The sequence below is a fragment of the Copadichromis virginalis genome, linkage group LG23 (genome assembly GCF_057382275.1).
Source record: "Copadichromis virginalis isolate Kocher_CV1m ecotype Utaka linkage group LG23, C_Virginalis_male_GT1.1, whole genome shotgun sequence".
In the NCBI taxonomy this organism is placed as follows: domain Eukaryota; kingdom Metazoa; phylum Chordata; class Actinopteri; order Cichliformes; family Cichlidae; genus Copadichromis; species Copadichromis virginalis.
Window position 1 is genome coordinate 21,794,920 of NC_140639.1, and position 111,189 is coordinate 21,906,108.

A 111,189-nucleotide genomic window follows, 5' to 3' on the forward strand; every position below is an offset into this window, starting at 1 on the left:
TACATTTGATGCTCGAGCGGCACTGGATAGATGTCTGTGTGTATTCTTACTGTGCTGATACGTTACCACATACTGTAAAACTACAGCCTGTGGGTTTTTGTATATTCTTTTCATAATTTTATTCTGTACATTGAGTGTAAATAATATATTGCTTCATTGCTATGCAGTGTAAAGCAATGCTCCTTTAATTCAGTTAAAGGGCAATACTGTAAAAAAAAATCTACCATAGTTTATGGTTTATTTCTGATTTCTGATAGAAATGTGCACATTGATGATAGAATAAGCTGATTGTGACTTAAAGATTGCATTCATGATTAAGATGCACTGTATAGACTATAGTTAGAAATTAGAATTAATGTTTTGTGCTTGTTTTGTTATAGCACTTACATTATTTACACATGGCCATGTATATCATTAGAGTGTGAACTGAATTAGTAATAGTCCTGTTGTTTACAGGCTAGGTTTTTTTATGGGATCGTGAGACCTGGATCTCTTCCTGACGAGGAAGATGGCGAACCTTTCCCTTTGAACCGAACCACAGCCATTCTGAGTTGGCCCAGAAGGGCAGGTTGCTCTTCAGAATCAGAATCAGAATCAGAAATGTCCATCACGCCACTCTTGTGTTAATCTATGCACGGTCTGAAGCATGTGTGTGGGAATGTATGTGAATGTTTTACTGTTATATCTTATTAGTATTTTAAGTATTCTATCTATTTTATTTATTGAATTTTATTGTTTTATTTATATTTTGATATTGCTAGGGATGATGCAATGATCGGGGACCATTCTTAATTTCGTTGTTCTCATGACAATGACAATAAAGTTTCTGATTCTGATTCTGATTTTGACTTTGGTTTGTAATTTTTCAAACTTTACTCTTTCTTGTAATTCCCACGCGTGGCCACCAGAGGGCAGAAAAGACTCCAAACACCTGAAACACGACGAGCTTTGAGGTGGTCCAAGCAAAGCGCGATCCCGAAGTATCGCGATACTGGCAGGTTGCAGGGAGCCTTCTGCGACGCTTCCGTAGGCTTTTATTTATTTTTCTCTCGCTGAATTTTACTAAAATGACATTTTTATTTGACAACGTATCAGTTAATAATTGAAGAGATTTTATTTTAGACCCGCAGCGGTGAGCACGGAGCAACATGGAGGTCGCTGAAGGTAAACAACAACAACAGCCAGTGAAATGATGCTGAGTTAGCCTGGTTAGCTTCAGGAGCTAACGTAAATAAAGGCTCCGCAGTGCTGTTTGTGCTGCTGGATCATTTCAGGTGCGAAGTCTGACAAACACAGTGGGGACTCTCGGTGGTGATTGCATTCATGTCAGAGGAGATAGTTGTTGTTGTTCTTCAGGTAAAAGTGAGGAGATCTGCCCTCATCCTGTGATATGAGGCAGGTGAAATGCTTCCCCCCCCCTCCTTTTAACTCATCGGGATCTTTGAATTCAGTAAAGGCTGACTGCACCCGGCTCCTCCTCCTCAGTATAAACAGAAATGCATATTATTAAAAACACGTGGATCTTTAATTTAAGCTTTTATTCTTATTTATATGAATGTGTTGAGCAGGTGAAATCTCATTAAACCGATGAGCATGGACATTAACGTTAAATAAACAGTGAGTGTTTACAAATCAAATTAACACTGATGACGTCCTCACTTTCTTCCAGGTGTGAGTGCCGCCACGCCCACGGAGGAGATGAATGGTGCCGGGAACCTGATGGACTTCCTGGATGAGCCTTTCCCCGATGTGAGCACGTACGAGGACTTCCACACCATTGACTGGCTGAGAGAGAAATCCAGGGACACAGACCGCCACCGTAAGGTGTGTGCTTCATCTATTCCTCTCCCTCCTCATTGTGAGGCGTGACACATGACGCGTGAGCTTTTATTTGAAATCCACACAGCAAACCTGTAAGTTGATCCTGTGTTTCTGCAGATCACCAGCAAGAGCAAAGAGTCCCTCTGGGAGCTGATTAAGAGCCTGCTGGACGCCTGGTCGGGATGGGTGGTGATGCTGCTCATCGGCCTCCTCTCAGGTCAGGCTCGCTGTGTCTCTGATCTCCTCCTCCTCTTCGTGCTGCTGGGCTTAAAGTTCCCAGGCTTCATCTATCTAGCTTCCTTTTTACCTTTATTTCTGTTTCTTACTCTGTTGTTGAAGCTGCAGACGTCTCTCTGGATGTCCGAGCGACACCGGAAGAGAAACAGGAGCAATCTGAGAGTGATGAAGGTGTCTCTGAGGTGGAATGACTCCTCCCCTTCTCCTCCACAGGGACGCTGGCCGGCGTGATCGACCTCGCCGTGGACTGGATGACGGACCTGAAGGAGGGTGTGTGCCTCTCGGCGTTCTGGTACAGCCATGAGCAGTGCTGCTGGACCTCCAACGAGACCACGTTTGACGACCGGGACAAGTGCCCACAGTGGCAGAAGTGGGCGGAGCTGATGACAGGCCACGCCGAGGTTGAGTTGCCCGCTTTTAGTGGTTGTGTGTGTTTCTTCAATGAGTGGACAGAGTGATGAGCTAACTCTGTGTTCTCTCAGGGAGCCGGAGCGTACGTGCTGAACTACTTCCTGTACATCCTATGGGCTCTGCTCTTCTCCTTCCTGGCGGTGTCGCTGGTGCGAGTGTTCGCTCCGTATGCCTGCGGGTCGGGAATCCCGGAGGTAACAAACTTTTTCACTGGATAAACAAATTCAATCAGTTGGAGTTGGCTCAGTTCATTTGAGCAGGCTTCTAATGAGGTGTGTTACTTGCAGCAGGTGGCATTAGGCCACGCCCCCATGCAGATACAGGAACTGAAGCCATGACACAGATGGTTTTTAACAGTTTTCCTGTGGGACTTTTTAAATGGAATCTGATTGCGCTTTCAGCCGTGCGTTCGCTCTCACATGTCTCCGTCTGTTTGCATGTTTTGTGCAGATCAAGACGATCCTCAGCGGCTTCATCATCCGGGGCTACCTGGGGAAGTGGACCCTGCTGATCAAGACAGTCACGCTGGTGCTGGCCGTGTCGTCGGGCCTGAGCCTGGGGAAGGAGGGTCCTCTGGTCCATGTGGCGTGTTGCTGCGGAAACCTCTTCTGCAGCCTTTTCTCCAAGTACAGCAAGAACGAGGGCAAGAGGCGAGAGGTATGCTGCGGAAAAAACACTCCTAACCTTTGACCTTTTAAGGGCAGTAAGATTTCCTCACAGTGTGCACGCTCTCCCCTCGATGAAGGAAAAGTCACGTAGATGTATGTGTGTCTGCCTCCTGCAGGTGCTGTCGGCGGCGGCGGCAGCTGGAGTGTCGGTGGCGTTCGGCGCGCCCATCGGAGGAGTCCTGTTCAGCCTGGAAGAGGTTGGCTATCAGACCGGACACAGAGTATCTGTAGCTCCTCCTCCTCTCTCCTAACGATGTCCTGTGCTTCCTCCTGCAGGTCAGCTACTACTTCCCTCTGAAGACTCTGTGGCGCTCCTTCTTCGCCGCACTGGTCGCAGCCTTCACGCTGCGCTCTATCAACCCATTTGGAAACAGCCGCCTGGTGCTCTTCTATGTGGAGTACCACACGCCGTGGTACATGGCCGAGCTGGTGCCCTTTATCCTGCTTGGCGTCTTCGGCGGCCTCTGGGGGACTCTCTTCATCCGGGCCAACATCGCCTGGTGCCGGCGGAGGAAGACCACACAGCTGGGGAAGTACCCGGTCTTGGAGGTGATCGCCGTGACGGGGATCACTGCCCTTCTGGCTTACCCCAACCCATACACCCGCCGCAGCACCAGCGAGCTTATCTCAGAGCTCTTCAATGACTGTGGCGCGCTCGAGTCGTCGCAGCTCTGCGATTACGTCAACAACCCCAACATGAGCCGGCCGGTGGACGACATCCCGGACCGCCCAGCGGGACCTGGTGTCTACAACGCCCTGTGGCAGCTCACCCTCGCACTCATCTTCAAGATCGTTATCACCATCTTCACCTTCGGCATGAAGGTCAGTGCGAGGAAGACGATGGGCTGGAAGTCGGTGTTTGTTTCCTGTTTCTGTTTCTCTGAGCGGATCTCTTTCCTCCTCAGATCCCCTCGGGTCTCTTCATCCCCAGCATGGCGGTCGGGGCCATCGCCGGGCGGATCGTCGGGATCGCCGTGGAGCAGATGGCCTACCATCACCACGACTGGATCATCTTCAAGAACTGGTGCCGGCCCGGCGCCGACTGCGTCACGCCAGGACTGTACGCCATGGTGGGAGCCGCCGCCTGCCTGGGTGAGTGCACCGTTCACCCATTAGAAGCTTTAAGATGTAGACATGATGAGGCCTTGTGTCAGGCCTGCCTGAAACAAGCTGTTTTAGCTCCTCCCCTTTTAACCCAAGCTTTGTTCTGATTGGCTGCCCCTGGTAAACAGCAGAAACTTCTCACACTGTGAATGGTTGAATTAAGTCTCCTCCTGTGATGAAGCAGCTGTGTTTGTGTTGCTTCAGGCGGTGTAACGAGGATGACCGTCTCGCTGGTGGTCATCATGTTTGAGCTTACCGGCGGCTTGGAGTACATCGTCCCCCTGATGGCCGCTGCTGTCACCAGCAAGTGGGTGGCAGATGCATTCGGTAAGGAGGGCATCTACGAGTCACACATCCTGCTAAACGGCTACCCGTACCTGGACGTGCGGGACGAGTTCACCCACCGCACGCTCGCCACCGACGTGATGCGTCCCCGCAGGAACGACCCACCGCTGGCTGTCCTCACGCAGGACTCCACGACAGTAGAGGATGTGGAGACGCTGATCAAAGACACGGACTACAACGGTTTCCCCGTGGTCGTGTCCAGAGAGTCAGAGAGGCTCATCGGCTTTGTCCAGCGCAGAGACCTCACGCTCGCCATCAGTAAGTCAACCGCAAATGCACGTTAGTCTTTAGTGAATCCGATCGAAAGGTTTCCACTGACTCCTCCCCTCGATCCATCCACAGAGAATGCCCGTCAGAAGCAGGACGGCGTGGTGAGCAGCTCAGTGGTCTACTTCACCGAGGACGCACCGCAGCTGCCGGCGAGCAACCCACAGCCGCTTAAGCTGCGACGCATCCTCAACCTCAGCCCATTCACCGTCACCGACCACACGCCCATGGAGACCGTGGTGGACATCTTCCGCAAGCTTGGTCTGCGCCAGTGTCTGGTCACCAGGAGCGGGTAAGAGCACGCCAAATGCCATCTGCTGTTACAGCCTGAAATATGGAAACGGTTGAAAATTCTCTTTTTTCTTTTTTTTTTCGCCTGTCCCATTTATGTTCTTTTGCCATCAGAATTGTTGTCTAAAGGCAAAGAAAGATGCCCAATGCATTTACTTTACCAAATGGACCATCCTGGCCTTGCCGTATTAGTCTGTTTGATTGACCTTTGTTTTTATTGTTTATTTTATTTTATTTTCACTTGCTACACACGGGACAGACATGACTGGGGGAAAGAAAAACAGCAGGGAAGAGGAACGGTGATGAAAGGCAAAAACCAAAAACAAACAAAACAAACAGACAAAAAATACATATATCAGTCACCTGGATCACCTGTTGAGAAAGAAAAACGAAAACAAGCAAAAAAAGAGAGCAATATAATAAACAACATCATCGTGATGATCTATGTGAAGATAACAGCAAATACTAAATATTGAATATTATTGTGCAGCACATAGAATCGACAGCACACAGTGTGCTTTGAGGTAGGAGCCAAAAAGGGTGTAGTTTGTGTGTGTGAGCACCCGTGTGTACACCTGTGAGCATGAGCGCGCTTGTATTCAAAAGGTGCCTTCATGTAATGATCTGCTAGAGGGTTGAAACGGGGTCAGATTTCATGCACCTACAAAGTCCTGAAAACATAGTTTCACTTTGTTGGTGACAAACTGGATCATTTGCAGTTGTCCTGCCACCAAAAATACTGTGAATACCTTGACTTTAGCAGTGACGTTCATCAGTAAAAACCCTGAAACCGTTTGTAGCTCAGAAGCTGATCTGTATCATTCCTTTAAAATGTCAGAGAAGGATTCTCTCCAGTCTGCAGGAAACAGAGAAGCAGCAGCTTCATGTTTCCTGCTCACCTCTGATGTCATTGGCTGCTCTGTTGGTAAGAGCAGCCAGTATTTCAGGGCTTTATCTAGAATAATAGAGATCGGGTGTTCGGTGCAGTGTTTTCTGTTCTATGTGCCAGTCTTTTTCTAAATATACAGTTTAAAAAAAAAAGATGAGGAAGGTGAAGCTGGGCTGAAGTTTTTAAGGTCATATTTCTGCAGCAGCCGGCTTAGCTTAGATCAAAGAGATCAGCAGCTTTTTCATTAGGTTATTTTAAGGGCAAACGGCTCCCTCTAGTGACTCAATGAGATCATTTGTCTTAATAGTTATGAAGCAAAGTGACATAAATAATTGTTAAAACTCCTAAAACCAATTAATTTATGACTTCTTTAATCGTTATTACATCTTTATTACCTCTGTTACTTATTTTAAAAAAATAAAAATGAAAATAGGTCTCCTATAACCAAGATTTAAATAAACCCAAATGTATTCAGTGTTTACTAGGGATGGGTATTGATAAGATTTTCACGATTCCGGTTCCATTTTCGATTCTGTTTAACGATTCGATTCTTTATCGATTCTCTTATCGATTCTTTTTAAAAAAGGAGAACACTAAGGTCGATTAGCTTAGAACTTTGTTTTTTATCTTCTCTTTGAACAAGATAGAAATGTAGGAGTAACATGGCCTTACAAACCCAACAGTGAGATCTTAAGAGATCCAGCCTACGGCTCTTCAATGGGGTGTCACAGGGTCCCCAGGAAAAAAAATTGTAAATGTAAAATAATAAAATAAATATTCTTCTGTAGCAATAACAAAGTATAACATAAATTATTCTGTAGCAATTACACAAGAATATCCAGTAATGTCCCTGCCTACAATTAAACACATTACTGAAAATCGGGGGCATCTGCTGTGGCAAATGGGTGCAAGCCTTTTACCACAAACTTAGTCACTGCTGGGTGACATTCGTCTATCCTGGCCTGAAAGGAGACGCTACTGGTAGACTGCAGCGAGAACTGCCAGCATCTGAGCCAGACTGTCTGTCTCATCATGGTCACCTAAATGCTCAGTAATGGCAGGTTTTGTAATAAGGCAGATCGCGCTAACATAATATGCACTGTTAGTTGATTATTTACCTGCCGCATTAACAGGAGAGGATGTGCAAACGTTACCGCTGCTGCTGGGTTGAGATTCACGAGTCCGGAGCGGAATTAAAAACACGACATTCATTTAAGGTCATCGGGTGTTTTGTGAGCAAATGCTTTTGCATATTCGTAGTGTTTCCTCCCTTAAATGAAATATCTACTTTTCAAGTATTGCAAGTTGCCCTGTTGTCATCCGTTCTCGTAAAGTATAACCAAACTTTTTAGTGTTTGAGCCGCTTAAAGGCGCCATATTTCCTGCCAGGTAAATGACGCTCCGCAACGTGGTGACGTCATTCGGGGCGACTGGAATCGATAAGGGAATCGTTTGCAAAAATGACAAACAATTCCAAGGAATTGAAACAGTGGGAACCGGTTCTCAACAAGAACCGGGTTTTGATACCCATCCCTAGTGTTTACTCACTTATATGAGAGGTCAGCTGGTGTTTAGAGGTCAGGACACTTTGTGATCCAGCCCGCAGTGTCCATGCTTTGCTGTTTCTGCCAGGAACAGCAACAGCAAAGGAAGCTGGGTCTTAGACTCAACTTTCTCCTGTAGTTGATTGATCTGTGTGATCAGAGTGGCTGTCAAGCTGATCTGGTTGCAGTTTCAGTTTGTCTCCTCTAATCTGCACATTCTTCCTTTACTCATCACATGGGCAACGACCTCTGACCTTTGTTTGCATCCCTCCTCTGCAGGCGTCTCCTGGGCATCATCACCAAGAAGGACGTTTTGCGTCACATGGCCCAGATGATGAACCAGGATCCAGAGTCCATCATGTTCAACTAGCGTGAGAGGCGGGTTTACTGCCCTGATGGTGTAAATATGTCAAACTGGAAAGATGACGCCACGCTGCTCTGCTACCTGTGAAAAGCCCCTCCCACCTCCCTCAATATCCTCCCACCCCCGCAGTGGCAGGAAGGCTTTAAAACATAGTGAATCCACCTTAACGTCGTTCATTTGCTGCTGCTCGTTCAGTTTAGAGATTCAGATGAAGGGAAACTGCGACTTCAGGGCGGTGTGTGTGTGTATGGAGTGAATCGCAGGGTTAACGATCATCTCTGATCATATTTAAATGAAATTTGGACCTCTGAGGCTCCGTGATGATTGTTTTTATTGATTCATGGTGTAGGTTTTAGAGATGATCTCATTCAGAAGGGTGTCTTTATTCTGCCTAGCTTTCCTCTCTTTTAGAGCTCAAACGGCTCTGTGTGTTAGATGTGTATATTTAGCCCTAAAACACTCAGACTTTATAAAGATTTATAAAGTTTTAACATATTTGGTGAAGTGCTATTCCCCAAATATCCAGATCCAGACCTGTTGAGTGATCTTCAGGCCCGAAACGTCAACATATTTAGAAAGTTTAGCTCTTCTTTGAATCCAAATTCAACTTTCTCGGTTAAGAAAATGCACTACAAGTATGTATGAAACACACACACTTCTGAATGAGATGATATTCAGTCATAACTGGAAAATGATCATGTGTATCTTTAAATCTGGAGGTGAAATGGGACCAGCTGTGAGGGTCACACACATCTGGAGCTGATTTTATTTGAAGTTGAGGACTTTGTTGCACTTTGTCTTTTTTTGTTGTACGTGTTGCTGCCATATTTATATATTACTCCTGCCTGTGTTCATGCGTCTGGTGGACATGCCAGCTCCCTCAAACACTAAACCTTGTTTGTTTGTTTGTTTTACTGTAGCATTGGTTGTTCTTCTAATTACCAGCCAATCAGATTCTTTGCACAGAGAGGAAATCACAAAGCTCTCCAACTAAACTCCACCCATGAAAATCAAAAAGCAACCCTGATCTTAGAGGATGGGTGTGCACCTCTGAACCGCTTCCAGTCATCTCAGCTGTTTTCCTCATAGAGACGACCTCCCCTGGACCCTGAATGACCAGCTTTGACCTCGGTACATATCCATAAAGTTGTGGTTTGATGGCCTTTAGAATAGTTTTGGGGTTTTCACGAGTTTATCAGATCAGAGAAGAGCTAAAGGCTTCATCCTGGTTGAATTTCAGTGAGTAACAAGTTAAAATGCTCTGTGGTTGTCATGTTTGACCTGATTGCACAAAGATTTAACATCTAATTTAACACCAAACCAGAAAACTTAAAAAGCAAACAGCATCCATTAGAACAGCTCCCAGAGCAGGCAGCTCAGTGTTTCTTTCCTGCACTGCAGGAGGGGAAAAAGGCTAATTTTCATCATTTTATTTGCTGCTGAGGCATTTAATCCACATTATTTCTTTGGTACTACATTTATATTTGGTATTAATGATCAAAGCTGTAATCTGCAGGAGAGACGGCGGCTGCAGCAAATTTTACCCCTAAAGCAGCTGAAAAGACTCTTTTCTTCTCCTTGTTGAGGAGATGGTTTGAAGACATCTGACATGTTATTTATTTATTCAGTGTTGAAGGTGTTTGTTTTGACTCGTTTAAAGAGAAGATAGTCACTAAAGGACTTTTAGCGAGCTGTGTCCAAATATCAGTGGTGCTGGAAGCGGTCCAGAGCTGCACGAGGAGGCGATGGAAGGAGCTTCGTTTCCTCCTCTAAGTTCCTATTTAACAATATGAAACCTGCTTTAGTTGCTCTAAAGGCTCCCACACATACTCACAGGCCCTAGTTCTAGTTCAAATAAGCTAATCGAGCTCTTTCCTTTAATCACAAACTGGATTTAAAGACAAAGCAAAGGGAAAATGTTGCCAAGTCACTCATAATTAAAGGCCATGTGAGCGACGCTTTGCTTTTCACTCTAGTGAATCATCTAAGAGAAGCTAAGTCAGAGAAACGGTGTGTGTCTGCGTGTGTGAGCCTTTACAGCAGCGGTTTCATACCCACCAGTCTGATGCTGCTTTAACACTTTAAGGTACTGTGAGCTCCCGTTATGTAAACTGACATTAACTAACTGTTACCATGTGAGGATGTGATAATGTGTCCACGAAGGTCATTTTAAAGCTGATCTGAGCGCGCTCAGTGCTCGTTGTGTTTGTGTTGGTGTGGAAAGACACGGGTGCTGCTGACACTCCACACAGACGAGAACCTTTGAGGGAAACTCGTCCGTTTAGTGTTTTCTTTGACAAATGCCAACAGAATGTACCGGAAAGCTCTCTGTGCTGTAAATACTGAACGTTTAGTGTTTGTTAAGTTAGTGCGTTTCAGACAGGATAACATCAACTCCACGTTTTATTTGAATGGTGGGTGGTTATGAGGTAGAAATCACACATCTGCACTTTTGTTTGTGGGCTTTGGAAATAAAGGGACTGAAGAACAAACGAAAACTTTGAACTTAACCTCAGAATAAACTCGACTCCCTTTTTTATTTATTTTTTACTTAGAAGCTTTTAAAAACTCTAATCACACAGAATCAACAGTAATTTAATCAAAACTGGATCCATTTTTTAAAAAATATTAAAAATATTTACTCACTGTTTCACATCAGGGGGATCAGTAAAGCATCCATCTGTTTAAATGAACTGGATTAGTCCACCAGATGGCGCTGGTCGTTCAGACCTCCTGACAAGCCTGTCTGTTTCCTGCCACAGTCCAAACACGTCCACATTAGCTTCACCTAATTTAAGTGTGGTTATTTCTCTGACTTCACCTGTCGCCGTGGGATACGCTCCAGCCCCTCTGTGACCTTACAAAATAGATACAATCGATCAAAACAGACAGTCTGCTCTGAAGTGAGAAGCATTAACTCCTTTCTTAAAGATCATCAAACATTAAAAGCAGCCTGAATCCAAACAACGCCATAAAAACTGTAAGATTAACACCACACATTTGTATTTATTAAGATTTCTGATGCAACACAGCCAGTAATCTTTCAAGAAAGAGTCAACAATTTGTGGACTGGACACTTCCTCCTCTTTGGTGGCTCTCTCCATCTCCAACTCTGTAATAAAAACTCTTCCTCTGCACTGTGTTAGAGTTTTTCTGTTTGCTTGTTTTTTTCATTTGGATCTTGCTTTTATTATCTTTAATTATCTCTTATGCAAACAGAACTGTCTGAGCACATTAATATCTTTACATATTAAACGTTTCATTCGGTGTTTCAATACCAACTTTTTGATCTGCACAAAACTGCTTCTGCATCAAAGCAGTAAGATTAACATGGTGCAGTTTATTAGAGCCAAACTTAAAGCTGCTGCTTTTACCTTGTGTCATTACTATTCACAGTTAAAACGTGTTTTCTCTGTAGCTATGAACAGCTGAACTCGTGCTTTTGATGTACCGCGGACAGAGGTGACAGCACAGCGGTGGTTCTCCAGAGCCAAGATGGTCTGAGCATTGCATTTGAGATAAATCCACATTAACCACAGGGAGACACATCCCGATGTTAAGACCTGACCGTGTAGACTTCCTTTGAACTTCCTGTATGTGGTCCATGATGTGGACATCAGCTGTGTTTGTCAGTAATAGCCCTACACAAAGCTACACTTTAAAAGATACATAACTGCAATATTATTTCCATTTCAGGCTTTTTTATGTGTTTGATTTTAGAGTCCACAGACGCACCAACAGCAGTTTTTATATAAAAACACCAACTTCTCCTGAATTTAATTGATGTTTATGTTTCTGAGGTAAAGGTGTTTCCCTCCTGGTTTTCCAGCCATCTGGGTGACACAGAGACAGTACTTCTCAAACAGGAAATTCTGCAGCTCCATGTGGAATTCCGTCAGGAAGTCCAGGTCGGTGTACATGACCTGGAGCAGCACCAGCATCTCCGCCTCTCCCCACTGCCTGTCAGCAGCAGCACAGTATATGTGTGTGAGAGTGTGTTTTATGTGGGTTGGCACTGACCGGTTGTCAATGATGGGAGTCTTTTGTTTTTTTAGATGTTCTCACACTTCTTCCATCACCTGCAGGGACATACAGCAACAGAGACTCAGTGCTGCCCCCAAAGGCAAAATAAAGCAACTACATGTTTATAAAAACCTGTTATATCCTCAGTCTGACTGATATTTATGTTGTTATTACATAAACAGCTCTTTAATTTGCAGTTACATGTGTGGTGTTGGAGTCTTTATCTGGCAGCACACTCAGAAACTGGCCACAAATGAACTAATAATACAAGTGAAACTTGTTGTTATGATACTTTAATAACGTTTTTATATTATGACAAAAATATGACAATAATGACACATTAAGTCATAACCTTGAGCATTTGTATTACATCGCTGGATACAAATTAAAAAAAGAGTGAGCAAGTCATAATTATGATATTTAGGCTCATTATTGTCTGATATGAGGCATTAAGTCATTGTTAATTATTAATTAGAAGATGCTAAATCCTAATTTTAAGATATGATGAAGGCATCGCTTCTTATAAGTATATGAGGTCCAAATATCAAAAGAAAGACATTCATGAGTATGACAATAAAGTTCATTATCATACTAAAGTCATCTCTTATGAGACACTAAATGATTGTTATGAGAATTTCCATCAAACCTGTGAGATACTAACTTGTAATTAAGAGATAATAAGTCATAATTATGCTTACTCACATTGTTATTGGTGACAGTCTTCCAAAGGGATTTATTATTAAAGGTTTAGCTACTAAATCTTAAAGGATGGTGAAGTAAAACGTTCCTTCACTGTTTATTGTAATGAGTGAACTATCCAGCTTGTTCCACAGTATTTTAGTTTCACTTTGGTGTTATTTTTCCCTGATGTGAAGACTTATCCCTGATAGGGCCCTGGCTGTCACATGGCTTATTCATGACTCTCTTGAGATGGACGAGGCTCTTTTAACCACATAGAGGTCAGACCCTCACTCTGAAGCTGCAGGGGCGTTCATGAAACACGGAAACTTACTTACTTACATCATTCCTGATTTCTTAGTTTTTGTGTATTTGTCATGCTTACATGTTCCAGATCATCAAACACATTTAACACTAGACAAAGATAACACAAGTAAATACAAAATTATTTCTTCACTGAGTGAAAAATGCTATCCAAACCTACCTGCCCCTGTGTGAAAAAGTGATTGCCCTATAAACCTCATTAATGGTTCTTGTGTGACTTGGTAGCAATCAAGTGTTTGCGATAACTAGCAATGAGTCATCACTGTGGAGGATCTTCAAGATCAGCTTTTGTCTCATCAGTCCACAGAGTATTTTTGCCCAGTCTCTTTCTTATTGTTGAATCATGAACTCTGACCTTAACTGAGACAAGTGAGCCCTGCAGTTCTGTAGATGTTGTTCTGGGTTCTGCTGTGACCTCCTGGATGAGTCATCAGTGCACTCTTGGAGTAATTTTGGTTACCCGGTCACTCCTGGGAAGGTTCACAACTCTTTCAAGTTTACTCCGTTTGTGTAAAATGGCTCTTTATTTGGTTCACTGCACTCCTGAAGCCTTACAAATGGCTTTTTAACACTTTTCCAGACTGATAGATGCCAGTGACTTTGTTTCTCAGCTGTTTCTGTAGCTGTTTCAACTCTTTTAGCCTGCCTCATTTTGTCATACATGTTCTGTTTTAATTCAAATTGAACTCAGTTTTCCAAAAATGTGGTTAATCACAGCTAATTTGCAGTGAATTTCTTTTTCACACACGGCCAGATATGGCTTTCCCCCCCTAATAAATAAAATCATCATTTCAAAACTGCATTTTATATTTAGTTGGCTTATCTTTTAAAAAGAATATATTAAAATTTGCTTGATGATCTGAAACATGCAAGTGTGACAAATATGCCAAACAAATCTAAGAAATCAGCACATATACAGCCCTTACGTTCACAGTGCGCATAGTGACTTCTTCTGAGACTTTTAGACAACCGGATCAAAATGCAGGCCCTGTCTCTAACCTTTGAGATCTGCAACAAGCAGTGGTCTCCAAACTCAGTTCTCTCTAACTTCTCATTCACCATAAAAATAAATAAATAATTTTTGTTGTCATCTCGGAGCCAAGTTGGGCCCGGATGACACCTCTTGACTCTGACAGGCACACCTTGAATTTTTAAAAGGGGTCACCTGAGGCTGACGGGAGAGCCCTCCCAACCATGTACGCCCTCCTCCGGCTGTAGTTGCGCGCTTCTGCCGGGAGGTGTCGCGACTATGCGGCTTCACTCGACTCGCTGCAGGACTCTACGGCGTCTGGCAGGGGTCATGATTTGATTTACTACGGCAAATAATAATCTTCCCCTTTTTCATTAGCAGCGGGCAGCTCGTCAGTTAGAGAGGTGAGAGGTTAGAAGCGCAGAGATGGCGTGAGCTGCCAGAAGATTAAGATTTCACCAGCGAGGAAGTGATCGCCGAGCCCAACGGAGGAAAGTAACGGTAGTTTGTGGCCGGAGGCAGCATCGCCACTTCTGACTTTTTTCCCTGGGAACGAGTCAGTCCATCCGGTGAGTGGATTTACAGCCGGTCGCTGAATTAATAACTAGTTAATTAAGCCGCCAGGAGTCCGAGAGACAGGTTAGAGGCGTTCACGGCTCTCCTGCGGGGAGAACAGGGTTGAATTTCCCCGCATAGCTAGCACCAGCTCGGCTGTATTTTTGGATAGAAAGCAGGCTATCAGCGAGCTAGCAGCTGAAGCTAACAGCTCAGTTAAACTGTCCTGACACCTAACTTAATGGTCACCTGTGTTAGCGCCCCTTAACGGCCCGTTAGCTGAAAGCACAGAGGCACTGCTAAGACCACGCTAGGATCTGGAGGTCAGCAGGCTGGAGTCTTTTAATCTGGAGGTGATAGTTGTGGAAACTTGGCTCTAATTCTCGCCTTTTTTGTTCTCCCCCTCATTAAATCACAGCAAAGCTGTGCAGGAGAATGAAGCCCAATGCCGGGCACAGCCCTCCGCAGCAGGACAGCCTGGAGCTCTCTCCTTCTTCCACATTAGCTGCCTCCTAAGCACAAGCGCCGTGTACGAATCCTGCTGCAGGTCCTGCCAACTGTAACACCTCTGCTGGACCACAGGTGAGGAGGAGCGAGGAGGGAAAACAAGACCACCTGGGGGAGTCTGCTTCCTGCAGCCATGGAGGAGGAGGTGGAGGCGGTGAGCATGGAGTACCTGCTGGAGCAGGTGACGCAGAAGGACCTGGGGAAGAGGCTCCAGGTGGGCCAGGAGGTCATGGAGCTGATCCTGGATGAGGAGAGGTCCCCGGAGCTGGAGCAGGACCAGAGCATGCTGGACAGGATGGTGGACTGCGTGGCCAGCTCCTGGGTCAATTCCAGCAACTTCAAGGTGAGCAGAGCAGCAGCAGCTGGAGGGTGAGATGGGGTAAAAAGAAAAAAAAGATCCCAGTCCTCACATCTGTCAGCGTGCTTGTGAATACAGCACTTCAGCCTCAGCTGTTGCAGTACAGAGGGAGTGGTGCTTTTATTTAGTTGTGAAACTCGGCTGGAGAAGTGCCCTTAATTTACAGTGTTGGCTGGGTGTGTTTTACTGTAACACACCATTTCATTAGGTTTCTCATCCCTCACTGAGTGTCTTTAATAAAAGAAGAGCTGAATGGCTGGTCGTTTTGGGAAGGAAACACTCAGTTTAAGTCACGATGAGAGCCACTGTATTCCTTCTGAGAAGGTGGGGAATTCCTGAGCTGTGGAAACCAAAAATATTAAAACCGACCTGTAATAACATGGCTTTAAACAGCTCGATAAAATAGAGAATTGGCCAAACAAAGCCCCACTAAATACAAGTGTGGTGTTTATTGTGTTATCTTTACCCTCCAGATGTGTTGTAATGTTTGGCTTCCTGTTGACAAATGACACATCTTTGTAATGTCAGCTGATGTCCTGAGAAATGACTGAAGTTAAGAGTTGAATTTCTGGTTATTTTAGGACCAGGATAAGTTATTAACAACTTAGTGATATGCAAAAGTCTTCTTGGGGTAAGCTTTGAAAATGATGGTGAAAGCCTGCTGAGCAGTTTTCAGTGCTTCTTGGTTTCAGATTGTGTTAGTGTACGGTGCCATTTGAAGGAGATCTAACCATCCTTTCTGTTAAATAGAAGAAAATAGAGTCCAGAATTCTGATTTCTTTTATTGTCGTTTTTTAAGGTGGTACTTTAAGTCTTCCTGCCTCTTATTTCCCACCTCGTTTGTGTGTTTGAGCCTGAAACCGCTCGATGCTAATTACCGCAGCTCCTCGTGGAGCGCTGCTCTGTCTGAGAGCTGATGAATAACCCACCAGCCTGTTTACCTTCAGCTGCAGTCAGCCCGGTTCCCCGTGCTGCTCGATTAGCATGCTGTACATGGACGTTTGCTGCCGCCGCCGCTGGTGCTGGTTAATCAATAGAGATGGGAGTAGTGCACAGTAATGTAGAGCTGCTTTAGGCTGATGATGTCACTTTTTAATGCAACGGTGCCAGAGAGGACAAATCAGAGTCGTGCTGACTCCACAAATATGCAAAATAAAACAAAAACAACCATCTGCTGTTTAAGTTTGTGTAGTTTAAACAAACGAAACTGTCAATGAACCCTCGTGTTTCACGCCGGTCAGATAGAAAGGTAAATGTGCCAGACTTAGCCAAACAGATGCTGAATAAAAGCACATAATTGATTAATCATAGAGCATCTAAGGACAGTTACAGAGCTCCTGACCCTAATGATGGATTTACTCAACTGTTGCCATTTTTCACCAGCTCTGCTTCTTATACAAACTACATGTAGCTACCCAGTTCTTTTCTAATATTACTTATTAAAAATGCCTTAAAACTCAAAGCCAGACTGTGGGAACAAACCGTCCAACATATCTGAGGCTTCTGTAATGTCTCTCAGGTTTCCTTCACATATGTTCTTCTCATGGTCGTATTTTTGTTGGGTTCAGTTAAGTTCACTTTTATTTATATAGCAGCAATTCACAGCAACATTCAGTTAAAGACCGTATACTAACACAACGAAAACCCCAATAATCAAACGGCCCCCCTATGAACAAACATTTGGCGACAGTGGGAAGGAAAAACTCTCTTTTAACAGTACGACTAGTTGGAGTTGAGGGGAGGAAGTCAGGACAAATTTATGGATTTGTTTCTGATATAGGTAGAGTCTGTGTTACCTGATTTAATAGAAGGTTTTTTCCTGTCTGATAGACAAAAAAAACAAAACAAACGGTGTTAATATTCAGTGAATGAAACCCCCAATGGTAAAAATGCTTTGGTGGAAGACCAGATGGTTTGTTTTTTTTATAAACATCTGGGGCAGGGATAGCTCAGTAGGTAAAGTGGTCGCCCCATGATCGGAAGGTCGGCGGTTCGAATCCACTTAACGGCTACCCTGAGGTACCCCTGAGCAAGGTACCGTCCCTACACACTGCTCCCCGGGCGCCTGCTTAGTGGGCTGCCCACTGCTTCACTGAGTGAATGGGTCAAATGCAGAGAAAAACAAGTAATTTCCCCATGGGGATCAATAAAGTATCCATTATTATTATTATTATTATTATTATTTACAAAATAGATGTTTGCACCATTGTCTACCAAAGGAAACCCTCTGATGTGAATCACAGCTCCTGAACGGCTGCTGAACTTTTAGTCTTATTAACTAAAATGCCGGATTTTTCACTGGAGTCTGGTGTGGCATCATTTCACTCAGTAGTAAGAGCAGCAGACACATACGGACCAATCGTATCGCTGCATCCCGCGCTGCCCTGGAAACACAGCCTCCTGTCCGTCCTGGTGATGTCTGTGGGGCCGTAACGAGGACGGCGAGGCTCCCAGGCGAGCACGGCAGAGGCAAGCTTAATTTACCAGCACCCATTAGCCCAGTTTCCTGCTCTGTGTGAGCGAGCCAGCAGGTCTGACAGAGACTCAGCTTCCAGCCAGTCGCTGCTGTTAACAGGGCACTAAAACCTTCCAGCGCTGAGTGTGAAGGATGGAGGAGGGCTCTTTCACAAGCTGTTAGGATAATGGCTCGTGTTAATCGATCACAGGCCTCTGATGTAAATTAAAAGGCTGTCCAGCCAGCTGTAAATACAGGCTGCTTATGGGCAGCCTCTTATGGCAAAAGTGAAGTGCTTAAACATGAGGGAGGGATTTAAGATGATATGAATAATGGACACATGTTTAGATTCATCTCCACATTGATTTCTTCCTCTCTTTAGTGGATCAAATGTCAGAAACACTCATTTTATTTGTAGTAGTCGAATTATTCAAATGTCACCACAAAATCCAAAGATATTCACTTTATCATCATGTCGAAAAGCAGCAATTCTCCTTCTTCACATACTCATGTCCAGATGTTTTTGGGTGATCTAAAGGTTAAAGGTCATATTTTGGACTACATATCTGCTCTTTGTGATATGATATGGAGCTGAGAGTAGAAAACACTGTGATAAACTGAGTGTTCAGAGCAGTCTGAAACCTGAGCTTTAGCTTCTCTGGGATTGCGTTTACATATTTGAAGTGTTGGCAATGTTTAATATGAATCCCCACTTCTTATTCGGGAGACATGTGACAGTAAGTAAGAAAAATTTAAACAGATCCCTGTAAACCTGAAAGTGTTTTTCTTAATCCAGATTATTCCCACTCAGAATGAACCACAAATCTCCATCAGTCTGCATACGGTTATAAAAGTGAGTCTATAATACCTTAGTTATAAGATGTCAAAGCATTTTCCTCATATTTCACAATTAATTGATTGCACAATTAATAAACAAAGGTGTATTTTATGTAAGTGAGACCTACCCCAAAATAAGTGACCTCAGTGGCTTTCCTTTAGTGGACACCAACAGATTTCATATGCAGGAAAAAAAACTGTTATCAGTTAATCATTTGAGTCACTTCTAACATCATGATGTATTTAATATTTTTTGTCAGAATCAGTGAAAATACCCATCTTTTACTCTTTTATAGATACACAGTCGATTTATTAGTAAGCAAACAATCATTAGTTGAAATAACAAAACCAAACCACAGCTAATATGAAAATTTGGGTTATTATCTAAAAAGTGTGACTTAATAATGCAAAATTTCAAGTTATTTTCTCCAAAGTTTGAGTCAGTAACATGAAATTTTGAGACAATAATTGGTTTAATAATTTTATATAAATTTTTTATATATAAATATATAATTTTGTTTGTTTTAAATTATATAAAATTTAAAAGACGCTCAGTGAATATCACTCCAAGTATATAAGAGCTTACAGGTAAATATGTAACACATTTGAGTATGAATATATAAAAACGAAGTATCTTCATAAATTTAAATAAAGTCCTTGGAAGAAGAATGGCGTTGTTATACAATGAAAATAGATTGTAATTAACTCGTTCAAATATCTACGTCAGTGTCGTTCCGCTCTCCGTCCAGCAGATGGCACCATAGCGGAGGCGGTCGTTTTATTTCAGTCACCCTTATATTAGTCACGCTCAATCGCTCTCTGTTGTTGAGAGTTTCCAAAAATTGCACCGTGGTCTGAACTCGCGGTTCAGGTGGTGCGTATGTGTTGATATGGTGTCAGCAGGGAAGCTCTCACTACGCGTTCATTGAGTTTCCCAAACCACCCCATGACAAGGAAAGTCATGTTCTCTTCCCCGGAAGCGCTGATAGTAAGATCTACACAGTGGCTACACTCACGGTTCACAATCAGGTCAACGCTTCAGCGCACAGGACCGCAGTTCACACTGTTAGCTCACATCACAGATACACCAGCAGCCTTTATTCGGCCTTTTTCTACCTTTTTAGAGCTGAAACCGCTGCTTTCTGTGTTACCCATAAGCCTTTGCGGCTCATATTCAAATACTGTGCTGCTGCGGCGCTGTGGAGCTGCCGGCGCTGAAGGAGGAGTCACTGTGGATCAGTTTAACCGCCCGTGTGATGGTGTGTGTGTGTGTTTCAGGTGGTTTTACTGGGGATGGATATCCTGTCGGCTCTGGTGAGCCGGCTGCAGGAGAGATTCAGGACACAGGTTGGAACTGGTGAGCCTCTCCTCGTTATTTACTGCACACATAATAACAGTACAACAACATGAGCTTCAGCTTACTTTTAAAAAATGACTTTAACCTGTTTTTGTTAGTTTTAGATAGATGTATTTATACTAAAATAAGACTTTAAAAAAAAAAAAAAATCTGTTATTTTCTTAAATATTTAGAAATGTTACAAAATGTATATAAATATGTATTTTTTACATTTTTCCCAAATTAAAAATATTTAATTTACATTTTGATGCACCTTGAGTGTCTTTTATTTTATGTTTTCATTGCAAATCTCTACATGTGCGTATTAAATGTAATTTATATTATTATTTAAGGTTAATGTTACTTTATTGTTTTTCATAGGAGGAAATGGCTGGAATGATAGTTACATATACTAAAATATCAAACACTGCAATTATAAAAAACACACTTAAAAATGAAAGAACTGTGTTTTCTTACATTTACACGATGGTGTGTGATAGAAGGACACCAGCAAGAGGGTTTATAAAGTGATAGTGAGACCTGTTAGAGAGAAAAGAGCCTGCTACTCACATTAAACACACAACAGTTTGAATCAGTAAAAGAGAAAACACTGCAAACAGTTAAAAACAGTTTACAGGAACCAGCTTCTCAGACTGACTGTTAGAGCCAAATGTGTGACCTTATTTCTAGTAGAGGGGTTTGTGTCCATCATCATGTCTTCTCCTGTGTTTAACTGGTTCTTTTGTAGTTTTAGTATTTAAAGGCTGAGCATCATGAACACGTGTCATGTTTGTCTAATTGTGTCTTTCTGAATACAGACTATTTTTTAAAGGCTTTGAGTTCAGCAGAATTAGTTTTTAACTAGTTTTCTCACACATCGTGCTCACCTCTACAAAAATTATTTGAAACTTTAAGCCAAACTCTGTGATACAGTGTGGCCAAACACGCGTTTTATGTTATTTTTGAAGTGTTGTGAGGAAGTACTTTTGATTTCAAATGTATTTATTTGTCTGCATTAGACAGTTCCTCCCATTCCTCACTGTTACTATGATAAAACCACCGATACAGGAAGGATTTCATTCATGTGGCTCACAGATTTTAATCCCATTTTACTCTGTGCTCCTCTTATTTAAACTTTAATAATCCTCCGTAGACTTAATGTTTATATCACAGCCATTATTTTCAGTCTTTCACTTAACTTACTGTCTGTGCTTGTATGGAAGTAATGGAAGTCATCTCTATAATCAGATGACACGAGTGCAGCAATAAGAAAATTGATTCAGTTCTCAGAGTTCACACCCCACAGTTTCAGCTTCAACAGATGATTTTATTTTCCTGACCAAAGCTTAGATTCTCTCTATATTTCTCCTAGTTTGAGAAACACTGCGTTAATATCCAAACATGGAGGTTTTTGCTTTCTTTGTGATATCACTGCAGGCTGTAAACACCAACTCTCGCTTCCTGTTTCAGTCCTGCCCAGTCTTATCGATCGACTGGGAGACGCCAAGGATCAAGTCCGAGAGCAGGACCAGGCACTTCTGCTGAAGATCATGGACCAGGCTGCAAACCCACAGGTACACTCACTCTTCATCTTATCTCCTTTTTCACACCTTTGGTCACAGGAGATCCACCTTAGCAGAAATATGTTCAATTACCATCAACATTTGTTGAATTTAAGTGCATCTCGGGAGCTGATATTTCATTCAAACAACTGTTTTGCACGATATAATAACCTCATGGTGGTGCTGACCTATAACATCTGGTGTCATAACTCTGCAAACTACAGGGAAAAAAGACGGCACAGGAGAAATTTTGCCATCAGGCATTTAAATTCAAATTTAAACTCACAGAAAAGTAAATTAGTCTAACACTCACATTTCCACCTGCATGTTTGGATTTATCCACCACTGTGTCGTCCTCCAACAGAGCGTCACCATAACGTTACAGGTGACATGTTAATGTCTCTCTGTCTTCTCCCTGTGTTCAGTATGTGTGGGAGCGAATGATGGGAGGATTCAAGCACAAGAACAACAGGACCAGAGAGGGACTCTGCCTGTGTCTCATCTCAACTTTAAACGTGTAAGTTATTAATATTATTGAAAGCAGTAACTGATTTATAATGTAACAGCAGGTTTGGCGCTTATATTTGGGACTCTGTTAACTCTTTGTTTGTTTATTTAGCTCTAAAGTTTCAGGAAATATTCAGAGAGGTTTATCACAGCTTCAGATATAAAACTGTCACATCTGATTTTTATTTCAAAAGTTCAAACCTAAAACTGGTTCATGGGATAAAAGAAAAGCTGCAAACCTTCACGTGCGAGAAGCTAGAGACGCTTTTGTTGTTTTTGCTTTTAAAAAACGCAGAAATGAGTGTGTGGGTGATTTTCAAAATAAAAGAGCACAAACTGGAAGTTTTATTCATAGTAAAGGAAGCGTACTGATGATGTCATGTGTCTTTGAGCTCACCTCCAGTTTTACTTGACTTTAGTCAGTTTTGTGTTTTGATCTTTCAGGTTTGGCTCTCAGAGTCTGACGCTCAGTAAAATCGTTCCTCACATCTGCAGCCTCCTCGGAGACCCCACCAGCCAGGTACAATGCCTGCTCACTCACACGGTCACACACACACACACACACACACACACACACACACACACGCTAGATGAATTACTTTAAAAAGACAGAAAATATATTAAAATGTGCAATAATTCAGCAGTGAATCAGTGAAAAGAATAATGCTGTCTTAAAAAGACAAGCTGCTACTTAATAAAGTAAGGCTGAGGATGTTTTAGGTTGAAAGATTTCTGCTGCTTCCAGCCGTTGTGTGAAAACTTAAAACCCCCTCACCAGTCATCATTTTACTGCTAAACTCTGGCTCATCTAGCAGAGATTAGCAGGCCTGAGGGGCTGTAGTGGTTCATATGCAGTCAGTATCTGAGACTTACATACTGGAGTGCTTCAGAAACAAGTGAAAGGACTTAACACTCAGGACAGCAGCTGAGCGGCAGTCGTGTGATGGCTTTAAACAGCTGTACTGTGCAGGTCAGCCAACTTCCTCCACATCCAGCTGGAGAACAGTTTCTTTAATCTGCAGTAATCTTGGTGTTTGACTGCCCTCTGCTGGTGGAGTTCAAACATTACACTACACCAGACCTGCTTTAGCTGATGTCAGACCCACACCGCTGTACAGGGATGAAGTCTGTGATCCTCCAGCTCTGCATCAGGATCCTCAGCTATCATCTGTCTGCTCCCCTCTCTGTTTGCTGTTTACTGATTGGTTCGTCATCGCCGGAATCGCACTTCCTCCTCAGGACAGGAAGCCGTGCCCATGAACTTCCCTTTCCAAAGCCAAACACACTCACGCATGCTCAGTGAGGCCTTCAGCTACCCTTATCAGATTTTAAAGTCTATAGTCTTTGTTTGATTTCATCACTAATCAGTTGCAGAGAGAAAAAAGTCACAGCTTTGAACACAGTTCAGATGTTTAGTTTAAAGTCGGTGTGTATTTATTGTTGCTTTTAGTCTGCATCTAGACGAAAACAAAGAGAACGATTTAAACCGGTGTAACGTAGAGCTTCTTTCAAAATAAGAGTGAGAACATCAATGTGGACACGTCACTGTAAATGCTGATACACACACAGATGGATTTGCACCAGGACACAAAGTAAAGAAAGAAAGACACCTGGAGCGTTAAACATGTCATCACAGTCATGTGTTTTTCTGCTGTGACAGCAGCCAAAGAGCATCATGGGAGATGATTTTAATTGTTTTTAAAGTGTCGACCACATATTCAGGATGATTTAAAACAAGCAATCTCTTTGTGTTCAAGTAATGTGTTTACCTGTCGGCCCACAGGTGCGTGATGGCGCCATGAACTGCCTGGTGGAGATCTACCGGCACGTCGGAGAGCGAGTGCGGATCGACCTGGGAAAGAAGGGCCTGCCTCAGTCACGGTGCGTTCAAAGCTCCCTGTAAATCTCATCATGTGAAGGGCTCTGTGGTACTGCTGGTGGTGCACACTCACATTACTCAGTTACATGTAGAAAAGTGACAGCCTTTTGAATAACTGTTCTTCACATTAGAAGGAAAGGCATTCACAGCCCTTTAAAAACACTGTTTCTGATTAGTTTTTTATTGATTGATTGGTTATTTAATCTAGAAAATATTAGAAAATCTATGAAGCCTCATTGATCAGCAGAGTGTCCTGTTACGCCAGAGTTTCACTTACATGTGTTTTATGTCAGTAATGAGATAGAGCTATAGAGGAAGAGTGGCTGTCTGCTGGAAGTTACAGCTGTTAATGAAAAACCTCAACAAGCAAAGTGAATTAGTGAAAACTCAGAGGAGGGAATGCTTCATCTCAGGCTCCTGTGGTTAGATGTTTGGGTTTTTCACTGCTTAGATTGGCAGTGATGGTCTTATTAATTAACTGACTTTTAACTTCAGCTTTAATCTGATGATCAGTGTCTGATTAAATGGCAGATAATTAAGTTATTAATTGAATAATCAGGAAATAGTTTTCATTTTAATCACACAAACAGTAACTGACTGTTATCAATAAAGCTCGTCCTTTGAGTGATGGGTGCTTCCTCCTCCATCAGGTCAGCAGATGTGACAGTGACATTGTGGTTCTTGGTGTTTGTTCTAATAATATCTGCCGTCGTCTGTGTATTTTTGGAGGCTGTAGACTCTGTGCTGTTACTTTGGCCTATTTAAACACTCTCCCAGGAGCCTGAAATGAGCCAGTTTTCTGTTTTTCAGAGGACACTCTGCACGCTTGAAGCCAGCAAGGCCTCTTTTTTTTTTTTTAACTTGGTGCTTTCCTGACATCATAACACCAGCTGCTTCTGACTGTCTGCTCCGTCTCTGTGTGCAGGCTGAACGTCATCTTCAGTAAGTTCGATGAAGTCCAGAGGTCGGGGAACATGGTCCTGTCACCTTTGTCGGGTAAGTCCTGCAGTGTTTGATGAGCTCAGTTTGGTTTATGGTGCCAGGGGCAGTTTTATGATGATGCTTCTGTTGTCATGGCAGCGTTAATTTGTTTATTTAATATTTTCTATTGTCGATTGTTGAAAGCAGCCTCAAGACACGCGACATGTGACCCTCCCAAACTGCACCAAATTTGTCTGTCCATGTCAGGGCTCTAGACTTACTTTTTTTTTTAGGAGCACCAGCACAAAAGTTAGGTGCACCCAAATTTTTCAACCGCATTTGAACCCCACTGCTTTACATGTTCACTTTTTATTTTATTTTTTTAATTGCTGTCCATACAGACAATATTGATCTTGTCTTTATTTGGAGCACATTTCTACAAGAAAGAGAAGTTACTCAAAAAGTGCTTGTGCTTAAAGTACAATATTGTAGACAATGTTAAACTTAATCATCATCTCGGCCTCCTCTGACGACCTGTTTGCTGCTGCCTGCTGCTGAAAGGCAGTGGGGAGAGGGGACACATAGGCAGTGCATTTATCGCTTCATATAATGTGTTTTCTGGATACACTGTGCTTTTTCAGCCTTCAGAGGTTGATGGGTCAGGCCTTAACTTAACAAAAAATTTATCAATAGGTCTTTTCATCTTTTCTCATTACCCACAGCTACATCCACTTATGTCAGGCCTAGGCTTCTCACTAGGGCTGGGTATCATCACTGGTTTCACTATAATCCATTCGATTCCGATTAATAAAGTCCCGATTCAATTCCATTCAATTTTGACTCAGACAGTCAGAAATACTATAATTCTGATCATTTATCAGTACTGACACTTGTGAGACTTTATCAGAGGTGTAAGCATCACACCACATGCCTTTGTGTCAAAGTAACTGAGGATAAAACACAGAAAAACATGAAGAATATTTTCCTGGCCTGGCTTTTTATAGCAGATAAGCTTAAAAATATTCTGCAGTAGAACAAAAACTGAAGAAAACCATGAGTGAACATATAAAGATGCTGCTGAAGTGAAGCAGAGCAAAGTTACAGAGGTTCTATTAGAGACACAGCTAAGCGGTTTGCAATTTGGCTTTATTTAAAAAAGTTTACGTTTCTGTGCTATTAAACAGCAGACATGAGACTTTCTTGTCAGAGGTCTTTTTTTGAAAAAAAAAAAAAAAAAGCCGACATCTCACTGATTCTGCTCTCATTTGCTGTTTTAGCTGTTTGGTTGTTTTTCAAATAGTTTTGTGAATTTTAAGATTCTGGCGTTTCTGGCAAAATACGTTTATATTTAAAAGTAGATTCAGGATTTAATGAATCGATATCGCTTTATTAAAGCTACTCACCTCTCTCTATCTGCCTGCACTTTCAAACATACACGTGTGTGGGACCAATCAGGCCAATCAGAGAGGTCCCGCCCCTGACTATCTCTCATTGGTTTAGACAACGATATGGGCATAATGTGTGTCTGTTGTTGACCACGCAGAGACTTTCAGACTTGGAGAGGATTCTTTTTTGTCGCACCATTGCGAAATGAAGTTGCATATGTGATCAAATTAAGTCGCACTCTAGAGCCCTGTATGTGCACACTTACTGAACTCCATGATAGCCTCATAAATAAATCCAGAAGCATCCGAGTTACTCCTGTTGATCACCAGCTGACTTGCACCCAGTTTATGGTTTATATGTACTGAGTGTGTCCATGGAAAGTCCTGAATGCTGTTTTTGGGTAGCAGGAAATATTTCCAGTGTTTTCCAGCGCTGCTGGGATGGGGAATTCATTTTTATAAGTCAAAGATAATCTCTGTGTTGTGGTTTCATCTGTGTTTATGCACAAAATCAATCAGTCAGGGAGAAAACTACAAACAGGGCTGTCACTTTGTCCTCTCACACTATACTCAGCTGGTGCTTCTCATTCCTCTCGTGTTTTGGGGACTTCCTTACCTGGATGATTGAGATGTTATCGAGATGTTTTCACAGATTTAGCTTCCTGGGCGATGTTTTTTAAAAAGTATAATACAGAGTTAACAAAGAGTTCATATCAAGTTACAAAGTTGCAAAACTGAGGAAAACTGAAGCCTGATGGTTTCTGCTGTGAGCGAGCAGGATATTATCCACACAGTTTATGTTTTCACATCCAGAGATAAAGAACATCCGAATCTAGGGTTGGACCATTAATCAGAGGTTAATCTTAATCATAATCTTGGCTTTCAGTGATTATGAAAGCATGATAATGGAGATAAAACTGGAGATAAAACAGTTTCTCTTTTGTCTGTTCTTTTTCCCTACAAAGCTCTGAGTTTGTCTTGTGTTTCAGTGCAGAAAACAGGAAACCTTGTTAGACATATCAGTAGAAAACAGCTGCAGTTCTCTGTCTTCAAGTAAAATGATACTGATACACTTTGAGTGTCCTTTGATCAGAAAAAAGAAAAAAAAGACCAACATTTATGAATTTCTTGAAAGGAACAAATCATGAAGACGTGTTTGGACTGGTTTGGTGATGAATAGATGGAAAGATTTTGGTGAACAAGATCTGCTTAGAGGAAGTAAGATGTTTATGTAAGTTAACCTGTGAAGGATTATTAACTGGTAGAGCTGCCTTCGTCTCCGATCTCTCTCCGGGTCCTTTTTGGTGATGCCTGACCAAAGTTTTGATTGGCTGGTCGGCTCTCCACTCATCTGTCCATCTGGACTCTGACGGCCAATAGCGAACAGTGGTCGCCCTTTCAAAGTGGGCTTTTTCTGAAACACTCGCTAGCCAGACGCCTGACTCAATAACGGATGGTCCTGTGTGCATACCCATTTCTTCTGTTTGTTTATTTATTGGTTTCTCTTTTCACTTTCACATAACAAACACTTGGTGTTTGGTAAGTTAATAAGTAATGATGCTAAATAATCAAGATTACAGTTAATAACTAAGATAACTGTGATTTCTTTGTACTGCAGATGAGACCATCTGTCTCATTTCTATAATGTTGACTGCGTCATAAAGGCCTGAGGAGCTTTAAGAAATCAGAGATGTGGCTCAGATGTCTGAAACACACACAGGCCCAGTAATGTGTGACACCATTAATGCTCTTTTCAATAGTTTCTGCTCAGTTATAAGAAGTTTCTGCTTCATAAGGAGGAACTGAGGGGAAAGACTTTCCCACTGAAGAAGGTGTTCGCTTTTTAAGGTAGCACACAAAGTTCCTTACACATGTTTTACAGCAAACATGCAATTATATCCGGGGATGTCCTGGCATGGAAGCATGTTTGAATTTTGTAATTTTCACTTTCTGATAATATTTTGCTCATAAAAATAAGTTCATACAAAAATTAAAAACCCACATATCAATTCTGTGGCCCATTAAAAAGATTTAATTTGCTAATTGGATTTATTCCTCTCTTTGTCTCTGTTGGTCCTGTGGGATTCAGATGGAGGCTGTAAATCTAAAAGTGAGAGAAAGTACACGTTGTACTCATCAGTGAGTCTCAGTGTTTCTGCTGGGAAGCCCTCTCCATGGTGTAAAGCTGTGCGTGCTGTCTTTCAGTGAGAAGGAAACCCGAGTGCCTTCTTTGTTCCTGTGGACTGAAATGAGCAGATTTCAGTCACTTTGCTGCAGGAAACGTGACCCTGCAGAACACAGACGGGACAGTTTACACAGTGAAAAGCAGCTACTTATGTTTAGTGCTATGGCTGTGTGGCAGGACAGGGAAAACTGCTGAGCAGTCATTAAAGAGGATGAATATTGTTTCTGAGCAGGTGTGTTTTGTTTGTCTCTGTGTGATCTGTGCACAGAGGTTATGGTTAGCAGACCGGAGCGAGTCACATTAAACTGGTTTGATGGTCTCATGAACTCGTTACCTCGCTCCATCTCTGGTCACATGGGTCAGCTTTCATCTCAGGAGGTGCTCAGCCTTGAAAAGAAAAGGCACAACCACCTTCCTTTAGGAAAGCCTGATGATCATTCATCCCAGGTTTTGTTGTTAATGAATATATCTGCCATATTTGAGGTCAAACATGTCCCAAGATGTTTCAGCGTTACTGTAACAGAAGGAAACGCGTATTTGTTATTCATGTAGAGGCCCACAAAACCCAGTGTTCACAGATGATTACATACAGAGAAAAAACAGCAGCTGACACACGTCATATTTATAAACCTTAAGTCTGCTCAGATTTAATCTTTAAGAAAAAGAAACTTCATCACACAGCACATTCATTTATCTAAGTGTATAAATATAATAAACTGAAGTGAAATAACCAGGTTTGTTTCAGGTAACAGGAACAGAAACACAAGAGATGAAACTCTGACTTTTCTACATCTTCACTAAATCTGACTCATTAAGAATCACTTTGTCTCTCTGGTTTTAGTAAACAGTTTATCCTGATTAATTTATAAGGTGACGTAAGCATGACTGCTAACTACACAGCACCTGTAATGAGTCCGTGTTACATTACCTGACAGAAATCTGTGTATTTTTCTGTTATTTTCTGACCATCCAATGAACATAAATGGGCATTATGCACGAGTAAATGAAATCTAGTACCACACTGACCCCTGGATCCAGAAGGATCTCTGGATCTGGATTAGATTGTGATATCTTCCTGAGAACTTCAAGACAAAAGCAGACGGTTTTTCTTATTTCAGTGTGATTTGTTTTTGCAAAGCTCTTATGGAAAATTTTCAGTTTGCTGATGTCTCACAGGGCAGTGTTGTAATGGATCCTTCCAAAAACTACTGGACTCTGAGCTGCACTTCAAAGATTGATCACTTTAAACCGCACTGAGCTCTGATCAAATTCCCCCGCAGATCTGTTCTGATTACTGAGTAATCCTGCTGGCAAGCAGACAAGCTGGACTGATGACATTGGCTGCTCTTCAGAAGTGATGATGTCACATTTAAAAGCTGACTGAACAGCTAATGACTAAACGAGTCCTGACATTGATAAAGACTCACTCCTGTGTGTAGTGCTGGGCCCTGTCTGTCAGCTGAACTGATACGGAGGACTTATTTCACTTTCCTCAGACACGCGGCCTGATTGTTGATGAAGACTGGTGAAGATTACAGAGCGGCCAGCCTATTAATATCTATTTCAGGGAAAGGTGTCACTTAAAAAAAACTAATTAGGAAGGTTTTTGTGTTCATCAGTGTGTTTCAGCCGCACAGCAGAGGAGCAGGAAACTTCATACTGACCTGGAAAACAGGGACGGGAGTCACAGAGAGCAGAGAAGTGGACCAGAGTGACAGGCAGGAAAAGAAAGGAATAATAAAACAAAGTGGGAGTCAGTCACAAAGAAGAAGTGCCTTTACTCTCAGAGCCCAGGGCTCTTATTTTGTAAGAGCAGTGTCAGCTGTCGTCCCTACAGTCACAAGACTGGGTTGGAGGGGAAGGGAGGAGGCAGGCAGCAGTGCGTTAGCTCGGAGTGGCTGACAGGACGCTAGCATTTGTCCTCCTGCAGATCCACAGGGGACGGTGTCGCCTCTGCAAGCAGACTGCCGTTTGCAGGTAAATAACAAGTCGGAGCATTTTTCTGTGAAACCTACAGGCCTGCTGTAACCGTCTGCAGAGTTCAGGGAGGACATCTGATCTGAGCTGCATGTTTGTCTTCATGTGAGAGCTGATTAACGAAACGACTTTTTCTGTAATCCTTCATAATTACATCATAATTAGGATCCGAATGCCACAAGTAGCTGAAGCGCGCTGATGTGTGTAATCCTGCTGCTCTGCTCCTGCTGAAGCATTTCACTCGTTCCCAGTATCCTGGGAGAAATGACTGCTTTAATTTGAGGAAAACTGCTGCTTTCTGCCTCTGTTCTGCTTGTTGTTGAAGTACTCGCGTTTCTCAAAGGAAGATTACCTGTTAAGTCAGGCTTGAACCTGATTTGAAACAAGTTCTGTTTCTTAAAGGAGGCTTAAAGAAGTCATAAAAGCAGATAAATAGGAGGTAAAGTGTTAGTGGTTTAAAAACTGACATCAACCAGATCTCATTGCTTCTCTGATCACTTTGCTCTCCTGTACATTAGAGCTGTTATAAATCAGAGACAGAGCTCGAGGCAAGTCCATTTAAACCCTTATGAATGAATAATTGATTTATGGCTGTATTCTTAAAGCAGCCATAACACAGTGAAGGGATGTTAACATTGATCCTGAGCATGTGATCTCATTACATAGTTTTACCGAAGCCCCGCAGCTCACACAGTGCGCATAAATAACCTTCTGCACGTCAGATCGTCATATCTGCGGTCGGGACGAACGCTTTCATTTTCCTGCTCTGGGATTTTTTTTGGTTTCATGTGTTATCTCTGACCTCGCTGCGTGACGCAGGAGGTCCCGCAGGTGGGAGGTGCTGACAGACGAGGCCAGGTACAGGCTGCCAGCAGGACTTGGGTTGCACAGTTGGAAAGCTCGTGAATAATGAAGGCCGTGCAGAGACAGAAAGGACACGGTGCAGCGCAGAGACTCCCCCGGCTGTTTGGAAAACAGAATAATAAAAGAACAAAGACCGAGGGCTCACAGCCTCTAACTCGCTGCTGGGTGCTGTAGTACTGACCTGATCGGTTAAGATCGGTTGTTATTTTAAAGGTTTGGGCCTTGACCTCTGACACCACAAACATTCAGAGGTGCAGGGATGCAGTTTTTCCAGACTTTAAAATTATCTGACTGGAGCTCTGAGGGTTTGTCCAACGACACAACAGGAACCGTCCTCTCCACAAAGACACAAGGACACCAGACAGGAAATGTTCACTCCCAACAGGAATCAAGACTGGCTGACCCTCAAAACCCGACACACAAACACCTACATAGCTGCGCATGTTCAGACCTTTCATAATAAAGAGGTTTCCAAGTATAACATTTGAATTCAGTTTGTTTAGTTAGAATCTGTTTGTTGCACACCCGCCTGAAAATGTGACTGAGTTCCTGCTAAAACAGGGGTCTAAACAGTGAAGCGTGATATGTAAAAAGGATGGGGACAGTAACTCAAAGCAGTTTAATCCCAAGAAACAGGAGAAAACGGAGGTAAAGAAACAGGCAGTTCTAACTTTCTGCTTCAGTAAACATGAATTAATCTGTTTGCAGATCAAACTGTGAGCTGGAAAAACTGAGCTTTGCTTAAGAAGCGCAGCATGAAGCAGACACTGCTGATGGCTGACAGCATGCAGGGGGCCTTTCAGGACTAGTTTAAAAATTTGATGATGTTTTAGTTTGTATTTATGCAAAAATATTAAAAATTGTTCACAAACTTTTCCCAGCACTTCTTGTCTCAGTTTGAGAGAATTAAAATGAAGATGGCAGAGGCCTCTTTGTGGTTCCTCAGCTTCATCCACAGACCAGCAGCAGTCTGAGCTGCAATATGAAGCAAAAATATTCAACCTTAACCTCTTCGACCTCTCAGATGTACAGATCTGCTGCTTTTCTTTGTGTTTTCAAGGTGAGACATGTTTTCTGACACGCTGTAACTCCACAGTGTGTTCTTGGCTGTAATCTGATGAGAAAACGTGACCGAAGCCTGAGATTTCTGTGGGAATGCTCCTCCCACTGTTGTTGCAGGTGAAAGGCAGGGAGGTGTTGAAGTGTTACCTTAAGCCTGTGGTTGCCTGATCATGTAATTGTTGGTTTTTTTTTTTATGCTGAAGCCTCCAAAGGCGGGGCGGGGGGTTAAAAAGGCTGATTTGATCCGTGCAGGAAGGGATAACCCGCTGTGAGTCTGTTCTCCCACGCTCCCCAGTCTCAGGTTTCTTCCCAGGTCTGTGATGTAACACCTCCCTTCGTAAACGCTTCACCTCCTCCCCGGTCATTTTGTGCATTTGCATCAGGGCGATCAGCTGTCAGACCCCATCAGTGTCCAAGCTCCCCGAAGACTGTGAGACGCTGCCAGGAGGGAAACTTGTGACCTGGCGTGGCGAGGAGGTGCATAGTTAGTCACAGTCTCCAGAGATCCAGCTCAGGGACTGTCAGCTGACTCTGTCAGTTAAAGATGTCACTCGCCCTAATAATACACACTTTAAGCCTTGATACACCTGAACAGGTGAATTAGAATAAATTCACCTCCTTTGCGATTGTTATGAAGGCTGAAATTTAACAGTTTAACATGGGAGTCTATGGGGGCTGACTCACTGTTGGAAATGAAAAACGTGGCTCTAAGTTGTAGTCTTAGCTTTCACTTCAGAAATGTTGTTGGTTCTAAGAAAGCAGCTCCGCCTCTGTTCTAAGCTTAAAAATACAAATACAGCTACACATATTTCATATGTATATGTAAGACCTGAACTCTTCCATGGCATGCATTTTTAATTTCTCTTTGCTATTTGGGCTGATTGGAACCTGATGAATGTAAAAACAAAGAATTACGTGATTTTTTTATTTTTTTTTACCTGATTTTTGTTTCTGAGAAAAATGAGATTCACATATGAGGATATTCACATTAAATTTCAAACAGTGGCAGTATAATGTCCTCGTAAGTGGATATCACGCCCTTGTAGAGCACAATTTAGTATTTTGGTCTAGACAACCCAAAATGTGATGTCCACATATGTGGACGCCAGGTCCTGGGACGCTAACAGAGATCTCTTTACTGAGAAAACACACCAGTGTTCATCCATCTAAACTGTCCTCCTGCTCTCAGTGGAGCAGTTTGCATTAAACCCTTGGGAGTCATCAGTCCGACTGATACTCTAGACCAGGGGTGGGCAAACTTTTTGATTGTTCTAACATTTGACAAAGGGGCCGGAACAGGAGTAGATAGATGGCATGCTTTGAAAACATCACCTCATTGGGGGAAAAATACACATCTTGGGATATGGAGAAAACATGTGCTTTAATTTCCAATGAAAATGAAGAAAAGCATTACAATAAAATCTCTGACTTCGAAATGAGCCTTTAAACACTGAAAATCAAATAAATGAATATTTTATTTTAAAGCACTGAAAGTTCTGTTATCCTTCAGGATATCACATCACTCTCCTCCTAACTCTTTTTTTTTTTTTCCAAAAACGGTAGGAGATGCAGATGTACTTGTCCTGTTCCTTTTATTCAATTTGTTTCCCCGGTGCCAAAAGTCAACAACGACCAGTGCAAGGACGAAACAGTTGCAGCAAGTCAGTCTGTGAAGCGTTATAGTTGATCTGCGCGCACTGTTCATTTTAACAACGTGCGTATCACGGAGAGACACACATTTTAATGGGAGCAGTGTTGTTGGTCTCCTTTTTTAGCCAGCGCATCAAAGTCTGGAGTTAGTTTTGTTGTGGCGATTCTCAGGATTGATCTGAGGTGTAGGTCTGTTAACTTGGATCTGTGGCTGGCTTTGTTCACACACGAAGGTAGAGCCGAACAAAGCCAACATCATCTGCGCTCTTCGCCTTAGATTTGGAAACGCGGCATCATTGAGTGAAGCATAGAAGTCATTTAGTTTCAGAGAGCTGAACTTCTCTTTTAAGGCAGGGTCAGACTGAAGGTCGATGAGTTCGAGCTGAAGCTCCTCTGGAGCTGTTTCGGGGTCTTGTGACAGAGGAAAGGCCACCAATTGAAGTGACTTGTCAATTTTATCGAAATCCAAAAACCGACGGCAGAATTCTCCGTGCAGTGCATCCAGTGACTCACTGTATTTCTTTACTTTTGCTCCGGCCTCTTTCAGCGTGGCTAGTGTAGGAAAATGAGTGAATGACTTGTTCAAAATCTGCCTGGAGAATAAAGCCAGCTTGGATTTGAAGGCTTTCACGTTTGTGTGCATGTCATGCACAAACTGCTCCTTCCCCTGCAGTTTCACATTGAGCTCATTCAAGTGTGAAAATACGTCTGTAGCAAACGCGAAGTCACACATCCAGCTCTTGTTGCTCAGCTCAGGAAATTCATCAGTCTTCCCCTGCCGCTCCAAAAACACGCCAATCTCCTCTTTGAGCTCCCACACTCGTTGAAACACTTTTCCCAAACTCAACCAGCGGACACGGGAGTGATAAAGCAGGTCCTGGTGATCCGCATCAGTTTCCTCCAGGAACGCAATGAACTGACGGTGCTGAAGTCCCCGTGCGCGTATGAAGTTGACAAGTTTCACCACAGGATTCACAACATGATTCAGCTGTAACACCGATTTACATAGAGATTCCTGGTGGAGGATGCAGTGGAGGAAAATCACATCCTGGTCAGAGTTTTCATCTTTCACTTTATTCTGGATTCTCCTCAGCAGGCCAACGTTTTTTCCCGTTAAATTTGGAGATCCATCTGTGGTGACGTTAACAAGCTTACTCCAGGGAAGCTTCATGTTTTCGATGGCAGCAGACACTCGTTCAAACAAGTCCTCTCCCCGTGTTTGTCCTTTCAGAGACTCCATTGTCAAAAACTCCTCCGTTATTTCAAAGGTTTCGTTGATTCCTCGGATAAAAATGAGGAGCTGAGCAGTGTCTTTGACATCGTTGCTTTCATCCAGTGCTAAAGAATAAAAAGTGAATGACTTCGCCTTTTTGTTTAATATGCTGGTGATATCTTCATCTATTAGTTCTACACGGCGAGTCACTGTCCGCCGTGATAAACTGATTTTCTCAAATTTGTCTTTGGTCTCCGGGCACAAAATACCTGCTGTCTCTACCATACATTCTTTTAAAAACTCGCCCTCTGACAGTGGTTTGCTGGCCTTTGCTATTTTGAATGAAAGCATAAAACTGGCCTTGGTACTTGACTCTTGAATGGCAGTTTGACGGTGAAAAAAACTTTGCTGAGCCTTCAAATTAGCTGCCAACTTCTCAGCAGCAGATTCCCGTTCTTTTGTTGAGAGCTTGCTAGCATAATTTGCGTGCTTTGTGGCAAAGTGACGGCTAATATTATACTCTTTAAAAACCGCCACAGTTTCTTGGCATATCAGGCAAACAGCAGATGATCGGTGTTCAGTGAAAAAATATTTAGTTGTCCACTCCTTTTTGAACACTCGACATTCTCTGTCCACTTTCCTTTTCTTGGGACCGCTCATCTTCATAGAGGGGCGGTAGGTCACAGGGTAAAGTGCAAACGTGGAGTAATAGGCCTACGCCGCTTCACCTCAACAAAGCCAATATATCTAGAGTGCGCCATCTAGTGAGGAAACATCAGAATTGCAGGGGAAATAAAACATTAACAAGGTTAATTTATTAAATTTTTTTCAAGTTTGGCGGGCCGGATCAAAACGTTTAACGGGCCGCACGTGGCCCCGGGCCGTAGTTCGCCCATGCCTGCTCTAGACACATCTCAGAGCTGCTCTGTGTGTAAAGAACTATGTGTTGGTGCTTTTTTTCATCCTGTGTCCATCCTCTGAGCGTTTCTGTTTACTCTGTTTAAACTCAAGATGGTGTTTCTTAAGCATACATTCAGGATGTGCATGTAGTGATACTGAGGGCTTATTGTTTTGCATCACTGTGAAAAAGCGTGAAGGGACAGATTTACTGGGCGACCGTGGCTCAGGGGGTTGGGAATCGCATCTGTAACCGGAAGGTCGCCAGTTCGATCCCTGGGCTCGCTGTCCTGGTCGTTGTGTCCTTGGGCAAGACACTTTACCTTACTTGCCTACTGGTGTTGGCCAGAGGGGCCGATGGCGCGATATGGCAGCCTCGCTTCTGTCAGTCTGCCCCAGGGCAGCTGTGGCTATAACTGTAGCTTGCCTCCACCAGTGTGTGGATGCGAGAGTGTGGCATTGTAAAGCGCTTTGGGTGCCTTGAAAAGTGCTATATAAATCCAATCCATTATTATTTATATGAATGAAGACTTGTTGAGGCAGTTCATTTATTTATAGGCCGCTGAGATTGTTAGATATTTCAAAAATGAAGCAAAAACACGACAACAGTGCAAGAAGAAGATAGAGTAAGAAATGTAGGAAATGATTCTTTAAACTGTTTTAAGTATTTGAAGAACTGATATTTTGTTATTTTTATTCTTGACCTTCTGCATGTCCGCGCTGTCTTCCTGTTTCCCTGCCCGTGTACTAGAAGAACGAGGATGTGAAAGGAAATGTGTTATGGCTCTAACTGTCAGCATTAAGTGTGGTAACTGTGCCATCTTGTGGAAGCAGAGCAGCTTTCTGACATATAATGTGAACGAGTATCTCCTTTGATCGGAAAACAGTTTAAACCAGACTGAGCAGTTTCTGCTGTCTGACCTTCAAGGTTATGCTGATGAATATAAATGAAGCTGACGGTGACAGCAGGGGGAGTGTCTGTGTGTTTTCTCCTGAGGGGTTAAAGGTGGAGGTGCTCTGCTTGCATTCAGAGGGTGCATTTAACAGTCAGGTCGGTCAGTATTGGTCTATGTATGATACGTTAGCTCAGAGATGAAGACCACAGCAGGTCAGGCTCTCCTCAGACATGATTATGAATGATTGTGATGCTTTGATGGCGTTACAGTTTGTGCAGTCAGGGCTCAAAGCATCATCCATGCAGACCAGCAGTGTTGGTTGGTTACTTAAAGAAAAACCAACTCTTACATCACTGTGATGGTGCTGGGTTAACTGGGTGCTTCTCGCAGCTTCAGATCGCACTGAGAGAACTTCAGAAGCAAACGTATTTTTCATAGTGTCTTTTATTTTGAAAAAAGACCAGATGCTCTCTGCCGTTCCTCTGTCTGACTTCCTGTCCTCCTCAGCAGCTCTCTGTGACAAACGGTCACAACAGAGAGCTGTGGAATCACGAGAGCTGTCATGAGTGGACAGGATCAGCTCTGTCAGTCACATCTGAGCAGGAATGTGAGGAGGATTTTCCCTTCTTGCCAAATGCTTGAACAAAATAGCGCAACACAACCTAAAAGAGGAATATGATATCACACAGATATGTGAAGTGAAACAAAACGGGCCTCTCAACAACAACATGTGAAGAATTTCTCTTTGTATTATTACTTCGTAATAGAAACCTGATGGTTTATCATTATTTCTATGCGCAGTTAATTTTAGGTCCACCTTTAATGCGACTTCATCAAAATTGATTTCACACTGATGGCCGAGTTCTAATCGCACATAAGTTTATTTGCTCCTCCTTCAGGCCTTCAGTCACGCTTTCTCAGATTAATCTGATCCTCATATTTCACTTTATGTCACAAGATTTCGTGTATAGTGGGTATAGTGTGGGATTTAAAAAGTAAAGCTATGCTGTACTACAGTTACGGTACTCAGCTCCTGTCAGAACACAAATATAATAATAAGTCAATTATAATATCAATAAATCTGTATAACCTAAAAACAGCGTTGGGTCTCGTCCAGATCAGATGACATACGCTAGAAACTGTTATTTTACACACAGACTCTGTGACATCACTCAGCCTCCTCCTGCTCCACCTCAGCGCTAACAGTGAAGTTTCTCACACGTGTGGAGCTGCAGTGACCTTGCTGAGATAAAGCTGCTGCTGCTGCTGTGGGCTGACGGAGGAACCTTGGTGGAGGTTCCACGCCTGACGTTAACGCCGACAGGGGACCGGCTTCCTATAGAGACCGACCCTCCCACCCTCCTCCCTCTTTCCTGAGTCATCACGGCTCCGTAGCTGTCCCTCATCTCTAGCGCCGCCCACCAGCACCGCCTCCGCTTCAGAAACCGCAGGGGTTTGTCCCCTAAGCGACCCCTCCCATCTCCTCCTCCCATTGGTCTGCTCCTCCCCTCCTCCCCTCCCACCTCTATCACTCCTCTGTATCCCCTCTCTTCCTCTTCCTCCATCCTCTGTCCTCACTGCGAGCGTGTTTGAATTAGAGGACGAAGACGCAGAGGAAGAGCGTTTGGGAGCACATGCTTCCTGACAGGAGAGAGGGGGGAGGCTCGGCTTCTCCCTCCCCTCTTTTCCCTCCACAGCTGGAGGAAAAGATGTGAGGAGCACAGAGGAGCGGAGGACCACCTGACTGTCTGTCTGTCTGCCTGTCTGTCTGCCGGCATGCTGAGGAAACTGGTCTGCAGGCGGATCTGCTCCTGTAAGCTCCTCTTCCTCTGGACTAAATCAAATATCGATATCGATTCGCAGCCGTGATCGGTGATGAAGGTGCGGTGCGGGTACAGCTGTGATTCCAGGGGGAACGCGTGTGCCTGGTCTCGATCGTAAACACAGCAGGATTTTGTCTTTTCCTGGCCTGCTCTCTGCTGGATTGTTGTGTGGACAATGCATAGGAAGTGATGTGTGTTAGGGTTCAGGTCAGGAAGCTGCAGGAGCAAGTGTGATGAGTAAACACTGAAACTTTTAATCTACTTGTGTGTGATCAGAGTGGAAGGACGAGCTGATAAAAACTCAGCCGTGAAGGTTAAATCTGATGTGAAAGGCTTCATTCTGTCGCCCATCCTCCTCTGATTCTGTAAATGATGTCTGTGGTGCACTTTGAGGGCTGTTGTCACCTCGTTTTCTTTGTCTCTGGCATTTGTAAGAATCCTCACACAAGTACAGTAAGTAACTTCTGAAATCCACCGAGGGCCTGTTTACTCTTATGTTTATGGTCACGTCTGTTCCTTTACTTAACAGGCAGAGGTTAGAACTGAAGAATTATGAGGCTTGATTCAAAGCTGTGCTTCTTTAGGTTGTGGCTAAAATGTAACCTCAGTGGTTCACTGTTAGCCAGGTGGATGTTTGGACTGATGCACTGAAATTGTCGTCTTTTCTGTACCGTTTGGTAACAATCTTTTATTTTCATGTAAAATAGCAGGAAATATTCTGCCTCAGACACATTCTCACTGCTGGAAATCGTCTGTGTGTTTCAAGAGCCTGTGCCTGTGTTGAGTTTGAATGGACTGGTACTTTTACAGTCATCTTCTACTCAGATTAAACACTTATAGTACTTGCTTACAATAAGCCTCATTCACCCACACGCTCATACAAGTGCTCTCTTTATTCTGTACCTAAGCCCTTTTAACCTCACACTCGAGTCATTATCTTTGCTGACATATGTCGGCATATGTCTCCTCCAGAGTTTCGATTAACAGATGACCCTCTCTGAGTCAAAGCCGCGATGTTTAAAGTAAAAAGAAAAGACTCCTGTAATTAGGAGCAAGCAGGTTAAAGACCGGCTAATGTCCGACCTGCAACATATGAAAACAGATTGTTGATCAGAAAGTAGCTTTACCGACGCAGGCTTTTCTTTTTTCCTTATGAAACATCACCCGAGGCTTTTACAAGGCTTTTTAACAGTAAGACAGCACACTGGTGATGATGATACCCCTCTCAGAGAAGCCGTGATAAGATTAAATTCATCGATCGACAGAAAGCAAAGCGCCGTCCAAACGTCTTCTTATGTCACGCTGTTAGTAGCTGTAGTTTCAGAGCTGCTGTGGCTGGATTTTCATCTGGTGCTAACATGTTTGTCACCGTCCTGGTCCTCTCTCGGTGTCGCGCTCTGTTTGTGTTAGCGTGCTGAACTTGAGGTGACAGGTGAGGCTGTGTTTTTCCCTCACACACACTCACAGTGTGTTATGCTGTGAGGAAGACCTCCAACCTGATGTCACATGACTGATGTGTTGGCTCAGCTCCCTGCTGCTCTGTGTGTGTTTGTGTGTGCGTGTGTGTGTTGAAACTCTAAATAATGAAAAAGGATTGATTGCTGGCCTGGCAGATTCCTGTGCTGAGGGGGGCTCACGTGGCGCTCTGGCGTCCACCGCAGGAGACATCTGCACAGGGCTGGGCCTCTTTCAGCTGCTTCTTGTTGCTGTATTTTGGTTCAATTACTGATCAGTTCAAATGTAATAGATTATATTTATAATGATTAGAGGTGAAACAGATGGTTTGCTGGATATTCTCCAGATCTGGCCCCTGAATTGTGAGGATTTGTTGCCTGTTTGTTTTACATGACAGGAAGAGAAGACAAAGACATCGCCATGTGCTCTGCTCATTTCCACACCCACAATCTTTACTCTCAGAAAACTGGTTTTAATTAGTAATTAGATTACATGTAAGTTTTATTTAAAAGAACAATGTAAAATATTTAATTTAGTGGAATCTGATCAAATGAAATGTACTATTTAGCATATATTCAGTTTATACCAAACACATTTCCCTTAATGATTAATTTTGATAATATATATTTCAGCTGCATTTTACTCAGAATGATTGTTTCCTGTTTCTAAAGGGCAACAAATTATTTTATTAGTGTATTCATTTACTATGCTACCGTAGCTTTGCATGGTTCACAATTCAAAATAATCCATACTTGTCTTATACTGGGCTGTCATGCTTTAGCTCCTCCTCTAACGTTTTTTACTTTCAAAACGGGGCCTTGTAAACAGCAGGTAGGTGTCTGTATAATTAGGGATATATGCTTCTTTTTTTGGGATCAGTCTCATGTTCAGATCCTAGAGTAGAAAAAAACTGAGCACGTAAAGAACTTTGAGGCTCAGTGGGTTTATGTGTACATACACTGACATCATTAATTAAATATATATTTGGCATTATAGCAGTGTGTAACTAGCTGGACTAAAACATTTGTTTGTTAAAGATAAGTAATAAAAATACTCAGTATGACCCGTGTCCATTTATCATATCTATAATGATGTATGACAGCAACAAATATTCACATTGGAGAGTCTGAAACCAGCGGATTGTCTCATAAATGATCATTTGTATGCGATAATGTGTCAGTATCAAGCAGGGGAGATAAGGGAAACCATCAGTGTGACTCTCTGATGAAGCAAAGCTTTTATTTGTTTATAATAATCATAAAATCTGAGAGTGTGGAGGATAAATGTAGTCAGTTTTCAGATGGTTGCCCTGAGGATGTGAGTCGGTCCTCCTGTGGTCGCTCTGGCTGGGAACACAGGGCTAATTGTTGTCTTTATTGTCAGGGCATTGTGTCTCTGACCTGCTGCCCTCCTCGCCATTACCAGCTCGCTAATTCGGTGTTACAGGAATGCGAGTTATGCCCTCTGCGTCAGCTGAAGTCCAATCGCAGAAATGTCAGAGTCCTCCTGCTGCGCCGCATTGTTTGGATGCTCAGCAGTGGCGTTTTTCTTTGTGAGAACTTTGTTGTTCAGTCACATGACTGTCCCTCTCTTTTCTTCCTCCCCAACAGACAAGAACTTCGAGGACGATGACTCGGTGGACGGCGGCCGCTCCTCGTCCTCGTCCAAAGGAACCTCGCTGTCCGGGAGGAAGGCGGTGAGCATGGGTTCATTTCAACGCCCTGCCCCCGGCAGCAAGTCTGCAGGTCAGAACCACCGCATCGCCACCCAAATTTATTCATGAGGATGTAAAAAAAAAATAAGATGACAGTTTTTGCGTTTTGTGGATCTGTAATTCTTTCTGCTGTGTTTTCTGCAGGGAGGGACGGGTCCAGTGCTGGAGCCGTGGATGAGGAGGACTTCATCCAGGCGTTTGAAGATGTTCCCACAGTGCAGGTTAGTACATATGTGACATGTACTTCAAACGGCTGACCGTCTCCATCTGCAGGGAGTAAGACTCCTGCTCGTGTGTGGACCTTCTCCTCTCTCTCTCCTCCATCAGATCTACTCTAACAGGGAGGTGGAGGAAGCCATGACGAAGATTCGTGACGTGCTGTCGGACGACAAGCGGGACTGGGAGCTGAGAGTGGCAGCTGTAAGGACATGTCCTGACCTTGGCCCTCGCCTCAGTTTGAAATATCAGTGAAGGTGTGTGTGTACTGAACTTTTTTTGTGCTCCACCAGCTGAAGAAAGTGCGTTCGCTGCTACTGGCCGGTGCACCAGAGTTCGACGGCTTCCTGCAGCAGCTGCGTCTCATGGAGGCGGCGTTCAAGCTGTCTGCCAAGGACCTGCGATCTCAGGTGGTGAGGGAGGCCTGCATCACTCTGGGGTAAGGCACATGGCTCACAAGATAAAAGAAAAGGAAAATAAAACCAGGCTGATCGTCTCCTCCTGCCTGTCATTAGTGCACAGCTGAAATGAATCCATCTGTCTTCCTCTCCATCCATCAGACACCTGTCGTCAGTGCTCGGCAACCGGTTCGATCACGCAGCAGAGGCCATCATGCCAATACTCCTCAACCTGGTCCCCAACAGTGCCAAAGTCATGGCCACGTCCGGCGTGGCCGCCATCCATCTCATCCTCAGAGTACGTGCGATAAAGCAGAGGCTGCGAGCGGTTTCGATGCTGATCACTGACTATGACATTCAAGGAAGAAAAAAGTTTAACTTTAAACCTATTAAATCTTCATCCATGCATGGTCTGACTTAGCTGCTCTATCTGATCTGAACATGTTCTCCAGACATAACAATGTTAGCCTGATGTCATAACAGGATGGATTTCACAGAAAATTTGATCAAATCACATTTCATGTCCAGAAGAAAAGACTTGACTGTTGTCAGATGGAACAAATTTCTTTTTAAACGAATTCAAATGCAGGAGCTTGTCTGTCTGAAGTAAATTAAGAGAGCTCCTTCTGCCTTTTTCTCAACAGCACACACACTACCCACGCCTCATCCCCATCATCACCAGCAACTGTACCTCCAAATCTGTGGCTGTGCGAAGGTGAGACACACTCACATTTTCTCTTTGATCGTTTTTGTCTTTATAATTGTTTCATAATATTTTAGTGTGGTTTTATTTTTTTCCAGTTTCTTTGAGTTCAGTTTGTTTTATTATAGTTTTTATTATTATAATTATATGTTTATATTTATCATTAATTTATTATTGTTGATGGTATTTTTTTTTATCATGTTTATTTTTGATTCATGTTGTCTTTGTTTAATTTCTTTTTATCTGTATATGTAGTATTGTGTTTTTAGTTTTTTCCTTTATTTTTGTGTTTTCTATATTTTGTTTTTGTTTTCATACATATGTAATTTCTTTTTTAAGTATTTTTCCTTTTTTATTTTATAAGTAGTAATTTTTATACCGTAAGTCCGTATTATGTAAATTATATTATTTTAATACTTATTTATTTTCTTAATTATAAACATGTTTTATTATTATTATTTCCTCATTTCTTGTTTTAATTTCATCCCAGTATTTTCTTTTAATTAAGCTTTTTATTACATTTATATTCATGTGTTTATGTTATATTTTCATATATTTTATTAATATTTGTTTACATTTTAAATGTGAATTTATCAACTTTTTTTTCTTTCATTTCACTCTAATATTTTTTCTAATTTAGCTTTATTTTATATATATTTCAATTTTATTTATATTTATTTGTTTTATAATATTTTTTATGTATATCTTTCTTGCTTCATTTTTACATTAATTTAGATTTTAATATTCATGATTATTTCAAAAATAATTTGATTGCTTTCTTCCTGTTTGCAGGCGCTGCTTCGAGTTCTTGGACCTGCTGCTGCAGGAATGGCAGACGAGCTGTCTGGAGAGGTGAGGAAAAATAGAACAGTGGGTCAGCTGATGGCAGGGGTTCACAGTTTTAGTTGGATTAATGGTTAGTAGTATCTGAGGCGTGCCTTCAGCACTAACTGTGTGTAAACTGTGGAATACGCAGAGAGCCATGCAGTAAACACAAAACAATAGCAGTGACAGTGATTTGTGGGACACTCGGAGCGCTACATGCTACCTTGTGAGGAAATGCGACACCGGCCGGGTCAAGGTCTGTCTCAGCGGTTTCCATGGCAATGCCGGGGGATCTCTGTCTGCCACCAAAAAGCTCTTTGTGTTTCCACCCGGCTGCTTCCTGCAGCCGCCGCCGCCAGGGAGAAACCCGAGCTGACCCCTCAGTGTCAGGGGAGCGCTCTGGTTCTCATCGATCACTCAGTCAGAGGCTGTCTGTGTGCGGATCTGAGTCATTGAGCTACAAATCAGTTTTACTAAGAGAAAGGACTAAAAATGTTTTAATTTGAGAAAATTAGGTCTTTGATTTGAACCTCAGTACCTTTCTTTAGGTTTTGTTATTAAAAAAAAGGTCACAAGCTGTGATCGTTTTACTTTTTCCATCAGATTTAAATCCACACTTTGTGCTTTATTTGGTAAAGTTCTCTATGCAACTGCCTCCTGTTGCACATTCAGCACAATCTGAGCAACATCCCTAAATATTGATTAATAGAGCCGTAAGAGACTAAAGTGCCAGCAGAGCTGATGGAGTGTAGGCTGCACAGCAGATGGCAGTTTAAAGGTCACTGCTGCAGTTAATGCTGGGGCGTGTGCAGGCTGCGACTCTTCCTGTCATTACAGCTGTGAGATAGTGCTGCATGCATGGTGGTTGAGTTTGACCATGCTGAATGACAGAGTAGTTTGGCCTGTTTTTATCTTCACTGACTGTACTTAATGTTAACGCCACTGAAACTTTGAGCCACAGTGATCTCAGTGGGACGCAAAAGTGGCAGCAAAGCTAAAGCAGCTGTAACAGTCATTAAGCTGATAAAATAATAAATATTAATAAAATATCCTAGATCAAACTTTAAAGGTTTTAGGGTGGCAAAACCCTAAAGTTTTATAAACGTTTCATTCAGCTAACCATGTGTCCCTAAACCTGCTTATTTTCAGCCTGAAAGGCTTTGGGTATTGTCGACACCATATATGTATGTATGTATAAAACACATCTTAACAACAAGGAGCACTGAGGATGGAGAAAAGAAATCAGCACACAAATAAACACGCGCATGTTCAAGCATTGTTTGCCTCTCAATGAAAGCAGGTACACGAACAGTTTTCCTGTTCTCCTCCACCTGCAGGCACGGCACAGTTTTAATGGAGACTATAAAGAAAGGGATCCATGATGCAGACGCTGAGGCTCGCTCTGTGGCCAGAAAGTAAGTCTGAGCGCACTCGCACCTTAAACCTACAGAAACAAAGGAAAAGGACATAAAAGCAGAATGTTTATCAGCCTGTGCCCTAATGGAGGTTTGTGGCCCTCTGGCTTGATGTTGCAGGTGTTACTGGAGCTTCCACAGTCACTTCAGCCGGGAGGCGGAGCAGCTGTTCCAGGGCCTGGAGTCGTCCTATCAGAAAGCTCTGCAGGCTCACCTGAGGAGCGGAGACAGTCTGATGTCGCTGCCCGCCTCTGACCGCTCCTCCTCCTCTTCTCAGGAGAGCCTCAAGTGAGACTTCCTCTCCTCCTCCCCGATTGATCAGTTTATTGATTAAAGTCATAAAGGGAGAAAAGGTTTTAATCTTTGTGGCCCTTCATCTAGTTTTTTGACTAACTCACATCTCTTTATCTTCTCACAAAGAGGAAAACACAAGGATGGAAGACTAGTTCTCACCCAATAACATATCTTTAATGTAGAAATAATGGAAACATCTAATCTATGTGTAGTTTTCTGCTCCTGGACTGATTATTGATCTTTTTGCTGTCATAGACTGAATAGAAATGACTGCATTAAGCGGTTTAAGCTTCAACTTGTCCTGTAGTCACATACAGTAGTGCTGCTGCCACACCAGCCCGCTCATTCGCTTCGAATGAATTTCTGCCTTTGCAGATCACTTTCTTGCTCCAGTCTCTTTCCTCTCTGTCACTTGACTCCTGTCTCATTAACATATTCAGGGCCTCATTGATCTTTGTGCCGTCCACGTCTAATAAAAAGCTGCTGTGTTGATGTCTGTGTGCGCCGCGGATGAGCTGTTTGTCACAGATGGTCTTTTTTTAAAAGATGTGATTTACAGCAGCAGAGAATGTAACTAATGTAACTAATGTAACTAAGCCGTCCTGCTGATGAGGTGGGACTGTGATATTACAGTGTGGTATTCTGTCACACATTTGAATACGTACAAAATGCAGTTTTTAAATGATGATTTCATTTATTAAAGTAAAATGTATCCAACCTACCTCGCCCTGTGTGAAGAAGTAATCAATTCATACACTGAAGAAGTGGCCGAGTCGAAGTCTGCACTTAAATCCGATTGAAATGTTTTGGCCTTAAACGGGCTGTTCATGCTGGAAAACCCTCCAATGTGTCTGAATTAAAACAATTCTACAGAGAAGAGTGGGCCAGAATTCCTCCACAGTGATGTGAAAGACTCATTGTCAGCTATCACAAACACTTGTTTGCAGTTCTTGCTGCCAACGGTGGAACAACCAGTTATTAGTTTTAAAAAAAGAAATCAGGAAAACAGTGAATACTTTTCCACAGCTGTAAATGCAGGTCAATCAGTGTTTCAGTCTCATGTCAAAGGGCTTTTGTTTTGACACAAAGGAGCAGCACTGGCAGATTTTTGGGGGAAGTCTTGAATGATTTTGTGACAGTTGATATCTCACACTTACCATTTCTTTGCTGTTCTAAACAAGCTTCTCTCTTTCGCTTCTTCCACAGTCGACCTCTGTCTGCAAAAAGCACTGTTGGGAGCAGCTCAGCCCGATGTAAGGACTGTTTGTTTGGCTCTTCTGTTCATTTAGAAAAACCTAAATCTGCGTGCAGCAGATGATCTCCTGTCATGTTTTCTTTGAGCTTTAAGAGGAGCACGTATTTGTCTAGTGTGTGTTCCTCAATAAAAGCTCTGTTATCACCTAAATGCAAGAAAATTCGATTTGTTAAAGCAAAAAAGGCACCAGAGGTGATCTAATCTGATCTGCCTCTGATCAAGTTGATTTGCCGTTAAACAGTTTGACTTTATCTGTCCTTCTCCAGCCAAACCCGCCCACACCTCCAGGATGCCGGCTGCCGCCTCCTCCCCCGGCTCACTCCAGCGCTCCCGCAGCGACGTGGACGTAAACGCTGCGGCCAGCGCCACCGCCCGCACGAGGATGCCTGCCGTACCCTCCACTGTGCCGTCGTCGGCCTCGCCCTTCAGCTCTGCCTCGGCGCTGCCTCCTGGATCCTACGCTTCACTGGGTGAGACAGCCGCTCACGTTGCAGTTATCCTGCTCCACACTCTGCTGTTGCTTCTAGCTGCAAACTGGACCAGCAGCTCCACTTATAGCAACGTATTTAACCTAAAAGCACGACCACGAGCACAGGCCGATTTATGCAAAAATCACAGAGCACACTTTATAAAAACAAAAAACAAAAAGATGGCTCAAAAGTTCACACAACAAAAACTAAAATAACAGTTTGTAGTAAAAAAATCACCATCTGCTGTTTGGTGCTAATGAAACCCAAACAAATACTTTGAATAATTGCATTTATTCAGCTTCAGATTCTGCTGCTTTTTATATAATTTGATGTCTTTCAGGCAGGAGGTCTTATGATCAGGATCAAGATGCTATTTCTATTTTTTCATTATATAATTGTCATGTTGGCTGATAATACGATTACTGAATCAATCTCAAATAAATAAATTGGTGTGGGCCGTTCATGCATTTGTCTCAGGTTGATCTGATCTGATCATAAGCTCACCATCCAAATCAAATTTGCTGTGTATGCCCCCCTCCCACTACCACCCCTCCTCCGCCCCTCTAAAGCCTAACCTGTTGACCCTAAACCCTGTTGTGTTTCTCCCGGCCTCGCTCGCTTGTCAGACGGTTCGTGGTCTGTTAACGCAGACGGTAAGCTGTGTGGGTGTGGTGGGTGTTTTACCTCCATCAGTTCTGTAATGGTGGTCATCTGTAATCAGTGCATGGACTGTCTGTGCATGGTTTACTCCAGTTTCTCACACATGCACACACACACACCTGGAAAACTACCAACCTGTGCGGTTACAAAGACAAATATGATGACAGAGTTACAAAGTAGCCGTAGCTTCTGCTTTGACTCTGAAGTTGTTTTACGATCACATGCAGTTTTTCCTTGCTTGAGAACAGAGTCAGCTGATTGTGTAAATAACTGATTCTGCTCCTCAGCTGTAGTTTTGACATTTGGATAAATGTAAAGCATTAGAATGAAAAAATCAGCGTTTCCTGTCCTGAGAAGTGCAGTGTTAGTCCTCTGTTAGTCGGCCTGCAAACAGCTCAGACTTCACTGACTCTGAAGTCCCGCTCTGGCTGTCAGTACGTGGAGGCTTGAACTGCTCTCCATGTGGTCAGTAAACAAAATACCTTCCTGTGCTGGTGTCGGTAGGGTTTCATCCTGTAATTCACATCCCTGCATGGTGGTGTCAGATCTGTCAGAAATAAGAGGAACAGCCTGTGATGTTGTGGCTGTTGTGGCTCCTTTAACTCAGCCCTCAGCTGCAGAGCAGGCTGAATTCACTTCTTTGTGTCTAGTTTGAAACCAAATAAACCTAAAACTCTTCGCTGTAGCCATCGTTTGAGCTTTACGTGCAGTTGTGGCTCCTTTTACTGTTCACATTAACCTTTCAGCCTGTGAGTAACTGACTTACAGATATTTTCCTGCTGCCTTTTTTTTTTGGAAGACTTCACAAACGTGCGTCTCTGTGGCCTCGGCCATGGTTAAACTTCCACAGTCTGTGTTGACAGAAAGCGAACAGAGAGACCGGCCTAGTTACTGATGAAGAAAGCACTTCATCGCTGGCTGTGACGCAGATGCACACTGTGGCTGAAGGCTTCCCGGGCACACGTTGTGATTGATGTATACTTGAAAAGACAACAGAAAAAAAAACACACAAAAGAGTCTCCTGATCCTCGCTGTGCCTCCAAAGCAGAAGCAGTGCCGACCTCCTGAGGGCACTGGTGGATGCTTTATCACCCCGTCTCTGTCACCCAGGCTCTGACACTCGTCTGGCTGTAACACCTGCCCATCAGCGAACATGGAGACCATGAAAAACTGTCCTGCTTTCTGTTTTCTTCCACTTCTTGGCTTGTGCAGCTGTTACGACATGGCCTTTGTTGTTCTATGTCAGAGCTCAGGATGTTTGTATCCACAGATTAGGGGAAAAAAGCTTTCTCTGCAGTGCATGAAGCAGCTGCTCAGACTTTCTAGTGATTCCTGGAAGCAGAGGACACACTTGCATCTACAGACATGTACAAAAGCAGGACTGCAGTCAGTCATGTGTCTCTGCTCGTATTTGATCAGGCAGACGAATCAAACAGAAGCAGCCCATAGACACACAGAGCTCCTAATGTAGGAGAGGAGGAGGTGATGGGGTGCTGAGTGGACCCAAATGTAGGACATGTGACCCAGATGGAGTTAGGCGGGACTCCCAACCAACGCCAGCTGTATTTACTATGTGTGTGTATACGTGTCTCTCCTTTACTGTGAACTTTATAACGTAATTGTTCCTGAGTCTTTGCACCAGTTCACTCACATTACAGCTCGTTAACCCGGAATGAAAGGTTGTTGGTGACGTGTTGAGACTTCGTCTGCATGACGCACAGATTCCTCTCCGAGTCTGTAAATGTTGTGGCGTCTTTATATCTCCTCCATCTGTTTCTGTCTCCACATTTGAATCTGGCAGCTGAGACATTAGAGAAACAATTTGTTCTCAGTGACCAATAAATGCTTGTCATGTGACCCCTGCTACCCACAAAAACACCTTTAATGTTACCGTCTGCTGTCTTTATGGATTTAAAGCTCGTGTTCATGGATGACAGACTCTGTGTTTCTCTGGTCTTCAGGATGATCTGTATGGTTTTCCTCCCTTCAGTCTCAGTCCCTCTGTTGCTGCATGAAGCACACATGTAGGAAGTGTCACAGCAGTCTTAAGACTTCAGTGTGTTTGAGCTTTTGTCTTCCTGCGTCTCTGCCTCTGCAGGTCGAGTGCGAACAAGGAGGACAAGCTCAGGAAACGGTCCGTCAGTGACAGACACACGGGGCCGGAGTCGAGGGAAAGTCGTCTCTCAGTCCCAGCGTGAGTAACTCTGCTGCTTTTTTAGTGATATAGATCAAATTTAGATATCAGTCTGTTCAAATACATAGAGAAAATATAAACGTTTTTCTTAAATAACATTTCTGTGACTAAAAAATGGATTTGTAACTGTTTTTCATACTTTTCTAATCTTACCACTTATTTGGAAACCTAAACAAAGGTGTGACAGACATATGAACTGGTTCACCGAAATATGTCTTCCTGTGTTTCAGCTGGGAGTCGGTCAGGCTCTCCCGGGCGTCTGCTGAGCTCCACCTATGGCCGGATCCCCAGGCCCACCATGGGCACCGGTGCCACTGCCGCCGCCACGGGTAGCACCTCCACCAGCCTGACCGACAAGAGCCGACCTCGAGGTCACCGCAGCCAGGGCTGCAGCCGAGAGACCAGCCCCACCAGATCAGGCACGGGTATGGGAGGGAAGACAGACACATTTAAAAATGAAAGCATTTTTTTTAAAACACAGGTTTGGGAGCATTTGTGAAGAAGTTCAAGTTAAAAAGTGGAAAAAGAATTACTGAAAGTAAAAATCTGAGAACTTGGTATAAATATGATGCTGTCTGAAACAGTAAAGCCGGTCAGAATTGGCAGATCGGACTCCTTGTATGTGAGTCGACCTGCACGCTCGACTGGAGGCGAAAGACCTTCCTGGTTCGTCTTCCTGATGCTAACACCTGCTGCCTCCCCCCTCTCTGTCTCTGTCTCGCTTGCCTGCCTGCCTGACTCACTAACCGTCTCTGCTGGGCTTCAGGTGTGTCATGTCTGCCTAACCTCTCTTCCCTGCACCGCTCTCTGTCTGTCTGTGTGTCCGCCTCTGCAGCCCGGAGTCGCATCCCTCGACCGAGCATGAGTCAGGGCTGCAGCCGCGAAACCAGTCGCGAGAGCAGCCGCGACACCAGCCCGGCGCGGGGCTTCTCCCCCCTGGGTGAGTATGGTATCAAAAACTGAAGGCTGAGACAATCTCAGACGTCTGTCTGACTAAATCCTTACTTTTCCTGCTTTTTTATCTGCATGCTCTCTGTCTAATTGTCCAGGTTGTGTCTGCTGGTAATCCTTTAAAGTGCAGCTAATTGTTGTCTTTTAAGTTCCTCTGTAAAATAACATCCTCACTCCTGGTCTCTCCTTAACTTTGCGTCCTCCTTCAGCGTCCCGCCGTCACTCCCGTTCCACCAGCGCCCTGTCCTCTGCAGAGTGCTACTCAGGTGACCAGTGGAGCAGATTTAAACAGATAACGAAAACAAAAGCGGCTCAAAGCTTCCTGCCTCACCCTGCATGGCCAAAGTCGACTCTGCCTCCTGTGGTCAGAGTGGGAAGTAATCAATAATCAGTCAGATATTGGAAACCTTTACAGAGCAATCAGATGTAGCCTCCAGCCACAGATAAACCTTAAAGATGCTTAAGTGAAGTTTCCCACTCTGGTGCACGTAAAGCAGTACATCTCATTCACCTACAGGGGGCGGTACTAAACCAGTCTGGCCTGGTCCTTACAGTCATAGCTGCCTTTGTCATGTTTATCGCTACCAAGGGTGTAACGGTTCTGAATCAGGGTGCAAACGTCCGCAGTCTCCTGCCTCCACCCAGTAAATCTGTCAGATAAATATAAGCTGGTGCAGCTTTAAGGTGGAATACTCTGTTCCAGAGTACAACATACTCACAAAAACAGTCAAGATTCTCTAACAAAGTTCCTCGTTTTTGTTTATTAAACTCATCATTATGAGTTGGGCTGTCGGTGGGCTGTTAGCATGGTGAAAGCTAAAGATGCTTCAAGTAAAGAGAAAACTGGGAATACTTAATTCATTATCAGCTGATCATGCCCGTGATAAAGCAAATACTTGCCCGTATGTTTTGTAATTAACCTGACTATGGATCAGGCGAATCGTTACACCCCTACCTGTTGCTATGAAACGGCTACAGGAAACAGGAGTTCATGCTTGTAAATATTGAAGATAAAGTTTTGCTTCTCCTTCAGTTTGGTGTTTTGTTTTTGTTTTTTTGCAGAGCATCATGAAGTTTATTTCTCTCATGCAGTTTATGGAGTTTGTTATTTTTCACATTTTTTAGCGAGCGCTGCTGGGTTTTACTTCTGGAGTTCTGCTTGTGTTTTGCATTTCTTTGTATTTGAGTTGATTAAACAGGCTGTTCGCTGCTCAGATCTGGACTTGTGTTATATTATATTACATTCAAACAGCCTCTCTGCTCATCACTGTGGGTTTGGTCTGGTTTAAAGCAGTTACTTAAAAATTTGCAACCTGCACAGGTAAATAACACAAATTCTTCTCATGTAATTTGAACTCATTAAATTGTCTGAATTCACAAAAACGGGACCAAGACTCACGTCACTGTTATTGATCATCAGTTCTACATGAAAGAGATGTTTCTGTTTAATATTGAGGCGTGCCTGTGGATTTTAAAGCCTCTAATCAAACTGCTTCTCCTCCTCTGACCTCCTCCCATCAGACCGGCTGTCCCATCAGGCTCGGATCTCTGCCTCAGTCAATGCCATGAGGATCCTCAACACGGGCACCGAAGTCGAGGCTGCGGTCGCCGATGCTCTGGTGAGAACAGAAAACTGTTTTTGCCTTAATGTGAATACAAATGTGAATCAAAGATGTTGTCGCAGCTCTTTCAGCTCTGTTAATGCCCTCTCTGCTCTTTCTCTCTGGACTTTGTACATTTCAGCTCTTAGGAGACTCGAGGAGTAAGGTACAGGTAGATCTCACCTGTCACTGCATGCAGAGCATGAGCTGTGCACATTGACTTTAACGTTTTAAACATGGATGCAGTGATTTGCTTTATTTCAAGTTGTTTTAGCTTGGTAAAAGTTGCTTATCGCTCCATTAAAAGCAGCATGTTGATATGGACTCACAAGAGAGGGGGGAAAAACCCCAAAGTAACCTCATCCATCTCATGCGATGACACCAGAAGCATCCATGAGTCTGCCTGTGTAGCTGCATGCTACTTCTTCTGACAGCTGTACATTTACCCTGTGAAGTCTCGTCTTTACACTTAGCCTCTCTCATCTCCTCTCTGATGTAGCGGAGGCCAGTGAGGCGGCGGTTCGAGTCGCCGGGGATGTACTCAGACGACGACGCCAACAGCGACGCCTCCAGCGCCTGCTCTGAGCGCTCCTACAGCTCACGTAACGGCGGCGTGGCGCCGCACTACCTACGTCAGACGGAGGACGTGGCGGAGGTGCTGAACCACTGTGCCAGCGCCAACTGGTCCGAGAGGAAGGAGGGACTGCTGGGACTGCAGAACCTGCTCAAGAGCCAGAGGATGCTCAGGTGGGTGTGCCAACAGTGGAAAACAGGTCTGAAAAGCTCCGCCTCTGCAGGTTTGAGGACTTCTGGTTGATGTAAAGGGGCGGTGGATAAGGTTTAATCGTAAAGAAACATGCTGGGTTATGAGCTTAATGTCAGGAGTTTAGAAGGGTTTAATAAAAGAAACCTTGTAGTCTTTGTACACTTCTAATCAACCTTGTACCTTGATGCTGGCAGTCAGCAGAAAGGTTAAAGCAGAGAGATTTTAGTGGTCAGTCCAGGCTGAGATCCAGAGGCTGTGTTTTCAACACACTCCTACTTCTGTTCAGATCTGTTTCAGCTACTGGAAATGCACTGTGCGCGGTTCAGGAGATGATCTCCAGCGAACTTGCTCTGTTGTAGCTATACACTGTATATAGTGATGGACGTGTATTCTAGTCTAAAAAGCCACACCCATCACTAGATACAAGTTTCTCATGACCCCTGGTCTTTTTTTATTTATGCAAGGGGGCGACTCCTCTGGTTTAAAACAAACAAACAAAAAAGGATATGAGAAAATGAGTGTGCTTCTCACCTCACTATTTTCTCTTCCTCTCAAAGTCGAGTTTATCTAATGAAGCTACAGTAAAGTAGAGAACTGTAATGTTTCCTGTTTCTTTACTCTGTCTGCACATAAAAGCTTTCTGTTGGCAACAAAATAACCGTGCCTGTTGTTTCAGTCGTGTGGAGCTGAAGAGGCTTTGTGAGATCTTCACCAGGATGTTTGCGGACCCTCACAGCAAGGTGAGACGGCAGCATGTTTCACACGTACTCTTATTAAAAGTGAAAGCCGACGTCAGAAAGCAGCAGTTCACACTTTCTGTGGAGAGAGAAGGGACAGTGAGAGCCGGAGGGATAAACCTGGGAGTTTGTTGTGACTCTGAAGCTGGGACGTGAGCGTCGTGGCTGATTTCACTGCTCTCGTGTCGTCACTAACAGCAGGACAAACTAACAGTGTGTGTTTTCTTGTTGCATGCCTCCTCGCTGCTGCGGACTCTAACAAACACCAGAGAGTAAGTGTTTGCTCTCACTCACATGAGAACTGTCTGCTGTCATATTTCACTGCGTGTGTACTCGTCTCAGACCAACATGTGCAGACAAACACTCAAACATCTCCTCCTCATCATCACCCCTGACTCTGTGACAGGTCTTCAGCATGTTCCTGGAGACTCTGGTGGACTTCATCGTGCTGCACAGGGACGACCTGTTGGACTGGCTCTTCGTCCTGCTCACACAGCTGCTGAAGAAGATGGGCGCCGACCTGCTGGGCTCTGTCCAGGCCAAAGTCCAGAAGGCTCTGGATGTCACGAGGTTAAGACTGAAACCTTTTCATCATTAAAGAAAAGTCCTGTATGCTTCTATCCTGCAGCAAATTAAACTCCAATCAACCAAACTCTGTGCAGGAAATAACACAAAAGAGCAACGAGTCACAGTTTTAGTAAAGGGGAAAGTGATCCTGTTATTTAATTTGATCCTGCAGGTGGAGCACAGGAGATATTTTGCACTAAATGTATTTTTTTTAAAGTTTATAAATTACTTTAGAATATGTGGAAATATAATATAAAGTATGTTGTGTGAACTCACTGAAGCAAGAGCAGCTGTTGTCAATAAAAAAGAGGGTGTAACTTCATCTCGTGTTCTGACCATGTTTTTCTCTCCTCCTTCCCGCCTCCATGCAGGGAGTCCTTCCCATACGAGCAGCAGTTCAACATCCTGATGCGCTTCATCGTGGATCAGACGCAGACCCCCAACCTGAAGGTGAAGGTGGCCATCCTGCGCTACATCGAGGCTCTGGCCAGGCAGATGGACCCGGCCGACTTTGTCAACTCCAGCGAGACACGCCTCGCCGTTTCCCGCATCATCACCTGGACCACCGAGCCCAAGAGCTCCGATGTCCGCAAGGTAGGAGGGCATGTCAGCCTCCGTCTTCCTTAAAACACTCCCCCCTTTTCATCCCTTTAAATTCCTCTAAATGTTTCATTTTTTTTATATTTTCATTTTTTTTGTTCTGTTTTTTTGTTTTTTTTTCATGTCTTAAATTTTTCCCCCTTAATGGTCCTTCCTCCACCCACCTCACCCTTAGACCCTTCATAACTGGGCAGGGGAGGATTTCTCAGGCCGAACCAGCACCATGGCCTCTCTGCCCGGGGAGGGCAACCTGGAGGAGAGGTGCAAGCAGGTAGATCCTCTACCAGTGAGCATGCGCAGCGTGAATAACCTCGTCTAACCCGGTCACAAAGAAGCGGGAAGCTGCTGTGAGCGTGTTTGTTCAGGCCCGCGTACAGAGGACATTAACCTGAGAGTGTGAGCGGGTTCTGTGAATGCTTTTCAGCACTAACTGCTGGCAAATGGTGAAAACGGTGGAGAGGTGTCTGTGTACCTGAGGTGTGTGCATGAGATGCTGCAGCTGAGTGCAGCTTTAAGACTAACTCTGCCGACCATTATGATATTTCTCTTATTATCAGGCATGAGTCTGACCTTTAACCTTTACAGTAAAACATGAAACATTCGAATCATTTGAAAGGAAACTGAGTGATAAATGCTTCCTTTAGCTTTTGCTTAACAAGTTCAATTGACATGCTGCATGTTAACAGAACTATTACTTTTATTTTTCTTGATATATTTTTTCCTCTTCCAATTAAAATGGTCAAAGTTTCAGAGAATCGCAGTCTTTGCACAAATCTCCAAAAGTTGATTCTGTTCCTCTGGACGCAGCGTTTTCAGTGAGAGAAATGTTTCGTCACTCATCAAAGTGACTTCTTCAGTCTCAGCTGACTGCAGGTTTCTCTAATCTTATAAACAGTACATTTGCATAATGACGGAAACCAGCCCACTGAAGGAACAATGGGCTGGGAGGTCAGTTCCTTAATCGTAATTATGCAAATTATCATGACCATTGATCAACAACCACTGACCAATGGCCATGAGTACCATTCACAGAGAGTTGGGGAATGGCTGCAATCACAGCATTGTAAGATGGTGACAGATGTACCCTTAGGCCCCCTCCTCGATTCAGAGATGGTCTTTCCCTTTTCACGTTAATGGCCTCCTTGACTCTTCGCTCAAACCAGCGTTCCTCCCTGTCCAGGATGTGTACTTCCTCATCCTTGAAAGAGTGTCCACTGGCCTGTAGGTGTGAACAGACTGCAGAGTCCTGGCCTGACGAGGTAGCTCTTCTGTGTTGTGCCATCAGCTTCGCCAGAGGTTGTTTGGTTTCCCCGATGTATAAATCCTGGCACTTAACAAAAGGTCAAATTGCTCCAAACTCTCAGTTTTTGGGGGTTTTTTTGTCACAGAAGTTCCATCCACCTGCTGTTCAAACCTTGAGTTTGCAAAGGGCAGCCAATCAGAAAAAAGCTGGCTTAATTGTGGACAAACTAAAATAAAATAAACAAAGAATATTTTGAACTGTAAATCATGCAAAGCCCAGAATTAAAATATGGTGCACAATAGGTCCACTTTAAAGTGGAAGCCAGGGTTATAATAAGTGAACACTGCTGAAGCCATGTTTACTCAGAGTTGATTTCTCTGTGCGAGGATTTAATCTTTGAAAGCACTCTCTCTTAATTTGTGGAGAAATTGTGGTACGGTTTTTGTTACTGCTGGACTTTGTCTGTTACTAACTGTTGAAAGGTTGGAGGTAAACAGGTTTACTTAAAAACAAAAAAAGGTCTGGGCATTAAAGCATGCTGATAAACTTGTGCATGAAATTGAAGGCTTTTATTCTGAAAGTCTGAAGGTCTAAAGGTCTAAAATTAACTGGGGACTTTTACTTTAAAAGTCCCACAACACTGAAGTATCTAAGGCTACGTTCACACTGCAGGTCTTAATGCTCAATTCCGATTTTTTGATCAAATCTGATTTTTTTTGTCTGCTTGTTCACACTGCAAATAAAATGTGACAGCAAACACGCTCTAGTGTGAACCCTCAAAGCGGCCCGCATGCACAAAAGACGACGTCACACACAACGTGCTCTGTTTAGACTCAGAGCAAACAGTATTGTTTGACTGTTGGCCGTTAATATAAAGACTTGTTTCGGACGTTTGTTTCGTTTCCCAATTTTGCTTTAAGTTATAAAGTTATTTTGTTATTTACATATGGCCTAATAATGATCCTTATTGCTGTTTTAGAGGAGCGGTGCTTCAAAGGATAGTTGCTGATTTCTGTCAGAATCTGCAGATTTTACAGCACAAATAAAATGTTCACATGTCTCTAACGTTGTCTTCCCAACAGTTTCACTGACATCTACACGGGATGGCCAGGAAGCGTTCACGATGTCTTCTCCGGCGCTGATAATTGGCGTCTGTCTTGTGTCACTGACATAAAAGACGGATTTAATGCGACATGACCATTCAAACAGCAGTCGCTTTCTAAAACATCAGATATGTATCGGATTCAGTACCACATACGAAAGTGACCCAGGATGGATTTGACAATATCGGATTTGTGCTGTTCACACTGTCATGCCATGAACGCATATGGGTCGCATAGAGTCAAAAAAGTTTCGCTTTCGCCTGCAGTGTGAACGTAGCCTAAGCGTCATGCAATAAATAGCTAGATGCTTTTATTTTGGAAAAAGTGAAACTGAAGCATCATGTAAAATTCCTGTGACTAACAGGAAGCTTTTATTTTGAACTACAGCATTATCTGGTATCATTCACGTCTGCATGGTGCTTCAGTGCGGCTGACTGTTGCAATAAAATGCTGCAAAACAATATTTTGTTTTATTTCAAACAGGTTAATTTACTTCTGGCTGTCCTTTATAACAGAGCGAAAGCTTTTCTTCATGTTCAGTGCCAAAATCAGTGCAGTGACAGTCATTAAACGTCAGTAAAGTGATGTGTAACATGTTTTCTTTGTGTGTGCAGGCAGCCCAGGTGGTGCTGATCGCCCTCTTTGAGCTGAACACTCCAGAGTTCACCATGCTGCTGGGTGCTCTGCCCAAAACCTTCCAGGACGGGACAACAAAGCTGCTGCACAACCACCTGAGGAACGCCAGTGCCAACAGCGGCATCAGCATGGTAACACACACACACAAACACACACACACACACACACACACAGGCTCAAATATGGAGATGTTTGCATTCAGATTCATTTAAACAACATTCTTTCAGGATGTTTTTTTAAAGATTTTATTTCCAGGAGGTCTTATTCCTTTATTTATTGATCTATACCAGAATATATTGATAAATCATCGTAGCCTGACCTTGATAACTAATATCGTAACACACTTTAACTCAAACAATAAATATGTCACATGGCTGTAGATGTTTGTAATTGACTTTAAGATTATTGATTAGACAAAATAATCATTTTAAAGAAGAGTTTTAGGCTTTTTTGTTGTTTGTGTTGTATAGATGCACAAACACACTTGTTTTGATAAATATAGTAGTTTCTGTATGTGTGCTGTTCCTCTTATCCTTACATCATCACAGCTGTGGCTTTCTGAATGTTCTCACATTAAATCCAGACACTTGTGTTTCATGGATCCGCAGGCGTCTCCCAGTAACTCGGCAGGTCGGACGCCCCTGCGACAGCCCAGCAGCCGCAGCAGCCCGCTGACCTCCCCCACAAACTGCTCCCACGGCGGCCTTTCCCCCAGGTACAGAAACGGCCCCGCCATCGCCACACCTAAAATTCAAACCACGTTTCCTGTGTATAATTTTATCCACACCGATAAAATTGTGGCTTCAGCAGTTCATCCTTCATTTCTGCCATCGTCCAGACTTTTCTTTTGAAGCTCAGGTTATAACGCAGCGGGCGTATTTCCCCGTGTCTTCTCTTTGTTCGCTCGTTAACAGAGGAGTGTAAAGCTGCACTGAGGGGTCGCCACAGAGTTTAGATGTTGACCACTCCACTGTGGAGCCATTGAAGAGCTCAAAATCAGAGCCAAAGCTCAAAGTCTAAACTTGCGGTTTGATGCTTTGTTTTAAATGAACGTCAGAATTTTAGGCTCATGTTCGGCTCCGTGCGTCTCTTCCTGAAGCTTCGTGTGATTTTAGACGTTTTCTCCTCTCAGCCAATCAGCAGGTTTCCTCACAGCTGTCATACTAATGATCCCTCCGCCTGTACTAACTCTGACTGAGAGCACTGCTTCTCCTTATCTTCCACTCTTTTCACATCTCTTCTTCTCTCCGGGCTCCTCCTCCACCTCTTCCTCCCCGGCTGGTCGCAGTCGGCTGTGGGGTTGGAGCGCAGACGGCCTCTCCAAGTTCCCTCCTCCACCCTTCCCCTCCCCTCTTCCTCCACCCACTGCCCACTCTTCCCTCAAGGCCCTGCGGCGAGCTTACTCACCCAGGTAACCCTTCTTCCTCCCCCTCCTCCTCCCTCCTCTGTACGGGGTTTCACAGTTTAACAGTTGGATCTGTCTCTGTAGTGATGAATGGATTTCTAAGCTTATTTTTAAAGATATTTTGGAGTTCTCTGTGAAACCTCGAGCTTCCATCAGTCTGTCGTCACCTCTGCTGCCTCGGTGCCTCCATCAGCTTCGTGTGTCTGTTTTTCTTTTTGTCGTCATGGTGACTGAAAGGTGGCTTTCCTTCTGTCTCTCATCTGTCCGCGTGCGCTCGTCAACATGCACGGCTCTGCACTTCCTGTTTCCTGGTCATGGACAAACCATCCCTTGGTACAAGATTTGACTAATTTGTTTGGCACGCAGATGCTTTTGTGTTTGATCCATGTCAAGGAAAATGCCCTCAGTCGTCATTCACAATCTTCAAGATGAAAATGGAGCTGCTTCATGTCGCTGACATTAAAGGGATCATAGGTGCTGTTAAGAAGAAGAGCCTCTGTACTTCCACCCGTCTCTTAGAGGGACAGTCCACCTCAAAGACAGAGGCACACGTTCTTCCTCTGACCTGTGGTGCTCTTTATTCATCTCCACTGTTTTGATGCTTTGGATATATTGATGATTAAATGTCCTTCTAGAAGCAGTTATGTGGGCAGTGATCCTCTGATTTAATCGACTGTTCCCACGCGTCTCCTGCGCTGATCGAGGTTCTCATTCCTTGTAAACAGACACAAGCCCTCAGTAACTTTCCAGTCATCTTTTTCGGCCTCTCTGGCATTCACACCTGCCAGACAGCGTTAACATTAACGCTCCACTTCAAAGTTCAAAGTTTTACTAGCAGCAGCTAACTGCAGCAGGAGACAGAGACAAGTTTCACATGTCCTTTATATCGACTCGTATCGGACTACTTTCACACAAGTTTTATACCCTCCTCCAGAGTTAATAGATGTGGACACATATCGACAGCTGAGGCTGACTGACAGCCTACACTCACTACAGATGATCAGCAGACAGAGCTGTTTGTCCTACAGTGGCCACTGTAGCTAGAATTACGCACTGAACATGTCAGGGGTAAGAAAACAGAACTCAGTTTCTGCAGCCTACTGACATCTAGTGGTGAGTTTTTACAAACTGTAACTTTAAAGTTTTTCTTAAGAAATTTATTACAAGACAAACAAAAAGTAACACAGCACAGTCTGATCTAAACACCAGTTTTCTTCAAACCTCGAGTGGATTAACTGACCACCAAAGTAAAATGGGGACAACTATTAGTTTGTAGGGAAAGAAAAATATTTATAGCATTAAATTCCAATTGCATACAAGAAAATCCTGCTTTGAAGATCCTGGATAAACATGATGTAATGGATGAAAGTACCTCTGTGTTTGGGGATATAAAAAACCAAAAAGCCCAAACAGGTCTGGAGTCATTACTGCTGAGTTTTCCAAATGTGTTTTTGGTGCTTGGAGCAGCTCAGGGCGATTTAGTGCTGGGGCCGACGCCTCTACAGCTCCAGGTAAATATGGATAACACGCTCTACAGGCCAGAGGAAAAACATGTGAATCTGATTTTGCAATGAACTCTCCCTTTAAGTGACGATCCCCTGACGATGTTGCCTACATCCTGTCTAAAATGCCCATTGGACTTGTCTCGTGCTGCAGCATGCTGGAGTACGACAGCGAGAACCTGAACTCCGAGGAGATCTACAGCTCGCTGCGCGGTGTCACCGAGGCCATCCAGAACTTCAGCTTCCGCAGCCAGGAGGACCTGGTGGAACCGCTGAGGCGGGACGGCAAGAAGGATGGCGTTATGGTGAGGAGTTACAGGGAGGAACCAGAGGGCAGATAACTGAAATAACTGTTAAACATATTCAAATACAGATTATTTTTTTTGGGTTGTTTTTTTTTTTTGGTCAAAAAGAAAAAAAAAAAAGATTATTTTATTTTGGAGTAAAGACTCAGAATAACTCATCTGCTCCGCTGTCACTGAATCTTAGACTGGAGGCGGGGCTTCCTCGGACTCCGAACCTCGTCCCAGCGGTGATGCAGTGGAGGGCGGGCGCACTGCCCTGGACAACAAGACCTCTCTGCTGAACACGCCGTCTCCTCGATCCTTCGCCGGCCCGCGCTTCAGAGAGTACAACCCATACAACTACACGGACGGCATCAGTACGATGGATAAAGCTGCGCTGAAGGAGGCGCTGTACGAGGACGCTGTGGAGCAGCTGCGAGAAGGTGGGACCTTAGGACAAAAGCTGTGCAGGAGTGTGTGTCCTGCTGCGTCGGTAAAGATTCAGTTTTTCTGTCTTTCCCGTCCCACTCTGCAGGCCGCCGGCAGGAAAGTGTGGAAAACAAGATCCTGAACCCCAAAGGTTTCCCAGGTAAACTCACCAGAAAACCTCAGAGGTGAACAAATTATTTATTTGATCTTTGTTCTCACTTTTTCTTAAAAACTACCTCTTTCCCCTCCACCTACAGCCGGGGCTGCTGAGCAGCTGGAGCTGGTCGGAGAGCTGCTGAAGGAGCTCTCCCAGGGCCAGGCAGGGGAGCGGGGCCCTGAGGAGCGCCGGGGGACCCTGCTGGAGATGCTGAAGGTGGCCCGGGAGGACAGCTTGGTGGTGTGGGAAGAGCACTTTAAGACCATGCTGCTGCTCCTGCTCGAAACGCTGGGAGACAAAGACGTGAGGACGCGAGGCTTCCGTTGTTTTTGATTTTTTTCCCCACTGCTGTAAATGTCCTGTGAGTGACTTGTTTCCTCTCGCTGTCCCAGCACACAATCCGGGCACTCGCCCTGCGAGTCCTAAAGGAGATTCTGAGGAACCAGCCCGCCCGCTTCAAGAACTACGCTGAGCTCACCATCATGAAGATGCTGGAGGCCCACAAAGACTCGCACAAGGAGGTGAGGATGAAAAAGAAACCAGAGGCCACTCCTCCGGTCTTCCTGTGATTCTGACCCTCATGGCGCTCCTTTCTTCTTTTGAAGGTGGTGCGGGCGGCCGAGGAGGCGGCCTCCACGCTGGCGGGCTCCATCCACCCCGAGCAGTGCATCAAGGTGCTCTGCCCCATCGTGCAGACGGCCGACTACCCCATCAACCTGGCCGCCATCAAGATGCAGACGAGGGCCATCGAACGCATCACCAGAGAGCCGCTGCACCAGCTGCTGCCCGACATCATCCCCGGACTCCTGCAGGTTTTTCATTCTTTAAATTTGTAGATGCTTTAACTGCTCATGAACACGCAAGATTAGCTCATTACTTGTATCCACCATTTGGGCTCAGGATGCAGGATGTGTGAACTGAAATGTATTTAATGTTTGAGTAAATGAAAACACTTAAAAATGGTTAAACTGTGTTATTACAAACACAAGAATACAATATGGTTAAAATCCAGAGACTTGTACAGGTAAGATAACCATGCAGCACACGAATAGACCGAGACTGCCTTTAGACAGTTTTTTATACTGAAATAAAACTAGTGTCAGTAGCACTCGTGTGTTTCATGTTGTACCTGAAAAGACTGAATTTAGACACATATTGAAATATCTTTTTAATTTCCTCTGCCGTATGATCAGCTTTATCCCAGAAATTATTCACACAGTCATCGGTGAGATAAACTCTTCTTTGTTTCAATTGTGTTGATATCAGTCTCTCCTTCTGCTGTTTCAGGGCTACGACAACACTGAGAGCAGCGTGAGGAAGGCCAGCGTCTTCTGCCTGGTGGCCATCTACTCTGTGATCGGAGAGGAGCTGAAGCCTTACCTGGCTCAGCTGACCGGCAGCAAGGTATTTCAGACTACACAGCTGAAACGGCATCCTACACGTAGAGACGATTCACCGCAGAAATATTAAGTCTTTAAAAGTACAGTGAAAGGGCGTTTGCAATCGTGCAGTTTGCCTGTTTTTCCCCTCTTTTAAATTCACTATTTTTGTGAGTAAATCTTTTTCTTGTAAGTTTGACAAAAGCTTTTAATTTTTAAATTTTTTCTTAATAATATTCAATTTTTGACAGATATTTGCTCTTTTTTCATAATTTTGACAATTTTTTCTAGTAAATCTTTCTCATAAATTTATCTGTTTAACAGTATTTTTCTTGCATGTTGTACTTTTTTTTTCATAAATTTCCCAGTGTTTTTTTTCTTAATTGTGAACTAACCTAAACTGTGTTTACCTGTTTGAATGTTGTCATATAAATCAAGTTTTGTTACAATAACTTAACTTTAGTATAGTGTTTAAAGAGCAGTGAGCTTTAGATTATCTGCAGAGCTCTTGGAGTCCTCTGACCGCGCCGCTGTTTCCCTCCTGCAGATGAAGCTGCTGAACCTGTACATCAAGCGGGCGCAGACCTCCACCAGCAACAGCAGCAGCTCCTCCGACATCTCCTCCTACTAACTCCTGCAGCTTCCATCCTCGCAGACACGCTTATAAACGGTTTCATTCCATCAGCCGGTGATCGACCTGAGGGGCGACGTCACCACCAGTGGGATCATCATCAGTTTCTTTGTAGGACCAGGTGCCTGGCACCTCATCTTCTTGACCAGCTTCTGTTTCCCAAACCATCTTCCATCTCATTCCTTCAGCTGCTGATGGAGCTGAAGTCCCTGAGGAGCTCATGCTGTCACGGCTCCAGTTTCATGTCCATCATCCATAAAGTTCAGCTCGTTTTTTGGAGGTAGGGTGACCCTGGCTTTTGAGACGTTTCATGAAGATCCACCACTAGATGCATTAGCCTTAAGACTTCATCTTCCATCTTCCAGTATGGAAATGATCAATTTTTAGAGGCCGTGTGCCTGAAACCAAGATCTCCTCTTCCTCATCTCATCATCGTCGTCTTTAATCTCCTGGATGTGAGGTGCAGTTTGAAGCCGAGGAGATCGTGGAACCATGAAGGACCTGAAGAGGAGAGTTTTTGCAGTGTAGCTTCCTCCTTCTGTCAGTATTTTTATTCCTTTTTAGTACCTTTAATCCACTTCCTGGACACTGTTTTGCTTTGACACATCAAACCTTTTATTGAATGTAAAGAGCTTTGAGTGAGCGCGAGTCTCCTTCGTGAACTACTGCCTCATCGATGGGACGTTTTCCAGTTTTTAACATTTGAATGAGTTGTTACAGAAAGTGGCACTACGGTCTTTAAAAGGCTGAATCCCAGAGATAATCGAAAGATCAACACAAGCTTTATTTTGAAAATGGGCTCATGCCTCTGTGAGTGCGATGGGAGAATCGACGGGGTTGCACTCAGTCCTGGAATAATCTATTTCAAAAGATGTGAAGCTCGTCTCAGTTTACAGTGATTGATCATTTGGCTGGCCAATGATTTTAAGCACTACAAATCAGCAAAGTTTTATTGTTCTGGGCCCGAGAACCAGCAGAAAACAGCAGTGTTTATATTTGAAAGTCATTTTTTAAGGTGTGAAAAAGAAGGAACAAATTATTTCTGTTTTTGTGGCACTCATCAGTTAGATTTCCATTTAATAGTCAAGGCTAAATATTTCACCTCACAGATCACAGTTTTCTACCTGAATTGGAAAAAAAATGTCAAATGGAAACGGCCGTGTTTTTAGATGCAGAACTAGACTTGTGAGTGAGAGTTATTTTGAAATCACAGGTTTGCTTTAGTTAGCTGTCTAAATGAGCTGTTGGAGATGAGGTGGAGGTTTGAAAGAGACAGACCACTCTGCACAGATTTAATATTCAGTGTTGGAAATTAGATTTGTCCTACATGCGCGTGAACAGCACTTTCTTGTATACGTGACTTTCACAATAAAAGCTTTAGCAGCAGCAGGGTAAATTTCAGCTGATTAAACAGCTTACAGAAGCATGTTGAAGAGCTGATTGTAGGATTTAAGTAATCTTAACTTTAGTTTAGGAAGTTTTGAAATTTAATGCTGCCTTTTATTTATATAAATGTTGTTTTTAAGAAGGTTTTAATATATTGCAGTGTTTGAGAAACAAGCTGTTAAAATACTGCGTTGGACTTCATTTCTAATTGTTAGAAAAAGTTTGAAAAATAGTGTAATTAGTCTTTAAATCATCATTAAATTATCAATATTTATGTTTAAATATGTGTTCCAGTTATCAACATAAAATGTGACTTCATTTAAGCTTTCATTACAGATCTCTACATATGACGCAAAGATAACTCGGCAGCAGAAAATACTGACCTAAACACGTGTCGATTTCTCTGTAGCATTTCTGCTGATGTGAACATAGCAGGCAGATTTATTGAAAGACAAAGATTTCTTTTAAGTTGTGATAGGAAGGAAATTTTGCACACAACTGTAGAACATGGATGGATGGATGGATGGTCTGCCCAGTACTTTTTTGGGTTGATCCTAAATTTAAGGAGAGCTTTTCTTCTTTTCCCCTATTTCCGGTCAGAACTTTAAATGCATACTTTCATAAAAGTAGATATAAGAACCAGGACACTTAAAGCAATACTTTCCAATTACACACAAACATTTAAATATTATCACTAATTTCAAGTATAGCACTAATCCATCTTCTTATTTAAAAAAAAAAAAAAAGAAGTATTTATTTATTAAAAAATGTAAAAAATGACTGTCAGCTTGACAGACTGAGGACCACAATAAGAAAAATTCCAAAGAAAACATATTTTTGGTGATTGCTTTGGTCGTTCACTCATTTGGACTGTAAATATCCTCACCATCATCTAATTTATGTTAGACAACGTAAAGACTGAACTCACTTTGTAAATGTTAATAAAAAAAATGCACATTTTGTGACCAAAAGGAGACAATAATTAAATACAGATTTATGATTTTTTTTTTTTTCAGGCCAAAGGTAGAAAGCTTCTCATCGTCCTACGTAAATATGAGACTGATATAACGAACAAAAAAGATTAAATTGTCTTTTATTGAGTTTTAAATGGAAAATCAAGCTGATGAGTGTCGCATAAGTTTAATTTTTTTTTCAGCTATGGTGGGTTTTTAGTGGCTGTCAAAAACTAAAAGGTCAATCAGCTCCTAATTAAAACCACTGTAATGACAGCAGTGTTGCTCTCTCCTGTGAATTGAACGGCCCAGCTTGGGTTAAACTGGGAGTTGATTAGTTTTGATGACTGCTGTCAAGTTTAGACTACTGTGATTAGGGGACTTTCATTCCAAAATACTGTAATATATATATTAAAGCTCAAGCTGAAGGTCAAAATAAAGGCCTAAATATCTCAGAAATAGTATTAGCGGCCGTGCTCTCTGCATCAGCGGCTCCCAAATCGAATGTAAGTCACTTTTTTGACCTTTAAAATGTGAATGACAAACCTGTGGGAAAGATTGACGATCTGAATCATTAGATGCTACTACATGAGCGCGACAATGCTGAACTGCTGAATGGTGAAGTGCCAGTGGTAAAAAAAGAAACAGAGTGGACATTAGCAATAAACTTCAAGAAATCCAGCTGGGATTTCCTTGTGGAAACACTGTAGATTCCCATTTAGGTCCTCCTTTGAGACGCTCCGCCGGTCAGTGTAAAAAAGTGTCATTTTCAAATAAGCGCACCTATAATTAAACCTTCTGCTGCTTATTATAATACTAACAAACGCGCCTAACCACTCTGGTGTATGTACTTTATCTCAGCAGGAAGTGTAGGTGAAGCGATGACGATGGAAAAACGACTGAAATTTTTAATAGTGATTGATCGACTGACTGATTGCACTTTCCTGGTGCTGAACTCCGCCCATCACGCACACTAAGTGAGTCCAAACAAACGCTCCAGAGGGGGCAGAAGATGAGAAATAATCCAACATTTCCAGCAAAGTGATTTGTTTTCTTGCTGAGAGTCAGATGAGATTACAGAGATTCCATTCTGTAAATTTGGACCCTTTTCCCTTGTGTAGAAATGGCTTGCGTGGGGATCCGAACATTACAGATCATCCATCATTACAAGCTAAATTTTAGATATTTACAAGAATGTCAGAACTTTATCTGATTTTTCTAAGCATTTAGCTTAATTTAACTACATTTTCACTAACTAACATACAATAGTAGACAGTGCTAAGGAACATCCAAGTAAAATCCTAGAATTTGACTCCGTAAAACGAAAACTTCTTGAACAGCTAATCACAGCAACACAATGCATATCATGTGTCAGATAACTGCATTAAAATGCTCCAAAAGGGACTGAGCACAAACTGCCACTACATGCTGATGATGTGATTCTATTTATTATCCAAATATATTAATCACCTCAAGCCAGAGGTCCAGTTTAGGAACTCCAATAGGCTGAGGTGAAGTCTACCAGACAGCTAAAACCTATAGCTGCCTGTGACACACCATCTGGCCATCAAGCAGATAGGCCACGCCTTAATACATGTGAAACAGGTGATCCCAGTGTAGCATGGTCTCTACTTTAAACTAGTGGAATTTCTCAGTGAAATCAAGCTTTGTCTGTCAGTCTGGTTTTTATGAAATTACAATACCTACAAAACTTTGCAGCTCTTGCTCTGACCAAAACTGTTTTTGTAGCAGCTGTGAAGATGTTTACTTCAGCTATAAATTTGGACATTTTACCACAGTAGTCTATGGGGACACTGCCTCTAGCACACATTAGAGGATTTTCAGTTTCAGCATTAGTTTTACTTCCAACCTCTGGGGCTGAAAAGTGAAGCCAATATGGAATCTGTGTTTACATCTTCAGAGGTAGTGTGTTGTCGGATGCATGTAGAAATAAAAATGCTTTCTGTTGCTATACCCACCCTCTCGAGGGTCCCAGTGTTTATTTCTGCACATTCCTGCATATACGTCTGACTCTCAGTAAAAAGCAAACATTTCCCAGAATGTCTTTAAAAGTGAAGGATGTTTCCAGGCCTTACTGAATCTCTTCCGACACATTACTTGGACTGTTAAATGTACTGTACCAGTGGCCGTTGTCACTCTTCTCAGCTTTGAGAATCTGATCAGCGTTTCCCTCTGAACTGAATGTCGAAGTCCTCCATAGCGTGTCCAGTCCAGTGGTGCTGATCCGGTGTTAAACTTGCTTGTTTAGGCTACAGTTTTGGCAACTAAAACTCAGTTCCCTTTATTTCAATCTACAGTGTAACTTGAAACTGCGTCTGCATGAGTGTGTCACAGGAATCGTTAAATGTAGTCAACTTGAAATTAAGATTTGAGAACATTATTTTGATTTCCTGATTGAGTGCCTTTGAGGAAAGATTTCTTGCAATACACCTGGTTGTTCTGTCCAATACTAACCTGTACTAACACTATGATTCACTGCTTCTGAAGGCGAGAAGAAAACCTTTTAATGATGCTGTAAATACGCTTCAAGCTTTTTTTTTCCCCATTCAAACGACTTACAGTGCATGGCTCCAGTTTGGTTTTTTTAGTTGGTTAGTTTCCTTTCATGCTACACAGTATTTATATTCTGTTTTATTTCCCTGTGTATGACTGTATATATTTACATGTTTGGTTCTCTTTCACCTGTGATAGATTTCGCAGAACTTGAAATAAACTATCAGACTTCTTTTCTCTATTGTCTTTATTACAACATTTGTGTTTTTTATCCAGGTCCAGTTTTCTACGAATTCATTTGACGTCTAAACTCAATTTAATCTTGGTCACAGGTATCTAATGAAGAGCAAATTTCAACTAAATATTAATAGATTTAAAGGACAAGTGGAGGAAAATTCTTCCCATTTTATAAGCTTTTAAATTGTTTTTATTACCCGTCATTGTAAAAGGCTGATGAAATATTGTTGTCACCCTGCTCTGCAGGCAGACAGCATAAACACCAAAGTTTTTGAATGTTCACTCAAGAACAAGGTGATGTAGGATTATGAAATTGATGCCGTAGGTGCAGCTGCTAAAAATTTAACCAGATATTAATGGGCATGTATGTTCATATTTGAGGCTGTATGTAAACTTCTGACCATATGTGAATTAGAGAAAATCGAAAATAAATTGAAACTTCTTGGTTTTTGAAATTATTAAAGGTGTATGCTGTACAATCATTAAAAAAACAAAAACATACAGTTCAAGGAAATCATTAAAAGCATAAGATTACCATTGGATTCATGGCCATGATGAGTTGAAACTCCTTTCCACAGCTGAAGGTCCATAAATACCTGCAGGCACCATAGGCAGAGGTCGAAATTCAGTTGAAATCAGACTACATTTGAATCTTTACTGGTAAACACTGGGTCTCACCTGACTAGAAATTCAGAAGTGAACCTGAAAGCGAGAGATGCAGCATAAGAAATTCAGTTTCTGTTTAGAGGAATGAGAAACTGAGCTCATTGAACATTTTGCTACAAAGCACAGCAGGGCTTCTGTCCAACACAGGTGATCATGATGATGCTGGTTGAAAAGACCAAATGTAAATTCTCCTCTTTCACAAATTAGGAATCAAACAAAGAATACAAAGACAAGCAAAGTCCACTTCTTTGACAAACATGAATTCTCTCATTTGAATAATTTACAGTTAATCTTGAGCTGTGATTGGCTTAAAAGTGATTAACTTTTTGTCTTTAGTTGTTCAACAATTTAGGAACTGATGCAGTGCATTGTAAATGTTGGATTGAGATTCTAATTCCCATTAAAATAAACTGACTTGAGCACTGCAAATGTTTCTGAGGAGGAATCCAACCAGCCAGCAAAGGTGCGGCATGAGTCAACACAAAACTCTAGATGGATGGCATTCCAACATTTACCAGATGAAATTGTGTCACAACAGAGTTTCACTTGAAAAGAATCAGTTTCTTTCCAAAGGAACATTAAACTGGGCTCACTGATCCTTTCATAACAGCACAACGGAGCTTCTCTCCAACACTGGTGAGTACAGATAATTATGACTGAACAGTTTGAAAGTCCAAATGTGGATCATCATCTAGAGACAAAGAAGCATGCAGCTAAATGTCTACTCTCAGGGTCAACTGGATCAACGGGTTTTCCTCAATAACGCAGCCGTCTTTACAAACACTGGTAAGTGCAACTCATCATAATTTACTGGTACAGCACAAATCTTCAGTTCACTTTGTTCATTCACATTGATTGTTTGTTAACGTTGTCATTTAGTCACAGATCCATATCTTGGCTATATTGTTATTTCGGGGCCACCAAACAGGTTGGAGTCAAATGCAGGACTCTAGAAAAAAGTTTAACAAAGTTCTGTTTAAAATTTAAGGTTCACAAAAGCTCAGGTAAAAGTTTTGCATAGTCAAGTCCAGGTTCCAAACACACAGACAATTCAACAGTTCCTTTTTGCACAGAATCTCTCAGAAACCAAAGTCTCCTTATCAATGATCTCCAGGTTATCTGCACAGAATGAACAGGTAGAAGAAGGTAGGAGAGGAAAAGAAGAGAAAGAGCAACAACACAGCAAGAGGACAGATGGACCATTTTTTCTTCTTCAACTTCCATCATTCGGTACTTTGCTCTACCTTCACATTCTTCCTCTTCTTGGTGTCCAAAGTCACCACTGCTGCCAATCAACATTCTCCCCTAATGTCTCCCCTTTCATATTGAACCTTTTGCCTATGATGTAGTCTAACTGTGGACATATTCCTCTACTCCTTTGTTCCTCCTTCATCTCATATGTGTTCACAAATATTTCCATCCTTTTCACAAACTCCGCCACCATTTGTCCTTCCTTTTCTCTCTCATTAACATCATAAATATCCAGCATCTCCTCAACACCTCTATAATTCTATGCCGTTCACCTACATGTCCATTAAAGTTTGCTCCAATCAGCACTCTCTCCCCCACTGGAGACACCCTGTACCACTTAATCCACCTACTCCAGAATTCTTCTTTCTCTTCTGACTGTTGAGTATTTACACTGACAACATTCAACATCACCCTTTTGGACTCATGATACTGTCTAACACCCACAACTGGTGTTGTCATCAAACAGATCTAACAGTTTAAAAAAAACTGTGTAAAACTGAGTTTTTAGAGCAGTCTGAAGTGTAAACTTTGGGCTCACACGGATTACTCGATTACATTATTTAAAACTTTGGTCATGTTTAGCATGAACATCCACCACTGGAACAGGAGACATGTGACAGGAAAGTAGGAAAAGCAGAAGAAGTCCTCTTTAAATAGAATTAAAACTGAATTTTAAATAAAAACATTTTCTTTTCTTTCTCACTCAGAGTGCAGACATGTCTGCTGCCAGCTGTCTTCTATCTGAAGACATTTTCTGTGCTTCATCTGTCTGGATGTCTTCACTGATCCAGTCTCCACACCATGTGGACACAACTTCTGCAAAAACTGCATCAGTTAACACTGAGATATCAGTGAGAGGTGTCAGTGTCCTTTGTGTAAAAAGGTGTTTAGGATCAGACCTGAGGGTGAGTTTCGTCTCTGAGATGGTTTCGGAGTTTAGATCTGAAGCGGGTGGGGCCAGGTTTCACAATGAGCTCACCCGAAACCCTGGCTGATATAAGTAATTTATATAAATTTAGATATAAATTTCATTTATCCCCCCTCCTCATCCTCCTCTCCCCCCTCCTCGTCCTCCTCTTGGTCCTCCTTGTCCTTGTCGTCCTCTTCATCCTATACTTCTTCACCTCCACGTCCTCTTCCTCAGCCTCCTCTACTTCTCACTCTTTCTGCTCCCTCCATTGTACTCCGCACACACAGCTTACCTGTATTATAGTGCTTAGGCTGATTGCAAAGTGAACTAATTATCTAAAACAGTTTTCACATTTGACAGTGTGCCAGACAGTTGGCAAAATAGTATAAATAATGGCCGTAAATGTGTATAGTTTTGCTAGGAGTGCATTGATCATTTGGAAATTGAGTGTAAAGCAGTGAGTTGTGTTTACAGTTCTGCAAAAAGAGTGCTGTGCAGTGGATTGTAGCTACAGGTTTGCAAAGTGTGTGTTACAAAATGGCAAACTGAGTGCAAAGCAGTGTTTGTGCTTTTAGTTTTACAAACTCAGTGAGTGGTTTTGCTATAAGTATCAATAGTTTTTGAAAGTGTGCTATAAGAATCACAGTTAGGGTTTTAAGCATTCAGAAAAAACTGTAATTTCTCCTTAAAAACAAAATAACTGTTTCTTTACTTTTGGGTTTGTCTGTAAAATTTATCTACAGAAGTGCCTCCATAATCACCAAATTTATGATAGTTGGCCAACATGCTGGTACCCTGAGTGATTTTCAGATGAAATGTTCAATAAAACCTTCTGGTGAAATACTGGCCCATACTATGACTTTTAAAGACACTCAACATAATGACAGCTAAGATAAAACTCTATATTTCTAACACTAATCACTCAGCTGGACAGAGCAAACTAAAAACTCCTTTGCCTCCACCATCTAACTACAGGAAGCTGCCAGCGGCGGGTTTCAGCTTAGGAAGGAGCTACTGTTTCTCAAAGTACATCTCATCAGTATCACCTTATCATGCAGGAAACATACATAGATATCTCCTGTTCATGTTCAAGTGATGACAGTATGTTTGATTCTCCATGTAAGACAAACAGGCTGAATGAAGAATGATAACAGACAGCTCTGGGCAGTGATTCGTAACTTTAAGGAGGGGGACCGAAGGTTATGTTTCAATTACAGACTCCTAGGAAAGAGGAGAGAAGAGTTTTTTTGTACTTAGGACTCATTAAGAAAATCAAAATACAGTTTTCATCTTGATTGGCTGCAGACTCCCATCTCTGCAGGACCTGTACACCTCCAGGACACTGGGGCGTGCAGTTCGGATCTCAGCTGACCCTTCTCAACCTGGACACAATCTGTTTGACCTGCTCCCCTCAGGCAGGAGGCTCCGGTCCATTCGCACCAGAACCTCTCCCCATAAGAACAGTTTCTTCCCCTCTGCTGTTGGACACATGAACAATAACCATATGACTGTTCCCACCACTAACACATGACCCTACGCTGTGTTCACTGCATCATTCCATGTTTGCACTGATCACCACCTGCACTCATGTATATATCTATCTACTTAGCACTTTTAATTTTTATTTTTATGTCTATTTAAGCGTTATCTGACAGTATGTTTGCACTAAGCACCGCAGCAATTTCCTAATGCTGTAAACCTGCTCAACATTTGGCAATAAAACCCTTTCTGATTCTGATTCTGATTATACAGAAATGAACTGACTGTGTCTTTGATTAGAAAAACTGATGTACTCGTTTCAAATCCTTTCCCTCCTGGTCACTCCAAATGAAAATTTGATCATCTTCAGTTTTGCCTCTTGTCTTTTTGTCAGGGCCACTGTCTCCAAACTGTACATCATGGCAGGACTCACTACATCTTCTCCTTGTTACACCTGTCTCTCTCTCATTCACACATACGAATTCTGTCTTACTTCTGCTGACTTTCATTTCTCTGCTCTCCTACCTCCACCTCGCCAGGCCCTCTTCTTTCGCTATAGCTCACAGTGTCTCTACAAACATCAGTCCACAGAAACTCCTGCCTGAACTCAGCTGTCAACCTGTTTATTACCACTGTAAACAAGAAGTGAACCCATCTGTTATTTTGATATTTTTTTTTCTAATTTCACAATGTAAGAGGAAATATCATTGTAGCTTGACCCTGTTAACCATGGATTCAATCAGCACAGCAGAAGTTTAGGAGTCTTTATTTAAATAAATAAATGAATAATAATAATAATGGATTGCATTTATATATCTATCCAGCCTGGTAAGGCTGTTTCTGCTGCACGATCCATGTCAGCATCAAGGTCCCAGGATCCTACTACATAAACAGGAGAAGCTGATTAGCAGAACTAGAACTAGAACAACCCCTGCTGGCATTGGTCCATGAACTTCTCTGCGCCAGTGACTGGAGATTATTAGGGTAGAAAATAGTAAAAGACAGATGATGGCAGTAAACAGCCAGACTCTCGACATTTATGTGAAGTCCTATATCCAAAACCTTAAGTTTCCAGTTTTGAATTAACTCCAGTCCGACATGATGGAGCTCTTAGCAGGAGGCAGAGAAGATGACAAAGTCAGAAGGAGGACATCCAGGAAAATTCAGCCTTCCGACAAAGTCACTAGTGCTAAAGGTGATGCTCTTACTTCTAAGCAGGAAGAGATCCCAAATAAACAGGAGGAGTCTCAGGATGATCACCATCTGTCAGAAGATCTGTCACAGATGTGGCTGGCTGCCAGTATCTTAGGACCTAAAATGGGTTATTTGCTAAGCTGTCTGTCTTTTTTTTATAGCTTGTTTTGTTTGTTTGTTAAGGCAAATGGTCAGGTATGATGACTGCACGGACAATAAGTGAAAAAGCAGGAAATCAGCAATGAAAATCTTTGTATTCTTATTTTTTATTTTTACATGTGTCTTTAAAACACTTTGCAAATTCTATTTTTTGAGTTGTCAGTAGCAGGTTAAAAAGGCATTAAAACATGGCATTACATTGTACAATATATGTTGTGTGCACAAAACCTAACAAAACACATTAGAGGTACAATTTGTTAGGCTTTTTTCAGCAGATTTTTTTTGTTGTTTTCATCCAAATCTATCCCAGCCCTGCATTAAGGCAAGACTGCTGCAGCATGATATGTGAAAATCTCACTCCATTACAGCTACAGCTTTTCTCCTAGCATCATATAACCACTATAATACTCTTAATACAGCTAATTCACGAATCTCATATTATACTGATGCCACAGTTTTACCAGGGCCTGTAATTATAAAGCTAAATAATCTAATCTAATGCTTAATATTCCAATGTCATTTCAGCTCCCTATGTCTGCCAGTCCTGCAGTTTTGTCTCTTTTTAACTGCAGATGAATCACTTGCAGTGCAAATTATGTGACAAACTATTGCTGGTAGCTAGGAAATGTATTTTAATTAATTGGGTTAAGGATAAACCCCCTCTGTGACTTTGTGGTACAGATTAAAAGTTATTCCTCACAAAAGAACTTCTGCTATTTTAGGAGGAAATGAGGGTCTCAATGTTTGGTCCCCTTTGCTTTCTTATTTGCCAAATGATTTGTCCCAACTGTTGAGGGGGGATGGTTGAGATTAAGATGTTCTCAGTTAAATAGGAAGTAAGCGTAAAGGACAATAATTCACTCTTGGAGTTTAGCCTTTTCTCTTTCTAAATCTGTGGGTAATTGAGCGAAAATATGTTTTTTTTGTTGTTGTTTTTTCTCTCTCTCCTCTTTACACCATATGTATATTTGTACAGGTATATAATGACTTTGAAATATTCCCTTTGGGGTTTTTTTCTCTTTTCTTTTCTTTCTTTCTTTCTTTCTTTCTTTCTTTCTTTCTTTCTTTCTTTCTTTCTTTCTTTCTTTCTTGTCTGCATGTTTTATGCTTTTCTTGATAATGAATAAAAACTGTTTATAAAAAAAACTGCAGATTTTTAACCAGTAATTGATAACTGCATGTCCTCAAGCAGCAGCTGTGAGGTCAGCGTCTGTTCAGCCACACTATCCACTCCATTGGCAGGTCACCGGCAGGCTACCCGCCGGTCGTGCTCCCAGTGTGGGTTTACTTTTGAGGAAATTCCCCACAGATGGTGTTAAAGAGGCTTACTTCAGGTAAGATGGTTTACTGCTGTTTAATCTGCAGGTCAAATGCCAATGTTGTAAGGTTAACAAGAAGATCAGAGTTTGCAAACTTCAATTAAACCAAAGACAAAATGCCTTAAAGTCTTATCGTTATAATCTAATGAAGGATGAATTAACCATTAAGTGGATCTTGTGTTCTATTTACTACAACATCTTCTTCTTTTGTGTTCTTTTGAGCTTAAATCTGGACTTTTTGAAGCAGGTTTAGAGTTTGCTAACTGTTTATAAATTTGAAGCTTTTTGGTGTGTAGGGGGAGCGGGAGAGCACAGTTTATGCTTAGACATCATCACTGTTTCCAGCTGTCTCACGCTATTGTTTTATTTGATTTACATGACATCTCCTGGTTATAGTTAATATTTAATATTATTAATATTTCTCACACACACAGTTGTTCTTCCAAAATTTCATGTAAACAGGTTGCTGTAATATTAGAATAACTTAATGGCAGCTCGGTCTCAGTAAGTTACTGTAAAAGAAAATACAGTAATCATCTGTGAAAGTAATTTGTAGCAAGGAAAATCTTGTTTTAAATTAAGTTTACAACTAATTTTCAGTAAAAGAAATTTACAGTACTTTTACTGTAAGCAACATTTGCTACATGATTTTTTCCTGCTTTAAAGATTTTTACATTAACCATACTGTAAAATAGTCTTGTTTGTTTCTCTTTCATTTACTATATTACTATATTTGTACCTAAATTATTCTGAAATTTACAGTATAATTTTAATTACTTCGTGCCACTTATATACTCTAATATTGGCAGTGCTAGACACACACAGGGAAGGGTTGGGGCTGGTGTTTATGACGCGGGATCAGGTGGAGGAAAAGCGTCTTATGGGGGGGAGGGGGGCAGATATACTGTGACAGAGTGGTGAAAGGCGCACTTGCTCCATGGATGGCACTTCAGCACCAAGCAGCAGCATCAGCAGCTGTTAGAACAGGTCCCGACTCTTTGTACGGACTTCATCCATCGACGGGCCTCCAGCCGGTTCCTGCTCCCGGTGTGGGTTCATGTTTGAGGAATCGCGCCACATGAGGCGTTAAAGAGGCTTACTCCTGGTAAGATGGATTCCTGCTTTATAATCTGCTAGTCAAACGTGCTAGTTTGTAAGGTTAACAAGAAGATCCCAGTTTACAAACTTAATTTAAACCAGATCCAAAATGCCTTAAAGTCTTAACATTACGAACTAATGAAGGATTAATTAAGTGTTTAGAGCAGCAAGCCACTGTTTACTACAACATCTTATTATTTGGTGTAGCGTCACAGGAGCAATTCGTTTAGACCATGGACCTTTTTTAAGGACAAGAAATCAAATTACTTATAAAACCGATGTTATTTGGTGTGCTGCAATTTAACAGCACATGCTGATCTATTAACAGTTCATATAAATAATAATACTTTCTATTACAGCTGAGTAATAAAGGGGTAATAGTAGGGTAACAAGGGGAAATAAGAATGTAATAATGTACTAATGTACTAATTTCTAATTTGTTACCATGCATTTACCAAAGTAATAACCACTTAATATCCAAGTAATATCATGGTAGTACCAGTGATTACAGTATTATGCTGAAATGTGTGTGATTGGAGAATAAGGGCCCTAAAACTGGGGGCAAGGATATGGAACTACAGCTTGCTAATAAAGTGGTAGTAGTAGGGTAACAAGGAAGAAACAAGAATTTAATAATGTGGTAATTTCTGAGTAATTACTACTCATTTACCTGGGGTAATTTCTGTCTAATATGCAGGAAACAGTGCTGCAAAATTCTAAACTGTTTGTTTCTATTTAATAACATATCAATAACCTATTAAGGCAAAGCCGAAAGTGCAACCCAAGTTTTAATTAGTTAATTAATCAATTTAAACAGGACAGTGAAACTGCCGTCTGACTAACACATGTACACCCGCTCAGCCTGTTCGTGAATCTGTTACTTGTGTCTCAGACTGTCTGTTTGATCAAACTGTAGACGCTGATCCAGTTTTGATGTTGAGTAGGACTCTGGATCCTCTCCCAGCTGAGTGTACACTTTGTTTTACATGTTTAATTTAATTAAATAGTGGAGTTAAACTAGTTATCTACCCATAAGTTCTTATAATTATTTGGTTCCATGGTTGACCTTTTTAATATCGCACAGAGTCCAATTTTCATTTCTGTTTGATGAAAAAAACATAAAAATTTCAGAGACATCAATGAAACCAGCGGGGATTATAATTTACTGAGTGCACTCAGAAGGTATAAACTGAATGTATGCCAATCAATAAATTACATTTCATTTGACCCGAATCCAATAAATGTAACATTTTACAAAAAACAATGGAAAATTTACATATAATTAATTTGTTGGTTTTTTTTCTTTGATTTAAAAAAGTGTCAAAATTGTGTTGATATATTAAAGTGACAATATCTGGAAAGTTCAGATTATTTCTACATCAGAGCCAGCTGTTTCAGTCATAACGATGCTTGTTTCACCTTAAAGTGTGAGTACCAGTGTTTTTTAAAGAGGAGGACTGTCTTGCCCTTCATCTCTTCTAATTGGCATTACGTAACTTCATCTTGTTAGGCGTGTTTGTGCCATTAGTTCATTTTGGAGTCAAGTCAAGTCATCTTTATTTATATAGCACATTTAAAAGACATCAAGTGTCGGCCACAGTGCTGAACAGAGGGATAATATAATAAAAGAATTAAAATAGAAAGAAAACATTTAAAAAAAGAATTGTAAGACATGTAAGAGTATATAGCATATAATGTACATGCAAATATGCACATACATATACAAAACTGTACACATTCACACACAAGCACACATATGTGAACATAACGTATATACACATACAACACCATCCAATAAGATAAGAGACCAAATAGACAGAATAAAAAAGATATCAAAGAGATCCGAAAGCCTTGGAAAATAAGTAGGTCTTGAGATTCGATTTCAAGACTTCCAAGGATGAAGAGGATTTTATGAAGGGGGAAAGACTATTCCAGAGTCTCGGGGCGGCAATGGAGAAAGCCCTGTCACCTCTAGATTTGAGCTGGGAGTGTGGAACTGATAAAACCATCTGACTGGAGGAGCGCAGAGATCGAGTGGGTAAGTGCAGGCTAAGAAGATCTGAAATGTAACCTGGAGCCAAACCATGGAGAGCTTTAAAAACAAATAGTAAAACCTTAAAATCGATTCTATGTTTAACTGGTAGCCAATGTAGAGATGCGAGTACTGGGGTAATATTCTCTCTCTTTCTAGTACCCGTCAGGAGCCTTGCGGCTGCATTTTGAACAAGTTCCAGGTGGGTCATGCTTGAGTGACAAAGCTTTCAAATGCAATTATCTGTCAATTAAGACTTTCCCCCTCTAATTAGGCTATGAGCTCACTGGGTTATTAGCAAAAATTTCCTCCTGTTGCTTTTGGATTTTAAAGATCCAAATAACTGGATTTAGTCTGGGGTTTTTACTTTCTGTCAGCATCTCAAAGCAAAGCACACCGGTGTGTCAAACTCATATCACTCATTTTCTTTGATGAGTAGAGCAGAGAGATAGCCCTCTTCTCTGTAGCAAATTACATGTTGCTGTTACATAAATATTAAAATCTCATAAAGAAATGCAAAAAACCTATTAAATCCTACAAGACAGAGCATGGGGTTTGATTTTGGGGAACATAAAATCTGAAGCTTTTAAAACAAGTGTTTGGCTTTTTGTAGGTCAGATGTTTGGTGAGGGACGCCAAGGGATTAGAAACCTGCAGAAGAAGTTTGCGTGCTTGCTGACGTGGGTCAGTCTGAAGGACGAGACACTCTTTTTTGTGCTTTTTGAGGCAGTCATGTTGCACCTTGTGGCGTGTCAGTGTGAGCCGAGGCTGCCAGATAAAACCCAAAAAGGCTTCGCAGTAATCCTGTGAGATCAAGGTGGGGATTATTCGAGGTAATTGTTGTCTTAGTACTCCAGGATAGAGCTGAGCTGCTGGACAAGAATGAGCTGGAAAGGCAGAGTCAACAGAGGTGAATGAAGTGGGACAGATCAGAGGAAACTGAAAAACGAGAATAAAAATGAGTAGTAAAAAAAGGGATTTAGAGGAAAAAGGGAGGCAATGGGATGAATAGCGAAAGTACATAAAGAAGAAGAAAAGACGGGTAAAAGTACGTAAAGAAACAAAATAAGCAGGAGTGGTTATATGGAAGCAGGGCAGGAGTAAGGACAGAAAAGAAGGTCAGGAGGGAAAAGGACTGCTGAAAAGCAAGTATGAAGGGTTAAAGTGAGGACTTAATAGGGAAGGGAAGAAATAAGGAGGGACAGTGAAATGATGGATGAAAAGGTTGAACATTTTAAGGTGCAAGGATGAAAAGGAAGAGGCAAGCACAGAGAGGAAAAAAATGAGTTAAAAATGAAGGAAGGAAAACAGGAAGGAAAAGATTAATAAGGAAAAGTTGGAAAAAGAAGAGGAGGAGTGTAAGGAAGAGGAATGTGATGAAAAGGAAAGTGAGTAAGGATGGAAAAAGACAAACAAGGAAAAAAATAAAACAGAGGAGAAGAAAGCAAAGGAAAATGTCCGAGACTCCTGGTTTAAAGTCTCATCTACGTCTAATGCCGCCGCATCCACCTGCTGAGGGAAATACAGTGGTTTTTCTACAATTTGCAAAGAGAAATAAACTTCACAGCCAGTGCAGGTCATCAGGAATAAAGAGGTTTGTAGTTGTATGGCAGGTAACTGCCACTCCTGAAATATTAAAGGTGGCCAGGCCAGGAACCAAATTAGACCCTGATTAGCTGATTCTAGGAAGCTGCAGATAAGCAGTCTTCAACAGCTTCAGGAAAATCCAACATTCAAACAGCTTATTACTGACTTTATTTCTCTATTTTCCCCTCTATCTGAGGGACATCAGCCCCTTATGTTGGTTTCAGAGAAAACTACCAAAACATATCAATAAGTCCACTCTCCTGGTCCTTCAACAGTGTGTGTAAATGTGCATCTATGACTTCTTGCACATGCCCAGCCTGAGGAAGCAGTTCAGTGGACTAAGCTGTTTAAAATAATAAGCTTTCAACAGAACCTCTAATATCTGATGTTTTTGATAGAAATGATTGAACACAGAAATCTAAAGGTCGGTGTCAAGGCAATGATATTTTCTCAGAAATATTTTTTAGTTCATGAAACATTGCAGGGTTATTAACTTTTAGAAAGATCTGAATGTAAGCTGGAGCTAATGAGCAGCAGCTGTTGTCAGGGTTACAGAGGAGAACAAAAGACAACAGCTTGGAAATCATCCAGAATTTGAAAGGGAATATACACCAAGTTTCTTTTTTTTAAATGCACAGAAGATATGTTTTTAAAGCAACTTAAAGTATTTGGAGTGATAATTAAGTCTGAGTTAAGAAGTTAGGTGATTTTAAGTAATGTAATATTGGCTGTGGTAAAATGAACCCATCAGATTGGATTTGAAATGGTCAGTATCTTACTTGACACATAGGCAAAAAGCCCTCAAATTTCAAAACATGGTGCCAATATTATGTGTCCAGTGTCTAGTAGTGAGGTTGTTTCTTGACTTTTGGTTGGTAGTACAGCTTTCAAACACTAACTTGAAACAACCTAAGAAAATCTTAGATGTACTTGGCCTCTTGGCCTGACACAGACACAAGTGGACACTGAGACTCAATCACAGTAAAAAATCACAGTAAGAGTGTTAAGAGCATTAGGGGTTCAGTGGCGTTTTCTCCAGTTTTCATCTTTGAATGTTTATTTGTTTGTGTTGACAGGTTACCAGATAGATCTGAGATGTTGTGGTTGCTGTTCTTTCTGCTTCCTCCAGTGAGCAATGGCAGCATCGTCGCCAAGAACATCGCTCACACAGAAAGACACGACCATGGTGAGTCTGAGAGCAACCGCTTAAGACTGGCGGTTTTTCAAACTGGTGATTTCTTTTTATTTTCTGCATGTTAGGTCCACTACTCAAAAGTCAAGTGTAAGATGACTGCTTATGAGATCAACATAAAAACTGTGTGTGCGGTCCATGGTGCTGAAATTATAACAGTTTAATTTGAGAGGAATAAAACGTTTTTAAGGAAAAATGTGTTTCTTAAAATTTATTACTGTAAATCCTCTGACAGGATTCACATCAATCCAGGGCATGATTATTTTAAGTCATCCCTCCATTCTTTCTGTTCTTTAGAAATTTCTCTTTGAACCTCACAGGGTGTGAAACTCCTGCACAAATAAAGGCAGTTTCACCAATTTGTAAAAAACTAGTATCAACAGGCATCGTGGAACAACAACTGGTGGCTCTTCATTTTAAAAGTGCAAAGACTATCTAATCATAGTATATAATAATTATGTACTAACTATTCTATACAAAACTATATTTACAAACTATTCCAGCATTTTGGCGAAATCTCAGAGGGAAAATCAAAGGGAAAAGCCATAAAACTGCATACTGGATGCAAACATACGGCCTTCCCTTTTTTCCCTGCTGCTGCAGACTGAAGCGCCACAGATTTTCCAATGGATTACTGCTCACTTTCCACGGCATCATCTTGATGGGCACGCAGGGTTTCACTATATTAATCACCACACTGAGGCCCTGCTAAGAATTAAACTGCCTAGAGGTAGTTATGCTGTAAAGCAGTAAAGTTATTCTGTTTATGTAAAATGACCATTTCATATAGATCATTAATGTATATGAAATGGTCATTTTACATAAACAGAATGCTCTTTATAGCTAAGACTGATACATAGACACTTATATTAATCTCACAAGACGAATTACTTTGATTCTAAGAGCTTGTTTACTTTTAAGCTATTTAACTAGGATTGTAACTTTTACTCGAGTAAAAAGCCTAAATATTTTTTGTTTTTGTTTTTTTAACTCAGTGAAACAGTTACCCAGCACAAAATTATATTTAAAGTCTCCATGTTTTATGTAATAAATCTTTAACAGGACACAGAAGTTACTCCTTGGCAGGTATCTCAGTCTGGGTGTTGCATTCATACATTTTATAGATTAGCTGATTAGTACTCCACTCTTTCATACACATATCGTTACTTCTTGATCCATAAAACCAACACAACAGCAACCAAAAGGATTCAAACTACAGCATCCAGAAACCAAAAGCTACGCCCATCTTTACATAAACTCTGTAGGAGTTCCACAGCTGAGGGAAGAGGAGCAGCAAAAGCCTGACCAGCAACCAGTAGATAAGAGCTCCAGAGGGTAAAGATGTGCTGCAGTATCAGAGAAGTTACTTTTCTTCTGGTTACAAACTTCATTCTGCTGTTTGTGTGCATCCGTTACTATCAGAGCTTTGATTATTATTTAACAGCACTGTGACTGCAGAAACCTTTCATACACAACCTCTAATCCTATATTTAAGAATCTGTGTAGCGTACTTTAAATTTTTACAATTATAACACTGTGATTTACTTGTTTTTTTGGAGGCAGGGGATTTCTGCCTCATTGCTTCATTAAACAAAAAGTGGACGCCTGAAATAAAAAAGGCTGGATAATCAAAAGGGATTAGATTAAAAGGAGGATAAATTGACACAAAATGAGATAACAGTAAGAGAAATTAACATTTTTCCACTTTTTGATAATACAAAGTTACTCCATCAGAATCAAAAAACAACTAAAAAGTATTGCAACTGCAAGTAACAAGATAAATCTAAAATAAAACCTCCCAGGATCTTTCTTGGAAGCAAAATATGAATAATTGGCAGAGAGTGTTACTGCATCACGCTGCTTGTAACTCCACCTGTGTCTGACTCCACAGAGACGACCGGTGGCCCCACAGTGATGCCTCACATCTACTTCTGCCGCTCGCCCAACATGGAGGACTTCACCTGCTGGTGGCATCCACTCAGCAACCTGACAGATGGCGAGCAAGTCACCCACATCCTCACCTACTCTACAGAGTATGAACACTGCACATTAAAAATATTTTATAAGTAAAACTAGCCCACATTGTAAAAAATACATAGAAATATACAAAAATACATCCTACAGGGATGGCAGGATATTATACCAACTGACAAATGTGGCTCTCCAAAATTCTGAACTGAACTCAATGGAAATGCTCCACAAAAGCAAAGATGCAAGAGGCATAAACCCGCTATGTCAAAGTCAAAACTTATTCTGGGGTATAAATTTTAAATGTGTTTTAATCAAACTTCCCTAGAGATTTTTATACATGTCATGCTGGCAGGTTAGGACTCAGAATTCAAACTCTTTAAATAAAAGGTTTATTGAAAAGACAACTAATGACGTACTGAAAACTGGTGCAGAGTTTGAGCAAAGACAAACAGCTGGGAGATCTGTGATGGGGAGGAGAGGAGAAGGTTAGGTGGAGGCAAGCTCGTGTAGATGTGATTGTGGAGTAAGTGATGGAAATAGCCTTACCTGTGAATAGAGAGGTTTCAGTTTAGGGAGGAGGTTTTCCGAGCAGAGCAGGAATCTGGATGTATCCAGGTAAGTCCTTTGAGTACAGGTTAGAGGTGTGGCTAAGCAGAAGCAAGAGCTGGAGGCAGCACTGGACTCCATGGAACAGCAAATGAGGAACAGGGGAGTAAGGATCCAGACAAGGAGAGTGGAGGCTAGACAGCAATATTAGTTCACTGAAGACTGGGCACAGATTTCTGAGAGGAGAGCCCAGTGAGAAGCACTGGCATCTGCCAGAGTCCATAACAAACAATAAGAGCCTTGTTTTAGCCTTGTGAAACTATAAAAGAAGCCCCAGATCAGCAGCACACTGAAGTTTCTGGGTCAGGTGAGTTTGTGCAGTTTGATTTCTCGTGCTTCATGTCACTGGGAAGCGTTCACATTTTAGCTACTCTGAAGTCCTGAACGCAGATGTGGCCTCAAACAGATGCCAGCTGGCCCAGATGGCAGCCACAGCAAAGAAAACACTTCCACTAATCGGGAGAAATTGGATTGTGCTTTTGACTTCCACGTGGCTTCAGCGCACCCACCAGTGCTTGTTTGGGAAAACAAATGTAGATCAGTGATTATCTGACAAATAAAAGACAAAATTTCACCAAACAGCAAAGCAACTAGGAATAAAGTCACAGCTCAGAGAGGGAGATTACACTCTGCAGGCACACCTCACCACTGATGTTTGTGCTGCATGTCAATGAGGCTAAACACAATTTTGGGATTATGCTCCATATACAAAAGTTTGGAAACTTAAAGACAGGTTCCTTGACATTCTTGCATTTGGAATATGATTTGACATTGTCTTTGGACTAGTTCTGAAACTGGTTTTAAGTTGGTTTTAGAGGTTGGGAAAACCAGGTGGCGACTTGGTTTAGTCTTCGTATTGAGGTATGATGGAAAACGTCTCTGAGCATCACTTCAGTCTCAGACAAATTAACCTCAGGTCCTCAGGAGTGAGACCATCTGTTGTGGGATTCCTTGTTTTTCTTTTGGTTGTAAACAGTTCTTCAGGACTCTGGGTGGATCTCTGAACTGCAGAGTGAAGCTACAACAATGGCTTCATGATGGCTATATATCAAATTGTCTAACACCACTAAACTCTGCAGACCTGCTTAGAAGTTAAACAAAAAGTGTGAAAAAAAACAAAACAAAAGAAAGGTATTGTATAAAAAAATGTCCAGTGTTAATTTACTGATTTCCTTTTTGTGTGTTAGTGCTTATCTAAATGTGTTTTTTCTTTGATTTTTTTGAAGGCAGGAACCCAACCTTGAATGTCCAGACTATGTGACTGGCGGCCCCAACAGCTGCCACTTCGACAGCAGCCATACGTCTATATGGACGGTGTACTGTTTGACCGTGATTGCCATAACCACCCACAGAAACTACACCTCCCAGCAGCACTGCCTGGATGTGGCAGAAATAGGTAAAGATGGAGATGATATTGGCTTATCAATACTGATTCAAACTACCTCCATTACTCCATAACACAAAATTCAGTTTCTTTTTTGTAGTTAGTTTTTGGTTTGTTATTTAGCAAAAAAACAACAAAAAAAACCCAAAAAACAAACCAAAGCGGTTCTGTTCTGAGTTTGATTCTGAATTGAATCAGATATTAGTGCAAATTTCTCCTTGTTATTGCTTATTTACTGAAGAACAAAATGATACAAAGAAAACAGATGAAAAAAGAGTAAGTTCGAGGCTATAAATTAATTAAACCAGAAACGAGTCCTCATGCTCCGCCAACCAGCTAAAAAATCTGTGCTCCTGTGTGTGTCTTTAACTTTTCTTTACTGTCACCGTGATCCATGTATAATTGTCTGCATATCCATGACTGCCCCCCCCCCAAAAAACACATCTGATATGTTTTTAGTGCAAGCAGACCTTTAGTGACCTTTAGGTATTAGTGAGTGGTAGGATTTTTCCTTGCTCTAAATTAGCCTTGGGAGTAAACTATGCACATGTGTTTTAGCCGGTCACCTCTTTTATCATTATATCTGACTATTTAACTATTTGACTATTTTTAAACTCCAAATCGCAAACTTTATAGCAACACTGGAAGCCGGGGGATGATTTTTTTCAATACAACCTCAGATGAACTATATCATATTAGACATTGACACTATTAATTTGACAAAAAATAATCCAAAATGCAGAAGCAGTGTGTGGAAAAACTATGCACACTCTTACTGCTTCCATAGGAATTTAGAGGACAAGTAGAAGCCAGGTGAAAAATCACTTGACTAACTGATGATCACAAAATGTGAGCACCTCTGTAAAAGTAGTGGTTTTGCAGTTTTTTGATCTGGATGATTCAGGTGTGTGTTCACATAAAGCCAAAGAGGACAGACATCAACAATGATCTTAGAAACTGCTGCCAATCATGCCAAGAGTGGACAGCTCAGAAAAGCTGCAGAAAAACAAAGAGCTACCTCTAAGAATCTACAGGCCTCATGTAGCATGTTACATGTTAAAGTTCATGACTCTGCAGTTAGAAAAAGTCTCAACAAGGATGGATGTCTGGAAGCATCGGCAGGAGAAAGCTGGAGTTTCAACATTAGCATCAAAATTTGTCGTCTCATTATAGATGTTCTTTTTTTGTTTTCCTGAGCACCAAAGACAGGAAATAGAAACTAGAACTATTTACTGACACACAGCTAATGTTTCAAAACACATTTTGTGTGTGTTTAACAGTTCAGACTGAAATTCCAGTCAACGTGACTTACAACTTGACAAATGCAGGCATCGATGAAATGGGCCAAAACGCGTTGATTTCCTGGACCTACCCGGTGCCCGGCCACGTGCAGTATGGTTGGATCACACTGGTCTATGAGCTGCAGTACAGACATGTTACAGAGTCTGACAACTGGAAGGTATGGGGAGAAAACATGGAGAGGAACAAATATGACTTCTCTTTACTGTGGCAGTCTTATGTCATAAAAATAATACAATGGACTTGGGTAAAGGCGCTTGCATTTCCTGTTCTGGTAACGTTCTTTAGGGGAGAAAAGAAATGTTCACGTCCCACAGGGGACATGAACATTCACAGGGGACATGAACATTTGAGTCAAATTTTGAGTCAAATTTGGCCATTTAATTGGTCATTTATGAAGATTTGTTGCACAAATACTTATAATTATTGTGATATTGAGTGTAAAATATACACACAAATACACTAAATATAGTGTATTACAAAAACATTGTCTTTGTGGTTAGAGGGTACATTATTCAGGTTCATAGGTGGTGTCTATAGGTAAAAGCAGGTATTTCTAATGGGTATAAATTTAAATTTATACTGTGAGACCAGAGATTGGACCATCCATCTTCATCCGGTTTGTACGGGGCCGGGTCGCGGGGGCAGCAGCCTAAGCAAAGAGGCCCAGACCTCCCTCTCCCCAGCCACCTCCTCCAGCTTATCCGGGGGAATACCAAGGCGTTCCCAGGCCAGCCGAGAGATATAATCTCTCCAGCGTGTCCTGGGTCTGCCCCGGGGCCTCCTCCCGGTGGGACATGCCTGGAACACCTCACCCAGGAGGCGCCCAGGGGGCATCCTTGTCAGATGCCCGAACCACCTCAGCTGGCTCCTTTCGATGTGGAGCAGCAGCTGCTCTACTCTGAGCCCCTCCCGGATGGCCGAACTTCTCACCCCATCTCTAAGGGAGAGGCCAGCCACCCTTCGGAGGAAGCTCATTTCTGCCGCTTGTATCCGCGATCTCGTTCTTTCAGTCACTACCCACAGCTCGTGGCCATAGGTGAGGGTAGGGACGTAGATCGACCGATAAATTGAGAGCTTCGCTTTTACACTCAGCTCCCTCTTCACCACGACGGACCGGTGCAGCGTCCGCATTACTGCAGCTGCAGCCCCAATCCGTCTGTCGACCTCCGGCTCCCTTCTCCCATCACTCGCGAACAAGACCCCGAGATACTTGAACTCCTCCACTTGGGGCAGGAACTCATCCCCGACCCGGAGTGGGCACTCCACCCTTTTCCGGCTGAGAACCATGGCCTCAGATTTGGAGGTGCTGATCCTCATGCCCGCTGCTTCACACTTGGCTGCGAACCGTTCCAGTGCGAGCTGGAGGCCCTCACCCGATGAAGCCAACAGAACCACATCATCTGCAAAAATCAGAGATGAGATTCTGAGGCCACCAAAGCGAAAGCCCTCCGCCACTTGGCTGCACCTAGAAATCCTGTCCATAAAAATTATGAACAGAACCGGAGACAAAGGGCAGCCCTGGCGGAGCCCATCACCCACCGGGAACGAGTCCGACTTATTGCCGGCAATGCGAACCAAGCTCTTGCAACGGTTGTATAGGGATCGAATGGCCCGTAGCAATGGGCCAGACACCCCATATTCCCGCAACACCTCCCACAGGACACCCTGAGGGACACGGTCGAATGCCTTCTCCAAGTCCACAAAACACATGTAGACTGGTTGGGCAAACTCCCATGCACCCTCAAGTATCCTGGAGAGGATAAAGAGCTGGTCCAGTGTTCCGCGACCAGGATGAAAACCGCATTGTTCCTCCTGTATCCGAGGTTCGACTAACGGACGAACTCTCCTTTCCAGCACCCTGGCATAGACTTTCCCAGGGAGGCTGAGGAGTGTGATCCCCCTGTAGTTGGAACACACCCTCCGGTCCCCTTTCTTAAAGATGGGGACCACCACCCCGGTCTGCCAGTCCACAGGTACTGCCCCTGATCTCCACGCAACATTGCAGAGGCGTGTCAACCAGGACAGCCCTACAACGTCCAGAGCCTTCAGGAACTCGGGGTGGACCTCATCAACACCAGGGGCTCTGCCACCAAGGAGTTGTTTAACTGCCTCAGTGACCTCGCCCCCGGAAATTGGCGGGGCATTCCCCTCATCCCCAGACTCTGCTTCCTCCTCGGAAGACGTGTCAGTGGGATTAAGGAGGTCCTCGAAGTATTCCTTCCACCGCCTGACAATTTTCTCAGTCGACGTCAGCAGCGCTCCGCCAGCACTATACACAGTGCAGGTAGAGCACCACTTTCCCCTCCTGAGACGTCTGACGGTTTGCCAGAATCTCTTCGAGGCAGTCCAAAAGCCTTTTACATGGCCTCTCTGAACTCCTCCCACACCCGAGTTTTTGCTTCAGCCACTGCCCGAGCCGCATTCCGCTTGGCATGTCGATACCTGTCGGCTGCCTCCGGAGTCCCACAGGCTAACCAAGCCCGATAGGACTCCTTCTTCAGCCTGGTGGCTCCCTTCACCTCTGGTGTCCACCATTTGGTTCGGGGATTAGCACCACGGCAGGCACCAACCACCTTGCGGCCGCAGCTCAATGCAGCAGCTTCGGCAATGGAGACGCTGAACATGGTCCATTCGGACTCAATGTCCCCAGTCTCCCTCGGAATGCTGTTGAAGCTCTGCCGGAGGTGTGCGTTGAAGATCTCGCGGACTGGGGCCTCTGCTAGACGTTCCCAGTACACCCTCACTACGCGTTTAGGTGCACCAGGTCTGTCCAGCGTCTTCCCCCGCCACCTGATCCAACTCACCACCAGGTGGTGATCAGTTGACAGCTCAGCCCCTCTCTTTACCCGAGTGTCCAGAACATATGGTCGCAGGTCTGCTGATACGATTACAAAATCGATCATCGACCTACGGCCTAGAGCGTCCTGGTGCCACGTGCACTTATGGACACTCTTATGTTCGAACAGGGTGTTCGTTATGGCCAAACTGTGATTAGCACAGAAGTCCAATAACAGAGCACCGCTCGGGTTCAGATCAGGGAGGCCGTTCCTCCCAATCACGCCCCTCCAGGTCTCGCTGTCGTTACCCACGTGAGCATTGAAGTCTCCCAGCAGGACAACAGAGTCTCCAGGTGGAGCACCCCCCCCCCCCCCCCCCCAGGGACTCTAAGAAGGCTGGGTACTCTGAACTGCCACTCGGCGCATACGCGCAGATGACAGTCAGGACCCGTTCCCCGACCCTAAGGCGCAGGGAACAAACCCTCTCGTCCACCAGGAAAAACCCCAACGTACCAGCAGCAAGCCGAGGGGATACTAGGATACCCACCCCAGCCCGCCGCCTCTCACCAGGGGCAACTCCAGACTGAGACAGAGTCCAGCCCCTCTCCAGGAGACTGGTTCCAGAGCCCCAGCCATGTGTAGAGGTGAGCCCGACTATATCTAGCCGGTACCTCTCAACCTCACGCACTAACTCAGGCTCCTTCCCCACCAGAGATGTGACATTCCATGTCCCTATTGCCAGTCTTGGCAGCCGGGGGTCAGTCCGCCAGGGCCTCCGCTCCTGGCCGCCACCCGGCACACAATGCACCCGACCCCTATGGCGCCTCCTGCGGGTGGTGGGCCTGCGGGAGGATGGGCCCATGTCTCCTCTTCGGGCTGTGCCCGGCCGGGCCCCATGGACTAAGGCCCGGCCACCAGACGCTCGCCCTCGGGCACCCTCCCCGGGCCTGGCTCCAGGGCGGGGCCCCGGTAACCCTATCCCGGGCAGGGTAAACTGTTCCCTCGGTGTCCTTTTCATAAGGGTCTTATGAATCGCTCTTTGTCTGGTCCCTCACCCAGGGCCAATTTGCCATGGGAGACCCTACCAGGGGGCAAAAGCCCCCAGACAACATAGCCCCTGGGATCCCTGTGACACACAAACCCCTCCACCACGATAAGGTAGCGATTCCAGGAGGGGCAGAGATTGGACTTTAAATTTAATCGGATTATTCAATCAAGGAACGTCAGAGCTGATGTTGCTATTTCTTAAGTAAGATTTATATTTAAGATCTGGGTTAAGAGGCTTAAGGTGTTTTCAGCAGATATTTAAGGTTTTAAATATGCTAAAAGAAACATTAAAATATAAAACATAACATTTGAGCCCTTTCTGTATTTGTATCTGGTTAAATTAGTCTTCAACGTATTCATTTCTGCATTTGTGCAGAAAACCCATTCAGATGTGAGATGACAGTAATTTCATTGACTCTAACTCTGGTGTCGGATGAATAAGAGTTTACTGTAGCTCACTGAAGTCAGGATGCGGCTGTGAGGAAGATGTTGGGTATTCTACAGTAACATCTGCACAGAAGATGATAAGCACAACTATGTATAAAGATCAAAGTTCTAAAAACTGTGATCAGTGCTGTGTGAAAAAAGTGAGCATGTTTAACTCGATGAACAAAGTCTCAAGGAGAAAAAGGAGGAATAATAAAAGAAACAACAAAGGTTAGACAGAGGAAGATCTGTGAGTCTTGAAGAGTAAAAATAAACCAAAACAGAATACATAACATATCACAAAACTGACAATCACAGTCACAATACCACAAAAATCAACAAACACAAGTATAAAGAAACATCACAAAAACAATAAAATACAAACAAACAAACAAACAAACAAACAAAAAACTCTCAATAACATACAGACAAAAACCCCAAACTCAGCATCATAAAATAAAACAAAAAATAAGCAAAATACAAAAGAAACCCCGAACTGTGAGAGACTAAGACTTTGAAAAAGAGAGAATGAAAAACTTAGATTTTTAAAAAAATGTATTCATTAGACTGAATTCTTTACTTTTCTGCTGACATATTTTCAAGAATAAAGTAGTTCATTATAGTCTGCATGTCATAGAACATGCTATCTGTTTGCAGGTGAAGTATCCTCTGCGTGAGCCTCAGGTGGAGCTGCTTGGACTCTCTGTTGACGACTACATGGTCCGAGTTCGTTGCCGTGCGCAGCACTCCAAGCTGTGGAGTGACTGGAGCACCACGCTGGTGATGAGCATCCCCCCAAAACCGTCTGCAGGTATGTCAGCAGGCAGATGGCAATATGGTGCTGATTTACATACTTTTTGATAATTAGTAAGTTGTTTTTATTTGTTACCATTATTTTAGTTTTAATTGTAGTGAATACAGTTGTCTTTCTACTTTTAATGTTTGGTTTTTATAAATTTCTGATATTTTTTCTCATTATGTCCATGTAAAACCAATTTGGCTATGCATAAAAAAGATGTAGGCACTTTTTTATGATAGTGCTTAACTAAAATTTATTAAGCAGGCGTAAAATCCCTTTGCATTTTGTGCACAGAATTTTTAGACATTAATCACCTAAAACAAAATCCTTTGAACACAAAGTCCATGACAGCTGTGCTGTGGCAGGAAAGAACAGATGTGTCAAACATCTAGAGCTCGACAGAAGACATTAATCCTGCAGACTAATAAAAGATAAGTTATGTAACTGCATTAAGCACATTTCTGTTACATGCATTATAGATGCTAAAATAATTATAAAAAATGACAGCTTCTTACACACAGAATCTCTATAAGAACTGTAACTTTTCCAGTTAAATGTGTCACTGTGTCATAAAGCTGATGGAGAGCAGGAAACAGAAGCTGAGTAAATGTGTTTTACCTGTGCAGGTAAACTGTTGGTGCTGATTCTGGAGACTGGAGTTGGTGTTCTGGCTCTGCTTGTTATCGCCTTTAGTCTTGTTCTACAGACCAAGAGGTGAGAAAAAACACATCTTTCCTTCAAAATAAAATTACTTGCTGACTTTGTATCAAATGCTAGTCATTAACTTGGTTTTGGTCTTACCTTGATCTCTATAATGGCTATAACATTACAATGACCTTATTTAGAACCCTTAGAACCTCAGTTAGCAGAAGTTACTGCTGTCACACAGTCACAGTGTTGGAGGATGAATGTGTTGTGTGTTTTTGTTTTCATTTTTGCTATTTTCAACCCTCCTCCCTGTCTGCGTTCACCTTCAGAATAAAAGAGTTCTTCCTGCCGGCCATTCCAAAATCACAGATTATTGGCATTGACCCCGTGCTTTTGAAGGTAACTTGCCTGCGTGCAGCGCTGCTTTCAGGGTTTAAGCCATTTGTTCTGACCTTGTACTTCTGCTCCTTTCTTTTCTTCCCTCCATTTGTCTCTTTTTTAAATCTCTTCTCCCCCCTTTTTCTAATTGTATTGTCAAGTCCAATTTTTCCCTGTGTTTTGTTGCCCTTTTCTTTCTTTTCCATAATTTTCCCATGTCCTCTTGCTTAATTTTATATTTACATTTTAAGGCTAATTTGTTTCCCCATATCCTCCCTCATCTCTCTCTCCTTTCTTATCCCAAAAAGTTGATTCTGTTCATCTGGACGTAGCATTTTGTGGGAGAAACGTTTCGTCACTCATCCAAGTGACTTCTTCAGTCTCAGCTGACTGCAGGTTTCCCCAAATCTTATAAACAGTACATTTGCATAATGACTGAAACCAGCCCACTGAAGGAACAATGGGCTGGGAGGTCAGTTCCTTAATCATAATTATGCAAATTCTCATGACCATTGATGAACAACCACTGACCAAAGCCCACTGATCAATGGCCATGAGTACCATTCACAGAGAGTTGGGGAATGGCTGCAATCACAGCATTGTAAGATGGTGAAAGATGGACACTTAGGCCCCCTCCTTGATTCAGAGATGGTCTTTCCCTTTTCACGTAAATGGCCTCCCTGACTGTTCCTCCCTGTCCAGGATGTGTACATCCTCATCCTTGAAAGAGTGTCCACTGGCCTGTAGGTGTAAATAGACTGCAGAGTCCTGGCCTGACGAGGTAGCTCTTCTGTGCTGTTTGTGTCGGGGGACCCGATCCTTGGGGTGGGCCAATTTTTGGCGCAGCGTATTTTGGGATTTAAAAGCCACAGAAACACGGTGTTTAGAAAAAATGCATCTCAACTGTTCCGATACTCGGGATCCCTACAGGTTTTCGCTTAGTCAGCAGTTGTCCTTCTGTCCTGGATCAGCTGGAGCTTTCTTTTGGCGCCTTCCCAGCTTTCATAAATATCCAGCTTGGATAGCAACTTTTACTCAGGGCCTTCTTGATGTTCTTCTGCTTTCCTGGCCGCTGTGTCTGTGGGGATGGTGTTCGCTCTGTGTTGTAGCGTCCTGATGACATCCAGTTTATGCTCCAGTGGATGATGAGAGTCAAACCTTAACTCATTCACTGCCAGCCATTGGCAGTGAATGAGTTAAACCCATTGACTCATTCACTGCCATTGACGGCTATAGACGTCAATGGCAGTGAATGAGTTAAATACTGATCCATTGCTCCTTCAGTGGGTTGGTTTCAGTCATTATGCAAATATACTTTTTATACGATTGGGGAAACCTGCAGTCAGCTCAGACTGAAGAAGTGACTTGGATGAGTGACGAAATGTTTCTCCCACTGAAAACGCTACGTCCAGATGAACAGAATCAACTTTTTGGGATTTACTTACCTGGATGATTGAGCATGCATCAGGACGCTTCTTTTTTAATTCTCATGCCTCACTCCATATGTGTTTTTCCCTGCTCCATTCTCCTCTTATTTTATCACTTTGTCTTCCTGTAATTTCCTTTAAGATTATTGTTCTTCCTCTTTTCCCACTTTCTTCCGTATCTTAATTTTCATTACTTTTTCAATTTTGTCTTTCATTCCTCCTCCCACCCCCACCTCCATCCATAGAAGGGGAACTTGGATGAAATCAATTGTCAGTTCAGTAACTTCCACAGCTACAGGCCTCCAAGCTCCTCCGAGGACGTCTGGGACCATGTGAGTGCCAATGACCTCTATCTAAACACACCAAAGGACAACAGCGACCCACGCAACCCTACAGAATCAGAGAGGGACACCTTACTAGTTCCCTGCAACCCGGCACCCATGGAAGTGTCCGCCCACCATCAGCTCACGGCTCCAAACCCTACATTGATTGTGTAGAGTGTGCCGCCTTACAGCTCTTCTCCCACTGAAGCCTTCACCAAACCTCGGAGTATTCCTTCTCCATGGCCGATGCTGAAGATCGTATCACTGCCCGGGACTGACTACAGCATGATGCAATATTCCTGCGGTCCCAATACTGTCCTGGTCCCAGAACTCACTTTCAGCACCAGCCACTCACCACAAAACTTCTACACTTGTGTCCAGCTCTTAAAGGAAAGTGGCGAGGTGCATCTAGTGCCGTGCTTGGCATCTTTTCTGAGGGTTGGTTTAGAAGCTAAGGGGAAGGAAGAGAAGAAGAATGATGGGGATGACTCTGAGAGGAATGAGGCAGCTGTCCCTGTGCTGCCTGTTACTGTTGACAACAGTGGCTGACTGACAAGCAGTAGATCCATATACTTAAAAAAAACAGGAATGCATCCAACATGCAGACTTTTAACATATGCAAAGTGAAATCTGCTGTATCCTGCTGGTTTGACTGGAATCAGATCCTGTTCCTTATTTCTTTGCTTATTTGTTTAATTTAAAAAAAGAAAACCCCCCACAAATTCCGGCCACTCAGAGAAAACATTTAAGGATGAACAAAGAACAAGAGAAGCGAAAACTGACACAGAGTATTAGATGAAATGCATCTGTGATTGCATATGATGTACGGTGAGTGTGAGTTGGAGTGTGAGGCGACTGCAGAAAAACAACCATGGGAAAATACATAAGGGATATCTGCACATCCACCCGCAGTCAGCAGCACTGGTGTGACAGAGAATTCAGTTAGAAACGATACCCAGAGGGTAGCTCTGGAGGACAAGGTCAGTCAGGTCATCAGTGAAGATATTTTGTGGTTAATAAGCAGGAATTATTTTACCTTTGCTTTGGTAAACATCATTTGGATGTTCAGTCTGTTTTTGTGAAGATAAATGTGATAGAGGAGAGTCAACTTGGAGCATGAGCTCCGTCAACATAGCCCTCCAGATGCAGAGGAAAGTAGAGAGCGTGTATAAAAGCTGGTCTGTGGTTATTTTGCGCTAACGTTGTGTATATAATTTGTGTGTACTTTTTATATCATCAAATAACAAACTGATCAAAAACAATGTGAGAAAACCTTTGTGTAATAAAAAAAAGACTGAACTCTTCTTCGATTAATAAATAATGCATACGAAATACAATTCATCCATTATTTAATGATTGCTGTGAGGTTTTGTCTCATCTCAGTGAAAAACTCGGTATGGGAATGTGTGTTGTGTGTGCTGAGGAATGCCTCCCCTCCACCCTGGTGACACACCTGCACCCCAAGGCTCTGCATGTGTGGGTGGGTGTGGTGGAGCGGAAAGTAGGAGGCACATGGGGATGGGGAGGAATGTGTGTGTGTGTTTTATTGAGTGCTGGAATGACTTTTTCTAAACACGGTGTTTTTTAATATCGGTATCTATGAAAGATAGTGATCTATATGTAGCTGGATGACTCTGGTCTATATTTGATTTGCTTTTGTGATCATTCTTGTCTTTTTTGGGGAAATTCAAAACAGGTGTTAATAATTCTATGATTTTAATGGTTTTAATATTTGTACAGAGTATCTACAAGGAAACCTCTCTAACATGTGCCACATTATTCTGCCAATTCTTTCCTCCGGCCACTGTTTAGGAGCTGAAATAACTGACAAAAGTGCATTAGTTATGATTCTGCCATGAAATAAGGTTTGTTTCACTTCAGAATAATTTTCCAGAATGTTTGACCTTTTATTTCTGGCATGAAATATGCTGTGTTTGTTACATGTGATTGGTTTGATGCAAATAAATCATTGTAAACAAATATTCTATAAAATCTATAAAGCATAGAACAAAACTTTTTTAAAAATGTATAATAAAAAGATCAGTCACACTTAAATCAGGCTGAAGTAATAGAGTAAAAAAAACATAACTGTACATTGAGCTGAATTTGATTAATTACTCTGGACACTGGTGAGGCTTAAAGGTAAGTCTGTCCTGTTGGTGCTCTTCAGTATGTGAGGCCAAACAGTTAAAAATAATAATGCTCTGATCTTACTTCTTAAAGTAAACCTGGTCTTAATTCTTAATCAACTTTTGTCAGGTCCTGAAGCGGACTGTGATCATGCAACATGAACATGATTTACCCAACACGTTACAGCTATAAATCACTGAGACAGAATCCTCAGTTACAGACATTTGGCCTTTTATTATTTACTCCTCAAGTCCATTGGCAGCTAAACATTAATATAGTAGAACAGTTGTGTATGTGCAACCAACAGCGCACAGTGTGCTTTGAGGTAGCAGCCAAGAAAGATATAGTGTGTGTCTATGAGCACCTGCATTTTCAGGTATTGTATTGTATTGCATTCAAAAGGTTTTCTTCATGTAATCTGCTAGAGGGTGTGGGGAACCATAGCCCCGTCCCCAAGGGCATGAAGCAGGCATGGAGGAGATCCAGGCCCCAGACTTTCAGAGGCCCCCAGAGCGTGAGAGCCCAAGAAGTACCATCAGAGGTGCAACCGTGCCACTCTCCTGGAAAGAGCTAAGGAGAGCCCAAGACAAGGGGTCACCCAGAAGCCACGGAGCAGAAGCCAGAGGGAGCTGTGGTGATGTGCCTGTGAGCTCTGCTGGCATCCAGCCACGCCACAGTGCACCAAGCCCCAGGCGCAGAGGCCCAAGGTCCAAGGGCCCCCCATCCCCATACAAATACTCATCACTCGCCCAAAGTAGAAACAAACATAAATGGACACTGTACACACCCTCTCCAAACATGCTCTATATCCCAGGTCCAGGCACCACCACCCCTGAGGGGTGATGGTACCCAGACCCAGGAGATTTTAGCCTTTTTCCTGGGGTGGAGACAAGCAGACCACCCCCGGTCCCGGAGCAGCAGGGAGACCCCCCCACCAGACCCCCATCAGACGGCCAACTCTTCCTCCCAGCCCCTCCGTCCCGATGATAAACAGAGAACGGGAGTGTGAAGACCCCATGTCTCCCTCTTCCCGCTCATATGTGGTGCTGCTGCATGCTGTTCTAAAGTGTATTTAAAACATAGAAGAGGCATGGTTCTTCCTGCCAGAGAGCAGCCGGTGTCAGCATGGTCCCTCCCGAGAACCCTCAATATCTTCATGCATTTAAAATTGAGAGACGGGCACCGACACCAGAGTTGAGGTTAAATACCCAGACTGTCCTCTGGATACCATATAACATGCCCACCCCCCCAAGGCCCTATATGTATGTGCTATGATAGTGTGAGTAATGTGGATGTATAGGATGTGGAATAAAACTGAAGTACAGGTGACCCGAAGGGGACAGAGGAGGAATGCCTCTCCTGCACCTTAGTGACACACCTGCACCCCAGAATGTGACCCCATAAACAACTTCCCTAAACCTGCTGGTCTGGAAGTCCAGCAGTTCATCTAAACAAAAGGCACTTAGACTAAAACAGATATAGATATTTTATCCTACCATAAAACAATAAGAGAAGGTACAACCTCTCCCATGCTCCCAGGATGTGGGTGTGAATGCCAGAACACCAGAAAACAAAGTCGTTGCAGACCACTAAGGATCACATATCCTATCACTACACAACTGATTATACACCTCTAAGCATATATGGTTAGATATTTCCCAATACAAATAACAATAATAAAATCCAACAGGCTTAACCCGGGGGTTGTAGTCATGACCTGGTGATGCCCCACTTTTTAGTTATTTATTTGTAAAAAATGTTTGGAATCATGTATGATTTTCGTTCCACTTCTCACGTGTACACCACTTTGTGTTGGTCTTTCACGTGAAATTCCAATAAAATTGATTCATGTTTGTGGCTGTAATGTGACAAAATGTGGAAAAGTTCAAGACCTGTGTTTGTACATGTTCAGTGTCACAGGATATTGGCTGGCTGTGAAAGCTGAATGTGTTTCAGTCATTTAAACACTTCCTTTCACTATGAGTTGCAGCGACATCATGCAGTTTGTGTTTTGATCTCTAGGGGGCGACAAATCAGCATCAACTTTGCTGCCATCAGTAATAATTCTTCAAATATAATAATCAGTGTTTGAGCAGTTATGATATCAGGGGCAATCTAGACATGTGTGACAATACTGAACATGTCACATGATGCACTTAAAAAGCATGTGATCCACTCTCAGTCTGCACTTTCATTTAAGACTTCAACATGTCGAAACGAGCTTTGAAGAAAAATCAGTTTGGTGCTGAAATATTCAAACGCCGCACCAAGAAGAACAACAAAGTAATGAGATGTGTTTGTGTTTCAAACAGGAAAACCAGCAGAAATAAATCACAACCTGCCAGATATCAGGGAGTTTCCGAGGTGCACAGGTCGTGTGGTTATCCAGAGGCGTGCAGAGGGAAGCAGGTTCCCCACCCCCACCCCCCTTTTGAGGAGAAGGGGGGTGGGGGTCGGAGGCGAAGATTTTCTTGTAAAAATAAGGGGGGGTGTAGCAAAACAAGTTTGGCAACCACTGTTTGTCCGTGATTTGGACAGCCCAGCGTATGCTCCCAACGCAGGGGAAACAAATTCTGTCGGAGATACCTATCTTGGCACAACCGTTGTGCAGGTGAAGCCAAAGGCAAGATATTCTTCTTCATATTTTCTAGTATTTGGCTTAAAAGCAAGTTGGTTTGACAATGCTTCATCTTCTGCTTTGCGTTTGTGTGACAGTCCCGTCAAAAACCTGTCCATCATGCTAGCACTGTCTAAGCATTTTCGTTTTATTATTATTTATTGATTTTTAGTCCACAAACACTTCTTATAATAACTAGGAAGAGAATAATGAAGAGTGGCATTGTAAAGCGCTTTGGGTGCCTTGAAAAGCGCTATATAAATCCAATCCATTATTATTATTATTATTATTATTATTATTATTATTATTATTATTATTACAGGGCTGTTAGATATAACGATATATATCGGATGACGATATAAAAACATCTATCGTTTCATTTTTCGCTATCGTTTGTTTCGTGGTGTCGCAAAATAAACTGTTTACGGCAATATTTTTCCATCATTTTGATGGTCACTGTAGTGGCTATATTAATTTCTTAAAGTTCTCTCTTTCTCTTATATTTTATATAACCACACTACTGACGGACAAGCGCCTGTTTTAATGTGTTATGGTTAGCAACAACGATGGTAACAGCATCGCATGTCCGCTTGTTTATGTTCCACATAAACCTTTCACAATAAAGCTCAAGCTCCTGTTGAAACTTTTCAAAATAAACTGAATCACGTGAAAGAGCAGATTATTTACGGATGAGAATTAAAAAAGAGCCGCCAGGTGCTAAAAAATAAACCTTAGACTCAAACGTTAGAACAGGCTTTTCTCCGCAGCACGCCGTGTAATAAATACTCACAAAGAAAACGGCGGCCTTTACAACTTATGTCTAAAACTGTATAGTTTCATGCATTGGTTAAAACACTTGACTCCAGCTACATGGCGCGCAGCTGGAAACACTTCCCGCAAGTCGAGCTGCCGGAGATTCACAGAATTTACAGAAAATGTTACATTTTTGTGATTTATATCGTTATCGGGACGATAGAATTCTTATATATGAGATTTTGGTCATATCACACAGCCCTAATAATAACTAACTATTCCTGGAATTCTGGTAATAATTATCAGGCAAAATGTCCTCTGTTTGATGAAATAATCCCGTCTTATAATACGGGAGAACAAGAAATGTATCATTTTCTGTTGTAACCCACAAATTGAGGTGGATGTGGATTTAGCAGCATGGATCAGAGAGACAAAGAGAAGGGAGCCCCTCCCTCTAAAACCACTCTGTGTGGGGAACCTGAGAGCCAGTGTAACCGGTGTGTTTCTGCGAATCTATGACTGGGTTACACCAGACCAAAGCTCAGAGGTGAGATGACCATCTCTAACTGTACATGACTCCATGACTGTGTTTCCACAAACACAGCAGTCAGAGTGTAAAGAATGGATGTTGTAGGTGTTTTGAGTGTCTGTAGGACTCCAGCTGCTCCAGCAGTTGTCTCCTTTGTTCTTTGCTTCAAACACAGTGAAGGTAGGAACTTTCAGGTGTTGCTAGATGGACGAGGACAAATTGTTTAGTGAGACATTTGATTTATGTGAAACTTATGTGAAACCGTTCTAGCCTGTTCGTGCAGCCCTGAGTGGCTTTAAGCTCAGCTGATCCTTATGTTTGTCTGCTCTAATAGTGGATAACCAGCTCATTAGGATCAATGGGAACATGAGAATATATCCAATGACCAGAGCTATCCCGTCATCAGATAATTATATTGTAACTGTTATTGTGACGATTCCTTCTTGGTACCATGTTCCTGATACCAGAGCAGGTTTAGAAACATGATATCAGACTGGTGCCAGTATAAATAATACAGATTGAACATGAAATCTGCTGTGAAATATACTAAATAAGTAAACAAAAAAAGTTGTGATGAGACCATGATTCACATGCTTTCTTGTTTTACAGATTAAAGATGGAGAAGCCGGTTCGAAGACAGTTGCTGGACATACTGGATGATTTAGGTAAAAAGGAACTGGAACGTTTTCACTGGCACCTGCGGATTGGACCCGGAGGTGATTTCATGACCATTAAAAGGAGCTACCTGGAGAAAGCAGACACAAGGAGAGTAGTGGATCTTATGGTGGGAACATATACTACTGGCCGTGTGATGGAGGTGGCGGAGTTGATTTTAAAGAAGATTAAAAAAGGTCATTCAGAGATTCCATGAGTTTGTCTGAAGAGTCGTGGATAAGGCAGAAACACACAAACTCTGAGCTGACCAATCAGAGCTCTGATTCTTTCCATGTGACATTGCTGTAGCTTCAATGTAGCTCTCCAGTATGATTAAAGTCAGAGAAAAAAATAAACATCAAAGACTCAGTATGGTAGGAAGACACAACATTCTCACAATTTATTTTATGTATTAAAAGTTTTAATTTTGTCTGTCTTTCCTCCTCAAATAATCTTTGATTACAAATGTTATATTTACATTACTTTGAAGCCATGCAGGTTTTCATTTTTAAACAGTCCACCTCATGATCACTTCAGGTGCACTTTCCTCCAACAGGAAGGCCCTCAGCCCATAAGGCTTCATTACTTTCATCAGAATCAGAAGGTAAGATTCCATGAGTTTGTCTGAAGAGACGTGGATAAGGCAGAAACACACAAACTCTGAGCTGACCAATCAGAACTCCGATTCTTTCCATGTGATATCTCTGTAGCCTCAGTTTAGCTCTCTAGTATGTCAGAGCTCTAATGAATGAATGGCTGGTTGGTTTAAAAATCTCTGGCTTTAGTTCACTGGCTATAACAGCACTTACCTCATATTAATGCTTCAGGAGCAGATCCAGTTAAAACTGAGGACAACTGACCTTTAGATGAGATGTAAGGATGGTTTATAGCAGATTCTAAAAAAAAATAGAAAAGCATCTAACCTGTTTGGGATCAGAAATATCCAAACAGGTCATGCTTTAGGATCTCATAATACATTCAGACGTTCACTCTTTGTGCTTTCAAATGGCTTTTAAATTTTAAACCAGAGTTTTTAGAAATGTATTAATTTTTTATTAAGTGAAACGATATTCTAAAGTTATTAAATATTTGAACACTATATTGTGTATTATGCTATTTTTGTAATATTATCAAAGCAAATCAATATTTATTAACCATCCATCCATCCATCCATCCATTCGCTTGTGCTTATCCTTTTCAGGGTCGCGGCGGGCGCTGGAGCCTATCCCAGCTGTCTTAGGGCGAGAGGCAGGGTACACCCAGGCCAGGTCGCCAGTCTGTCGCAGGGCTAACACATAGAGACAACCAATCACACTCACATTCGCTCGCCACAGGCACTATCTCTACTTTTAACATTAGGCTTTAAACTTTCCGTTTTTCTAAAGCATATAGTTAGAGCTGGATCGGGTAACCCTAAAACTTCCCTTAGTTACGATGCAACAGGTGTAGGTTGCTGGGGGATTCCCATTATGCATTGGGTGTTTCTTCTTCTCTGCCTGTTTATACACCACTTAGCTGCTAATCTGCAGCTATAATAAATCTCTGACCCTCTTCCACAGCATGTCTTTTATCCTGGCTTCCTTCTCTCAAGCAATCAGTCAAAGTAGATGGCCGCCCCTCCCTGAGCCTGGTTCTGCTGGAGGTTTCTTCCTGATAAAAGGAAGTTTTTCCTTTCACTGTCATTACAGCGCTTGCTTATAGGGGCTCAAATGATTGTTGAGGTTTTTCCTTACAACATAAAGCACCTTGAGGTGACTGTTTTTGTGATTTGGTGCTCTATAAATAAAACTGAATTGAATATTTCTCCATAAAACCTTCCACTGAGTTATAACCAGTCTTGGTGTCATGTTTCGGCTGTGTGGCAGGCAGGAGAGGACCCAAACGCGAACTCACAGAGACAAAAGGTAAACTCAAAAAACACAGCTTTATTGCTGGCGTGGAGTGGGACACGAAAAACAATACAAAATAAACTAAACTGGGAAAACTAAAGCACAGGGAGCCACAGGGAAAAATCACACAGCTATGATGGAGACTACGACACTGACAAAGAGAAACACAAGGCTTAAATACACAGAGGGATAACGAGGGAATGAGACACAGAAGGGGAGCAATCAGGCTGGACGAGACAGAGACGCAAAACTAGAAACACTCACATGAGGCATGGACCTACAAAGTAAAACAGGAAACACACTGACTGAATTCTAAACATGCAAACTTAACAGCAACAGGGGAGACATAACATGGAACACAGGGAAGCCGTATGACAAAGCCAAAGAGCAAAACCTAAGATAACCATAACAGATCTAGGGAAACACGAAACAGTACCACAAAGGACTCAAAACATAATCCATAATATAAAAACACGAGATCTCTCCAAAATGAAACAGGAAACATGAGAGGCAGACATGACAACATAAGACAACAGACATGAAACACACGAAGGGCAAGGGAGACTTCACAGGGGTTGAAAACACAAGAGGGAACTAATAAGCAAATGAACATAGGAGACCTGATGAGCTTAACATACTATAAACATCAAAATGAACTAAAACTCAAAACACTGGGTCCTAAGACCCAGGATCGTGACACTTGGTCAAGTTACTTGAAAATGGTAATTGGTGATTACTTCTCCAATTACTCCCATTACTTTACTGATTTCTTATTTTCAAAAGTAATTAGTTACTTTATTACTTAGTTACTTTTTAAAAACATGATACACAACCTGAATACATTTTTTTCTGTAAAATCGATAATATAAAATAGAATCAAATCAAAAAATCTCTTTTAAAAAAATGTTTTATTAGTTTTAATCTTTTAATTTTATGCACATGGCATTGAGGAAAAATTAAATTATATGAAACAGTCTTTGACTTTAAGAAATTTGTTTAACGTTTAGTTCTATTTTCTGCATATTCCAAGATATGAAATAAAATATTTTTTTGTGTTTACACTAGGGCTGCCACGATTAGTCGACTAGTCACGATTACGTCAACTATTAAAATCGTCAACGACAAATTTAATAGTTGATGCTTCGTTTGAAGCTTTGTAAGATCCCGAAAAACGCAGGAATAAGTAGGATTTAAGAGTGTAATAACAGACTGAAACTGAAGATGGCAGCACTGCATGTACAAGGATGCCAGCTGCCATTAAACCCCGAAGAAGAAGCAGTGTCCGATTTCATAGCTGTGTCCAAATTTAGCGGCTGCATCCTTCAGAGGCAGCATTTGTAGGCCAATTACATAACAGCGACGCAGCGAAGCCTGTCCAAATTCGAAGATTCCCCCAAACGTGGCCGAAAAATGCGTCCTTCATTTCCCCAGATTTGAAGGATGGGTCGGGTGTATACTTCGTGGCCCAACCTATCCCACAATTCATAGCGTGGCCCTGCCAATTCCAGTTTTCAACAATGGCGGCAGCTACTTACAAATTTCTGCTCGGTTTATCAAGACATCACATATTTGCAAAAGGGCTCTGACGTGTTCGGAGACGTCTGTTACCCACCCGCTCAATAGCTAGAGGGTTCAAGGTTCACTAGAGCTGGCGAGAACAGTGAACTCCCAGCACATCATTTTCAAACCCCTTTGTGTTCTTTCGCATTGTTAATGTTTGGCTTTTTTCAGTGTTTTATTTGTTCCTCAATAAATTGGTTTGGCTGAGATTAAAGTTAGAGTTTTTACACAGCTGAATAAATGTCAAACAGAACTGATTAAACAGAAGCGTGAAATGGTCGAGAATTTACTCCAGTGTCCTGTTATATTTTACACAGAAAGAACAGACGGACGAGTTTATTAAACTCCCCCGAGACAATCTGCAAATGTCATTAAAAGTTTAATAAACTATCATCTTGTCTTTATTTTTAGTTAGCACATACATTAAACACTTAAAGCTGTAAGCTAATGATAATTATATAAGAGCAGACACATGCTGATGCAATAAGCTGTACGTTTTATGTCCAATGGACGCATGATCTGATTAGTTGACTAATCGCAAAAAATAATCGGTGACTAGTCGACTATCAAAATAATCGTTTGTGGCAGCCCACATCAAGTAAAACAGCAAAAAAAAAAAAAAAGATCCAAGATTCAGCAGCACTAATTGCTGTCGCTTTTAAACCTATTTTCACCTGTTTAGCAGAAGTGGGGCCGATGTAGGTTTGCCCGGTGCTGCAGCTATCATGTCAGTCGGGGGTTCCTGAGGTGTGTCAGCAGGAACTAAAATCTAAGCTGAAGAAGAAGTTCCAGTGCATGTTTGAGGGGATCGCTAAAGCAGGAAACCCAACCCTTCTGAATCAGATCTACACAGAGCTGTACATCACAGAGGGAGGGACTGCAGAGGTCAATGATGAACATGAGGTCAGACAGATTGAAAAAGCATCCAGGAAACCAGACAGACCAGTCAATCAAATCAGTCAAAAAGACATTTTTAAAATTCCACCTGGAAGAGATGAACCAATCAGAACAGTGCTGACAAAGGGAGTGGCTGGCATTGGGAAAACAGTCTCAACACAGAAATACACTCTTGACTGGGCTGAAGACAAAGCCAACCAGGACCTCCAGTTCATATTTTCATTCACTTTCAGAGAGTTGAATCTTCCAAAAAAGCAAAAGTTCAGCTTGGTGGAACTTGTTCATCACTTTTTTACTGATACCAAAGAAGCAGGAATCTGCAGCTTTGAAGACTTCCAGGTTGTGTTCATTTTGATGAAGATGAAGATGGCGCCGAGTATGGCAGCCTCGTCGCGAGCTCCCCTAAGCAACAGCTTTTTTCTGTGTTTAATTTTACTTTTCCTTCATTTTTTCGCGAGTAGCACATGTCTCCTTGTGTACGACCGACAAACCTTACTGGACATAAAAGACGGTCTTTCTTATAACTTTCTGGAGTTCAAGTTTTGCAACACGGACGCTCCGTTTGCAGACCCCCATTCATCTCACCTGAGACACCTTTGTTCTCTGGCCCTGGAGGCCGCAAACGCCGACGCAGAGGGAGAAGATCTGGCGTTCTGGTTTGACTGAGACGGCGCACTAACAGACCACCGCTACCCAGTTTATTACTGGCTAATGTGCAGTCTCTGGAGAACAAGCTGTGCGAGCTTCGGGCACGGATCTCATTCCAGTGAGAGATGCAGGACTGCTGCGTGATCTGCCTCACAGAAACCTGGCTATCGGACAAGGTACCGGACTCCGCAATACAACTACCGGGGTTCTCTGTGCACCGCGCGGACAGGTCACAGGATCTTACTGGGAAAAGCAGAGGCGGTGGTGTGTGTTTCATGATCAACAACAGCTGGTGTGATTATGCGAACGTGCACCCGGTCAAATCCTTCTGCTCACCGGACCTGGAGTACCTGATGATTAAGTGCCGGCCATTCTGGCTACCGAGGGAATTTACAGCAGTGATTATTACGGCTGTTTACATTCCCCCACAAGCCGACACTGACCGTGCACTCAGGGAACTGTACAGCGCGATCAGCAGCGAGGAAACCGCACACCCAGAGGCAGCGTTTATCACGACCGGGGACTTTAATAAGGGAAACCTGAAGAAAGTCTCACCAAAACTCCACCAACACATCCATTTCAACACTCGTGGAGACCGGCTACTTGACCACTGCTACACCTCTTTCCAGGATGCGTACAAAGCCCTCCCCCGCGCCCCATTCGGCCAATCAGATCACCGCTCCATCCTGCTCCTGCTCCTGCCCGCCTACAGGCAGAAGCTGAAACAGGAAGCTCCAACCCGGAGGGCGGTGCACTGTTGGACGGACCAATCGGAGTCTGCGATGCGGGACTGTTTTGATCACGCGGACTGGGAAATGTTTCACGTGGCTGCTAGGGACATTGATGAGTACACAGACTCAGTCTGCGGATTTATCAGGAAATGCGTGGAAGATGTCGTCCCATCCAGAACAGTCAAATCCTTCCCAAATCAAAAACCCTGGATTACCGGAGATGTTCGCGCGGCACTGGCGGCACGGAGCACCGCCTTTGCCTCCGCGAACACATCGGACTACAAACACGCACATTACCAACTCCGGAAGACGATCAAAGCAGCCAAACGTGAGTACAGGGACAGGGTGGAGCAACAGTTTGACAACCCTCGGAGTATGTGGCAGGGACTAAACACGATCGCAGACTTTAGAGGGAAAACCAGCACACCGCAGACCACGGCCTCTCTGTGTGAGGATCTAAACGTATTCTACGCTAGATTTGACACAGCGAACACCATGAGACCGGACAGTGTGCGCACCGCGGATGACGTCAGTGCGCACACTGTGTCTGAGGAGGATGTGCGGAAGTGCTTCAGGAAGGTGAACGCGCGCAAAGCTACTGGTCCGGACGGGATTCCCGGCCGCGTCCTCAGGTCATGCGCGGCTCAGCTGGCTGGAGTGTTCACACACATCTTCAACCTTTCCCTCTCTCTGTCTGTAGTCCCAGCCTGCTTCAAAATGGCCACCGTCGTCCCTGTACCCAAATCCTCCACCATCTCCTCACTGAACGACTGGCGACCTGTAGCCCTGACCCCCATCGTAAGCAAATGCTTCGAGAAGCTGGTCAGGGACTTCATCTGCTCTGCACTACCCGACTCACTGGACCCTCTACAGTTCGCATACCGCCACAACAGGTCCACTGATGATGCCATAGCCCTGACACTACATACTGCCCTGTCACACCTGGAGAAGAGAGACACGTATGTGAGAATGCTGTTTGTAGATTACAGCTCAGCATTCAATACCATCGTTCCCTCGAAGCTGGACAGGAAACTGCAGGATCTAGGACTGAGCAGCTCCCTCTGTGGCTGGATGCTTAGCTTCCTGTCTGACAGATGCCAAGTGGTCAGACTGGGCAGCATCACCTCATCCCCCATCACACTGAACACTGGTGCTCCACAGGGGTGTGTACTGAGCCCTCTCCTGTACTCACTCTACACCTACGACTGCACAGCCACTGACAACTCCAACATCGTTGTGAAGTTTGCGGACGACACTACAGTGATGGGTCTTATCACCAATGGTGATGAGACGGCCTACAGGGAGGAGGTCAGCGCCCTGACCCACTGGTGTCAAGACAACCATCTCACCCTCAACGTCGCAAAGACAAAGGAGTTGATAGTGGACTTCCGGAGGTGCAGAGAAGTACACACCCCCATCACCATCAACGGCGCTGCTGTGGAGAGAGTGAGCAGCTTCCGGTTCCTTGGTGTACATCTGGCTGAGGATCTTACGTGGTCAGTACACACAAACAAAACAGTGAAGAAGGCGCAGCAGCGCCTCTTCTTTCTCAGGAGACTGAAAAGATTCGGCATGAGCCCCCGCATCCTCAGGACCTTCTATCACTGTGCCATTGAGAGCATCCTCACTGGATGCATCACCACCTGGTATGGCAACAGCACCGCCTACAACTGCAAAGCTCTCCAGCGAGTAGTGCAGTGCTCTGAACGGATAATTGGAGGTGAGCTTCCCTCCCTCCAAGACATCTACAGGAAGCGGTGCCTGAGGAAAGCGGGGAGGATCATCAAGGACTCCAGTCACCCCAGCCATAAACTGTTCAGACTGCTTCCATCAGGAAGGAGGTTCTGCAGCATCCGGTCCCGTACCAGCAGACTGAGAGACAGCTTTTTCCACCAGGCCATCAGACTGCTGAACACGTCATAGACACCTCAGCTTCACTACTGGAACTTTAACATTATGCACTCCATACCGTACAGTAATGCCACTGTTTTGCACATGTCTCAACTCTGTATATTTTTATAGATTTTATTTATTGTTTACTCTATTTAATTTGTAAAATATGTGTATACACACACACACACACACACACACACACACACGTAGAAAATATTTAGTATACACATCCAGAAATGCATATACTATTATATATTGTACATATATTTATTAGTTTCAGATGTAGCCATTCTTGTATTTTGCTTGTTTACGTTATTGTATTTTGCACAACTCTGTTGCTTGTGAAGCTTGCACACAAGAATTTCACTCACATGTGCTGTACCAATGTACCTGCACATGTGATGTGACAATAAAAGTGATTTGATTTGATTTGATTTGATTCTTTGATGGTCTGGATGAGTATCGAATTCCTCTGGACTTCAAGAACACTAAGATACTGACTGACCCTAGAGAGTCCAGCTCAGTGAATGTGCTGCTGACAAACCTCATCAAGGGCAACCTGCTTCCCTCTGCGCACCTCTGGATAACCACACGACCTGCAGCAGCCAATCAGATCCCTCCTTACTGTGTCGACATGGTGACAGAGGTCAGAGGGTTCAGTGACCCACAGAAGGAGGAGTACTTCAAGAAGAGATTCAGAGATAAGAAGCAGAGCAGCAGGATTATCTCGCACATCAAGACATCGCGAAGCCTCCACATCATGTGCCGCATCCCAGTCTTCTGCTGGATCACTGCTACAGTTCTGGTGGATATGCTGAAAACCAGAGAGGGAGGAGAGCTGCCCAAGAACCTAACCAAGATGTACATCCACTTCTTGGTGGTTCAGGCCAAAGTGAAGAAGGTCAAATATGATGGAGGAGCTGAGACAGATCGACACTGGAGTCCAGAGAGCAGGAAGATGGTTGAGTCTCTGGGAAAACTGGCTTTTGATCAGCTGCAGAAAGGAAACCTGATCTTCTATGAATCGGACCTGACAGAGTGTGGCATCGATATCACAGCAGCCTCAGTGTACTCAGGAGTGTTCACACAGATCTTTAAAGAGGAGAGAGGACAGTACCAGGACATGGTGTTCTGCTTCATCCATCTGAGTGTTCAGGAGTTTCTGGCTGCTCTTCATGTCTATCTGACCTTCATCAACTCTGGAGTCAATCTGCTGGAAGAGAAACAAACAACCTCCCAGGAGTCTGAAACAAGAGAATCTACAGAGATACTCTTCTACCAGAGTGCTGTGAACAAGGCCTTACAGAGTCCAAATGGACACCTGGACTTGTTCCTCCGCTTCCTCCTGGGTCTTTCACTTCAGACCAATCAGACTCTCCTACAAGGCCAGCTGACACAGACAGCAAGTAGCCCACAGACCAATCACGA

At 42.8% G+C, this 111,189-nt stretch overlaps 3 protein-coding genes, 1 non-coding gene and 1 pseudogene across 5 annotated transcripts; 3 read left to right on the forward strand and 2 right to left on the reverse strand.

Annotated features, from left to right (window-relative positions):
• Window positions 1-976: 976 nt before the first annotated feature.
• clcn4 (Cl-/H+ antiporter 4) lies at window positions 977-8,860 on the forward strand. The gene is made up of 13 exons (XM_085448911.1): window positions 977-1,026; window positions 1,123-1,164; window positions 1,670-1,824; window positions 1,939-2,038; window positions 2,272-2,459; window positions 2,541-2,663; window positions 2,920-3,126; window positions 3,254-3,334; window positions 3,414-3,959; window positions 4,043-4,229; window positions 4,446-4,844; window positions 4,929-5,145; window positions 7,857-8,860. The coding sequence occupies exons 2-13, from the start codon at window positions 1,149-1,151 to the stop codon at window positions 7,945-7,947; spliced, it is 2,310 nt and encodes a 769-aa protein (XP_085305037.1). The 5' UTR covers window positions 977-1,026; window positions 1,123-1,148; the 3' UTR covers window positions 7,948-8,860.
• Window positions 8,861-14,245: 5,385 nt separating this feature from the next.
• LOC146680815 (CLIP-associating protein 1-A-like) lies at window positions 14,246-69,480 on the forward strand. The gene is made up of 42 exons (XM_085448910.1): window positions 14,246-14,505; window positions 14,910-15,341; window positions 19,927-20,005; window positions 21,455-21,558; window positions 21,972-22,063; window positions 22,498-22,573; window positions 23,837-23,934; window positions 24,858-24,928; window positions 41,871-42,005; window positions 42,119-42,195; window positions 42,302-42,394; window positions 42,484-42,629; window positions 42,751-42,886; window positions 43,233-43,303; window positions 44,084-44,143; window positions 45,454-45,531; window positions 45,652-45,819; window positions 47,032-47,078; window positions 47,347-47,550; window positions 48,177-48,203; window positions 50,309-50,404; window positions 50,635-50,829; window positions 51,240-51,344; window positions 51,565-51,621; window positions 52,877-52,974; window positions 53,099-53,122; window positions 53,456-53,703; window positions 54,399-54,462; window positions 54,866-55,029; window positions 55,398-55,620; window positions 55,802-55,897; window positions 58,587-58,739; window positions 59,217-59,323; window positions 59,897-60,019; window positions 61,670-61,820; window positions 62,005-62,242; window positions 62,335-62,388; window positions 62,486-62,688; window positions 62,778-62,906; window positions 62,991-63,197; window positions 63,673-63,789; window positions 64,312-69,480. Exons 2-42 carry the CDS (start codon window positions 15,132-15,134, stop codon window positions 64,393-64,395), a joined length of 4,908 nt encoding a protein of 1,635 aa, XP_085305036.1. The 5' UTR covers window positions 14,246-14,505; window positions 14,910-15,131; the 3' UTR covers window positions 64,396-69,480.
• Window positions 19,480-19,608, reverse strand: LOC146680816 (U4atac minor spliceosomal RNA). Its single transcript, XR_014918445.1, has one exon. It is a non-coding gene; the product is annotated as a U4atac minor spliceosomal RNA (small nuclear RNA).
• LOC146680817 (general transcription factor II-I repeat domain-containing protein 2-like) lies at window positions 34,110-36,039 on the reverse strand. Its single transcript, XM_085447382.1, has one exon. It carries the CDS (start codon window positions 35,853-35,855, stop codon window positions 34,110-34,112), a length of 1,746 nt encoding a protein of 581 aa, XP_085303508.1. The 5' UTR covers window positions 35,856-36,039.
• A 12,781-nt stretch (window positions 69,481-82,261) lies between the features above and the next one.
• Window positions 82,262-97,270, forward strand: LOC146680818 (prolactin receptor-like; annotated as a pseudogene). The gene is made up of 8 exons (XR_014917912.1): window positions 82,262-82,366; window positions 84,264-84,405; window positions 86,176-86,345; window positions 87,614-87,792; window positions 92,543-92,696; window positions 93,311-93,398; window positions 93,662-93,731; window positions 95,383-97,270. The product of XR_014917912.1 is annotated as a prolactin receptor-like (transcript).
• The last annotated feature ends 13,919 nt before the right edge of the window (window positions 97,271-111,189 follow it).

Coding starts and splice junctions, on each gene's coding strand:
- clcn4 (XM_085448911.1), top strand. Junction 3,127..3,253: donor ACGAGGGCAAGAGGCGAGAG/GTATGCTGCGGA, acceptor TGCCTCCTGCAG/GTGCTGTCGGCGGCGGCGGC. Junction 3,960..4,042: donor TCTTCACCTTCGGCATGAAG/GTCAGTGCGAGG, acceptor TTTCCTCCTCAG/ATCCCCTCGGGTCTCTTCAT.
- LOC146680815 (XM_085448910.1), top strand. CDS start 15,132: ATGGAGGAGGAGGTGGAGGCGGTGAGCATGGAGTACCTGCTGGAGCAG. Junction 63,198..63,672: donor TCATCCCCGGACTCCTGCAG/GTTTTTCATTCT, acceptor CTGCTGTTTCAG/GGCTACGACAACACTGAGAG. Junction 63,790..64,311: donor CTCAGCTGACCGGCAGCAAG/GTATTTCAGACT, acceptor TCCCTCCTGCAG/ATGAAGCTGCTGAACCTGTA.
- LOC146680817 (XM_085447382.1), bottom strand. CDS start 35,855: ATGAAGATGAGCGGTCCCAAGAAAAGGAAAGTGGACAGAGAATGTCGA.